At 43.6% G+C, this 134,475-nt stretch overlaps 7 protein-coding genes and 1 long non-coding RNA gene across 13 annotated transcripts; 6 read left to right on the top strand and 2 right to left on the bottom strand.

The window, feature by feature from the left end:
* The first annotated feature begins 5,693 nt into the window (after window positions 1-5,693).
* On the top strand, window positions 5,694-12,225 carry ABRAXAS1 (abraxas 1, BRCA1 A complex subunit). Its single transcript, XM_086747354.1, has 9 exons — window positions 5,694-5,798; window positions 6,491-6,581; window positions 7,956-7,992; window positions 8,822-8,888; window positions 9,561-9,754; window positions 10,419-10,538; window positions 10,854-10,938; window positions 11,431-11,539; window positions 11,688-12,225. The coding sequence occupies exons 1-9, from the start codon at window positions 5,712-5,714 to the stop codon at window positions 12,110-12,112; spliced, it is 1,215 nt and encodes a 404-aa protein (XP_086603480.1). The 5' UTR covers window positions 5,694-5,711; the 3' UTR covers window positions 12,113-12,225.
* A 589-nt stretch (window positions 12,226-12,814) lies between these two features.
* MRPS18C (mitochondrial ribosomal protein S18C) lies at window positions 12,815-15,021 on the bottom strand. The gene is made up of 6 exons (XM_086747355.1): window positions 14,941-15,021; window positions 14,787-14,848; window positions 13,884-13,967; window positions 13,398-13,455; window positions 13,006-13,065; window positions 12,815-12,922 (listed from the first exon to the last, which is right to left on the bottom strand). Exons 1-6 carry the CDS (start codon window positions 14,990-14,992, stop codon window positions 12,846-12,848), a joined length of 393 nt encoding a protein of 130 aa, XP_086603481.1. The 5' UTR covers window positions 14,993-15,021; the 3' UTR covers window positions 12,815-12,845.
* A 182-nt stretch (window positions 15,022-15,203) lies between these two features.
* Window positions 15,204-30,005, top strand: HELQ (helicase, POLQ like). 2 transcript variants are annotated; one of them, XM_086747498.1, is made up of 18 exons: window positions 15,204-15,512; window positions 15,931-16,669; window positions 17,014-17,192; window positions 17,696-17,896; window positions 18,666-18,738; window positions 19,194-19,291; window positions 19,870-19,968; window positions 20,665-20,810; window positions 21,752-21,991; window positions 22,872-23,013; window positions 23,308-23,412; window positions 23,938-24,157; window positions 24,963-25,120; window positions 26,016-26,114; window positions 26,392-26,565; window positions 27,161-27,274; window positions 28,805-28,939; window positions 29,815-30,005. In XM_086747498.1, the coding sequence occupies exons 1-18, from the start codon at window positions 15,360-15,362 to the stop codon at window positions 29,899-29,901; spliced, it is 3,162 nt and encodes a 1,053-aa protein (XP_086603624.1). In that variant the 5' UTR covers window positions 15,204-15,359; the 3' UTR covers window positions 29,902-30,005. The 2 variants fall into 2 exon arrangements, with proteins under 2 accessions (XP_086603624.1, XP_086603625.1); XM_086747499.1 differs by having other exon boundaries at window positions 20,767-20,810.
* Window positions 30,006-36,663: 6,658 nt separating this feature from the next.
* Window positions 36,664-50,989, top strand: HPSE (heparanase). Its single transcript, XM_010119396.2, has 12 exons — window positions 36,664-36,833; window positions 38,176-38,321; window positions 39,714-39,839; window positions 40,579-40,752; window positions 41,220-41,391; window positions 42,026-42,073; window positions 44,105-44,198; window positions 44,826-44,932; window positions 45,874-45,988; window positions 47,831-47,949; window positions 48,101-48,247; window positions 48,961-50,989. The coding sequence occupies exons 1-12, from the start codon at window positions 36,664-36,666 to the stop codon at window positions 49,118-49,120; spliced, it is 1,578 nt and encodes a 525-aa protein (XP_010117698.2). The 3' UTR covers window positions 49,121-50,989.
* A 13,281-nt stretch (window positions 50,990-64,270) lies between these two features.
* COQ2 (coenzyme Q2, polyprenyltransferase) lies at window positions 64,271-80,965 on the top strand. Of its 2 annotated transcripts, XM_086746486.1 has the most exons (8): window positions 64,271-64,499; window positions 64,806-64,972; window positions 66,985-67,106; window positions 67,321-67,406; window positions 68,473-68,606; window positions 69,051-69,239; window positions 72,031-72,182; window positions 80,801-80,965. In XM_086746486.1, exons 1-8 carry the CDS (start codon window positions 64,280-64,282, stop codon window positions 80,832-80,834), a joined length of 1,104 nt encoding a protein of 367 aa, XP_086602612.1. In that variant the 5' UTR covers window positions 64,271-64,279; the 3' UTR covers window positions 80,835-80,965. The 2 variants fall into 2 exon arrangements, with proteins under 2 accessions (XP_086602612.1, XP_086602613.1); XM_086746487.1 differs by lacking the exon at window positions 80,801-80,965 and having other exon boundaries at window positions 72,031-74,773.
* A 2,316-nt stretch (window positions 80,966-83,281) lies between these two features.
* PLAC8 (placenta associated 8) lies at window positions 83,282-86,787 on the top strand. 2 transcript variants are annotated; one of them, XM_086746488.1, is made up of 5 exons: window positions 83,283-83,421; window positions 85,005-85,133; window positions 85,353-85,477; window positions 86,273-86,376; window positions 86,638-86,787. In XM_086746488.1, coding segments are annotated over exons 2-5 (345 nt in total). In that variant the 5' UTR covers window positions 83,283-83,421; window positions 85,005-85,018; the 3' UTR covers window positions 86,639-86,787. The 2 variants fall into 2 exon arrangements, with proteins under 2 accessions (XP_010120026.2, XP_086602614.1); XM_010121724.2 differs by lacking the exon at window positions 86,638-86,787 and having other exon boundaries at window positions 83,282-83,421; window positions 86,273-86,380.
* A 12,082-nt stretch (window positions 86,788-98,869) lies between these two features.
* LOC147600853 (uncharacterized) lies at window positions 98,870-104,930 on the bottom strand. The gene is made up of 4 exons (XR_015258381.1): window positions 104,636-104,930; window positions 101,029-101,268; window positions 100,397-100,494; window positions 98,870-99,049 (listed from the first exon to the last, which is right to left on the bottom strand). It is a non-coding gene; the product is annotated as an uncharacterized LOC147600853 (long non-coding RNA).
* On the top strand, window positions 101,261-122,964 carry ABCG2 (ATP binding cassette subfamily G member 2 (JR blood group)). Of its 3 annotated transcripts, none has more exons than XM_086746218.1 (16): window positions 101,261-101,593; window positions 106,894-107,106; window positions 108,675-108,734; window positions 109,215-109,329; window positions 110,500-110,652; window positions 111,073-111,230; window positions 111,940-112,091; window positions 112,557-112,661; window positions 114,170-114,420; window positions 116,596-116,678; window positions 117,792-117,881; window positions 118,511-118,635; window positions 119,763-119,917; window positions 120,843-120,932; window positions 121,633-121,730; window positions 122,212-122,964. In XM_086746218.1, exons 2-16 carry the CDS (start codon window positions 106,901-106,903, stop codon window positions 122,360-122,362), a joined length of 1,992 nt encoding a protein of 663 aa, XP_086602344.1. In that variant the 5' UTR covers window positions 101,261-101,593; window positions 106,894-106,900; the 3' UTR covers window positions 122,363-122,964. The 3 variants fall into 3 exon arrangements, with proteins under 3 accessions (XP_086602344.1, XP_010126866.1, XP_086602345.1); XM_010128564.2 differs by having other exon boundaries at window positions 114,173-114,420; XM_086746219.1 differs by lacking the exon at window positions 106,894-107,106.
* The last annotated feature ends 11,511 nt before the right edge of the window (window positions 122,965-134,475 follow it).

A 134,475-nucleotide genomic window follows, 5' to 3' on the forward strand; every position in this document is an offset into this window, starting at 1 on the left:
TCATTTGTGCTGCCTGTCTAACCCTTACAAGTCATATTCCCTGCCACTCCAGCAGCACAGACACTAATTCTTCCTTGCCACCTTCTAAAAAAACAGAGAGCAAGCGAACCTCTCTCACACTTAACCCCTCCATCATCCTGAATGATGAGACTGCAGCCCTTTGTCAGCTCTGATTTTCCCTGACATTCAGTCCAAGACATACGATGTTTTCTGGAGGCTGATGAGATGGCTATCACAGGTATATCGAATTTAAAAAAAAAAAGCAGAACAGGTTTGGAGAGAGACTTTGGCAGTCTATTGCTTTTCACATTTGCCACACAGCAAAAGACAATTGCTACACCCATTCCACTCAGTTTGCTCATGGACATGCAGCAGCACTGCAGCAAGCCACTGCAGTGAAAGCATCACCTTGCATTCACAGGCCAGTGTGGGAGCCCCAGCCCGTTGCAGGGTTTTGAAAGAGGAGGACATAAGGATGACATTCCCACATAAAGTGAAAGAAGATGAAGAGTTGCTAGTAGTCTCTCTGCTGAGGTGGTCAAACTATCTAGCCCAACGGCACTACAAGATCCATATGGCCAGGTCTCTTCTTATCTTTATTCTTTGCTTTATCTGCTTTGTATCTCCTGAAATCACGCAAAACATTTCAGTGTTCTTACTGTTCTATTCCAAACCTTTAATGTCACATGGTTTGGAAGGTAAAAAAACCCAAACAACCCCAAACAAAAACAAACATGAAAAACATCCAAACTGGGAACAACATCAAAATCAAGAAGAGCCACTACATCTACCTATTAATATTATGGAATAATAATTCTAATGCTATGGAAAATTGTCCCAAAAAAGAATTAAAGAATGATCTTGCATGCTGGAATTGGTCCAGTCATGACCAAGGAGTTCAGTCTTGGTTAATTTTCTGCCAAAAGTGCCCTCTTATAGCCAGCCTGCTGCAATCATGCCCATTTTGAAGCTGGAAGAGATACTTTACCCAGAAGTGTGACAGTACTGCAAATAATTCAAATAAACATGCAGCAACAGAACATAGCTCCACTCATTTGTAAGGTCCAGTAAATAACAGCTGATTAATTTATACCAAATAATTACAAGCACTTCTTTATGATGAAGTACCCTATATGCCAGGAAAAGTTGCAAGGCACTAAATGTGCAAAATTCTCTGTTCACTTGGAAGAATGAAATCCAACTTAGAAGAAAGGGATGCTGGTGACACAGGAAGAATTCAAGAGCAAAGCTCCCTTTAATTTAATGAATCTCAAAATGTCAAAATGACACCTGCAAGCATAAGAAATTAACTTGAAACAATGAAGATATTCCTGGTCTACTAAGGAAATTTAAGGAGATGGAGTGTGTGTCAGTTGCCTACTCTTGGCTCTTGAGGTCATTCTACTAATTTCTTATTATTAGGCAATGTTTTGCAATTGTCCAAGGGAACTGGAATTATGACCTTTTTTTTTTTCACTGCAAGGAGAAGTAAACACACCACTGACCTCTGTTTATCTGAAGTGCCTTACATGGAGGGTTAAATCCAGTATAAACAGCCTTTTCCTGCGTAGGAGTGGCTACACAGCAGTCATCTTTCAAGCAGGTGCATATACACCATGAACAGATATAAATTGCAATAGGACATAACAGCTTTCCAGAAGTGCCAGTATGGTTTTGCCTTCCTTCTGACACATTACCTGCTGCGGACACAGACTAGAACAAACACTCGATGTGGCTTCTAAAGAGAAAGAATCATACAGTCATAGAAATTTTGGGAACCCCTCATTCCAGGTATATCTCCTTCCTGCCCAATACTAACTATTCCAGTGACTCCAAAAGATGCCTGGAAGGATGTCATAGAGGAGAGTTTGCAGCCATACCAGCCTGCCTTTCTTGTAACGCCTTTCTTATCAGACTACCAGAACATCGTATGTCCCTAGCAGATACTGTTCCAAAGGAGCACTGACACATCAACTTCAGCCACGTGGTGCTTCAGATGTTGAAGTAATAACGTTCCCTACAGGTTAACAAAGAGATATTGCTACCTGAGGGAAATGACAATAGGCTGTATGACTGTCAATCATGGTCAATCTTCTATCAGTTGATCCTCTTTTTTACAGTAAATACACAGGGTATATTGTCTACCTGTTTTAAGCCGCAACATGATCAAAAGCTGCTTACGTCTAGAAGTACACCCTAGCACTGTCATTAGGCACATGAAGGTGTTACTATTGCTAAAATTGTTCCTCTAACACCAGTTGTAGGGCTCCCTGGTATTTCTATGCAAGTTTTGCCATGCTACAAAGACAGCAAAGCAGACTGATCTACTTAGAAAAGCCCTGTAAGTCAATGACACAAAGCCAAGATTTCCCAGCACCTCTTAACATCCAGTGGTACTGGGATTATGTTTTGCAGGATAAGAAAGTCTTTCATACAGGACTGACCACAGCATTCTGCACTCCAGTAATTCTGATGTGTGCACTCACACATTAAAACTACTAAGAATACCTCTTTCTTGATTAAACTTTTACTAGAACAAAAAAAAAAAAAAAAAGGCCCTTTTGGGTTTTGCTTTTATCTTCTCAATGTTTCAGCCTCGCATTCAGCAAACCTAAGAAGGACGTAGACCTGTTGGAGTGAGTCCAGAGGAGGCCACGAAGATGATCAGAGGACTGGAGCACCTCTCCTATGAGGACAGGCGGAGAGAGTTGGGGCTGTTCAGCCTGGAGGAGAGAAGGCTCCAGGGAGACTTATAGCAGCCTTCCAGTACCTAAAGAGGGTCTACTAGAAAGACAGGGAGAAGCTCTTTAGCAGGGCCTGTTGTGATAGGACAAGGGGTAATAGTTTTAAAATAGAAGGAGATAGATTCAGACTTGATATAAGGAATAAATTTTTACAATGAGGGTGGTGGAACACTGGCACAGCTTGCACAGAGAGGTTGGTAGATGCCCCATCCCTGGAAACATCCAAGGCCAGGTTGGACGAGGCTCTGAGCAACCTGATCTGGTTGGAGATGTCCCTGGTCTTTGCAGGGGGGTTGGACTAGGTGACCTTTAAAGGCCCTTTCCAACCCTAACTATTCTATGATTCTATGAAACTCTTCACCTGGTTGCTGCTCAAGGATGAAATAATCTCTGGTAGTTTTGTTTTGATTTTTATCAAGACTGAGGCTCATGCTTCGCTCGTGAAAAATTCTCCAAAAGGACAGAATAACCTTAAAGATCACCTATTGCATGGTAAGCACTATCAGATGCAATATTTATTTATGGAAACCATGCTGTCTTGATGCACTAAAGTGCAAATATCCACTCCTCTGCATTCATACTTTAACTGATCTGCGTCTGCTGCTCTTTATGTTTGCACGGATCCCATCTACGCCACTAAACAGATCTGTGTTTATATCTGACAGCAGTAAGATTGTGCTATTTATGGTTTATCTTTGGCCATCAACAGTTGAATTATGAAAACATGGAAGTATGTTTAAGTATTGTATCACTCATTAGGATGACTGTAGCACAGCTAGCTCTGACCACAGAAGCATTACTGTTTCCACACAAGATAAATGCAACAATTACAGAACCTTATTTATCATATCCCGTAGCTTACAACAGGCTTGCGTCTTTGTATCACAAAAGTGGGAAGTCCTCTGCATCTTCTGACCACGTTTGCCTCAGCAATGTATAGATACCCATCAGAGATGTACGCACTACCTGACTGCCAATACGTATCTCATCAATTGTCAATATAAATCTTGTATATGGTTTGTGTATCATCGATGCTGAATGCTGTAGAATAATTTGTCAATGCCTAACTTTTACTGCATTGATTGAGTGCATAAAATTTTCTCACAGCTCTGACTTAGGAGTGACTGCAATCACAGCACATGGTCCTTTGGGACGATTTCTGAAAGATGTCAGCATTCCTGTCTGCTTTCACCATTTTGTCCACAAATGGCTATGGAAGCAGGTCATATCCATCTGTTCTTGTGGCCTCCACCGTGGCAACATGGTCCATAATGGAGTCAATTGTTGCAATGTATCACTTCAGTTGTGTTGTACTTATTACCCATTTGTTTAATACCATGTGGCCTGCATTGCCAGAAACGCATACTAGCTCTTTCCCATTAATCTTTTCCATCATTCTGTATCACCTGGAGACCTGTCACCCCCTTATTCGGAGATCTAGATCATTTATGAGTGTGTTGAGAAATAAAAGTCTTAGCTGATCCCTTTTTCCACTGTGACAACAGGTAAGAATCACAATTTTCCTCTCCTAAATATTGGCACCATTCACATGTATTTTAAATAGTACTTAAGGAATTTTATTTAAATGTAAATATGCCAGAACTAACCATTCTCCTTCTAGATCTTGCCAACAAAAGTTTTAAGGGAAAATAAATTGCACTAAAAAGGTTAATTTTATATGCAACCTAAAAATACATGTGTGAGACCCCAAAATTGTGGAAACAGCCCTTGAAAGACCGCAGGAGCACACATCCTATTTCAAGAGTCAGGAGATTAATGTCTAAGGCTAAGAATATGCTTACCTATAGTCCTAGTGAGGGATGAAATCAAACATTTGCTCTCCTGAAGTGAAGGGGAAAGACTCCTGCAGCCTTTAAATTGGATCTCTGATCATGTTTCAAAGAATGCTGTCACTTTTAACTCTCCCTGCCTGAATTTTTTTTTTTTTTTTTAGAGCTTATTTCTGGCTGATATGGTCAGGAACACCTGCTAGAATGTGAAAAAATATGTTACTATATAATATTAAAAAGAAGTAAAATGTGACTACTGAAAAAAAAGACAAAGCATACATTCTGCAAACTCAGTCTATGTCTTAGGAAGACGCGATACCATTTGTTGTGGTCAGATCATTGTTTACCATTACCATTTTATTACTTCCTTATCACAATTTATTAGGCTATTAACTCAGAAGATTCTCACCACATCCTGAACAGTACAGCACACTTCCAGACACGCTCACAGCTGCGTATCCTGTTTCAAAAGGTACAGCCTTGTTACGGATAGGAGCTCAGCCGGCGCCGTGCCTTATGCTGCAGGCTGGCATGACACAACCCTCCCATGCCGAAGACGTGACTACAGCTCGCTCCACCTACGCTCCCCGCCGGATGATGTGGGCCAGGCAGCTCGGTTTAAATGCTGGTGTGATGCTTTATTAAAGCCTTCGGTCCAGATCAATGAGGCGCTTCTGTAAGCGCAGATCCTGACCTTGGGCCTGGAGCTATGTCAGGTCCCGGGCCTTGAGGGCATCCGGGAGGCCGGGACACCTCACCTCGCCCTCGGGAACAAGCCCCACCTGCGGTCCTTCGCTCCAGGAGCCACCCGTGAAGGCGCAAGGGCGGGGGGAACTGAGCAGCCTTCCTAACTCGGAGCATTGCTCCACCTTAAGGGTAAAACCAAACCAGGACTTTAGACTTAACAATTGCACCATTTAAGGCAAACCGAGAGGGCTGGCTTTGCAGCGGGCCCGGCCGGGCAGGAGGCGGGAAGAGGCCGGGAGCGCGAGGGAGGGGTGAAGCGGGCGCGGAGGAGGTGAGGGCTGAGGCGGGGTCGCGGCCCGCGCGCCGCACGGCTGCTCCAGCTCCCTCACGGGCCGGGATGCACCCGACCGGGCCCGGCCCGGCCCTGCCCTGCCGCCGGCGGCCGCTGGGGGCTCCCGCCGCCGCGGCGCCTCCCGCCATTGTCGGGGGCATGGAGGGCGAGAGCACGTCGGCGCTGCTCTCCGGCTTCGTCTTCGGTGCCCTCGCCTTCCAGCACCTCAGCACCGACTCGGACACGGTGGGTGCCGCCGGCCCCAACCGCCGGGAGGGGACGGGGCGGGGCCGGGGGGGACATCGCGGGCGGGGGGAGCGAAGGGAGGGGCGGCTGTTAGCGCTGCGGGCAGCCGCCGCCGCCGCCATGGCGGAGGCCGCCGCCCGGCCTCCCCCGTCCCCATCCGGAGGCCGCGCTGCCTCCCGCTGGACCCCGCAGCCGGGGAGGGCCCCAGGGCCACCCAGGGCCTCGCTGCCTGCTGTACCGGAACACGCGTGGCAGTGTATCCCGCCCCCTGCACCACAGGGTGCTCTCAGTGCTGACTGATGCCGGGAAGTTGTGGAGTTTTTTGTTTTCTTTTAAAACGAGGTGTGGGCCACCGAACGCCTGGTGTGGCGGCAGCAGCGCCGCGTCTGCCAAGGACTGACCGAAACGCTGGTCAGGCAGTCGGGCCTAAGCCTTGGCGGTGGGCAGCACCTGCACAGCCACAAACTGTTCACTTGTCAGTGAAAACACGAGGAATGGAAAACAGCAGAGTACACATTCACACTTCTTTCTTCCCCTTAAATGCAGGTACTGAAAAATTAGTGAGAACCTACTGTTTAAAAAAAAAAAATGGTTCATTGACAGCTTTGTTTTCTCTCCACTCTTAATATTAGACAAAGTCTTATGCAATGCCACTGTTAATATGAATTTTTTTTCTCTCTCCCCCTGTAAAGGAAGGTTTTCTTCTTGGAGATGTGAAAGGTGAAGCCAAGAACAGCATTACTGACTCACAAATGGATGATGTCGAAGTTGTTTACACAATTGGTTAGTCTGTCCACACTTTTAATACCATGCTTGGTTTCAGGCAATATGTGACTGCTTACAGTTTTGAATGAGGGCAGGTCAACACCTTACAGCAAGATCAAAGCTCCTAGATCCCAGGGTCCACAGTGACATAAAAAAAGCACATGGAATGGTTATTTTGTAACATTATTAATTGCTAAAAAAAAAGTTAAACTATATTTTCTACAGTAAAATTGTAACAGAAACACTAGTTCTTAGTTCCTTGAATAGCTCCTCTTTGCCAGATATCTTGTCACATGAAAACTAATTTACGGCTTCAGCTCCTTCTTTGTCTTTGCCGTGTCACAAACTCTCCTGGACTGCAGTTGCCCTGAAAAAACTTGGTCTATTTCAGTGGTGTGAACTGTAATGTGTTAGCATCTATTACCTTATTTGTAGCTTATAAAATACCGTGTGTGAAGGCTGCAAACTATTTATGTATTTCATTGAGCAGATGCCATATGTATTTGTTTTTAGTCTTCATGGGACTGGAATGGACATGTCTTTTATACTAGCCCTTAAAAAACCCGTATGTGTACATGCACACACACCCACCCCTCAACTCCGTTGATTTACAATAGTTATACAAAACAGATAACAAGGTATACAGTATGTGCCTTCTTTTCAATCTTCCTGAAAATATGGTAGTGAGAAATTGCATCCTATTTTCTAGCTTTACTCTAGGATATAATTAAGGTGTAACACTTTCCTCCACTGAGTCTCACAGATGAACCAAAAATGTGGGGTATTTTTTGTGGTGGCATTGATCAAGTTACCCAGAGTCTCATCATCACATTCTCATAGACACAGTTAGTTGCTCCAAATTTTTTTTTTTTAATTAGCTTGTGAAAATTAAAGTAGTGGAGAATTCAAGAAAATAAAATAATTTAGAATGCCATTAGATCACCTACTATTTTTTTTCCTGGTAGTCAGTCTTCCAGTTATCATCTGCCCTGTGGGTTTCTGTTCTCCAGCCTCACCTTTCTTACTAACAGCATCCATGCCTTGCTGCAGAGTAACCCAAGTGAAGTCTTTCATATTTCATACTACTCCTGTACTCAACAGAAAGAAGGGAAAAATAAAGTGCACAATTTGATTTTTCACTTGACAAAACAGAAAAATGTATAAAAAAGTTTATATAAGTAGTTTGCTTTACATTTGAAAAATTAGAATTTTCAAAAAATTATTTCCTTTCTTAACCTTATTTAGTTAGATGTTAATGCATATGATTTTAAGAAATTGTATTATACAGAATTCTTTCTTGGTTCTTCTATCAGTTTAATTCTGATGATAGCATACAGAAGAATATACATCTTTAACTGATGAACCCAGAGTAATATTACCTTCTCTTCCCAGATATACAGAAGCATATTCCATGCTACCAGTTGTTCAGGTAAGATCTTAAGTGAACAGATATTAAAAAGTTAAAATTAACCCTAACTTGAACTCTTCAAGAGTTAAATTTACATTACTGAGAAAAAAATCACAGCTGTAACTACAGTAGCCGTATCAACCCCTTGGAATTACAGATGCAAAATGCCTTGTGTTACTCCTGTTTTGGTTCTTCCATGTCCTTTTTTGGTATAGAGATGTGGCATTCTGCACCTTCTGGTGAGCTATTATACCATACAGACTACAGAATAACACCAACATAGTGAAAAAAAAATATTGCTTTTCTAAGAGTATATATCCCAACCCCTCACCCTCAAAAAAAAAAAAGGTAGCATTAGCCATAGGCTTCTAAGTTGGTGAGAAAAAGAAACACTTGTTAGCCCCATGGCAGGAGTAGTTTCAAGGACTAGAGTTCCATCGTAGATGGGAACACAGCTGTGCAGGTTTGTACCCCCAGGAAAATCACAACAGTTTCCATCTCAAATATTTCTGAAAATTAATAAACACAGATGTTATTAGGAAGGTATTTCATATCAAATTGAAAGCATCTTTCTATTTTATAGTTGAGAGAACAGAGATGCTGCCTTTAACTTGTGTCCCAGTAGGACTGATGCCAGAACAGCATCTGGGCTGCACGAGACCACCCATGTAACTATTTGAGTAATTAAATTAACAGCACTAACCTAGCAGAGAAGCTGTGTCAGCATATCTTTATGCTTACCAGGAGAGGGGAAAAAGCCATTGAAGTGAGATGACTGACAGACTGCTAGGGAATAATTATTCCTACAATACCATTTTTTTTCCTTCTAATTGTCCTAATTTTCTTCTAGCTTTTACAATTCTGCAGGAGAACTGAATGAACTTGCCCTGAAGAAGATACTATCAGGCTGTAAGAAGGTATTTTCTTTTCCATACCAAGGAGCTCACTCAAGATTTTGGGGGCTGTGTATCCACCTCTTGTATCAAGTTTTGTTTTTTTTTCTCTCCTTTTTTTAAGTCTTGGGTCTAGTCACACTGCTGGTCAAGGCAGCTGCATCATCTTTTTCCCCTGGAAAGAACAGTTTAGGTTATTTTTTACTAGGGTTTGCCTACATAAATGTCACAACTTTATTTTTTCTTATTAATTTCTCAAGCAAACAGTTCAAATATCCCAAAGGAATTCTACTGATTTCTAACTTAACCACTTGAGTGAGCTGACCTCAACTGATCTTAAGTGGCACTTGCCTTAAAAAAAAAAAAATTTAGTCTTCTCCACAGAAGAAAGTTTCACAAGTGTAAACTAGAAGCTGGAAAGAAACAATAAAATAGCAGAACCAACTCTGCAGAGTTTCAGCTTGAGCACAAGCTCAGAAAACAGGCCAGTTCAACACATAGTTTTGAAGGAAAGAAGTTGTCATACTGGAATTAGGCTTAGATGTTTTAAGGGTTTTAAGTTAACTAACTGCTTGAATATGTACACATCAAACAATTCAGATTCATGACTTTGTACTGAATCCTGTAGTTTGCTTCAGTATGACACACAGGGACAGCATGATTCAACACTAACAATGAATTTTCTTCTGCTTGCAGAGCGTAATAGGATGGTACAAATTCAGACGTAACACAGATCAGACCATGACATTCCGGGAAAGACTTCTTCATAAAAATTTACAGTCACATCTATCAAATCAGGGCCTTGTATTCCTTTTGTTAACCTCCAGCGTGATGACTGAAAGTTGTTCTACTTACAGACTGGAACATGCCTTACATCGGCCACAGGAAGGGTAATTAGCTTGTTCTCTAGTTTTAATAAAGCAGTAGTACAGCATGTGCTCTAACTTTGAAGTTTGGTTTTTGTTTGCTTGGTTTTTTTCATTTGTTGCAACTGAATTGTTAACACTTTATTCTGCCTTTGAAACTTACACATTAAATAAGATTATTCCTTATCTTGCTAGAGCCCAGTTGAAATCTTACCCTGGACTTCTGCTCAGGGATTTGCCTTTATAACAATCTGTAGTGCCAGTGTCAACAGGCAGACACTATCAGTTCATTTATGCACATAAGCTGTTCTTGATCAATTTGGTTGTGTACACAGCTTCAACTATACATGGTTTTTCTCTTCACATATCATTCAAATATTTAAACTAGTGGTAATTTTCAGTTATCTTCAAAGACATGCTGCCCATAGGCTAGCCTTAACAAGCAAATATTGCATTTTTGTGACTCATACCCAGAAATGGGGGAAAAACTAGAGGAAAAAGCTCAGTCTTGTTGCTCTTACAGTTTGCTTTTAGCCATAACTAGTCATCTATGTGTAATGTGATATATTTAGCAAGAACTAACTATACTGTAAGCCTCTATGCGGGATGCTTAATGGTCAAGAAATTTTAACTATCAAAGAAAAGCCTTTGGATGTTAAATCATATTCTCATACTTCTGCTTTCTAAGTCTTTTTCAGAAAGTTCCTTTGGTGGTTACCAACTTGGGTATGGCAGAACAGCAAGGTTACAGAACAGTATCTGGCTCCTGCATATCTTCTGGTTTTGTGAGAGCAGTAAGACAACACAGGTACAATATATGCTATATTTACTGATAGCTGTAGCTTTCAGTTAGATAAATACAATTATCTTTTCTATAGAAGTATTTAAGTGCTTTTGCAAATGCTACAGCCATATCCTGCTCACTTGTTGACCCATTTCCTGCAATTACTTACCTTTCTGAGGTACCTGGACTTGTTAAGTCCCCATACTTTGCCATGAGAACAGCTGTCTGTCTCAGAGGCACCTCATGTTGAAGCTCAAAATGCTTATTTATTCATTATAGCTCCTATTAAGCACTGTGATCATGAACTCGCAACTATACAGTTATATTCTTGGTCCACAGGTCAGAATTCTTTTATGAAGATGGATCCTTACAAGAGGTTTATAAGATAAATGAGATGTATGCCACCTTGCAGGAGGAACTGAAGGTAAGTCAGGCCTACCTGCCAAAATAGTTACTTTCAGCAGTACTACAAAACCAAGTCAAGCAAAGGGTACACAGTCTTGCACTAAATCAGAAACAAAGCTATATCTAGGAAGCACATATTGAAAGATCAAGAAGTTCCATTTACTGTTAGTAGCTGTACACTGAGTTCTCAAAGTTGAATACTTAAATTTCTATTTGATCAAAAGTACACTGATAAATCCTCAACACCACTGAATCTCACAAGAGGATTATTTTGAAGGAGCACTATCTGTAGTTTGTCAGAGCTCCTTTGCTTAGATGGGAACAAATAAAACATCTTGCACCTCATTCACCACGACATTTAGGTTCTCTGAAATCCACCTCAAGTTCATAACTTCAGCTTTTTACTATTTTGTGTCCAACTTAAAATCATGAGTACCTTTAAGGATTTTGCAACAAGGTTAAATTCAGCTTCTGTGAAGATCAATTGCATCAAATGCTCTCTTGCTTGCAGAAAATATGCTCTACAGTAGAAGCCAGTGAACGATCTGTAGAGAAACTCTTAGCAGAGGTGAGCCAATTGAAAGAAGAAATAAAGAGGAAAAAGCAACAAAGTTGTTCAGGTAAGTTAAATGCAATGCCAGTCTTAGCAAGACTTCCAAAGTTGATTTAATTGGTATGAGCACAAAACGTTTTGAACTTGAGGCAGCCAAAACAGTAGTGGTAGAACTGTGCAAGAGACTGCAACTCAGCTGCTTTTTTTTTCCCCAGAAGACACAGACCACCCAGAAGAGCCAAAGGAGAACATTCTCCTTTGTCAAGCACTGCAAACATTCTTCCCCAATTCTGGACTTCAGACATGTATTGTTTCCTTCAAAGGCCAACAGATATCTAAGAACTGCTGTAACACTGACCATAATATTAATGTCATGGACAAACTGACTTTCATGGTAGAGGAAGGAGACTTCACTGAAGCTGAAACAAGACACCTAACCAAGCGTAAAGTCAGAGGGACCACAACAGGATCAAAGTCATTCAAGAAATCCAGATCATTGCAGCTTCACCAAAAATTACTTCGAGACCAAGAGGACAGTGACCAGGAAAGAAAGCTTACACTGAGTAGCACTGAAACAGAGGATGACATTTTGGAAAAAAATAGAGACACAAATGAATACCCACACTCCCCTACTTTCTGATCTGTTCATTATTTGTCTAGATGACTTTGCCCCAAAAGTTACTGCCAGCATTCTGTAGTGACATATCAATTTATAGCACTGCAGGGATAAAAAAACAGTGCATTTTTGCAAGACATACTGGTTTGTTTTTTTTTTTCCCCCTGATGCATGAATCCTGTTTGGCATAGACAAGTCCAGATGACATTCTCTTATTTTGCCTTCCAGAGTTAGATTTGTATTTGCTCTCTCAGGGTTTAAAGATTGTGCTAGCAGGATGTTAGCAGTCATACAGCCACATCACATACTGCCTCAGAGTAATACAACTTCAAGCTGCTGTTGAAGCAGTACTACCCTTCCCTCAGGGGGAACTGAGGCAGGGAGCATCAAATGAACACAGGCAAAATGCTTAACAGATGTAGCTGTCTACATAAATTGCCACAACTTAAATACTTTATCCTTAGCTATGCAATACTTGGGTTTTTCCCTGCCCCTCTTCCAATCCAGCAAGGGAAAAACCCCCACCTGAGCTTCAGCAAGACCTGTGAGCAGAGGAAATGGTCCGTACAGTTAGCAGTTTTTACTACTGCTTTCATCTTTCATACTTCCTTCAATTTTAGAGACTTGACACTTCATAAAAAAAGCAACTTGATATCCATGCTTCATTCAGTGATGCATTATGCCAGTCAACCACATTTCTAGTAAGGAAGTATATAAACATGAAAAGTAGTTTTATTGTTTATTTCTTTATAGTATATTACTCTGGATACTTGACATTGCATATCTTGGGGTCCGTGAGAAATGATGGGTTCTTAAACATGACTGGCATAAATCCTGTAAAAAGATAAGACAAAGATTTTTTTTTTAATAGGAAAGTAGGCTTGATTTATAAAACTCAGAAGTACAATCATACTTACCAAACACATGAGCTCTTTTAATGGCTTTTGTAACTTCCTTCTGCTTCTTGTTGCACAAGCCTAAGGAGAGAAGTAATTTTCAGTCTCTTTAATCAACAATAACCACACCATTAGTTTAAGGGTGAAAGTGATATTACTGATAATTTGCTCTAGCTTTGTCTAAGTCTTTCTAGAAAAATGCATGTGTGTTTATACCATTAAAAATAAAAAAAACCCATAAAATTAAGGGATATTTCATCCCTTGATGAAGGCTACCAAGTCAAAGGAATACTACCACAAAGTGCACAGAGTTGGCAGTAGTTGTTTTTTGAAAGATGCTGATAGACAGTTACTTGGACTCAAAAGAACACTAATGTTAACCAGTAAATGACTTAACTTAATATTTTACATACCTGTAATATGCCTGCCATAAATGCAGCCAGTATATGGAGAAACAAACTGGGAAAGAAGCTATTTAAAATTAAGAAACACAAAGTCAGTTTAATAATTTTTTTAGAAAGCTTTAGTTTATTTTACTATTTGCATTCTAGTTTTCACGTTTTGATCTATTTTTACAAAACTCAGTTCTACCTGGAGACAAGAAAAAGTATAGCTTGGAATTAGACAGTATTTTACATGCCATAACATTTAATCTGTATGACAGTGGCATTAGAATTGGGCACTATTTGATAAATAACAAAGTTGTAACACCTGCACATAGGACTAGTAGATTGAGCAGTTCATCACAACTACATTGTGATAACACTGCACACATTCTTACTCTTAAGTTTTAAACTCCTACATAAACAAGTGATTTTTAAATTTTTATCCTTGTGGGCTCCATTGAAAAATAGTAAACCGGTTATCTTCATTTAAGGACAGGAATTTATCAAACTCACCTGCACATTCTTGTAGTCCACATTTATTCCACATAAGACACATCTTTTAGGAGGTTCTTTATAGGGATTCTCCATTTGTATGGGCTGAAATTAGAGAATTATTAACATCTGTAAGCGTCAGAAGAAAATATGGCATGTTTGCTATTTTTATCCTTTGGGCAAAAGATGCCTTGGAACCAAAAGAGCTACTTAGCGCATCACTGGAGTTTTTCAGTAACCTTCTTCTGTCTGTTTCTCTAATACACTAATTGGTGATTAACAGTCTAAAAGACTTCTCACAGTTACAGTTTTTTGTATCTTAATGACAATGTAACAAATCATTTAAAAGAATCCCTAAGGTACAGCTTACACCCTTTACTTAAAAGGCAATAGCTACAGAAGCTGGTAGTCAGGTAGTTCTGCTTAAGTCACATGAGACTTCTTTGGAAATCATTTCAAAGGAGAGAGCTCCTGCCCCCTCACACACTTTAACAGATTTGTAAATATCTCCTAAGCCCCAAAAGGCTCCTTAAGCTTCACAACACACCCCACACCAAATGTGAAAGGAGAAATTTCATTTTTACACAGATAGAATTAGGGCAGAGAAAGAATATTCCTGCTGGTAAGGGACAACACATTTTTATGACTTAACAGCCACATTCAGGGTATTCTCTGAAGCCTTTTTTATAGTTATATACAGGCAATCGGTGCGCATCGCCAAAGGTTTCGCTGCACGTTCGAGTCACCCAGACAGCTGACTGACGAGACTGGGCTATCAATGGTGCCTTCGTTCAGCTCCTGGGGGCGCGCCCCCCTCAGCCAGGAGGGCGCGTTCCCGCTCTGCAGCGCGCCACGTGACCCAGTCAGGCTTTTAGGAGCCCGAGCTCCCTCCAGAGCAAAGCCGGGCGCGCTCGGACCCCTCACCTGGTCGGACCGAGCAGGCGGCCACTCGTGCTGCAGGCGGCGCGGCCGCTCCCACAGCGGGGCTGCAAGGGAAAGAGCGACAGGGTTAGCGGACACGCGAGCGCCCCACGCAGCCCCCTCGCTGGAAAGGGGAGGGGAATGAGAAGGAACGCACCGGGCAACAACCGCCGCCAGCGACCAGGCACCACCACAACCCGCGCAGCCATATTGCCCCCTATGCCACCCACAAAGAACGCTACTTCCGCCTACACGCTATTGGCTCCCGCTCTGCCGCCTGTACAAACGCAATCCGCTGGCCAATGGGACGGCGGCCTGCTCTACTTGAGGCAGGCGATTGGCCGCCGCCTGGTCACGGTCACTTCATCTCTGTAGCTGTTTGGCGGAAGTGATGCTGGTGGCGGTTGGGGGACACTGTGGGTGGTTCACTGCTCTCTTCATGGCAGCCCCGTCTTCCTCCGGTGGTTCGGGCGCCTCTCGCCGAGCCCCTTCGCAGCCGTGACGGTCCCCGCGCTGCTCCCTCGCAGCCACAGTCTCAGGGCGGAGGCTGATCCCCGGCCCCACGGGCCGGCGGCTATGGCCGAGCCCGGTCTCGCGGTGCGGAGGAAGTGCCGCCCCGGCTCTGTCCGCAAGCGGAGCCGCGCCCCGGTGCAGCCCAGCGCCGTCTGCTCGCCGGTGGCTCGCAAGAGACCGAGCTCCAGTGGCGAGGGGCCCCCGGCGGAGACCCCGGTACGGGGATGGCGGGGCGAGGGCAGGCTCCACGGCTGGGTACCGAGGCGGGGGGGGACCCCGTCTGGGAGGGCCTGGCCCGGGCCATTGGTCAGGGAGGGCCTCCCTTTGTGTGAGAGCAGATGCGTTTCGGCTTTAATTTAATTAAAAAAAAAAAAAACACAAACCAAAAAACCAACAAGCTATTAATAAGTAGCTGTGCAGGCATCATGTCTGCTTGTAGGTTAAGTTTCACTGAGTTAAAGCATGCATTCCTTTAGAAGCCAAGCTAGCTTTTCCTCACAAACATCAGAAAAACACTTAACTTTCTTAAATTGGGGAGGACTTAAATGACTTGTATCTGTTGTGTGTGCTGTACAAGTTATGCTGCCTTCTTTGGTGTTACTTTGGAGTATTAATACTTCTTGTATTTTTACAGTGCAGTAATGATAGTGAAGAAGATATGTTTGGTGACTATGACAGCTTTTACGGAAATGACTCTTTGCTAGCTCAAGTTGATGATATAGAGCACAAATACCTGCAGGATAAAAGTAAGAATATTAAAGCAGCTGAAGAAGTCATACCTGGGAATCTTCCTTCAGGAATTCACAAAAAAAACCAAGATAATTTTTCTACTTCAGAAAACATGATTGTCCTTAAAGCTGACAAAGAGCATACTTTCCAAATGAATGAAAATCATCTGGTGGATAGCAATCAAGAACCAGAAGAATCTATTTTAGATGACTTGCCATCATCACAACTTTTGTATTTTGAGAAAATGAATGAACTTTCTTCTGATTCTAGAATATCTCCAGTTTCAGAAAGGAGGAAGAAATGTGTGAATTCTTCCTTGGACAAAATCAGGAGTCCATCATCTTTTTGTCCTGATGCAGAACATACAAACAGACCTACTGACTTTTCCTCAGACTCTAAGTGTGATTTACCTAAAAGTGAGAGTCTTAAAGATCATCTGAAAAGTGCTATGACTGGAAATGCCAAAGCCCAGACTCTGCAGGTCTCTAAGACCAAGCAGCTTAAAGAAGCTGTTTTATCTGAAGAGATTTGTGTTGCTAGGAAGACTATTGAATCTTCCTCTGTTGATATAGGCCCTTTTTATGGATTACCTAGCAAAGTTAAAGATCTGTTCAGACAGTTTCGAGGAATTGAAACGCTTTATGGTAATGTAATTAATGGTTTGTTAAAAAAAAATTGCTAATGAAGTGTTGCCTGTTTTACCCATTACACTGTAAAAATATTTAAGTTCAGGTAATATTTAATATAAACCATGTTGGAAAGTGGTTGTTTTGTTTTATTAAGTGGTTGGTTTGGGTTTTTTTGTATGGTTAGAAAAGGTTGATATGGCTTACAAAATACTTCAGAAGGCTTGATCACTGAAAGCTTTTAGCAGTTTATTGCAGAAAAACTCTCAAACACTAGACTTAAAGTATTCTGTATGAAACATAGGCATTTTGATATTGATTATACCCCAGGTGTTGCTAATAATTCTTCTTTAATTTTGCAGAATGGCAGCATGAATGCTTAATGTTAGAATCTCTACAGCAAAGAAAGAATTTAATATACTCATTGCCAACCAGTGGTGGGAAAACACTTGTAGCTGAAATAATAATCCTCCAAGAATTACTCTGCAGGCAGAAAGATGTTCTGATGATCCTGCCATATGTTGCCATTGTCCAAGAAAAGGTGTGAATACAGTGTTTTTGATATTGCTTGTTAGTTGGCTGGCTGTAACACTAGTTTTAGCAAACTCCATGATTTTCATAAATATATGATGGGAGGTGAATGACTTCTCTCCTAAATGCTGCTTTGAGGGTCAGTAATTTTGTAATAAAACACTTAAGTGTGCTGAGTTTTGAAATAATAGCTTTTTGCAATGTTATGTATAATTCTGCAGTCTTAGAGCCGTACTGCCCAACTTGCTACAGAAATAGTCTTGAAATAAAAACTAATTTTTTTTTATATGAAGGAAAAGTTAATTTTAGAGAACAGATGTAGCCTAAGCCTGATGATATTTGTAAACAGTTCAGATTTGCATTTGGATAAGGTAGCCATAGCTAATATGTTTTCACTAATTCAAACAGCTGGTTGTAGTGTGGGTTGGTTATGTACATGTTGAGTTCTTGAGGCAGCTCTGAAATCCAAAATGAGCATGAGTTTGTTCTCTAATTGATCTTTCTTTTTCACAGGTTAGGGGTTTATCGAGTTTTGGGGTAGAATTGGGTTTCCTGGTTGAAGAATATGCGGGAAGTAAAGGAAGGTTTCCACCAATCAAGAGGAGAACAAAAAAGTCTCTTTATATTGCTACTATAGAAAAAGGGCATGCTCTCGTGAATTCCTTAATTGAAACCGAAAGAATTGGTGACCTTGGTCTGGTTGTGGTAGATGAGGTATGCTACAAGATTTACTCGGATTTATAATATGCGATTTTTTATGTTTATAATATGCAATTATTGGCAAAGAGCAATTTTTTTATTACTGGTTTTTGCTTTGAGTGTTTATAATGAAATGATTACTGCTTAACTAAGTTTTTTTTTTTCTACATTGATACATAATTCTGTAATATTAAAAGCTATTTTTCTTTGACTGAAGCATTTGTTGCTGTATCAGGGCAACAGATCCTATTTTGAGAGACGTCCTGTGATAGTGGTTGATGTTGAATTACTTAGTAATTACTTGTCAATTAGATAGCTCTAGTGTATTAGAAAAAAACATAAATCGTTTTAATCATATGGAATGTATTTTATGAATCCCAGAACTGAACTCCTAAATGTGAAACCATGAGACTTTGTGTCTGGTATTAAGAATGACTAAATGAAACATTTAAAAAAAGAAAAATATCAAGTAACGTTTGACTGTGAGAATTGTCCCTTGTTCCGGTTTTTAGTGGTGTGACTGAGTTGTGCTGCTAAGGGTTGAGTCGCATGTAGAACATCCAACAGAGATATCCTGGGTCTGCTTCTTTGTGATTCTTAAATATTGTTTCAGTGAAGCTGTACATCTGGAAGGAGCTTAGCAGTCAAAATTTACCAGAGGGGTATCTTGAGGAAGTCCAAAGACATTCCTGTAATATTTATTTAGGACTACATCATTTGGATTCTTTTGTAGAAATACTCTTAACTCAGTAATATTGTTGCATTTTGTTTTTTCTTTGTACAGTTGCATATGCTTGGTGAGGGAAGTCGTGGAGCAACACTGGAAATTACTCTTGCAAAAATTCTTTACACTAGTAGTAAGTAATGGTGGCAATTAATGTTATTAAAATATTGCAGTGGTGGCATCTTGAGAGAGAAGTCATATTTTTGCTTTCTGAATTTGTGGTGTTCTGGCCACTTTGTGCAATAACTGTTTACTCATTCAAATGTTAGTCAGTTGACCCTGTAATGATGGGCTGGGTGTTTTTGAAGCTTTTTTGGTATTTCTTCTCTGAGAAATCCAGAATATTGCAAATATCTTCCATTTTTTTGTAGGAGCCCCTTAGCCATTCCAATTAATTGCTTCCATAGAGAAGGATTCCTTTTTAAATGTTTGTCTCAGGTAATATTTCTTAGCTATATCCTTCTTCAAACCTGCTACTTTGGCATTTAACAAGACTAATGATGAACTAGGCTTGTGAATTAAATACTGAGCAGAAATGTTAAAAATTGTGGACATGGCAATTAATTAATCTCAACTTATGTTTTACAGAAAACACGCAAATCATTGGAATGAGTGCAACTTTAAATAATGTTGGAGACCTGCAGAAGTTCCTGCGAGCAGAGTACTATACTAATAATTTTAGACCGGTCTGTATACAAGATACTGTAAACTAGTAAATAAGATAATTTGGCTTTAAAATTATATCAAATCTGTTTAGGATCATATCACAGCTTTTACATTTAATTAATGAAATATAATGCCTGCTATTGCTTGCAATTGTAGCAATACAAGAAATAGTACTATGCACTTGTAAATGCACAAATGCAAGTACCTTTATATTGTGTTAAGCCATTTGTGTCATTTTAACTAAAGCAATTTCTAAATTACAACCACTGTGATAAATCATTACCGTTCATTTGATGCTAGAATCTGTACTACTGGTGCTTGAATGCTGTCATAACAATTATTTATGAATAGTTCCTGGGATACAACGTTTGTCATTCCTTATTATAATTAGACACTTTCACAAGGCAGATAATTTAAACAACTTAAAAAAAAAAGATCTTGATGGGGTGGACTGTGTGCTTGTGTGCATGCAAGTATGTATGTATATGAGATGCGATGCTTAGAAAAATGTATTAGCTGTACATTGGCAATAACTTAATCTTTAGAGAAGATCTGGTAATTTAAATGAAGTTTCTGTTTATGGCTTATGTCTCCCTAGGTAGAATTAAAGGAATACATAAAGATACGAGACACCATTTATGCAGTTGACAGCAAAACAGAAAACGGTTTTACTTTTTCACGTCTTCTTAATTTCAAGGTAAAACCAAAGTACTTATATTTTCTTTGAACTATAGTTATGAAATGTATTCTTTTACACTGATTTGTTTACAGAGCTTTTACCAAAAAAGTTACTTAAACATGATAGTTCATTTGTAATACCCGTGAAAAAGAAAATGGTAGGCTTTGAGGAGGAAAAAGGCCTTTGAAATACTGAACACTTAACTTGATTTTTCACTTCTTTACCACTCTTTAAGGTAGAGGTTTCTTTGCTATTTTGACTTATGAGGAGGAATGGGTATTCCAGATACTCAGTGCTTTATGAGTTTGGCTAGATTTTCTCAACAGTTGGTCACTTTTACATGAATCTTAAAAGATGACATCTTTTTGCTTTTTGTTGGCTTATTACTGCCTTGTAGGTATTCATTTCAACCTTTAAAAAGAAAAATGTGTGTGCCAGTAGCACAAATAACATCACTATGCTGTCACTAAAAGAAATTGGATGATTAAGGGGAAAAAAAGGAAAGCATTTAATTCTTACATCCATGTATCTCTCAGTTCAAGCTAGATGTGTTAATAAACTCTTTGGGATAAAAGCTTATCCTACAACTTCTTGCAGTTATTTCACGTTTAAACAAACAGCAGTATTGTAGCAAAGCTTGAGAACAAGCACTGAATGCTTAGTTTATGACTTAATTTCTAAGTTTAAGTGTTTGCCAATCTGTGTTTATGATAGTATTCTAGTAATCTGGAGAAAGCAGACCCTGATCACATCATTGCACTGGTTACTGAAGTTATTCCTAAATATTCCTGCCTAATCTTTTGTCCCACTAAAAAGAACTGTGAAAATGTGGCTTCAATGGTGTGCAAGTACCTCAAGAAGTAAGTTTCTGTCATGATTTTTTTAACTATATATGGAATAATTGGTCAGAACTTAGGATTTATCTTCACTGATTTGCAAGTGACTTTCCCTGGTGATTGGAAGTAAATACTTTTAATATGGAATCATGCCAAGTTGCTAACTGCATAAATGATAGCAAACTGCACAAGAGTCATTAAACAAATGTTTCACCAAAAAAAAAAATCTTATTTTTTAAACAAACTAGTTGAAAAAATGGTTATTAAAGGACAAATAATAAAGAAAAAAGGAGAAACATACTAAATCTACCTTTGTGTCCATTTGGCACTGGTCTCTGCAAGCTTAGAAAACAAACATTTTCTCTGTAGCTCAGTATTTGGTCATGTATGTTGCTAGTCAGTTGGTATCTCTATTCCATACCTACTTTGTAAATGTAAGTCGTAAACTCTAAATCAGATTTCATTAATAAAGAAAAGAAAGACTTTCATTTGTTTTCATTAAAATGTTATATGATCAACTCACAATGGTCTAGTAAAGTTAAATGTAAAGTAAATGTAGGAAGTAGGAAAGGAAATGTAGTAAAGTTAATGTAGGAAGAAATTATATTTAAATAAACAAAAATGTTCCCTTGCTATCAAAATTGAAACCTTTTCTGAGGTACCTGTAATCTTCACTATGAGCTGATACTGGCCCTATGCCATTCTTCAGTGCACTCGGTACCCACACCCAGCCAGTGTTTGATCCCTTCTGTACCTGTGCTTACAAACAAGAAAAGAGTTCTATTGCAATTTTATCAATCTCCTGTGTATTGCTATTTTAAAGTTACGGGAAATAACTATTTCTCTAACCTAGATGTTAGAGGAATGGATAATGAACAGAAATAGACAGCAAGCATGTCTTTTAGTTTTTTTTAAAGTAGTTAACAATTGATCAAAGTCTAAAGAAATGCTTTTCCTCCTCAAAGAGAATTTAGAGCTCACAAGGAGAAAGAGAAACAAGATCTCATCAAGAACCTAAAGAATATAGGAAACGGAAGTGTCTGTCCTGTTCTGAAACAAACAATCCCTTTTGGTATTGCCTATCATCATAGTGGCCTTACAAATGATGAAAGAAAAAGTATAGAGGAAGCATATTCTACAGGTGTCCTGTGTCTACTTGCTTGCACAGCTACGTTAGCTGCTGGGGTCAACCTGCCAGCTAGAAGGTTAGTATCTGAAACATATTTCATTGTTGTATTGATTTTTGCTTTGTAAAAAAATGTCTTTAATAAGTTAGAAATACCGGTGCTATTTAAAGTATGTTTTTGCTTTTACTAGTGAATTGCAAGCATAAGGGATTTTGGGTTCAACTCAGGAGACAAGTCTGCAAAGTTTCTACATAGGAAATGTGAATCAGTAGCAAGTCCCTCAGAATGACTACCTGAAGAGCACTTATCTAAATGGATTAAGGAAATTTTAATAAATTGAGGAAATGCTTCAGTACAGTAGTAATGTTATCCAGAAGAATAAAGAATTCATGGTGGTTTCTTTATATATTGTCCTAAGAAGAGTATTTAAATTGTAAAATAAATCTTTTCTAAGGAGATGTAGTTTTAATATGTTCTAACACAAAAATATGTTATACAAGTGCTGATGATGTGGCTGCCGCAGTCTGTATGACCAAAGACTGTTTGCTAAGAATGCAGTTTTGTGTGCATGTCCGTTGGAATAACGCATCTGAGGGGAGAAAAAAAAAATCCATACAGACAAGTGTTGTCTTTCTAGCATAACTGATACATGGTCGGTGTTGTTTGGTTTTTAGTACTGTTTATTTTATATCTCAGTGATTTTTCAGTCTTAAACTTAGGCCTTTGAGTAGATGTAAAGACTAGTTCCAAAAGTTCTGGAAGACATAATAAACTCGGCTTATCATTCAATAAACCTTGGATTATTAAATGTTTTCCTTGTTGATTTACCATCTGTTCAAACAGATGCATTTGATTTTTACTAGTTATTAAGCATGTATAAAGAATGCACTTGTAAAAATTTTATTGCTACTTTAGTAGTTTTAATATAAAGTGTAACTTACTAAAGGCTTCTTTACAGAGTTATTCTCAGAGCTCCCTATGTTGCTAATGACTTCCTAAAGAAGAACCAGTATAAACAAATGATTGGCAGAGCTGGTCGAGCTGGTATTGACAATGCTGGAGAAAGTATTCTCATAGTGCAAGAAAAAGACAAACACTTGGTAATTTTTACAAAGCTGTTGGTAATTTAAATTGTTTTATTAAGCTGGTGGGATAAACAGGAGGAGCTGAGCTGCCTAGCTTAAATTTTGTTTACTTCTTAACATTGCAAGTGTTTGACTTATGTAATAATACCTATAAACTACCTTTATGTGGTTTGTTTTCAGACATGAACAGTAAACTTTAGATGTATACACTTTCTTTATGAGCTGAATCATGCTTATCAATATTTTTAGAACTGTAAAACTAATGCATAAATATTTTCCCTGAACTAATATATTTCTTGCTCTCTTTAGGTTCGGGATTTAGTTAACAGTCCTTTGGAGAGTTGTTACAGCAATCTGCTACTGGAGTTGACCAAGGGGATGCAGAGCCTGTTGTTGTCCTTGGTTGGACTGAAGGTATCAATTAACTCTTCTCTGTGAGTAACTTAAGTGCTTGGGAATGCAAAGAAAATCTTACCTGTTGATTCTATAGAAAAAAAACCAAACTTTGTAAACAGATTGGCTTACAAGTTCAAAACAGCTTCTAATCAGTTAAGGACAAAGATTGTATTAGTCTTTGTATTTAACTCGGTTCTCAAGTAATCACATAACATGACAATTTCCTTATATGTAAAAGTCAAAGTTTATCTACTTTATTACAGCATTAATAACATTTCAATTTGTGATTCTTGATTCAAAATACAAATAGAAACAGGGGAAATAAATTAGCATGATGCAGTAGCTAGAATAATAGAACAGATGGAGAGCAGTCCCATCAAATCTGTCATAGACTGTCATTGTTTGTTGTCAAGTATTTCTATAAAAACATATTCACAGGATATCAAACTTTTTCTCTATTCAGTAATTTTTAATATAGCTTATGAAATATGTTATGTGAAATGACACCTTTAAACATGCTAATCACTTGCAAAACTGATGCAGATAGCAGCTACCCATGAGGAAGTTGACAATTTTATGTGCAGTACATTGCTGAGTGTTCAGCAGCAGCTGCTGCCTAAAGAGAAGAGTCTCTCAGAGATAATTAAAGATGGACTAGAAAATCTAATAGAAAAAGGACTCCTAAAAGGAAAAATATCTGAGCAGGACCACAGTTCCAAATGTACGCTAACAATCACACCATTGGGTAAAGCTACATATAAAGGTAAGACTTTTGTATTCTTATTATAATCTTAATTTCAACAACTGCTTTCATCTCAGCCTTATCTCAATTCAATATGTTTTCCCATCTTCAGTCTGAAACTGCAGTGAAAAAAAGTTGTAGAGAGACAATTTTGATTACTAAATGATATGCTGGACTGAAAATGGGAATGAACAAGTAGCGCAAGACTGAACATGATGGGAATTAAGTGTAGTAACATTGGGCACAATAGGAGTAAAACCAGAACTGTACTAACAAAAAGTTATTTAAATATTTTATTTAGTGACTATAATCAAAATGGCTGACAACCTCGTTTTATAGTTTATTGTTATGAACAGGTATTACGAGCAGGAGGGTTTCTTGACATAGAGAGAAGCTTAAGAGGGAAAGGAAACATACGACATTTAGACTAATTGTAATAAAAAGAGTGTATCAGGAAATACTGTTTTCCTGTAATAGCATAAAGATAGAGGGTATGGAACACAATTGGAATAGGATGAATCTCAAAGATTCCTTCAGTCTACAAGATTGTTCCAGGATTTCATTAAAGCCAAGGCAATTCACAAACATTCCAAAGCCACACACAGAGCAGACACACATGGAAGTAGGTGACTGCCTTTCCTCAGTTCCGTTTCACTGCTCATGTTAGGTTAGAACAGTTATTCAGGTTACAGTTATTTCTCTTCAGTTCAGATGACATAACAAGCTTTTGTGGAAGATAAAGGAAATACTAACTGTATGTTAAAATTTATTACACTTAACTCTGTATGCCTGTTTAAAATTGCAATACATTGTGTGCTTATTATAGGGTCTGTAGACTTGGCATACTGCAATCTTCTTTACAGAGAACTGAAGAAAGGTTTGGAAGGGCTGATTCTTGAGAGCAATCTTCATCTTCTGTATCTGGCAACTCCATATGATATGACTTCTAACTGTAGCCCAGATTGGATGATATACTTGAGACAGGTGAGAATTTACTAGCAAACATCCATTGAGGCATATAGTAATCCTGCTTATTAAATTTTAAGTAAGTTTGTATACATAGGAAATGTAGGTAGTGGGGTAACGATTTGATGAAAAGTTAAGATAATCTATTTTCAGTCACAGAGCAGAAGTGTGTGGTTGTACTGCATAAAAACCTAAGTTGTTTTTTGTATCTATAATATTTGACCCTCTTTGGGGAAACAGTGGCATGAAGCGCATTTCTTGAGTTGCTAGTGCTCCAAATCCTGACTGTAACCTTGGTGCTAGCCTTGCCATCACCAGAGTCTGGTTAATTGTAAACAAAACTTTCCTGTAAACTAGTTATATGTAACCACATACTTGTAGTCTTGCAAGAAAACCACTATTAAATTAATCAAGAGCCATATTTACCTTCTGACGCTCGCTCATTTAATCTGTAGTTTAGGGAGCAAAATCTACTAGAGAATATTAAGTCTTAATCTTTGATATCTGAGTCTAGTGCTGAAGTCCAGCTATGATTGCCACTGTTCCATTGTGACCAATACCTTCCTACAGACCACTGTGCTTATGTCAGTCTTAGCAGCACAGCCCTTATCCTAGCCTTGCACACTCTGTAAGATCCACCTATAATTCAACTACTCCTTTTTCTGTGAAGTCTTGTATACTAGGGGTAGCACACCAAAATCTATTTAATTTTGTTGAAATGTGGCATTCAGAGAGGGACAGTTCCGGATAATTCAAGCAAGTAGGCAAAGAAGCTGCAGATGTGACTATCTAGTGAGTGAGTACTATAGAGAGATATTGAAAAACATTGTTTCACTTTGAGTAATAGGCTTGTGTTTTCTGTAATATGAAGAGAAATAATTACCTGCAAATTCTTTATAAAATCTCATTTTAGTTCAACCAGCTAAGTGCAGCAGAGCAAAAGGTAGCGGATATTGTGGGAGTACCTGAAAGCTTTATTACAAAAAAGGCTTCTGGGCAGGCCATCAGAAAGGTAGGTTGGAGATTTCTCATACCTAAGATGACAGTTTAGTAATTTCTTTTGATTATTTACAAATTCTAGAGTATTTTTCTCCTAGTGTTCTTTATTACAGATTCTTCTTCTTAAGATTCTTTTTAACCTCATTGATTGGTTTTCCTAATGTTGTTTAATGTCTTTGGGTATAATACAGAGATGTGAAGAAGTAGCAATGAAAAGAATTTCCTTGTAGCACTAACAGAATATCTTGAATGTGATATTGACTTTGAATTCTAACTTGTTTTATTCCTAGAATGTGGACAGTGCTGTGGTAAACAGACTCTACCTGTCATTTGTCCTCTACGCCCTACTGAAAGAGACCAATATATGGAGCGTTTCAGAGAAATTTAATATGCCCCGAGGATACGTGCAAAATCTCCTTAATTCTGCTGCCTCATTCGCCTCCTGTGTTCTACATTTCTGTGAGGTAGTGTGTTAAATGAATTCCAGTGAATTCTTTGGGATTGGTTTTGCAAAATCTGGAGTTCTGTTCTCTTATATTAGAACTGAGCACAGGTGTTGTATTTCACCTTTCCTGTGAAAAACTGTATTTTTTCACCTTTTCTGTTCAAAATTATTTTTCCTGTTCAGAAAAGCATGCTTGTACAGTGCTATTTCTTATATTAAAAGTAAGCTTTATGCACTGAGAATGTGAAAATACACAAACTGTAGAGGGCATTGATAGTGTCAGCACTTTCAGGTATTACCTGACAATTTTACCTTTCTCTGGGAAATAAAACCATCTGGTTGTGCAATGTAATCTCAGGAAAACAGCTGACTTGGCTTGTTCTCTTGGTTTTGTGAAAATCTATTGAAATAATGCATTGCTTGTCCTTCAGAACTGCCCCAGCTTTGGGATGTTCAGCTGAAGAGTGCTGAATACAACTCTACAACTAGCTGAAAGGATAGAAATAATAGTACTTCCCCTGCCTAAAAGCCAAATATATGCTTGTTGCTGTAGCAGAGCTCTTCCCCAAATACAGAACTTAGGATCTGATTTTTAGCGATCTCTGTCTCTGCAGGAATTAGAAGAATTCTGGGTTTATAAAGCCTTACTGAAAGAACTTACCAAGCAGTTGACGTACTGTGTTAAGAGAGAACTCATCCCTCTGATGGAGGTTGCAGGGGTTCTAGAGGTTAGTAAACCTAGTTTTGTGAGATTTTTCAATATAAACTTGTATTCTAGATGTTACTGTGCCTTTCAAGTGTATCTGGAAGACCAAGCTAGTTTTTTGTTGAGAGTTTGGCATAGTGCAGATATCCCACAACAGTCCTGGAGGCTGGGGAAAAAGTGGTCTGTTGGGGAAACGTGAGCTGGAGCCAATAATGTTTTTCTTCTGGCTGCTGCCACAGCAACAGTGAAAATGCTGTATTTGGACAGTAATTTAGCTGTATACTCAGTTGGAAAACAGAGTCCAGGTTTATTTTGTGGTAAGGATTCTTCAGCTCATGTCAGTAAAGAGGAATAAGAATTTACAAATTCAGTTAAGTTAGAATACCCTCACAGGAATATATGAAGTCCTCTTGGGAGCTTAGGCTTTTACAATCGCCTGCAGTGCTGCATATATTTTAAATAAGAAACAACCAGTCTCTGAGTCGAAGATTCCTATTAAAGTAGAAAATCCTTTTGGGCTTCAGTGCAAAGTTCTAAGTAATCATTGGACCTCTTTACAAAATGATGGAATCATAGAATGGTTAGGGTTGGAAGGGACCTTCAGAGGTCATCAAGTCCAACCCCCCTGCAGGAAGCAGGGACATCTCCAACCAGATCAGGTTGCTCAGAGCCTCATCCAGCCTGGCCTTGAATGTTTCCAGAGATGGGGCATCTACCACCTCTCTGGGCAACCTGTTCCAGTGATCCACCACCCTCATTGTAAAAATTTTTTTCCTAATATCTAATCTAAATCTACCTCCCTCTATTTTGAAACCATTACCCCTCATTCTGTCACAACAAGCCCTACTGAACCATCTCTCCCCATCTTTCCTGTAGGCCCCCTTGCCTGTCCAGCCTCTTGTAGAATCAGTTTGTCAGCCAATCATTGAATTAAGTGGCAGTAAGTTAGGAGAAGCAGATAATCTGTACCCCCTTACACTGGTGATAATCAAATTCCAGAGAATCTCTAGTGTGATGTATCTCTTTCCTGTATATGTGAGCTCACAGCCATGACTTCGCACAAAAGTAGAGAAATAAAAAAGATACTGTGATACTGAAGGAAAAAATATTTATAAGCTTGAAACAGGAAAGTATAGTCTTTTCTGGAATATAGTGAAAGCTCTGTTCTGTGAAAATTCTGTGAAAGGAAATTTGGATAAAATCGACCCTCCTTTCACTTAGACATCTCCAAAGTGAGACAGTCATTCCTGTCAGTGACAGTGAATGCAGAAAACATGATAACAAAAGAGGATGGCAGAGTCAGTATCATCTAGGCCTGGAGAAAATAATGACAATTGGGTTCCTAAGAGCTGGGTAAGACAGAGAGGTAAATCTTAGTGGTAAAGCTGTATTTTGAGGAGTAAAGATTCTCAGTGAGTATTCATGTTCTTCGAAAGACAAAGAATTGGATTGATATGCAAAGATAAAATGTTTGAGGTTGCTGCAGAGATTGGCACTCAGTGGTAATTCTTATTGCCTGTTCTAATAATCTAACACAATTTTGGACTTGTAGGCACGAGCAAAACAGCTTTATAATGCAGGGTACAAAACTTTAGCACACTTGGCTAATGCGAATCCAGAAACTCTGGTCAAGATGATTGAGCATTTGTCACGACGTCAAGCCAAACAAATTGTTTCATCTGCAAAGGTAAGTCAGAAACAAAGTTATAAAAACCCAGTTTAGAATTTCAATAGGTCAAAAGTGCATGTTTGAATTGTATTAAAAATGAAGGATTCAGTTTACTAGGAAATGTGTTGATGCATATTTGTGGTCTAAAAAAAAGAGATCATGGCCATTTAAAGTTGTAGGCTCCGTACTGCTTTTTTTTTTTTTTTTTTTTGCTGCTGTGTGAGCCAAAAGAAAGGGATATATGCAGATTTCTCATCTACATGAGTGCCAAATCCAGCTTACTCTCACGCTGAGTTATTAAACTGATGCAGTTTTCTCAAACTGGGAAGTTAGAGTGCTTGCATGTGCTGTGCTACTAGGGGACTGTTATACTCCAACTGTGCCAGCAGCAAACAGTTCAGGGTAGTAGATTAAACAGTTGCTAATATTGAGGATCCTCTGTGTCTGATATAAAATGCTGTAGTAAGAAATTTTGTATAAAACAAGAAAATGGCACCTTTGCAGGCACAACTTACAAATGTTTATTCCAACATGGAAAATAAATATTTAAGGTTTAAAATGTTCTTGTTAACAGTTCTACACAAACAGTTTATATTCTGTTAAATTTTGTGTATTATGTGATGGCAGAACTGAGAAAGCCAGCTGTGTACTGTATACATTTTTGTGTTAGTGTTTTTCACATGGATATACACTAAACAGTAAAAAAAGTGGGTAGTAGTACTTGTGAAAATGTTAGCCCTTTGAAGTGAAGGTACTGTGGTCCTGTAGGCAGCAGCAGTTTTTTACAGACCAGATGCAAGCTTGGAAAGAAACACTGATGTTTTAACCTGTCTAACAGTTATAGATCATGCTTGTATTTGTTTTCTAATTTATTTTGGTTTTTTCTATTATAGATGCTGCTGAGTGAAAAAGCTGAGGCTTTACAAGAAGAAGTTGAAGAACTCTTAAAGGTGCCTACAGATATCCCAGGGACCTTCTGACCAACTGTCATGGAGAAAAATCATGAATCTGAAAATTGGGATATTTTAAATTTTTTTAACTTTCCTATGTAAAGCTGCTGTAATTATAATAAATATTTATATCTTTTGTATACCTCAGTTTTGTGAGTTCTGAGTTCAGAATGTCTCTTGGAAAGAGTCGACTTCATTTGAAGTTTTTGATTATTAATTTCTTAAGCATTAGCCTAGAAACAAAAGATGTTATCTTAATTAATTCCTGTTTTCCGACAGTAGCCCTAGGAGCGCTTTGAGGAGTGGCCTAACTGCCTGGTGTGTATTTCTGCCTAGAGCTTAGGTTCATAGCTGACTTAATGCCTTTATGTTGGATATTCCCTTTAGGACATGTGTTTGAGTGAGCTACTCCAAAATTCCTACTTGCAGGAATCTCTGTACTCTAGGTATAGCTAATGGAAGGAGAGAAATAGAGTTAGAATTTGTAACAAAGAAGTTGTCTCAGAATTGTCTGAGAATTGTAAGCGATGCCTAGTTTAAGTCCTATTAAAAGTGGCAAATATCAAATTTGTATTCAGCCTCTGGCAATTCCCTGAGATAGAATTCTTTCATGATGTTTCTGTAGTAGTCTTCCAAGCAGAGTTCAGATTTTTTTGAATGTTTTTAAACTTCTTGCTTAAACGTGAAGACTAATAAAGCCAAACACTTGAACTGATTTTTGAGAAGTCATACCAAATTCTGAGACTCCATTGGCATGTGTCAGTCACACTAGTTAAGATTTTTAAAGATATCTGAGCCAGATTTGCTCCAGCAAAAAGTTAGGCTTCATGAAAGTAGTTTTGAAGATGCCTGAAACTTCCTCACTTGTGATACAGTGAACTCCTTTTCAAAGCTGGTATGCAGTGCGTGACAATGTTAGAGCACTGCACATTAAGAAAGACTTGAAAGCTGTGACAGACTGCAGGGTTAAATCGTGGTAGCCGGTATATTGACACACTGAAATATGGCATTTCTATGTAAAATCAGGTGTCCATTCTCCTTAAAGTAAGATAAACCTTAGTTAAACTGTCTTTTTAAATTCAACTTAAGTTAATTGTGTTGGTATTCTAGAGACAAACAGGAATTATTTTTAATCCAGTGGAGTGCTTAGAGGTTGAACACTTGTCTGAAAGGGCTTATGGTGAAAAAGTGATGAAAAGGCTGGTATTTTCCTGCTCATTTTGTTGCATTAGAGAAATCATGTAGCAATTGAATTAATTCTTTAGAAACCTTCATTTAGCAGAAACATGGCTCTAAGACCATAATTACGATACTTCACATGGCTTACAAAGTTTGGGTAAGTGGAATATTTTGAGTGCACTCAGTATTAAAACAGGTCAAGAATCTAAAACCAGCACTTTTCAGAGGCAGCATGATTCATTTCCACTGCTGGATTCAGTCCCCACAGACTTAAGTGCCTAAGGCACAAATGGTTTTGGAAACATGAGAACATCTCAAGTTGGCTCTCATGATAAGATATAATTGGTCCTCAAGGGCAAAAGCAATATTTGCCATGGCTTGAGGTTATCTAAGTTTATCTCTTAGTGCCTTGCACTTTTAATTGATAGATGTTTTTGACCAAATGATAGATAATATGAAATTCTCTGTGGGTTTATCAAATAAATATATATTATATTATATATTATATTATAATAAATATTACCTTCAAAAGACAGGTGATGCTCACTCCAGCATAAATTTATGTTGTCCCAAAACAGGAGTTTTGTTTGTTGGTTTGTTTTTTTTTTTCACCCAGTGTGCAAGAGCTGATCAACACACTGAGGTGAGGTATTTATTTGGATTCTATGGGAGCAGGTGCTAGGCATCTAAAACAGCCAGCACACCTCTGAGTCTTTTATACAAAATAGTAACAAGGAAGAAATCACAATAAAATAACTGATTAGTTACTCATACTTTTCCTCACTGTCCATGATTATGTATGTTCATGTTTCAAACATTTGGGGAGGTTCTCTTCATTAGTATACTCGTAACATCACCTAAGGTTAGTGCAGGACACAGATTTTGGTTAGGGTGCAGCATAGGTGTGTATAACAAACAGTAGATCACTATATACAGCGTATGCTTGACAGGTCTGTGAATGTACTACTGTCCTTAATCAGGATGTGCATCCTGGTTGGTAGGGGGAGTTTCCATCTCCAAGGATGCCTCATCTTTGTAACCCATTTGTTCCTATCTGCAAGAAGTACATACCTAAATGGTTGATGTAGCATGCATGTATGAGAATTTTAGTGATACCTCTTAAGGCCTAGCCAGTTGCTGTAAAGGTGTTTGATGGTGTTCCTCCGAAGTCTGAAACGGTCTTGCATGGATTTGGGAGGGGGGGGGGGGTGGGAAACAGAGCAAATTACTGTAAAAGTAATTGATTGCTACATTAATTACAGAGTAGATCATGAGTCATTAACCTCTGTCACAATACTTTCCATTATATTTGTACTTATATGCTAATTAAAAAAGTATACATTTTTATTTTTGTATTGTGGAGGAGAACAGCAGGACAAAATGATTTCTAGCAGCTGTCTCTTGTTGGGTTGCTAACTGCCCATCCTCACACTTGTACATCACTGTAACAAGCAGCACCCTTGCAAGATCAGGTTTGGATGAGATGCGTGTTTAGGAATGAAGTCAAGTATTTCCTACAAATGCTGGAGCCCTTCTGAAAATGGTAAGAAAAACTGGTTTGAAACAAGCAGGTGGTTTCAGGTCTACGTGAGGCTGGTCTGGAAAGAAAATGGAGTTGACATTTGTTGTCTCTGCTGCTCTGTTTATACAGGCTATGGTTTGCTAGATGGACGAGCGCAACTCCCCCAAGGCTTTCTCAGTGACCTCTGATAACATCAGAAGTGAAATGAAAAAAACTGCAGTGATCTGCACTAAAACTTTGCTATGTGTAGCTTGTCTTATTTTTTTGAAATCAAACTTACCAAGCAAGGCAGTACATGTCTTTCACATTGCTTCTTCTTTCTACAGGATGTATTAATGTATGATTAAATGCTTTTCACAGAAAGTTTGCTTCCCTGGCGGAGATGGGAGAGGGGAAAAAAGTATACAACACATGCTGGCCACTATTTTTGTGCTGCTGGATGACGCTGAGGTGCTTCAGTGTCAAGTACAGTACTGGGCTTATCAAATGCGGTATAATGTGCAGGGGTCAGAATGGGTATACGCTGGTTCCGTGAACGGCTGTTTCGAGTGGTTGTGCTATGGGAATGGGTTTGGGATGTTTCAGAAGGCAGAGATTTCTCACTTGCTTGTTTATATCCTAAAGCCTGTGCTAAAGGGAAAGAAGCAACAATTATTAGCTTATCTATGTGAAACAATGATATACTCTTCAAAGCTAAGGTGGGTTGTAAAAATATGCTCTATAGGCTGTTCCTGCCAATTTCTTCATAACCCACAGTAAACTGGAGCAGAGCTGTGGCGTGTGTAAGTCTCTTCAGGTTGCAACTAGTACAGAGTAAGCGTTCTGACCAAAAAATCTCAGAGCGTGTTTCTTCGTCTTTGTGCCTGTTCACCCCACTTTCCAACCTGCCTGCACAGACCAGTTCTTGTGTTTGTGCGACTCCCTTCCTTCCTCGAGTCCATAATTCTGTACTTTCAGGAATCCCTGTACGTAACTTACTGAAAACTGTCTCTCTGGAGGGACTGTGAAGAGAGTCAGGCTTAGGTTAACGTTTAGCTGTTAATTTTCATTGTCTGAACAAAACCTATTGTGTTCCTGCATTCTGGAAAGCTGCTTCCATGTGAGCTAGTCCTGCCTAGGCAGCTCTCACTTTGTCCATCCTTTTAAAGCTTCAGTTCATCTCTTTCAGCATGGTGGACCAGCACTGGGCATCAGAGAGCCAAATGTTAGCACTTAAAAGCTTTGTTTTGATTAGGAGGGAGGCTGGGTGACTTTGCAATGCTCTGTTCGGTGTGCTGGAGCTCAGCAGCTCCTGCGGTACCTGAATTTGTCAGCTGCAGTCTCAGTGGAAACAAAGTCTTCTAGCAATATCTATAAAGCTGCACGCACTTCAAAGAGAACTCCTAAAAACAAGACCAAAGTGTCATTTTCATCCCTGATTAAACAGAGCGTGTGCCATCTGAGAGTCTCATAATGAGCTGGGCTCAGAAATAAAACCAGTGGGTAGTGCTGAGAGCTGTGTGCTGCATCAGGACAAGATCTGGCTGGGGCTTTTGGGGCAGGGAGTAAGGACAGCTTATAAAAACTCCTTGATAGGCATCTCGCTGTGCTTTTAGGCTTTCTTGGCATCAGCTTAGACTTAATTTCACCTTCCTGAGGCTTCTTCTGTAGAAACATATATTAAGCGCTACTCTGACACAGGTCAGCTCTGTTCATCTGCCCAAACACTGCTATGTCACAAGAATTCTTTGCCTTTTGGACAACTCTTCCTTTCTGAATTTGTTTAAGATGCACAGGTAAAGCATTGAGATAGATACAGATATATAGAGAGATATATATCAGTTCTTGGTTATTGCCCAGGAACAGCAGTGGGCTCACTGTTAGCAAGTAGCATGGTGCTGCTGCTGCTGTTGGGCAGCTGAAATTCCTGGAAAGTTTTATTTTGAATTCTTCCTGGTGGTAAAAACCTAGTCAGCACAGCGTGTCTGCTAATGGCATAGCTGGCGTGGGAGAAGCAGAACTGCCTGATAGGAGCTGCACGACCACAGCATTTGAACACGGCAAGGCAGGGGCTACGCTTTCCACAGAGTGAGGAAGCGGGATGGGAGGATGATACAGAGCTGGCTTCAAACAACACACAGGTGGGTTTAAGGCTAGTCCCAGTTCTTACGCCCTCCCCTTGTTGCTCATAGGGCATCACTCAAATTCTGCCCTAATTTCCATGAGAATCCAAATACCTCTGTATTGATATTGCAATATTTAAAAGCGGGTATAATACGGTGTGAAAAATGCCCAGGAAGCTACCAGTTCCCACTTAATACCTGTGGCTCTTCCATGTAGCAACGCTGGAAGGCATTCTTTTCCAGCTACAAGGTTTTACGAGCTGCTAAAAGCACAACATGTGCTAGACCTTTCATACCCACATCTGCGCACAGTGTTTGAATCCAAAACATAGTGTTGACCATTTGAAACACGTACCTTTTGCCTCTGCCATGAGAAATACAGCGCAGTGGCAAGTGACTCCAAGTGGTCCCCTCCAAAGAAACACGTTGAGGAAAATGAGGGAGAAGTAGGGAATTCCAACAGAAAGAAAAATCCTGCACAGGTTGCATCTCATCTAACGGCTGTTGGCACTTTCTGTACCTGGAGTAGTGACCTTAACCTGCTCTGCAGCAACAATTTGTCACACACCGAGCTGCGTTCTTAAACCCTTGGTTCACTCATGGGGCTGGGCAGTTGGTGTGGCGCTCCAGTCATCTGCTGATAGGTGAATTATTCCTCTGGCAGATAGTCACCCCAGCCCTTCCTGCAGGCGTAGGCATATAATTGATGGCGTACCCCCGAAATGGGAAGCGTTACACTGACTAAGATACTGAGACAGTCAGGAGTGTCACTGACGTTTCCTTTCTGGCAGAGCCACGGATGTGTTTCTCAAAAACAGAGTTAATTTGGTCTAGTTCTTCTCGTTCTGGTGGTGAGTTACTTAACAGAAAAAAAATGTAGAGCAAGAAGGAACAGGAAGGGCCAGGCAAGCAAGCGCTTGAGCCACACTGATTAACGCCCCAACTCCCGTGAGCACGGGAAGTGCTGCACCCAAATAAAGTAAGAGATAGGGACCGGACAATTTGCAGTGTGTTCCAGCAGGCGACAGTTTTGAAAGCAAATTTAGTAGGAAACAAGGATGTTTTGGAGTGAACTGATGCAGATGGCAAGTGCAATGGTGATGCCAAGTGAATTGTTGAAAAACTCTGCAACTGTTTCAATAGTGTGTGTTAAGCAATACCTGCCCAGTGGCTACAGCTGGCTGGTTCCCGACAGCACTCCCGTTGCGGAAGCAGAAGGAGTTTTGGCACAGGCTGGACTCTGCAGGGAGCACTTGGGAGGGCAGACCCAGAGCATGCTTGAGTTTTTTGGTAGTGTGGGGTTTTTTTTTTTTTTTTGGCAATAGCAATTCCATGCTGCGTGCTGGCTGTAATTAAGAAATACCCTTGTTGCAACAGCATCGCAGTGCGGGGAAAGGTGGGTTTCGGCGTGAAGCGGCAGACTGGCCAAGCGGCATCGGCTGCGTGCTGCTGTGGCTCGGTTGTCCCGCGGCGGGATGCCGGGCTGACACCTCTCCTCCTCCGGCCATCCCCGGCCGCCTTCCCAACCCGCTGGGTTTTGCACCCCAGCCGCCCCACGGGGTCTGCGTGGGGAAGGGGAAAAGCTGGAGAAGCCGCCGGGTCGGCCTCAGCGCGCCCTGATGCTGAAAAACTCTGAGCAGGCAAGGAACCGGCTCGAAGCCCCCATTCGTTTTATAAGGTTTGAGGCTTTTTGGGAGAGGGAACCCCGGGTGTCTCGGCGCTGGTGCGGCAGCCCGCCACGCCGCTGAGGGCCGAACGCTGCGCTCTTGCGCGAAGCCCCTTTTGGAAGAGGCGGTGGGTGCCCCTTTTGGAAGAGGCGGTGGGTGCCGGCTGCTCACGACTCCCCACCTGTCCTTTTCCGGGGAGGAGGAGGGGGAGCCGAATGCTGCACCCCCCGGTGCCGGGCCCGCCCTCCGTGGAGGTGGGGCTGCCGGCTGCGCGGCGGGCGGGCAGCGGAGGAGGAGGAGGAGGATGGGGATGAGGATGAGGATGAGGATGCTGGTGGTGCTGGTGCTGCTGCTCTTGGCGGAGGGTCGGCGTGCGGCGGTGCTGCGGCTGGGGCTGCGGGGCAGCCCCCGGCGGGAGGTGAGCCCGGATTTCCTCTCCCTCACCCTGGACGCCAGCCTGGCCCGGGACCCGCGCTACATCGCTTTGCTCAGGTAAGCACCCCCCCCACACACTCCTTTTGGGGCGAAGGGCTGGGTGGGACCTGCTGCACAGCGGTAAACTTAGGAGAGGAGCCGCTTTGGGGGCAACAAATAAAAAAGGGGAGAAGGAAGGTGCCGAGCAGAGGGGTTACATGTGGTGGGGCTGGGGGCTGCTGGCCCAGCCACCCTGCAAGGCAGAAATCAGCTCTGCAGACGTTCGCCCGGGCACTGTCAAGATAAAGTCACATAAATGCTGAGGGAGGCCTGTCACCATCAAAGCTGGATGGAGATCCTAAAAACGAAGACTTTTTCCACCCTCGAGGAACACTGAGCAACTCTGCGCTGCCAGTGATGATGTGCCCTGCCTGTTCTTTTGGCTCTGGCCTCTCTCTTGCCTTTTCTGCCCTCCTTTTGCTCTATTTTTTTTTGTACTCCACTCCTTTTGATTCTGCCTTTTTGGGGAAGCTGTCTTAATTCTTTCCTTTTCATCTGTCTGATCCCATTTTTCATCCCCAGAGTCTTTAATCTCCGCTCTTGATTTCCCTCACCACTTTTATCTTTTCCCCCTCACCAAGGCAGGTGAGAAAGCTGTCAACCAGCTTTATTGGAAAGTCCTCGGGTCTCCGACCTCCAGCCTTGGGGTTCTGTTTGGGGCCAGCCCCGCCACCATGAGGAGTGGGAAGTACTTGGTGGCCTCTAATCTGCTGCCTGTCACCACGAAGCAGGTAGCGCTTGTGCACCCAGCATTCTCCAACGCTTTGCAGTTTCCCCCAGCGAAGGCCAGGTGTCCGTGCTGCACATCCTGTGTGGGCTGTGTGTGAGTCGCCAAGGCAGAGCTTGCATTATTTCAGAAACTTACCTGGCTAAAGCAAACGCTTATCCCAGCAGGGACTCTTAATCTCTGTTGGGACAAAAAATTGGAAATTGGGACTGATGGTGTAAAGTCAGTTTAACATCCACTTTTTCACGGGACTGGAGTGTTAGTTTTGTATAAACAAAAAATCTAGGGGAGAGGGATGCTTAGGACAAAAAAGTACTGTTTTGAAGTATTGCCTTACTTTGCCCGCAGGATTTGACTCCTGTCCATGAGTGTGTTCTCTGTGGCATGTCTCCCTCTCACTGCCATGCCAATGCTCTCCTGGCCCACTCAGCCAGCAGCGTCCCTGTTCCACAGTGCAGAGGGCTGGGGCGCAGGTCTGGCAAGGGGTCAGGAGGACCCTGAGGCTATGGGGTAGCCCCAGGTCACCTCCTGCAGTGCATCCCTCTGACCACTTGCCATGTTTAGCCTCTACACCAAAGCCATAGTTTGAATGAATATAGCATTTTTTTCTGTTTCTTGATATCCCTTCCTCAGCAATCCCAAACTGCGTGCCCTGGCGACGGCCCTGTCCCCAGGCTTCCTGAGGTTTGGTGGCACCGAGACAGATTTTCTCATCTTTGATCCCAACAAGGATTCAACTTCAGAAGAAAAAATCCTCTGGGATCTTCAGGCCCACCAAGGTAAAATGGGCATCAACGTGTTAGACTCAAAACCATCCTGGGTTTAGGAGGTGGCTTTGGTGCAGGCTGGGGATGCCACAAGGGCACAGCAGCAGCACTAGGCGTCCTCCACAGGATCAGCATTGCTTTCCTCCGAGGAGAGGAGATCTGTGGACCCATGGCCTGTGGGAGGAGCTGCGCCAGCCGTGGGAAAGCGAGGAAGGGCAGGAGGGACCTCACGTCTGCTCCAGCACCTGCTGGGACTCTCCCTTTGCTGCCCCGTACTCCCCACAGCAGCCTTGGGAGCTCCCCCGCTGCTTGGGAGGTGGTCAAGGTCAGCTCAAAAGTTGTGGTTTCATTACAAAAATTAAGTAACGGATGCAAGAAATAATCTGATGAGAACAGAGTGTCCATTTTGTCTGTTTTGGCCAAAGCCAGACCTAGGCTGGGGGTGCAGGGTTGCCCTCCTGTTGTTTTGACAGGGCAAGGGCAAACCCACCGGACCACTGCCAGCTGCTCGAGCTTGGTCCTGGTGCACAAGGTTTGCCATTGCGTTAAAGTCTATTTCCTCTTTAAACTTAGCAAAAGCACATAAACTCTTCTAGAGGTGTTTCAGATGAAAATAAATCCCTTCTATTCCTGTGGTACGTAGCACAACAATGCAATCGTACATCACTGTACAACCGGTGATGCTCGGTTTTGAAGTAGAGTGATACTTTTTCCCCCAGTACTGCTTTGCTGAGCGGCCACCTCCTCTCTGGATAACTGTGACTCCAGTGACTCCAGCTTGTCCCTTCCTCTTTGGTTATGCCTTGTTCCTTGTTTGCACACCAAGAAAAGACATGAGCTTTGAAGAAAAAGTGTCTTATGACTCCTGCTGGCGTTGCCGTTGGAGCCGTGCGGGGCAGTCAGCGCTTTCCCCTGCACGAGATGGGCAGCACAGGAAGCGTTGCCCCATATCTGCCCAAGGCAAGGCGGGCCATGAACCCTGCCGCACCGCTGCACGCCGCGGTGGCTTATCTGCTCCTCAGGCACCGCAGCCCGCGCTCTGTCAGCTCACTGGAACGAGGGTTTCCGGATGGTGCTCCAGCTAAAATAATTTATTTGAGTGTGACCGCCATGGTACCAGCCTCCTGAAGCACAGCTCAGTCTTCCCTCACCCCCCATCTCCATCACCTTAAATGGGGACATACGCATTATATATAATATATATTTATGCATAAAGCCCATCTTCTTTTTTTCTATTTGGTTAACATAATGAAAGCAGGGGTGCATCTCACAAAAGTGCACGACTGGCTCCCAGCCTGGCACCAAGCAGCTGCGCCTCCTTCTGAGGGATGCAGCCCTTTGCCTGCTGGACCCTGGCCATGGACACGAGGACTTAATTGCTATCATCCTTCTTCTGCCCTACAGAAGCTTGTGGCTCAAGGCCTGTATTTGCTGCTGTTGAGAAGCTGCTGCTGGCCCAGTGGCCCAGCCAGGAGAAGCTGATTCTTGCAGAGCAAAACTGGAAAAAGCACAAAAACACCACTATTACAAGTAAGACTTTGATGGAATTTTCTGCTGGGGTTTATAACCTCGGGGATGCAAATCTCTGACCCGCAGTAAAGGGTCGTAGGCTGTTAGAAGCTGGAACCACTGAAAATGAGTGTTTTTCTTCCAGTTTTTTCTTTCCAGTACCTAAAGGGGGTCTACAGGAAAGATGGGGAGAAACTCTTCAGCAGAGCCTGTTGTGACAGTACAAGGAGTAATGGTTTTAAAATAGAGGGAGGTAGATTCAGACTAGATATAAGGAAAAAATTTTTTACAGTGAGTGTGGTGGAACACTGGAACAGGTTGCCCAGAGAGCTGGTGGATGCCCCATCCCTGGAAACGTTCAAGGCGAGGTTGGACGGGGCTCTGAGCAACCTGATCTGGTTGGAGATGTCCCTGCTTCTTGCAGGGGGGTTGGACTAGATGACCTTTAAAGGTCCCTTCCAACCCTAACCATTCTATGATTCTATGATTTTAAGTGTGAAATGTTTCTAAGAAATATTTTTTCTACTGTCTGCCACCTTGTATTTAGTAGTATTTAGCTTCTGCAGGAGTTGGGAGGATCTCAGCACCTTGCAGGATGGTGTTTAGTAAGGTCTGAGCTGTTTTGTCCAGCTGGGAGAGCTTGGCACATCTGCAGTGCCAGGCTAAATAAATACAGGCAGTACAGGTTGTCACTTGGCCGGAGCTCAACTAGCACGCTGTAACCTTGCGATAAACATCCCCCCCCTTCTCCTCTGCGCAGGAAATACGCTGCATATTCTCTACAGCTTTGCAAACTGCTCAGGCTTTCACCTGATCTTCGGGCTCAACGCTTTGCTGCGAAAAGATGGCTTACAGTGGGACAGCTCGAACGCCCGGGCGCTGCTGGACTACTGTGCCTCACAGAGATACAACATCTCCTGGGAGCTCGGGAACGGTGAGTGCGAAGCCTGCTCATGGGCCAGTGAAGCGGTTACCTGGAAAGGTACCACTGCAAGGTACACGGGCTGGTCATGTTGGACGTTTTGGATGGCAGCCCATAAAGGCAAGGTAATGTTTTATTGGGAAACATTAAGGTTTTTATTTGCAAGGAGGGATTTAACAGAAGGCTCAATGAATGAGCAAATTGAGATGATTTTGCCACTCCTAACTGCGCTGAGATGAGGTGAACAATGCTCTATGAGGTGCAGGATGTCATCTATGGGGACCGGATGGGACAGAGTGCTGGAGAGCATGCTGCATCACCCGGGCTTTCCATTTCACACTCATCACCTTCAAATATCTCAGTCATGCTGTGGCAAGTCACGTGAAGCTATCAGGGGTTGGTACTCTCCATGTGCAATGAGCTGCCTCACTTTGTGCCCCAAAACTGGAGCAGGGTGCTGATGCACGTGTCTTACCCAGAGCCCAACAGCTTCAGGAAGAAATCTGGCATCTACATCGACGGCTTCCAGCTGGGGCAAGATTTTATTCACTTACGCCAACTCCTGAGTGACTATACCCTCTACCAGCACGCAAAGATCTACGGTCCCGACGTCGGGCAGCCCCGAAAGCACACGCAGAAGCTGCTGAGAAGGTAGGGGTGCGGGGCCTCGGCAGCACTCCCCGGGGTGGGTGGCTGTGGGTAGCAGTGGCTTCTCCACAGCTGGATGCGGGGGGCCTGAGGAGGCATCTGGTCAGGGCTGCTTTTAAGGATTTTCTGCTCGAAATCAATAGTAAGGATGTACAAATGGATACATCCAGTCTATTTGAGAACTAATTTCCTATATTTTTCCTTAAATTAGAAACATGGACATTTTTTTTTCCCTTGACTGGGGATGACTGAAATCTTCGCTGCATGCAAGAGTTCAAGGCTTAAATACTCAGCCAGTTGAAACTAAGAGGCTAGAAAGTACTTCAGTGATCTGCACACCTTTCAATGGAATACTGGCTCTAGTGCTGCGTTAACAAGTGCTTTTCACCTAAGAAATCTCGGTGTGTTGCACAAGCATTAATTCATCCTCCCAGCGACCCACTGAGGCAGCTGGGCTGCCCAAAGCCGATTTAAAAGCCATCGCAAGCAAGCGTGGCCCCAAAGTGGCTCACTGTCCCTATGGCTGCCCGGGGGGGAGAGGGGAGGGTTCCATGTGGCAGATCTCTTGTGGGGGGCCTGGACCTGTCACTGGTACCTGTTAACCCTCTGCTCTCCACCACATCCCCTCTGATTGCAGCTTCCTGAAATCAGGAGGGAAGGTGATCGATGCTGTCACGTGGCACCAGTAAGTACCCCTCGGATACCCTTGTCGCTCTGCTTATCGCCTGTTGTCTTTATGAAATGTCAACTTGAACATATCAACAGGAAGGAAGGGGTGAAATACCTCTTTCAGCAGTTCCTCAGGTGCCTCTCTGCAAACTCCTCTGCTCAGAATGAGAGATAAGCTGAGGGAGTGCGTTACAGAAAGGCAGAAGAGGCTACTTGGTGCAAAGACCCAAAAGCAGTGGCAGGGGTTTGTTAACGCAGGCATAGCAGGGAATGCAACGTGTGCAACGTTTGCTTGCTAAATATGTGCCCTGAGAAAAACAAAGTGAGTTGTGGGAAAAAAAGATGGCACGGCAGCTTTATTTCTCAGAGGAGCGTGAGGATGTTTCTCATCCCTCGCATGAGGACAGTTTCTGCAGCAGTTGAGTCTTTTTGCATATGCCACATTTCAACATGTACCAAAAGCTAGTGAGATCTGAGCAGCAGTCCCGCTTGTCTCAAAGCTCCGAGCTGCCAACCCTTGCAAATAAAATGCAGTTTCCCATGGGAAGAAGAGGGTGTCATATAAAAGGAAAATAAGGTAGCTCAGACTTACTCAGTAGAGATGCCTCTGCTGAATACCTGCAAGAGCAGAAGGTGTTTAACGTAAGGTTTTAAACAACCCATGGGTGTCTGGGCTTTGAAACGGAGTCAGATTCCTGTGACATTGGTGCTGTCCTTGGCATTAGAAAGGCTGATCCTGCTTGAGCGAAAGCTTTGCTCCCTAGAAGCAAATTCAAGGAGTCACTGGTGACTCTGCTGGCAAGTGCATCCAACTCCTTGTAAAAAATGCAGCAGGAGCCTTTTAAACCGATGCTGTCATGCTGCTTTTTTTCTCTGTGTATGTCTGTTTGATACAAGCCAGAAGCCCTGCAGGTCTGGCTGACTTTTACCCGTGGAGAAGTGCTAGCAGCTTCTCCTGCTCCCTTGTGTCTGCTCTCTCCAGACACTGGGGCTGTGCGTGGGTAGCTTCTCCTCAGATCCCACCCGCAGCACAAACAGCACCAGCAGGGTCCCAGCCCTTTGCTTTTGTGCCATGGCTTAGAGACGTTGCTGTTTTAAAGTGCTCGGCTGGGCAGTGGGGTAAGTTGGCCCCAGGGCACCTGCCCCAAACTCAGCAGGGTTGGAAGTGATTTTCATGTGAAAGTGGTTTTCTTTACTGAGTCGAATGCAGCACGGTGGCATGCAGCAGTCAGGTAATGGTAGGAATAGATGCAAATGCTTATGTTATATATGTCTATACATATATGACTTATCTATGTATTTTGAGCTGCTAGCAAGGCATGAAATGTGTCCTCTCCCCTTCCTGGGCTGTCCTTGCCCTGTGGCTGCCCTTGCTTTCAATAGGCATGTGTTGTTTTCTTCACTAATTTAGGATTATCAGGTTTTAGCTTCCTCTTGTGGCTGGAAGACTTCAGCTTCTTCTGGTAGGACTGAGTGTGAGGTAGTGTGATGAAATGCGAAAACCACAGGGATCCCAATTTCCCATTCTTTATTCGGACAAACCAGACTTAAAAGCTCTTCCTCTCAAGGTGGAGGGCAACCTTCATCCTGTAGGGATGCCTCCATCCTGTTCCCCTCTAGATGGCCAAAATACTCCAGCAGAGAGACAGAACCTGGGATCTGATATTTTTAATATATAACTTGATACAGTAAAGCAAGTAATCCCAGAGGAGTGTCAGACTCCTCAGCCAGAGAAGATTTACAGAAGCTGGCTCTTATTCAGTGGTGTTTTCCTCGTTCTAAATGAGCAGATGCAAAAAAACCCCTACTACTTCTGTTGATCAGAATATCAATGATATCCTGCCTCGAGGTAATTATACGTGATAGGCCCTTAAATACAAACAATGTATCAACACATTTGGAGAACAAAAAAAAAAAAAAGAAAAAGAACTGGACAGAAAAATAGTGGTGTGGATAAATGTATCAAGCACGAGTGCTTTCCGTGGTGTTTTGTACCCGTGGTGGTATTTTTTCTTAATTTTGACTGTGGGAATTTTTCCATTTCCAGTTACTATGTGAATGGACGAAGTGCAACAAGGGAGGATTTCCTGAGCCCTGCAGTGCTGGACGCCTTTGCCACAGCCATACACAAAGTCCTGGAGGTGCCTTGTCCTGTTTAGTCATTCCCATGTTCAGTTTCCAGGGGGTTAGCCAAGAATCCAGAATAAAGTACAATTTCTCACTCACAGTAAACAGAGATACTCAAAGCTTGAGTGCTGCTGTCATTGTAAATTTAAAAAAAAATAATTAACAAGACCAATAATAAATGAGCTCCAATAGTTTGCCATGCAGGACGCATGGTGGCAGATACATCACAAACCTACAACATTCTTATTTATCCATGTAATCATTACTCAGGGATGCAATTTATGGTCATATCCCCACCCCCTTCTGCCCCAATTTATTTGTATTTTGAGATCCTGAGAACAGTATAACTTAAAATATACCACTACTCAGCACGAGAAGACTTACAGGACCTGGCTTTTAGTGACCTTTGCCTCATTTTACATGAGTAGATGTGATTTTTTGGAGGGGGGAAAAGAAATCTGTTTCTAGTCCTTTCAATCAAAACTTCTGTGACATCCCACCTCAGTTGGTGTTGTCCCTTAAATGCAAACATCATATATAGGCATTTGTCTAAAGCACAAAATTTTGATTGCCCACTATTTCAGTAGCCAAAAAACTTAACTATTGTCTTTTTATCTTCTTCCCTGTGTCACGCTGGGCAGATTGTTGGTGAGACCGTGCCAGACAAGAAGGTCTGGCTAGGAGAGACGAGCTCTGCCTATGGAGGGGGAGCTCCCAGGCTGTCCAACACTTATGTTGCTGGCTTTATGTGAGTACCATGTCACAGGTGTGGGGAAACTACACATTTGATCAGCTGAAGGGGGTTGCATACAAGCCCTGCGGGAGGAACGTCTTCCTTGGGCTTCCCAGGGAGCGCAGGCAATGGATGGGTTGAGGATCGTAACCCTCCCACCACTGCCTTTGTGCTTCCCCCATGCCTGAGGTTCAATGCAGGCTCAGGTAATAGCAGATTCCTATGGGAAATGGGGGATAAGAAATATGAGAAAGTTGTACTTCTGCCCTCAAATCTGCAATGCTAACTTTGGCCTTTTGTGAGGATGGGAAGTTATTCATGAGATGGGTGCCCTTTTCCAATGTCATCCTTTGACCACTATTAAATAACTAACCAAAGGGAAATTTATTAATGAAACTATTTTCTTTAAAGACTCCAGTTGTAGCATTTTGTTGAAATAAAAGAATTCAGATTTTCCTTAGCATTTTGATCAGTTTGTAGATTCAGGCAGATAAAATCGCACAGGAATGTGTGGTTCATACTTTGAAAATTAACCAAAAACATGGTTGCAATGTACTTTTTTCCCTCCTGTAAGGCATGATGATCTTTTCATCAGGACCTGATGGGTCAGCAACTCAAAGCCTGGTAATGGCAGGCAACCTTGTCGTTGGCTGTGATGATTTCTCTCAGCCTTCAGGCCCTTGGTCAGTTCAGGAGCTCCTGCTCCTGGTTTCCACCACATGCAAACAGAGGAGTGGAGCAACTCTTCCCACCAACTCGGACCTCCAGAGGTGGTCTGAAATTATTTTTTAAGGTAATCAAAGGATGGCTTGAATTGAAATTAGTTGTGTGATTTTAAGGAAGTCAGCATCATGCTCTAATTTTCGCTTTCCTCCTTCTCGAGCTGGTTGGTGAGGGGCAGCAGTGTACCGTTGAGGTCAGCAATTTCATCTGCATGTTGCTTCATTTTTTGGCAGGTGGTTGGACAAACTCGGGCTTTCAGCCAGGCAGGGGATTGATGTGGTGATGAGACAGGTTTTCTTCGGGGCAGGGACCTATCACCTGGTGGATGCCAAGTTTGAACCTTTGCCGGTACGTATGCAGCCCCACTAACACCATCTGAATGCAGCACATGTTTCTGCACAGGCAGCACTAGATGTGGAGACACAAGTCAGCTCTTCTAACAATGCAAGATAGCGACAGATTTTGTAGGTTAGTCGCAGTTATCCTTGTGCCTAAAGTCGGCTCGTGTTTCGTTATGGGTTCACATATTATATATTTAGATACAAGACATTTACTGCATCTGCAGGGATGCAGCTCGTCTTCAGCACAGCGGAGACTGATTTCTGGGACACGATGCTCTGATTTGCATGCAAACACTTCTGGAGTTCACAAGGCTTTTCTGGGTGGACTGTTTTAGTTTGAGTACTCCTCAGTTGCGTGATGAGTAACTTTTAAACAGAAGGGATATGAGGTATTATAATAAACTATATCCCAAGTGAAAACCAAATCAACATGAAGTCAAGGCTGAAGCATTTCTTGGGTCATGAGCATATTTAGCTTTCAGTATTGGCTGAAGGATAATTAAATGAAAATATGCATTTACTATAGTTGGATTTATTTGGAAACAACATTCTGCTGTGATGAAACATGATTATTTGAACAATACATTGTTCTTACATGTACAGCATGACTCTTTGGGCTAGCAGCACTTATCTTGGGGCAAGAGGATAGCGTCTTTCTTTTTAGATTTCCTCTCATTTTTCTGCTTCCAAGTTGTGATGTTCACAGGCTCATAGAGATCATCTGAGAGGAAACCCAGCATACAGGGTTCTTCTGTCCTGCCTGTTCAGCAGGTCCCCATACCAGAGGCTGCACTGTCAGGCTTGTTGCTTTGGGCTTTTTATTCCCTCATTTAAAATAGATTTAATTGGGACTGAAAGGATGTGCCTTGTTTCTCGCCGACAGGCAGTACAGGTGCTAATCAAGCTAATAGTGCTTTAGAGGCAGGGAAATCCAAACCCAGGTCCATCAGGTTTAGCTGGCATGGAAATGAAGAAGCAGAAGGCTGCACCTCCTTGCAGAGTGGCTGAGCATGCAGGCCGATAGGAAAAGTCACTTCCCTGGGCTCTTGGCTAGTCAGGAGAGAAATACAACAGTTTTCCTTCTAGGAAAACCTCAGAGAGAGACAGATGAGCTGGCAGAAGCTCTGTGAAACCCGCCAGCTGGAGCACATCCCTGCCCTAGGGCTGCTATCGAAGAAGCGATGCTGCAAAATGCAGCCTGCCTGCAGCCTCCTAGTCAGAAAACACATCTATGCAGACCACGCACTCTCTTTGCTACGGTCACAGACTTCATAGAGGAAAAGTAGCGGTCAAGATGCAAGAAAAAGCAGAGCTGGAAAAAAGGAGCCTGCACTGGGCACTGCCCTGCTCTAAGGCATCATCCTGGGGTGCCAGAAGATTTACTCTTGAATGGTGTTTGGAAATTAATCCTGAGACCTGTTCAAAAGCATGACATTAGTGAAAGGCCTAAAAGTTCTCGGGGGCTTCTTCCCAGCATTGCACCTGTGGACTGGGCACAGGCTTTCCTGCAGGAAGGGTTCAGCCCTGAGGCACTCTGTGCCCTGCAGAAGAGTGTTTCCAAAATGCAAACAGTCTCTCCCTCACAGAAAGAGCTCCAAAGGGGAGCTGAAGTAGAAAATGACTCTAAGGTACCGTGTAAACACAGCTCCTCTGCAGCTTGGAGGCAGGGTTTTCTTTTTAGCTATGCTCTTTGTGGGAATTTAAATGGATATGGTGAAAACCTTGGTAAGGCAAAAAATTATGGGGGAAAAAAACCCTAAAATTACCAGCAAAATGAACATTATGTTAAGCACCGTGTGGAGTATCTGGTATGTACGCAAGTGCTTACGCATGTTTTTGTGCTTCCCAGGACTACTGGCTCTCATTGCTCTACAAGAAGCTGGTGGGTACCAAGGTGCTGCAGGTCAGCCTGGTGGGAGCCGATGAGAGGAAGCTCCGTGTCTACCTCCACTGCACGAACACCCTCCAGTAAGCCTCCAGAAAGGGCAAAATATCCCAGAAACTGAGTCCATGGCCACTCCCAGGCACCAAAAGCAATTTGGGACAGCACAAGGACACATGTTATTTCTGTGAAACCTTTCTTACCTGATGCCCACCATCATCTCCTCTTGCCTTGCAGCCCAAAGTACAGAGAAGGGGACGTGACGCTCTTTGCTTTAAACCTCTACAACGTCACCCAACATTTGCAGCTGCCGAATTACTTATCGAGCAAGCACGTCGATCAGTACCTCTTGCTGCCTCACGGAAAAGAGAATGTACTTTCCAGGTAAGCGTGCAATTCCTCCTGTCTCTGTAGAAAAGGTTCTGAGTAGAGGTAGGTGGCCTCTAAAACCTCACCTTGTTCAATTTGCAAGGGGAAGAGGTTACCATTCTGTCATACAGGGTTTTTTTTTTCCACTAAGGTCTGACTTCTGTTAAATCAGGTCTCCTAAAATCAGGCTGCTGAAGGCTTGCTAAGGTACAAGGACACTTGTTTGGAGTTAATTGGGAAGCTTTTTTCTAGCAGGATTCAGGGCTCTGGACCCAGCTGCTAAAGTCCTTTTTCCTTGGCACAAGCACAGGTATATTGCTTTCCCAAATGCTGGCTCCTGATTTACAGCAGTGCATTCAGGCTTTGCATGGTTTCTTTTGTTGTTACCCCTAATGCAACGGCACGGGAATGATCTGCTCTGTGGGCATAGGAGATGTCTTAATATTTGCAGGAGAAAAACCAATTAAAATTTGACCTTTTCAAAGCCTGTTCGGCTGTTAACTTCTCTAAGAGAGTAAGAAACATTGATTTTCATCTTGCTTGTGCTACGACTCTAAAGGAGTCCTTGCAGAGGGAGTGCAGATGCTCTCTTGCGTGCATGCATAAACCCTCAAGGGATGTTTAGTTTGGCTTTGGGCCGAGTTTATGTTTACACTCAGTCCAGAGCTGTTTGTGCTCGATGGCAAACAGAGCACAGCTGCCCAAACGGTCTCTCTGTCCCTCTCCAGGTCTATTGAGCTGAATGGCCGTGTGCTACGGATGGTGGATGACAAAACGCTGCCAGAGCTTATTGAAAAACCCCTTGGTCCCGGCAGCGTACTCGGCCTTCCAGCCTTCTCTTATGGCTTTTATGTTATCAAAAACGCCAAAGCTATTGCTTGCATTTAAATGGTTAATACATGAGCACAGGATAAATGTAAAACACTTGGCCAGTAGGGAAGTTTTGATCCTAGAAATTCATGTTTCTACCATGAGATTTAATTCTGGCTAGGGATGCAAATGTGGCGGCTCTGGTATGATCTGTGGGCTGGGGAAGACATGAGGTCCTGCCATGTAATTTTTACGTGAAATATGCTTATTACGCTCCCGGGAAAATTATCCAAGTAGAGTAAGCCTAGGCAGGGGCTGGTTTTGCTCTCAGTGCAGCCCGGGTTGCTGCACTCAGGCACAGGGCCGTTCTCCACGCCACGCATGGAGCTGCATTAGCTTCTCACGCTGCACTTGGGGCTCTGCCAGCCAGGAACAGCAGCCTCCTCTCTTCCTCTTGTTTTCGCAAGCACAGCTCTTAAAGCAGTTCCTTCAAAAGCTTGCCTTCAGAAAGGATGAGCAGGGTTTTTATTTTAGCAGTACAGCTGCAATTTTGCCTGCACCATGTGGGGAAGCTCCGGGAGGGGTTGTGGTTGCTGAGGGCATCTCAGGGTGGAAAGCAGGGACATGCAAAGCAAACTGAGATTGGAGTGCCTGCAGGGAAAAACACCTTGCTGAGAAACCAGGTCTTCCATGGGATTTGGGGCAGCACCACATGTTTTTCCCGAGAAAGGAGAGTCCAGTCACAAGATGGAGCTGTGGCCACGTGCTTTCCAAAACTGAGTTTTGCACCCTCAAAATACAGGCTGTTCCTGCAGGGTGGTCCACCTCCGCCCTCACATACTTCATCCGCAGAAGGAAAGGAGAGGAGCCCACCAGCACCCCAGCAAACCCTCTGTGGTCAGTGGGCTACAAAGCGAGGGCTTGTAACTCCTCACCCTTCACCACCCCGCAGGCAGTTCAGCTGGAAAGGCCCTCCCTCAACCTGTCTGCAGGTGAAGCTCTGCTTTACGCTCCCTAACTTGCTCAGGTCACTTCTGTCCTCGAGGAAATGGGAGAGTAAAGAGACTGAGCAAACTACTCACCCCTTGACCATCAGAGGGACTTCAGTGGCCTTAGAGCACCCTGGGGACAAACCTGCCCAGCCAGGCTGACATCCTGCTGGGGAAACAGCCACTTTGGCCACAAATCTGTGTTGGTGGTGGCTTTTCTCACTGGCTGTGCCTTCCCTGCATGCACTCTGCTGCTGCGGTTCGGTGTGCTGCTGGCCGCTTTCCTTTGGCATCCGGGCTGCCAGTCTGCAGGGCAGCAAAACGCCTCAGAGAATACCTGTGGTCTCCCACACATGTTTATTTGCATCTACTTTTCTTGAAGATCTATAACCCATGCCACTGTCAAAGCCTTAAGATATTTTGAGCGCAGCAGGGAAAAACAACACCACACCTCTCTATTTCCCTTTTTAAGCTTTAAAAGGATGCTAGCAGGTACACGGGGTTTCAATGGAGGGCAGGGGGGAAGGGGACCTTCTTTAATGAGAAGACTTTAAAAACACATGTACTTTTGAAACTGTGATGAATAATTGCACAATTAAAAGCTTATATTTAAGTTCAGTGTATCAAAGAAGTGTTTGCATCCCCAGTGCAGCTGCAGTCTGTGAAGGGTTAGGTATCAGGAGGTAATATAGATCAGAAATGAGAATAAGGAAGGCTAAGTTTGTTTACATTGTCCAAGTTCAATAAAAGAAGTAAAGCGAGAGGAAAATGGGACGGGAAGTTTTACACAGAGTCAACAGAAAGTTAATAATTATTAATAATAATATAAGTTACAACTAAGACATCAAAGTTATTGTTTGCCTGGTAGCTTCTTTTCAGATCTTTTCTAACAGTTTTGTTTACGTCAATACTTGTGACTTTTATATTTGAAGATTTTAATTAAAGAGATTTATATCAACTTTTGGCAATCTTCCTTTTTTTTGTACGACTCCTTTTGGACATACTGATACCGCGAAACTCCCTACATTTCTTTTGGTCATACATCTTCTGTACTTTATATGATTCCCAACAAGAGTAGTCAAGTAAATAAAAATGAAAGAAATCATATCCAGGTCGATGTGTGGTTCAGGGATGCCTGGGTGTGCAAATGACAGCTGCTCTGGCTTCACCTCCCAGCCACACCTTCTCTGAGCACATGGCCTGGTTCTTCACACAGTGGGGGTGGTGAGAGCTACGGTTTACAGCTCACATAACCACTTCCATTGTAAAAAGCTCTACGCACACCCAGATGACTTCTCTTTACAAACTGCTGTATATTAAGCTGATAGCTACTGTTAGCTCTGTACAGACAAAGCAGGAGGGAGAGGAGTGTAGGAAATGAGCTGCTGGATCCCAGCAGACCAAGACAGGTATGGTCAGAACCAGAACATCGCCCTCGCAGGACGTGACTGCAGCAGCAACGGCTGCCCCACGAGCACCTTATCTCAAGGGCTTCTTATCCTCTGTGAATGTTGTAAACCTTGGGGTCTCAACCTGGAATGGGGTTGTGTATATATATACACACACACACACTGTCTCTTATCTATGACCAGGAACAATTATTATATCTTACACAAGTTCCAGTTTACTTTTGCGTTTTTGACTCTGGAGCTTGGATTACTCACCTTGGATTTACTGAAAAATCAGTTACTGGAAGGTGGAATAAGTTGCATAGTGAGACCTTTGTATAGGGGATCATTTAATATATGCAAAAATAAGGGAACTGATAATCTCCTTAGAATCAGGGGCAACGTGACTATGAACTCAGATTTGAGCCGAACAAGACAATGAGGCCCTAACAGCTTTTGGTGATTTTTCAAAGTCTGAAATGTGCTATTCCCTAGATTTTTTTTTTCAGTGAGGGGTCAGGCCACCTTACAATTGTGATAAAACTGTGAACTGTTTGTTCATCAAACTTTGTCAGAACAACAGAAAGTTACATGAAATACGCAAGGCCGGCCACAGGCATCCGGCTATGTAAACACGGCATGCAGGACTGCGAAAGGAGAGGGGGGGGCTCATGAAGACGAAGGGTATAAAACCAGTAACTTTCTAACCATATAGTTTGAAGAAGCAATTAGTGGAAGGGGGAAGTCTGTTTTCATGAGGAGCGAGAAACAGTCTCACATTATCTCGAGGGAGTGATTAAGAGGAGCAAGGATTCGAAAATAGGATGGCATCCATCACATAAATCTCCTTGCTCAAGGAAAACAGGTGGTTAACAAGGACATGAATCGGCTCAGACTGATAAGGACACTGCCAACTTGTAGGATCAGCACATTCCAGGCAAAGGTGAAAAGTACACCATGAAGAAGACCTACGGCCTTCCTCCCAAAAGAAGACCCTGGCCCACAATTCCTGGGAGAGTTTGCGCATGCGCGAAGGACTGATAAGCTAATTAACATATGAAGCGAGAGTAGGTGGGTTTAGGTAATGAATATGTATAAGCGTCAACGAAATATTCATTGTTTTACTGTATAAGAATGGGACGGTTTGCTACCTCGGTGCGCGCTGTTGGCGGAGCAGGAGACTCCCTGGCCGCCCAGCGCAGTTTTGCTTACCGGTCGCTTGCTTTAATAAACCAAATTTTCAATTGGCCAATCTCTGTCATTTAATTAGACAAAGAGGACAGATAAACTATTACAATTTTGGTGCCGTGACTCGGATAAAAGCAATCTGGCCTGAGGTCCTTGGCAGGGGAGGCACCCCGCTGAATAAGCGGCCCTTGTCAGGGTGCTTCTACACCAAAATCCTTTACCGACGAACCTCAAAATTAGACAGTAAACAAATAAAACCCGGTCAACCCCATAATCTTTGTGCACAAAGCGCCGGACAAAGACGCAGGACACGTGAGTATAGGCCGGTTATCTGTTCAGTAGGGGTTGGGTATCCCGAAGCATGGTGAGTGTGTGATCACTCGGTCTTAACTGTGCTGTGGTAGGTGAAAGGTTGATCCAGCCGCCCCTAGCCTCCCAGACTTGTCTGAGGTGGGCTAGAAAGCAAGGCGGTCTCCTTTCATTAAACAAGTGTGTGTGTGAGAAGGCGCTTCAGAAGATGGGACAGAGGAAAAGCAAGCCCTCTGATCCCATGGGTGGGTCTGGGGTCCAGGTGAGGCTCCCGCAGATACAACCGGATAGTCCGTTAGGGATAATAATTAAATATTGGGATGATTACCCTTCAAGGAGGGGTAAGGATAAAGTGAAAATGATTCATTATTGTATGGAAGTTTGGGGCAGAAAACAGATCAGGGGGACCATCTGTATTGGCCTGTGTTCGGTTCCTTCGAAGCTTGGATCTGCCAAGCCCTAAACGTTTATGTAAATTCAAAAGAACCTTTCAGTACGGAAGAAAGTGAATATGCACATTTGTGGATTGAGTCGGAGACTAGAATAAATTTATATCCGTTAAAGGAACAGGGGGAAGGGACTAAGAGAAAGAAACCAAGAGATAAGGAAGAGGTTCTGACTTCAGCCCCCCCTTATATTCCACCACCCCCTCCTCCGCGACCCTTGTCACCCCCTCCACCAGTGGCACCAGGACATGAGAATGATTTAACTCCCGGTTCTCAAAAAAAAAATAGCGTAGTAACCCGTAGTCAAACCAAGCAGAGAGAAGAGCAGGCAGAATTGTATCCCCTTAGAGAGATTGCAATGGGAGGACCTCAGCCCAGCATGGGATATGTATCCGTCCCGCTTAACTCAGGGGACATGAGAGAATTTAAAAAGGAAAGGGGGAGCTTATTAGAAGACCCTTTAGGGGTCTCGGAAAGATTAGACCAGTTCCTAGGCCCTAATATCTACACCTGGGACGAACTCCAAGCAATATTGAACATTTTGTTTACATCTGAGGAAAAAAACATGATTAGACGGGCTGGAATGAGAATATGGGATCACCAACACCAGGGAGGTCCAGCAGCAGATATAAAATGGCCGAACCAGAGACCTAACTGGAATAACCAGAATGAAGTTGATAGAGGCCACATGTTCGATTTATGGATAATAATTATACAGGGAATTAAAGAAGCTGTCCTTCAAGGACAAAATATTAACAAAGCATTCAATGAACAGCAAAAGAAAGATGAAACTCCTATGGAATGGCTGGAGAGGTTAAGAAAAAATTTACAACTGTATTCCGGATTAGATCCAACTATGGATCTGGGACAGGCCCTATTAAAAACTCAGTTTGTGGCTAAGTCCTGGATCAATATCTGGAAGAAATTGGAAAGAATGGAGGATTGGCAGGAACGGGGACTTGATGAATTACTCCGGGAGGCACAGAAGGTCTATGTTCGGAGGGAAGAGGAAACTCAGAACAAACAAGCTAGACTTTTAGTTGCCGCAGTAAGGGAAGGACAAAGAGGCCCTCCGCCCAGACGAAATGTGACTTTTAGCCCGCCAGGGACTTCTGGAAAAGAGAAAAAAAAACCAAGGAGCAGAGAATGAAACAAGAAGTTGCTTTTACTGTGGAAAGAAAGGACATATTAAGAAAGATTGCAGAAAGAGGATGATGGATGAGAGGATGTTTAAAGAAGACTAGAGGGGTCAGGGGCTCTATTTGCTGGGGACCCATAAAAAAACTGAGCCCTTGATAAAATTAAAAGTAGGTCCCCAGCAACAAGAAATAGAGTTCCTAGTGGACTCTGGAGCAGAAAGATCCACTGTTCAAAAACTACCCCGAGGGTGTGAGATATCCTCGGAGAAAGTAGAAGTAATTGGAGCAAAAGGGGAGCCCGTCATAAAGAAAGTAGTCCTGGAAAGTGATTCTAAATTAGGGGTAGGGTCTCTGCTGCTAGTGCCAGAGGCAGACTACAACTTGTTGGGTAGAGATTTAATTATAGAATTAGGGATTAATTTAGAAGTTGTAAAAGATGAGCTAAGAATAAAATTGTGTCCTTTACGGACAGCCGATGAGGAGAAAATAAACCCTGAGGCATGGTATACTCCAGAAACCATTGGAAAATTAGATATTGAACCTTTTTTGGTAACAATAAGAAATCCAGAGATACCAGTGAGAGTAAAACAACATCCCTTATCGATGGAAGGGAAACAGGGGTTAAAACCTGAAATTCAGAGACTAATCGAGAAGGGAATATTGGAACCCTGTATGTCCCCTTTCAATACTCCCATCCTGCCCGTAAACAAGACCGATGGGACATACAGATTAGTGCATGATTTGCGGGAAATTAATAAACGAAGAGTGACCAGGTTTCCAGTAGTAGCAAACCCCCATACACTTTTAGGCCAGTTGGGCCCCAGTGATCAGTGGTATAGTGTAATTGATTTAAAGGACGCATTTTGGGCATGCCCCTTAAAGAAGGAATGCAGGGATTATTTTGCCTTTGAGTGGGAAGATCCGGACACTCACAGGAGACAGCAATTACGGTGGACGGTTTTACCCCAGGGTTTCACGGAATCTCCCAATTTGTTTGGGCAAGCATTAGAACAAATACTACAGGAATTCGAACTAGGGGAGGGGGTAACCCTTGTCCAATATGTGGATGATTTATTATTGGCTGGCAGCGATGAAGAAGCAGTTAGAAAAGAAAGTATTAGGTTGCTAAATTTCTTAAGCTTACAGGGACTAAAGGTCTCGAAATCGAAACTGCAGTTTGTTGAGAAGGAAGTAAAATATCTCGGTCATAGACTAAGTAAAGGAACCAAGAGGTTAGATCCAGAAAGGGTGCAAGGCATACTGTCATTGCCGGCTCCAAAAACTAAGAGACAAATTAGACAGTTGCTGGGTCTTTTGGGATACTGTAGACAGTGGATTGAAGATTATAGTAAAAAGGTGAAATTCCTGTATGCAAAAATAACTAAGGATGGTCTTTTGAAGTGGTCTGAGGATGATGAGAAGCAATTAGATTCTCTAAAAACAGACCTGGTGAATGCCCCTGTTCTAAGTTTGCCCGACGTAAAGAAACCATTCTATCTATTTATTAATGTGGATGAGGGCACAGCATATAGGGTGTTAGCGCAGGAATGGGCAGGAAAAAGAAAGCCTGTAGGATATCTAAACTATTAGACCCTGTAAGCAGAGGGTGGCCTATCTGCCTACAGTCTATTGTAGCAGCAGCTTTGCTAGTAGAGGAAGCACATAAAATTACCTTTGGGTGAGAACTGAAGGTGTTATCACCCCATAATATTAGAGGGATTTTACAACAAAAAGCTGAAAAATGGATTACTGATGCTAGGCTCCTGAAATATGAAGGTATTTTGATATCTTCACCTAAGCTTGAGCTTGAGGTTACTGGATTACAAAACCCAGCACAGTTCCTGCATGGGGAACCATTAGAAGAAATAACTCATGATTGTTTACATACTATTGAAGAGCAAGCCAAAATTAGACCAGATTTGGAGGAAGAAGAGCTAGAGGATGGGGAAAAACTTTTTGTAGATGGATCTTCCCAGGTAGTAGAAGGGAAAAGAAAATCAGGATATGTGACAATTAATGGAAAAACATTTAAGGTAATAGAATCAGGGCCCCTGAGTCCCAGCTGGTTGGCTCAAGCGTGCGAGTTATACGTGGTTTTAAGAGCTTTACAATTATTAGAAGGAAAAATCAGCACCATCTATACGGATTCCAAATATGCCTTTGGAATAGTGCATACATTTGGGAAAATTTGGGAAGAAAGAGGCTTAATAAATTCCCAGGGAAAGGGATTGGTTCATCAGGAGTTAATAATTGAAATTTTGCAGGCTTTACGGAGGCCGGTAGGAATAGCAGTGGTCCATTTAAAAGGGCATCAGCGGGGATTAACTCCACTGACAAGGGGAAGCAATCTAGCAGATCAAGAAGCAAAACGAGTGGCTTTAATGATCTTCAAGGAAAAGAAAGATAGAAAGTTTCCTTGCAAGGATTGTTGGAAGTGCACAATTCATTGTAGCTGTGCGAATCCTAATTATCAGTTTTGTTGTGTGCATGGGGAAGAGTACCACCTGTACAGCTTCACTGTGCAGGAGAAAGACAAGTTAGTCCGAATGGGGGCAAGGGAAGTCAAATCTGGAGAATGAGAACTTCCTGATGGACGAGAGGTCATTTCAAAAACTATGGCTATAAGAATCATGCGCAAGTACCATGAAAACACCCACTGGGGGGTTTAAGCACTAGTAGATCAATTTGCCATAAAATATGCTTGCATTGGGGTATATAATACAGCAAAAAGAATAACTGGAGATTGCCTAATTTGCCAAAAAGTGAACAAGCACCAATTAAGAGAAAGACCATTAGGGGGAAGAGATTTGGCTCACCGACCCTTCGCTAAAATTCAGATAGACTTCACTGAACTACCGAAAGTAGGCAGGTATAGATATTTGTTGGTAATAACAGATCATTTAACACACTTTGTAGAAGCATTTCCAACAGCCAGGGCCACTGCCCAAACGGTGACAAAACTATTGCTTGAAAATGTGATACCTAGGTATGGCTCTATTGAAACTATTGACTCTGATAGGGGACCACAATTTGCTTCAAAAATCATAAAAGAAGTTTTTACTGCTTTGGGCACCAAGTGGGAATATCATACACCCTGGCACCCACAGAGTTCGGGAAAAATAGAGCGGGTAAACAGTGAGATAAAGAAACAACTGACCAAGTTAATGATGGAGACCAAATTATATTGGGTGAAATGCCTTCCCTTAGCCTTATTAAATATTAGAATCCAACCTTGCACGGATGTGGGAATCTCCTCTTTCGAAATGTTATATGGAATGCCTTATGATTTGGAGGTTCCCCGAGATCATCCCCAGGTTGAAAATTTACAACTGAAACAGTGCATAATCCAACTCATGTCTATGAGGAAACAATTGCGAGATAAAGGCTTAGCAGTACAAAGGCCTCCATTGGACATTGCAATACACAATATACAACCTGGAGATAACGTTTTAATCAGATCATGGAAGGAGTCCTCAGTAACTCCCCACTGGGAAGGGCCTTATCTTGTTTTACTTACTACAGAAACCGCCATCCGGACTGCTGAACGGGGGTGGACCCATGCCAGCCGGGTAAAAGGACCCATCTCCGAGGAGCAGTGGGAGAGTTCTGGAGACCCGAATACCTTGAAATTAAAACTGCGAAGAAAAAGAGAGACTAATAAATTGAACTGGGCAATGAATATGTATTGGTAAGGCGGAGACGCTTCGCTTGTTATCCTTTTTTTTTTTCAGAAGAACAACACTTGGAGACCTGGAAAATACATGGATATGTAAGGACTATATTGAAATCAGAATTGTAGTTGTAATTGTAATTTTCATTACATATGATCCTTTAAGGAAAGTGATGTGTCACATAGTTCATATTTGCCCTAGTCATCTTAACTGACCCAATTTGGCCTATTTAAGCAGGATCATGCTAGTGACCGGTAAAAGCATTTTGCACCATGCATTGCAATAAACAGAGATTGGGTGATAAGAAAAGGAGGCGCCCCTGAAGACTATGACTGCTGTCGAGAAGATAATAAACCTCGCTGCTCTAAGCATAACAGTAGGCGAAGGAGGCAGAGGCGTAACACGGTGGGGATTAATATACAACCTCCTCTATCACGAGAGCTCGGACTCCTTTGACCCAACTCTGACATTCGGAGAGAGAAATCATTCGGTCACTCCGGCAGCAGAAACTTGGAATTAAAATTAAGGAGACAAGGATCATGGGGCCAGCACTTTCCTTCATTCTGAATTTGTTTTGGATAATAATGATCCTAGCAGAAAAGGGTAAATGGTTCAAACCCAATACAATGTTTATGGGATTCTGAAGGTCAAAAACCAGGCCTGACAATGCAACATGTATCGGGACAAGGGAGATGTATTGGGAATGTACCCCCAGAGAAAAATAAATTATGCAAGATAAAAGCGTCCCTAAAAGGGAAGCCCCCTGCTGATTGCCTAATACCAGCCCGTAACACCAAATGGATCTGCTCCCAAACTGGAATCACTCCCTGTTTATCTCTTAAATTGTTCAACGAATACGAGGAATATTGCATCCAAGTGATGATAATCCCCCGGACCATATACTGGGGAATTTGTGCATAATAACCAGAATACCCAGAGTCACCACTTACAGAAACAAGAACCATTCACCTTTACAGCTTTGACAGTAGCCACTTTGATAGCTGTAGGAGCAACAGGTGCAGGCACAGGAATAACATCATTGGTCCAACAAAATCAGAAATTTCAATCACTTAGAATAGCAGTAGACGAAGACTTGGTAAGAATTGAACAATCAATAACTGCCTTGGAAAATTCTGTTAGATCATTATCAGAGGTGGTGCTACAAAACCGAAGGGGGTTAGATTTAATGTTTTTACAGCAAGGTGGGCTATGTGCTGCCTTGGGAGAACAATGTTGTTTATATGCTGATCACACAGGGGTTGTAAGGGATACTATGACAAAACTTCGGGAAGGCCTAGAAAAACAAAAACGAGAACAAGAAATGCAACAAAGCTGGTACGAGTCCTGGTCTAACTACTCTCCTTGGCTTACCACATTACTATCTACCATTGCAGGACCCCTGATTATATTGATACTGGTATTAACTTTTGGACCCTGTATATTCAATAGAGTAGTTACAATTGTAAAAAACAGATTAGAAGCAGCCCATTTGATGCTTATGAGAACCAAGCATGAACCTTTGGGAGGAATACCGGAGGTGGAGGAGACCCTCATTTTGAGCCAGCAGGAGCTTAAGCGATTTGATGAACAAAATAGTGAAAAGAAAAAGGGGGGATTGTGATAAAACTGTGAACTGTTTGTTCATCAAACTTTGTCAGAACAACAGAAAGTTACATGAAATACGCAAGGCCGGCCACAGGCATCCGGCTATGTAAACACGGCATGCAGGACTGCGAAAGGAGAGGGGGGGCTCATGAAGACGAAGGGTATAAAACCAGTAACTTTCTAACCATATAGTTTGAAGAAGCAATTAGTGGAAGGGGGAAGTCTGTTTTCATGAGGAGCGAGAAACAGTCTCACATTATCTCGAGGGAGTGATTAAGAGGAGCAAGGATTCAAAAATAGGATGGCATCCATCACATAAATCTCCTTGCTCAAGGAAAACAGGTGGTTAACAAGGACATGAATCGGCCCAGACTGATAAGGACACTGCCAACTTGTAGGATCAGCACATTCCAGGCAAAGGTGAAAAGTACACCATGAAGAAGACCTACGGCCTTCCTCCCAAAAGAAGACCCTGGCCCACAATTCCTGGGAGAGTTTGCGCAAGCCGAAGGACTGATAAGCTAATTAACATATGAAGCGAGAGTAGGTGGGTTTAGGTAATGAATATGTATAAGCGTCAACGAAATATTCATTGTTTTACTGTATAAGAATGGGACGGTTTGCTACCTCGGTGCGCGCTGTTGGCGGAGCAGGAGACTCCCTGGCCGCCCGGCGCAGTTTTGCTTACCGGTCGCTTGCTTTAATAAACCAAATTTTCAATTGGCCAATCTCTGTCATTTAATTAGACAAAGAGGACAGATAAACTATAACACAATGAATACAAATCTAGTGACAGTAAGTTTGCTTTTCTGCCTTACTTTCATGAGCTCCTTAAAAATTGTCCGCAAGCAGTCCAGGGTTGGATGTCTCACATCACATCACACATTAAAAAAATCCGCCCACAGCGTCTGCACAAAAACACCCATTTGGTGAAAAATTGAGTATTTGAGTTCCTACGGACACAGCAGGCAGAAAGGCTGTGGGCTTGTGTTGTCTGGAGCTGCTCGCTGCCCTCCAGGATGCACAAACATGCCTTGGGCACTCGTCTGTACCTGAATGAAGCCCATGATGAGTGACCTTGTGAGCATGAAACAGAGCCAAAGTCACAAAAAAAAATTGCAGTTACACTTCATCCGAGTTAAGTGACTGTGTCTTTCACAGTCCTATGCAAACCGTTTTACTGCTGTGGAGTACTGCTCATTAAAACACCTAATGGAAAAATGTGAAAGTCACTTCTCCATCATATATAGGCGATAGAGGAGCCGACAAGGAGGGGTGCCATGCTGGACCTTGTACTCACCAACAGGGAGGGGCTGGTGGGGGACGTGAAACTGATGGACAGCCTTGGCTGCAGTGACCATGACGCGGTGGAGTTCAAGATCCACGGGGCGGCAAGGAAACTGCACAGCAAGCTCTCTGCCCTAGATTTCAGGAAGGCGGACTTCAGCCTCTTCAGGAACCTCATGGGCAAAGTGCCATGGGAGGCGGCCCTGGAGGGAAGAGGGGCCCAGGAAAGTTGGTCCATATTTAAGGAGCACCTCCTCCAAGCTCAGCAGAGGTGCATCCCGATGAAGAAAGTCGGGCAAAAAGGCCAGGTGGCCAGCGTGGATGAGCAAGGAGCTCCTGGACCAACTGAAAGTGAAGAGGAAAGCCTATAGAGGGTGGAAGTGGGGACAGGTAGCCTGGGAGGACTACAAAGAGGCTGCGCGAGTGGCCAGGGATAGGGTGAGGAAGGCTAAAGCCCTGATGGAATCGAATCTGGCCAGGGATATAAAAAGTAACAAGAAAAGCTTTTACAGGTATGTAGGGGACAAAAGAAAATCCAAGGAGAATGTAGGCCCCCTCCGGAAGGTAACTGGTATCGTGGTTACCCGGGATGTGGAGAAGGCTGAGGTACTCAATGACTTTTTTGCCTCAGTCTTCACTGATAAGAACTCTTGTCTCCCCACCCAAGCTGTGGAAGGCACAGGCAGGGAGTGCAAGGATGAAGAACCGCCCACAGTGCTCAAAGAGCAGGTTCGAGATCATTTAAGGAACTTGAAGGTGCACAAGTCCATGGGGCCTGATGAGATCCATCCGCGCGTCCTGAGGGAACTGGCGGATGAAGTTGCCAAGCCACTGGCCATCATATTTGAGAAGTCGTGGCGGTCTGGTGAGGTCCCCGATGACTGGAAGAGAGGTAACATAACCCCCATTTTTAAAAAGGGGAACAAGGAAGACCCGGGCAACTACAGGCTGGTCAGCCTCACCTCTGTGCCTGGCAAGGTCATGGAGCAGATTCTCCTGGAAACCATGCTAAGGCACATGGAGAGCAAGGAGGTGGTTGGTGATAGCCAACATGGCTTCACCAAGGGCAGATCGTGCCTGACCAATTTGGTGGCCTTTTATGACGGGGTAACAGCATCGGTGGACAAGGGACGGGCAACAGATATCATCTACCTGGACTTGTGCAAGGCATTTGACACTGTCCCGCACGACATCCTTCTCTCTAAACTAGAGAGGCATGGGTTCGATGGATGGACCACTCGGTGGATAAGGAGTTGGCTGGATGGCCGCACTCAGAGAGTGGTGGTCAACGGCTCAATGTCCAAGTGGAGACCGGTCACCAGTGGCGTCCCTCAGGGGTCCGTGTTGGGCCCGGCCCTGTTCAACATCTTTGTCGGCGACATGGACAGTGGGATAGAGTGCACCCTCAGCAAGTTCGCCGATGACACCAAGCTGTGTGGTGCCGTCGACTCGCTGGAAGGGAGGGATGCCATCCAGAGGGACCTGGACAGGCTGGAGAGGTGGGCCCGTGCCAACCTCATGAAGTTCAACCAGGCCAAGTGCAAGGTCCTGCATCTGGGTCGTGGCAATCCCAAGCACAAATACAGGCTGGGCGGGGAATGGATTGACAGCAGCCCTGAGGAGAAAGACCTGGGAGTGTTGGTAGACGAGAGGTTCAACATGAGTGGGCAATGCGCCCTTGCGGCCCAGAAGGCCAACCGCATCCTGGGCTGCATCAAGAGGAGCGTGGCCAGCAGGTCGAGGGAGGTGACTCTGCCCCTCTACTCTGCCCTGGTGAGACCCCACCTGGAGTACTGCGTCCAGTTCTGGAGTCCCCAACACAAGAAAGACATGGACCAGTTGGAAAGGGTCCAGAGGAGGGCCACAAAGATGATCAGAGGGCTGGAGCACCTCTCCTATGAGGACAGGCTGAGAGAGTTGGGGCTGTTCAGCCTGGAGAAGAGGAGGCTCCGGGGAGCGGTCTTCCAATACCTCAAGGGGGCCTACAGGAAAGATGGGGAGAAGCTGTTCAGTAGGGCCTGTTGTGATAGAACAAGGGGTAATGGGTTTAAATTAGAAGGAGGTAGGTTTAGATTAGATATGAGAAAAAAATTTTTTACCATGAGAGTTGTAGAGCACTGGAACAGGTTGCCCAGACAGGTGGTGGATGCCCCATCCCTGGAATCGTTCAAGGCCAGGCTGGATGAGGCTCTGAGCAACCTGATCTAGTCAGGGATGTCCCTGCTTCTTGCAGGGGGGTTGGACTAGATGACCGTTGAAGGTCCCTTCCAACTCTAACTATTCTATGATTCTATGATTCTATGATTAGTTTTTTATTTCCTCCTAGTAGTCAACATTTTGGGAAACTAAAGTTCAAAATGGTTTCCCTTGGTTTTTGTCAGTGTGTCAGCTGTTCAAGCTGAAGAAGTGTGGAATGAGACAGAAGTTATACGCTACAGGGACACTGAATTCTCCATGAAATCTTTCAGCAACAAATCTCTGGACATTTTATCACTGAAACCATGCCACACAAGACAAAGATTTATGGCTCCCCTCCCTCCCCACTTTATGCAATAACTGATATAAGATGGTGGGAGAACTGAGTGAATGAGGGCAGAGATCCAAAGGCCACATAGGAAATGAGAAATTAATATTAAGTGCAGTATGGAAAGGTTTGGGAGATGAACATGTACGTCCTGACGGTATGTTTGACGAGATACAGTCACCTAGGGGATTTCAACAAATAGCATGGGAGACTATGAAGAGATTTAGCAGTAAAAACAGCACACATGCTTTTAGGAGAGTGCTGAGGTAGAGCAACTAAAGGCGATAGGAGATTCTTTCGCCCTTGGGACTGATCCCCCTTGGGTGCTCGGTCGGTATCCACTGCTCGAGGCCGACAGCAGGCGAAGCTCCGGCCTCCCTCACACCCCGCGCCAGGAGCGGCAGCTGCCGCCCTCCGTGCCTCTGCCACCACCACGGCACACCCATTCCTGCCGGGCGCCGAGGCCTCCGGCGCCGCCGGGGCGGGCGCCGCCTGGCCTAATCCGCCGTTTCGATCACCGGGAGCGAGGCACCAGCCGACACCTGCAAACCCCAGAGACCCCGAGGCGGGGACGCTTTGCCTCGGCCTCTGCCTCGGCCCCTGTTCCCCCGGACGGGGAGGCGGGGGAAGCTGCGCATGCGCGGCGCCCCGTGACACCGCCACGCCGGAAGCGCGGCGGCGCGGCGGCAAGATGGCGGCGCTCCTGGCGCGGTTCTGTCGGGGCGCCGTCGGCCTCCGCGCCGCCCGCCTGCCCCTCGCCGCCGCAACCGCCGCCGCCCCGCCGCTGCACCGACCCTCCGCGCCGCTGGGACCCTCGCGGCCGCTCAGCTTTTCGGCGGCCGAGCTGGTGCGCGCCGCGCCGAGCCCGCTGCGGCCCTACCTGCGCCTCATGCGGCTGCACCAGCCCGCCGGTGAGGGGAGGGGAGGGGAAGGGGGGCGGGGCGGCGCCGTAGCCATGGCGACGCGGCAGCCATAGCCATGCAGTAACCATGGCGACGCGGCAGCCATAGCCATGCAGTAACCGTGGCGATGCGGCAGCCATGGCGGCGTGGCAGGGAGGCTGGGGGTCCTGTGCCGGTGGACACCGCACGCCTCCCAGGCCAGGGAGCTCTGCCGAAGCAGCGCCTGTCTGCTCGGGAATGCCGTTACTCAGCATACGCGCTCCCCTATGCCTCCTTTCCCCCCTCACCCCACCCGCGGATTTTGTCTTCCCTCAGGGACGTGGCTGCTGTACCTGCCGTGCACCTGGAGCATCGGCTTGGCGGCGGAGCCGGGCTGCCTCCCAGACTGGCACATGCTGTCCCTCTTCGGCATCGGAGCGGTGCTCATGCGCGGGGCCGGCTGCACGATCAATGACATGTGGGATCGCAACTATGACAAGCAGGTAGAGGAACCCCTGTGGGCTTGCGGAGACCTAGGGAAGTGAATTTCTGGTTAATTAACCAAGTACATGTCTGCTCAACTCCAGCGTCACCAGTGATTCCTTGCTGAGCGCAGGCATAGGGCTGTAGGTTCAGAAACTCCTCCATGTTTCTATCTGAGATGCATGCAATTAACTTGTCTCCATTTCCTCCTAGAATAGTAGAAATAATTTTATTTTTATAACATTTCTCTGTTTAGGACTGTAATAAGTCTTCTAAAGTACTTACCTCTGTGTAAGACAAATACATGTTGTTGCCAGTTGTACGTAGTACTTGAACAAGTTTATTTTTTAACTTTGTTTCACCTGACAGAACAAAATAAAGAACACTTTTTTTTTGCTACACTTGCTAGTTACAATCTACCCAAGAACCACTTTTTTTTTTTTTTTAATTTTCAGGAGCAGGGAGTATTTTTAATTTCTTAATGCAAACGGCTGTTAAGAGTATCATGCCCAACCCTGAACTAATCCTCTTCTATTGTGTTGTATTTTTCATCTCCATTTTGTTCAGAAAAGGGAAATAAGCAAAAGGCAGCGCCCAGTGTCAGATGTTGAAATGTGCATGGGTGCAGGCATGGAGGGGAGTATCCTGGTGATGTATCACGATTTGCTTGCCCTGGTTTCTGTTCCTGTATTGCTCTGGTTTTGGATTTCAGCACCCACAAGAGATAGAATAATGAGCCGATCTAGTCTGGAAAGTTCTTCTTACAGCACTGTTGTATTTGTGCTCTTGGGAAGGCAACAAATCACAGGTTTTATGGCAGCTTTGGATGGTGTGGGCTTCAGAGGTTATTAACATGTGCTAAAAATATTTGACAGGGTGGGGCGTGTGGTTAGTAAGATGGAATTTTCAATATAATTAATTCATTTATGCATTGATGCGATGTGATTAGATGTGAAGTTTTAAAAATTTGCATCGCAGATATTTCTCACGTACTTTAAAAGTATATCTTCAAAACAAGTGCGATAGAGGCCGAGTTAATAGCAGGATGTTGGCTTGTGTTGCTGATGGTGTTTTGGGATTTTGGTTTTTATGTTCTTAATTACTTGATAAACATTTTCTTTTTTTTTTCATATTTGGTTATATGTGCAGTGGAATCAGTCACAAATATGTTAAGTACATGTTTAAGCTGCAAAAGCAGTATTTGAAGTTTAACATAACTTGATTGAGGGGGAGGACAAACTAAAAGAGTTTATTTGAATTCACTTTATTAAAGCATATGCAGAACACTTTATATACACATAATATTCTGTAAAAAGTCAGGTTTTGAACCTCCTTGGGTAGACTTACACCGTTTTCATCAACACGCAAAACTTTTTTCTTTTTTTTTTTTTTTTTCTTTTGGCGATGGTCACCTTTGGCAAGTAACTCACCATACATTTCAATTTAACTTTTTTCTGATACTTGTTTTTCCTTCCATTTGCCATGTATGATTTCTTGTTGAAGACAGAGGTTTTAAACTCCATTTTATCCTGGCTAGGACAAAATTCATTGTCCTTTCACTGTTATTAAGAATGATTGTGTGTGTTAGAGGAGCCCTGCATCTCTACGATATTTTACATCGTAATCACTTTATAGCATTTGAGCACAGAAGTGTTGCTCTAAATTAGGATAGTTAGCTTAAAGCTTTTTAAGACTGATTTTTTTTTTTTCTGAGGTAATAGAATTCACATACAAGATATCTAAGATGTCTACAGTGTTTCTGATCAGCCTCATTGTACGCAAGTGGCACTTTATTTCTGCTCTAGTTTTTAAAGTCTGCATGCTGCTGTTGTAAGCGCTGCTGCTTAGAAATACAACTTGTGTCTGTGATTGTATGCTAGGATGATATGCTATGTTGAAGGAACCCCATCTTACACACTCTGTGACCTGTTTCTGTTTGTTTTTCCACTTCTACGCCAATGATGTGACTTTTATTTTTATTGGAATATGTTAAGCTGGATTTGGTATTAACATTATTCTTTCCATGTTTAAGGTTGCGAGGACAGCAAGCAGGCCCCTGGCAGCTGGAGATATCTCCACTTTTCAGTCCTTCATCTTTCTTGGGGGACAGCTTAGCTTGGCGCTTTGTGTACTTCTGTGTCTGAATTACTATAGGTGATGTATAAGTTATATTTTGTTTTTTTTAAATGTGGTTCCAAGTCCAGAGTTAAGCACAGAGATTTTCAGCAGAAAAGTTGTTGGGGGCAGAGGGAGGAAGTTATTAGTCGTGGAATTGTAGTTGGAAAGTAAAATAATTAGTTCGGCACTATGCGCTTTTCTTGTGATCTTTAGACTGGCAAACCATAAATTTCCTTCATACTTTTTACAGTATCATTCTGGGAGCAGCCTCTTTGTCTCTTGTAATCACCTACCCTCTGATGAAGAGAATAACATATTGGCCACAGTTAGTTTTGGGTGAGCTGGAAATATGTTTACTATTTTTTTTCTTCAGATGTAGTTTGTAGGTGTTTTGTTTAACAAATTAGTAATTGAACTTCAGCAATCTGATTTTATATAACTTTATATTAAAATAAAAATACCTTCTAGACAAAGTTCTGTTGTGCCAGAAGCTTCTGGAACAATTCATAACACGTATAAGAGTTGATGTTTGGGTTTGAGGTTTGGTTTTTTTTTGGTTAAAAATCAGTTCCTTATTTTCACAGAGGGGAAAGGAGAAAGGGAGGGGGAAAATAAATATTTGTCATTTGAGAATCACCTTTAGTTTCGGGATTGTCTCAAAACCTTTCTTAAACATGCATTTGTGCCACATTTCAGTCTTCAGCCTGTAAAATAACTCCTGTACAGAAGCTAATGGCGCTTGTCTTTTAGATTGAGCTACATATCTTTGTATCTTGGCCTTCACATTCCAACTGCCTTCAGCTTTTTCAATCATTTTCAGCCTTGAAGTACCATAGTTGGCTGCTGTGCACTCTTTTGCAGTTATACTGACATATTTTGTTGTGCTGACATCTAAGCGTTTTAACTTTAGACCCATTGTTTGAGTACACTGGAACAGTTGTGTGCAAATATTTCCTTATGCTAATGAAGTGAAATTTAAATTGGGGGAAAATGTGTGGCTATACAAATTTCTCCTTGTATGTCCAGAGTATTTAATGTCAAATTACTTGTATGTATTACTTGATGAAAAATACATGGTAGAAAAATAGAGATAGAATCATAGAATGGTTAGGGTTGGAAGGGACCTTCAAAGGTCATGTAATCCAACCCCTCTGCAAGGAGCAGGGACATCCCCAACTAGATCAGGTTGCTCAGAGCCTCATCCAGCCTGGCCTTGAACGTTTCCAGGGATGGGGCATCAACCACCTCTCCGGGCAACCTGTTCCAGAGTTCTACAATTGTAGAAAAAGCTGCTATGATATATACTCAAACAAATAATATTTAATTATATACATGTACTTTAGATTGCTTCTGGCAACCTTGTATCTTTTTAAATTTTTTTTTACTCTCTTTATGTTTTTAGGACTCACTTTTAATTGGGGAGCCCTTCTGGGCTGGTCTGCCATCAAAGGGTCATGTGAATGGTCTGTGTGTTTGCCCTTGTACTTAGGTGGAGTAATGTGGACGCTGGTATACGATACAATTTATGCACATCAGGTAGAGTAACAGTGGGAAATTTGAGATATCTGTGTATGTTTGTGTGTTTAATTTACAACTTCATTGTCAAACAGTAGTACTAACCTGTTGCAGTTCTTCACTCTCAACAGAGCTAAAATAGCACCAAAGAAACCTCAGGTCTTGGACCTTTCATTGCTGTTTGCAAGTATTTTACATATCAAGTAGAAAGCTGGAAGTTTAATGAACTTTGTGTGCTTACACATTTGCACTGTGTAAATAACTTTGGTATTAGCTCTTGGCTGCTAAAGCAGCTGTAAGGACCAACCTTCTAATTTAAATTTTTATGTAGGGACCTATTAATGCACTTAAATTGGATTCCTAAGAAGAAGCATTGGAAACTTAAGCAAGACCCCCTGTTTTTATTTTCCTCATGAAGTGGCAGTTGGATTGTGGATTTTTTGCTAGTTCATCCTTTTGTTCTAGGATAAGAGGGACGACATCATTATCGGTGTGAAGTCAACAGCATTACAGTTCAAGGAGGATACAAAGCAGTGGCTCAGTGGGTTCAGCCTTGCAATGCTCCTGAGTTTGTGTGTGGCAGGAATAAATTGTAACCAGACGTTCCCGTATTACTCAGCTGTGGCTGCCATAGGGGCTCACCTAGCACACCAGGTTTGATGGATTTATTTATACTTTTTCCATTAGTAAGTTCTTAATAAGAAATCAGAGTGCTTTTCAACCCTATCAATTCACCAACTACCTAAAAACCCAGTTCCTTTAAGGAGAGCTGAAGTCATCTGACCATGAGTTTGCTTCCATTAAGTACCTTTTGCAGACCTTTCTTTTGAAGTGACTGCCAGTAGTCCTCAGGCTGTAGAGCACTGGTTTTCATTCTGTTTCTAACCAAAAGAACTGCCTTGCGTTAGGCTATGATCTCAAGGGAACAGTGTTCTTCTCCCTTCCAGTAGCAGCTGCAGCTAGATCCACTTCAATATCCTGCAAGACTTTGCAGTTTTTTTTGTTTTGATGTAGCTCTTGCCATGTCTGGTGCATATGATCTGAGACTACAATTGATGTATATTCTGATTGTTCACTTATTTTAAAAGATTAAATGGTCAACAGTATCAAGGACACATGCTGGTTTTGTGGTTTGCTTTTTTTTTTTAATAAAACAGTACAGTACTGTACTTTTGTACAGTAGCTGTACAAAAATGAATGTTGCACGTTCTATCTCTCAGAGATGGTTAATTTTACATCTAAAGAAATATTCTGTACTGTGCTCTGGAGCTTCAGTCTGAGATCTGACAGTATAAGAAAATTTTCTGTGGCTTGTTAACTACCACCTGTAGCAGATGTTACTATTATAATTTTATGGTAGTTGACAGTGATAATTCACAGTTCTTTTTATAGCGGAGAAAAATCCACTTCAGTCTTGTAGTTGTATTAGTTAAAAATTTTAGTGAATATCAGAAACAAAGAAATTAGGTTTGTCAGTGAAGGAAGCAGATAGGATCTTGTTACGTTGTTCTTTCTAAATCCTAACAACTGTGTTGCCAAATCTTGTAGTGACAGGTCAGTCTATATGAAAATTAATTGCTGATCTTGATAGGTGAGTGATAGCAAAGAGGTTTGTGCATTGCGAGTAGTAAAACTGTCAACAATCTGAGAAGTTAAGTCTGTGGTCAACATGAAACTTTTTAAAGCGCACTAGACTTCCGTGGCACTTTAATGGGAGAGGCTCATGCAGGTCTTGTATATTAAACATAACCTCTGGTAAGAGAATTCTTGTGATTATGTAGACTGGTATTGCCAGCCACTGCTTTTTAAAGTGATTGTGCGTGGAGATCTATGGAGGAAAGAATACTATGTTCCACTGCATAATCATTTCTAGTTTGAATTGTCAGAGTGGCCTTACATTGTAGTTTTGGCATAAATGGAAATTACTTTCCTGCAAGGAGGGTTTTTGTAAGTGAGAATGCAGACCTGTTGAATGTAAGTGGTGAAGAGTGTACAGTTGTGCGGATTCCCAAAGGCGTAAGAGCAGCGTTGTTCTGAGTACCTCAGAGTACCTTATTTTTGAGTGATTATTTTCATATTAGTTGTGCCTAAACATTCTCATGCGTGTCTTCTTGTTCAAGATTTCTGAAGATGTGCTTAACTGAACGAGTTTAGAAAGCTGAGTAAGCCACATGAGGGGTAGGTTTTCCTTATGTAATTGAAGTTGTGTCTGAGATAGAGGAATTTGGGTGATGAAGAGATCAAATTTCTATCCCACTCAAGAAGTTCACCAGTAGAAAAATAACATCTTTTATTTGGTTTGCATTTCTGAAGGTATATCTTGTGGCTTGGCTGCTGTTGGGTTTTATTTGTCAGTTCAGTGTTTTCAGTTCCCTGTGCTTGAGGGGCAGGTTTTCAAGGGTGTGGATAACATAATGTCTTAGAAGCTTGTGGACAACATTTCAGATTATTTGATCAGAACCCAGCTCTGTCACTTCTGTACAACTGCAAATGGCAGAGGAAGAGATTTCCCAGGGAAGGTTTCACTTCTTTTAGTCAAATGCATTGTGTTTTGACTTCTTCAGAGGCTGAAATGCAAGGTTTGAAGTTTTAGGGGGTATTTTTCTATGAATCCTTTCACTTGTTTAACATTTCCTCTTGTCTTCCTTCTCCAAGACTTTTGCACCAAGTTTCATTTCCAGGAATATTTTTCAGTAGCTTTGCTCTTGTTGCACTGTGTGGCTTGTGTTTTTTTTTCACCTTTAGTCATGACTCAACAGCAGACAGCTGCCAAGCTGGGCAAGCCTTGCCTGCAACAACCTGTTGTTGCAGGTGTCTTGGTCCCTTTTTGCAAGTGAGTTGAATGGGCACGGCTAAGAGTGACTGCGCTAAACCAGCCCTATGTGACTAGGCAGGGCCAGGCACCTTCCTGTGCATGCCAGTTAGCCTGGTTCACTGCTGGCTCTCCAGTGCTTTTTCTGTACTGAAACACAGAGCAACACCTTGCAGCAGAGATTTAAAGGAGCAGGGAGGTTTTGGGGGTTTTATTTTTATTTAAAGTTCCCATTGAAGAATTAGGTGGCTACCTACTGAGGAAAATCTTAAAAAGACTTATTTACATGCCCAGATATTTTTACACTTTTAAATATCAAAGCAGACACATTAGTTTGATCCAGGCTGTTTATACTGTCCTTCTTTGAGGGGATCCAGGAGTTGTGTTCATATGTGATCCTTGACTATTCTGCTGTATGTTGAATATATCTGTCAAGTAAATAAAGATGCCAGTTATGCAAAAAATCCTTTGTAAGCACAGTGTATTCCTGTTTCTTGTGGAGGTAAGGGTAGCCTTTAGAATTTGAGATTCAGTTTTTGAAGTTACAGACCTGTTTGTGTCTTTCTGTGATATGTCAAATATTTATGAGTCTGTAGAATAATAATGCTAGAATGTTATACTGTGCTTTTGCAGGTTTACACTTTGGACATAGACAAACCTGAAGACTGTTGGAAGAAATTTGCTTCAAATCGTACTGTAGGATTTCTGCTTTTCATAGGGATTGTGCTTGGAAATCTGTGGAAACGAAAAGACTCAAAAAATGTAGAAGAGTGTTTAGAAAACAGGTAGTTGAAATGACTATACTGATATTTTAGTCCAGCTAAAATGTAAGTACTGTAAGAAAGAAAACACTTTTAACGTAACTGTAGCTGTTTTATACTGTTTATTTATAAAAGCTGGTGAAAACATTGTTGCTTCTACAAAGAGATTGTCCTACAAGGTAAGATTTGATTATCCTTAAATGACTTCAACCTCCGTAGAAGCTTCAACAAGTGAAGCTGCTCTGCTGATCCTGTGTAGTACAAGGAAACTTCTGTCAAGCTCTGAAGATCGTGAGCCCAAGATTTTTTACAAAACAGATGTCTCTTAGTGACAGCATGTGGGAAAACGCAAAGTGATTTCAGGATGTAAATAAAATCTAGCTGTCCATGTTTAGTGTTCGGATCTATTACATAAATAATGTTCAGTTTAAGTTGGAGCTTGTTGCGTGAAAGAATAAGAATTGTTACTATTTTTATCCTGAGATGTCTAGAAGCAGTGAGGACTCTGTGAGTGTGTGAGGTCCAGAATAGGAAGTCAATAGAGAAGTATTTTAAATTAGCTTTTGCTCTTGCTGTGATAGCTGGCAGTAGGTCCTTTTCACATGAAAAGAACAGGCTTCTGCAAGGTTGCCTGCACAGTGAGCTGAGCTCGTTTATCAAGAATGATTTGAACGTGTGCTACTGATTTAAAACAAAAAAAGAGCAGCCCACAGCTATTGCCAAGTGTGTATGACTACTGGTTGACCATGAGCTACAAATTCATCATGCAAAGTGATCCTCACTTTTATTTAAATTTTTAGTTCCGTTTGTTTTGACTTAGCCTACTGGTTTTGTTTGTAGTCTTACAGGAAGAACTTGTTTATAGGAGGATGCCTATAAACAATAAAAATAGCTACTGCAGGCTAACAATTACATCATTCAAAACCATTCATGTTTTCAACTGGTTTATGCTCTCTGAGTTACGTGATTTGCATGGTAATTAACCTTTTCTTTGACTCATGGTGTTAAAGACCTTGTATGGCGCGTTCCGGAATCTGTTCTGTGGAAGGAGCAACGGAGGCACCTGTTCTAGGAACACGGTACGGTCTTTAACCCAGTTTATGTACTGGTAGGCAATGCAAACAGACTTTTCTCCACAGGTGGCTTTGCATATGCCTGCAATGTGGCGCTGTGGTTCAGTGATGCAGTGGTCGGTTGCCAAACTTATTACAGCATTCCAACAGCCTTTCCTGATGTCTGCTCTGCTCTTTGAATGGTGCGGCACAATTGTGCATGCAGTCACACCAAAAATCAGGCTGCAAACTGCTCTAGCTCTGAAGATAGGTATCATATTTTAAGATTATTTAAACCAATATGTCTGAGAGCCATTGCAGTCCACAGCCATGCATTCAGGGTTTGCTAACTGCAGTTTTGCATTACCTGAGTTGATGAACAGGCAAAGAAGTTCCTGTTGCAGGAAATGAGCCAGTGTATAATGGATCAGTGGCTTTAGTCACAGAAGATCCTTCTTGGGGCTGGAACAGACTTCAGTGGGTTCTGAACTTTTTAATGTACGCCTTGTAAAGTTGTTTTTTCTTTTACTATTTAAACAAGTTATGTCGAATATATTCTGAGCAAATTAGAAAGAGTAGATTTTTCAGCCTGGCTGCATATATGATAGAAATACTTGAAAATGTTAGGAAGAGTAACTGCTTTTGAGGCCTCCTTGGTCCTTACATGGAAATTGTTCTTAAATAGTGTGACTGGTCACTCAGCTCCTGCTTAGGTTTTGGCTAACCCAGCTCATGCTAAGGCCTGATGTATGCTGGGAGCTGCAGCATTAGGTCAACCCAAGAGTACCAGGTAGGCAGGACAGGTGGCCAGGAAGAGCTGAAGAGCCATCATGCAGCCACGATCGTGCAACAGGAAATAATAAGTTGAAGAAAAGCAAATTGCTGTCTCAGGCAGACAGTATATTTTGTCTGGCAGCTTCCTCAGAATCCTTGAACTTACAGAAATGGTACAGACCAAACCTCCAAGCTGGAGGGTATAAAACATCAGTTTACCCCAAAAAGCTTTTGAAGCAGAGCCAAGAGTAACTGGACTGCAGAGGCCTTCGTGCTTTCTGGTGTGGTACAGGGGAGGCACACCCACAACGCCCGCACCGTGGCAGAGGAGGAAGGATAAGCACTCTTACCTTTGACTGGGTAACTAATTCTTTTCTTTTGCTCATAGGTGCATGGTATTAAGAGTTACAAGTTATAAAACCTTATGACTTGAATGGTGAATAGGTGAATTCACACGATAGACTAGTCTGGGCAAAAGGAGATTGAGCCCCTGTTTGTTGTGTTTGTTTATTATATTAATGAGCTCATGTAATAAAGTTTAAATCACTTTTAAATCATTGTCCTGTAAATTTGAGAGATCCAAATGGACCTTGACAAATAGGATTTATAATTTTGCGGTGGAGGAAATAGTAAGTTGAAGAAAAACAGTTTAAAAATGAAGAAGAATAAGTTTCTGAACAATTATGTGATAAACTTGCATTTTGTAGAGGGAGAATTAGATGCATTCTACTTTGTGTTGGACTTTGGTTATAAGGCATTTATGAGTAATAAAAAAGTCTTGAGATGTAATTATTATGGATCAGTTTCTTCATACTTGTAATATTACCTTGCAGAGGTCATGGTAAAAGTTATTTGTCTATTTTAAAACATATTAAAATGTCTTTAAGTAGCTTAGATTTGGAGGAGCTCACATTTTGTAGTGTCTTTGAACCTACTGACGTCCTTTGCCTAATGACAACTTGTTACAAGCAACTGCTTGTTGTGTAATGAGAGGAAGAAGAAGGTGTAGCTAAAGAGAGTAAAAATTCAGGTTTCAAAATAGTCCTTCTGTCCTAAACTTGAAAATCATTGCATGCATTCTGTGGAGGTTTCCCAAAATCATCTCAAAATGCATTTTACAAACATAAGCCATAGCTGTATTTTAGGTTCATTGCCTGAAAAATGAAGGTTTAGGTTTTAGCTTGTAATACTGAGAGTGTTATTTGTGTGAGCATTTTATGATTAATACACAGAAATAAGAAAGAACTTTTTAAGCGCAAAAGAGACAAAGGTTGAACTACTTCCTGGCTAAAACCCTGTTTGTATCTGCTAGCAGGTATATGCACATATTTTCTCTTCTCCTTCCATTCCCAAGCTATTCTATTCCAAATCTTCACAAAGATGCTCTGCGCTGTATTTAGATACAGTCTGTTAAAAATTTTTCAAATACATCTATCTCTAAGCAGCCTCATTATTAGCTAGTGTGCTTTTGCACAAACAGACAGTGTTCTCTGGAAGTTTCTTCTCCAGTGTCAAATGTTGCATTTCTCCTCTCCTTCCTTTTCCAAATGTTCCTCTACAGGGCAGCAGGAAGGTCAAATGTGCCTTGCAAAGGGAAATGTGAAACACTGGCAGTTGCTCAGTGAAACAGAAAACTATGTAACCAACAGAAATGCTTGCTTTTGTGTGCTCTCATTGTACTTTGTAGAAAGGTCTATCAACACCAGCTCTTTGTCCAGGAGTAGCCATATGTACGTAAGGGTGTGTCATGGTTTAACCTTGGTCAGCAATCTACTACCATGCAGCCACTCGGTCTGTCTCCCCAGGGGAGTTGGGGAAAGAATTGGGGAAAAAGAAAAGGAAAACTCTTGGGTTGAGATATACAGCCCATCCCAAGCAGCAATCACGGAATGAAACTGAAAGCAATGCTGGAGCAATCCTGAGCAGCGAGAGAAAAGCAAGGGAGGGGCCAGCAGCCAACTCCAACTTATATACTGAGCATGGTGTTTGTGGTATGCAATGCTTTTCTTTGGCCAGTTTGGGTCAACTGTACTGGCTATACCCCTCCCAGCTCCTTGAATCTGCACATCAGCGAAACCTGGGAAGCTGAAAAAATCCTCGGTCTCTTTAGCAGCAACTGATAATATCAAGTGTATTATCAACATTCTTCGCATCCCAAATCTATTTGAAAAAGTATGCACTGCAGGCACTTAGCTCAGGAACTGTGGTGTGCAGACAGCATGAACCAGAAGACATGGGACAGCCAGCGTGGCTGGAAGGCAGTCCGGCCGCAGGGGATCACCTGGTCAGTAGGTCACATGTAGCACCGGCCACTGGTAGCGTAACGTGGGAACGAAAAGGTGGCTCGACTCAAAGTCAGAGAGGCATGTCAGCATGTGGAAAGACTAGAGCATACTGTGGGCTGAAGTCACTAAAAAGCCAGCTGAAAATTAAGGTAACTCATCACCTGTACCAGCACGACATAGTGGTTAGCCTGTACTCAAAGAAGATGCTGAAAGCACAACCCTTGTGATGAAGGTCTGGTGTGGTAAACAGAAGCAGGAGGATGTATTTTTTGGGGTGCTGCTTTGGTTTTTTTCTGTTTTTTTTTTTCTTTGGCGAAAGCAGTGAAAGGGCCTTTAATTTGTTTCTAAACACATCCACAGTGCAAATACCAGGAGGGAAGATCCATTTAAGCTTCAAAACAAAGCTGACAAGAAAAAAATGTGGTGTTAACTGGCCATGGATTATGTGAAGTTTTGGTACTAGCTGAAGGCTCCTAGCGTACTGGAGAAGTGAGTTTCCTGCAGCACCTCCCTGTAGTTTGTAATGGAGGCAAAAGGCCAGAGCAAATTTTAACACAGTGTGTGATAGTTACAGTACCAGAATTAAAAAGGAAATGGCAAAAGACCTAATTGGTTTTACCGCACTTTTTCTGGATGGTGGTGTTTAGAACACCCCCAGGCAGCGGTATGCACGTGGTTTTGTCTGAGTTAAGCAGGAAGAGGTCTAATACAATTTAAAAAAAACAAAACAAAACAAAGCCAATCAAATGCCAAGTTCAAAACTTTTTAAAATACAGCTTTAATTTCTGGAAGAGTTAGCAGAAATCCCCGCTGTAATGGGAAAAAAAACCCAACCAAACAAAAAACAAATCAGAAAACAAACCCCCTCCACCTCTGAATGTTTACACCAGCAGAACACAATTCCTCCAAACTGCAGAGTTCCTTGGCTATGATGGGTAGGGTAGCAATGAGAAATATCTAATATAAAATATGTTTCTTCAACTGCATAAAGAACAGAGCCAAGCCTGTAACAATCTCTGAGGGCAGGGAGGAAGGGGAAGGAACTGCCTGCCCATTCCACAGTACCTTTTTTTTTTTCCTGGACTGGCATCAAAGTATTGTTCAGCTCTGAATGAAAAGTCTATTGAAGGGAAATGATTTAATCTCCAAGTTAACTTTGCAGGCAACAGCACATGCATAGCATGAGGGGACTTTGAGGAGAGTTGCATGAGTTTTGAGGAGAAACTTCAACAGTGTTAAGTGGCTCTTTAATAGAAAGACCCGTGTGCATTTTATGTTGGCTGTCATGCTGTAGCATGGCCAAATATTTGTCAAACAGATTTTCCAGTTTCATCAGAGCTTATTTTCCCCCAAATGCTGTCATGCTATTAACCCCTTTTTCAAGAAATACATATATGGAAATAGAAGTACTTGAGAGAAAAATGAAGGAAAGCACAGACTTTATGTACACTTAAAGAATTTATCTGCTTAGTGTTGGCATGATGCTTCCCCCCACCCGCCACCCTGGCATTTCTGCGTGCATGACATCACACGCTGGATGCAGTAATGCAGTAAATGAAAGATTTGACAGGTCACTGAAAAAGGTCTTGCTCTGATCGTATCTGCCAGATGAAGGGGCTGGGAGGTCTCTGGTCTCCTTCCAGCTTTATGAAGGGAAGACATGTGGCAGAAAGCCAAGGCTGTGTAAGTGTGGGTTGTCTGTGAAGCTGATGTGGGTGAGGTCACTCTGGGCAGGGTGAAGGACAGGCTGAAGGTCTGGTGTTGCAGTGCATACCTCCTCTCCCAGGTGAAAGGCAGTCAAGACCTGGCCACTCAGCCCCAAGCAGAGCTCCAGCACCTGTGGGTTCATCCTTGGTTGGGTCTTTATCTGGCAAAGGTGCTCTCCACAGCTGGCCCGCCACCAGTGCAACCTGGGGATCAGTCACCTGTTTTTTCTCATGCTGGGTAGGATGGGGGAGTGTCTTCTCACTCCTTCCTGTGTCTCTCAGCCCAGCTGTGAGCGGCTATGCTGTCACGGGTCCTCTGAGATCTTGGGACATCCATACAAGGAAGCTATCTGCTACGGAGCAGGTGCAAAGGTGCAAAAAGACTGTTGTATCTGCTGTCTTCAGGCTTGCTGAAGAAATCAGTGGCAATGCAGAGGGGGGAATAAAAAGTTGCCTTCAAGAGTTTGAGCTGCTCAGTGCTGATTTATTTATGTCAAGGTAAGTCAGAAGGTACTTTACAAAACTGGAGGTTAAACACTTAGGGAGCTACCATGAGAGGTTATCAGGATGAGTGCCTTGGGTGCCAGATGGATGAAGTTGTGCAGAAGAAACCTCGTTGTACACAAGAGGCATCACATGCACACAGAAGAGAGAAAAAAGACTGCCATCAAACTGAAGGTGAGCAAAGCTCTCCTCTGAAGACTTGTGGTCACATGCATGCAGCAAGCGCAGAGCCACACAGCTTCCTCCTCTTGCACATTATCTCTCCCAGTCCAGCTCTCAGATTGCCTTCTCCCATCTGTCTTAAAAAGCGTCTTTGTTATTAAGTAGTAAAGGTCCTTTTAAATCAAAGCTACAACTTATTCTACTAATTAACATCAATACATTTAAAAAGTACTTGTCACATGTCAAATTCTGTTGCAAAGTGTGTCGGATGTCATTCTGCCACTACCTTGGTTAATGTTGGATTAACCTCGTGATGCATCACATGTGGCTCTTCACTTAGCGCCTGCTCAAGTGTTGGGCTAACATGCCGCTCCTCATGTAGGTGGGGAGCAGCACCATCAGGTTAAAGGAAGGGCATCATGTATGCCGAACACAACGGGCTGGAGAAGGTAAGGTTCATTGTCCCCTGCAGCGTGGTGGCAGCAACTAGCAGCTTGGGATAAAATTCGTGCGAGGCCGAAGAAATGGCACAGAGCCCACATCCAAGCTGGAAGGTGGACATGGGTCAGCTTACCAAAAAAAGCCTCCAGAGCTGGTCCAAGAGCAGCCAGACTGCTGAGAGGTTCTCCTGCTTCCCACCACCACATGAGAATGGGGATGAGGACAGGAGGACACATGCTCACCCTCTCTAGTAGCTTTTCTGCTTGTGCACGGGTGTGAGTTGATGAATTTGTGAATCAGGGAACTGATGAAGTAGCAGATTACAAAATTAACAAGTTGGACTAGTCTGTTACAAGGGGGTTGATTTGATTGTTGATATTTACCTTCATTGTTTTTTACCTCACGAGCTCCTGAGATGAAGTTTGAGTCTCAGAGGACATTGCCGTGTAAATCTGAGTGACCCTGAGGAAGAGTGCTGAAAGAGTGGTGAGAAGTAACAGGCGACAAGCGCAGGAAGCAGAAGCTCAGCCAAGCTGTGTGAAGCATCTTGTGACTAACCTTTGCCTAAGCCCGCGGATGGATGTGAAACCGCTTCTCCTTCTACTTTCCTTTGGGTCTGACGCGCTGTGGCTGTGAGCTTGGCCCCAGCCATGAGCTCCCTGCTGTGCCCTGGCCCTCGTGTTTGGGTGTCTGCAGCACGAGGGGTTCGGGCAGCTTGCCCAGGTGGCAATGTGACACCCCCCAGCACCATTTTCTGTCTGATCAGCCAGCTGAGTGGACCCACTCCACTGTGTGCGGTGTCCCTGGCGTGGCAGGGATGAGAGACATGCAGGCGTGGGAAGGCAACAGCTCTCTTCTTGTACCAACTGCAGTCGCTTTGATTTTGGTGAGATGTGAACTCGACCAGTAGCTGTATTTCTAAGGGCTGTAAAAATCTCCCCTAGCATAGGGATTTTCCTTTCGCCTGAGTCATTCCAAGTTGTGGGAAGGAGGCAAGGTTTGGGGCAGAGGTGCTCTTCCATTGAACCAGCTGAAACCCCATTGAAACCCTGAGGCCATCACTCTACCTCTTCAAAGGACTGGTGAGACCAGAGCTTTGGAGAGAGGCCCCCAGGCACCCTCCTCAGCCAAGCAGCCCTTCCTGATCCCCACACCAGTGGGCTTACAGCCAACCCTCTATAAATGAACCCACTTCTCGCCACTCAAGATGCCAGGGTTTGTGTAACTAGGAGCACGAGGCAGCGTACGAGGAGAGGTGGCTTTGCTCTTCTGTGATAGTGTTCTAAGTTGCGGATGGAATTGTTTCAAATGGTGCAGAGAACAGATGGGAATGTTTGCATGTGGACGGCATCGGCATAAAATGGAATAAACTAGTTTTTGGTTGCCACGTGTCTGTAAAATACAGCGGTAGACCACGTAATTTATACTTTGTTCTTTGCAGAGAAAGCAAAATGTATTCAGGGAGGTTTTTTTAAATCTACACTCCTGAATTTTTATTGAAATTGCATTTACTGTAACACATGTTAAATTAGTGAATATTAATTTCAGCTGAATTTTTCCATTGTCTGCTTGGGAATAATCTTGTATTCTCACCATGCAGAAAAAGACATTACAAGTTTGATTTTGTTAGCACATTTCCTCTCTATTGAGACCTTTTGCTCTTTGTTGTTGTGGCTAAGAGAAGTGTGCTCTGCGACTGACTGCCCATCTTCCCACAGTGCCACTTCACAGACCCAGGGAAGCCACACATGAAGGGGACCACAGCCACCAGCCATCGACAGAGCTCCGGTCAGATCCTGTGGTGATTTCTAGCCAGAAACCACAGCGGCTGCGATGGGAAGCAGCTGGAACTCCTGGCCTGCGCTGGATGACGGTGATGCTCTTATTGTGAGCTTTAGGAGTTTGTGTTTTGATTTCACTGGTGAGATATTTGCAGGGTCTTTTGTCCAACTTGGATGCCAGGTGAAGGGAGTGAGCTGAAGCGGGTGTTTACGGTGGTGTTTTCACCAGGATCGCAGGTAGGAGTGGGCTACTTCTCTGCGGAAGAAAAGCACTTGCAGGGCCTGGTTGCTCAGGCAGCCAGTGTCACCTCAACTCTCCACAGAGGACAGGTTGTTAAAATCCTTAAAATATTGCAGATGAGGTTTTTTTTTTAAATGTGTTATCTCCCGTACTGACCATGCATTTCAGCTTCCCGTTTCCCTATCACTCCTGCAGATTCCTAGGCTAGCTAACATGTTGCATGAGCCTAGTCTAGCCAGCTGGTGGGATGTCCGGTATCTCCTCTTCTAGAAAGCATAGAATCATAGAATAGTTTGGGTTGGAGGGGACCTTTGAAGGTCATCTAGTTCAACCCCTCTGCAAGGAGCAAGGACACCTTCAACTCAATCAGGTTGCTCAGAGCCCCGTCCAACCTGGCCTTGAATGTTTCCAGGGATGGGGCATCTACCACCTCTCTGGGTAACCTGTTCAAGTGCTTCACCATCCTCATTTTTCCTAATATCTAATCTGAATCTACCTCCCTCTATTTTTAAACCATTACCCCTCATCCTTTCACAACAGGCCCTGCTAAAGAGTTTCTCCCCGTCTTTCTTCTTTTTTTTCCTTTTCTTTTCTTTTATTTTTTTCTCCCCTATAAGCCCCCTTTAGGTACTGGGAGATGGCTATAAGGTCTCCCTGGAGCCTTCTCTTCTCCAGGCTGAACAGCCCCAATTGTCTCAGCCTGTCCTCACCTGCTGAGCCACAATTTTTGCAAACCTGAATCCCCGCAGCCTCTTGCAATGTTCAAAAGAAAACCAAAACAAATGTGTACAATCCAGCCAGGGGTCAGCCAGGCAGCCCTGTCATAAAGGAGGGACTGCTGCAGTTAAACTTTGGAGCTGCCGGAAGCCAAGGGGAGCATTTCAGGGCATGGCGGACTTATCTCAGCAGCACTATGTGTAAAAGGCTCCACTCAATGCACCATAAATCCTGGCCTGTTGATAAAGCTGGGAAGTTGCACTTTAACCCAAACTTCTCCTTTCCTCATTCTTGTTGACAACGAGAGAGAAGGGGAATGCGCCATCAGCACTTCACATCAGGTGCTTTGAACTTGCGTTGCTCCTGGGCAAGCAGCTGCTCAGACCCACTCTGTGCTCTCTGCACACTCTGTGCATCACGGTGGGAAACAAAAATTGCTGTCCTAGTGTCACAGCTTCTCTGCCAAATGTGGAAGTGCATCCAAAACTGTCAGTGACTTGCACAAGGCGTGAGCGGTTAAATAGTTGGGACATGTCAGTGAAGAAATAGTAAATGTTAGTATCTCATAGAGGGAAATGGTGGTGTGTATGGTAAGGACTCAGTTAATTTTACAATACCTAGGCTACGTGACTTGTGACAAGCACTTGGGGAATCAGCCTAATTTTTACAGAAAGCCTCCACATGGGGTGTATTTACTAAGTCAGAAATGAAAACCCAAATGCATCCCTAAGAAGGAACAGATGGAGGAAAGGATTAAAAGCAAAGGTGTCCCGCTGCCTCCTTATCTGGGGCTGAAAGTGGAGGAGGACACTCAGGGCTGGGGCTTCCCCCCATCACAGTGTCTTGGCAGAGGGTGCTGACCCCCAGGGAGCCACCCCCTGATGCAGATGGGTTTAGCTGTTGCTGGCTTTGACTGAGAGCATCCTGTTTTGCCCCCTGCATCAGCAGGCTGGGGCAGGGGCTGTTCTGGGCACCACAGGGATAATCTGGCCACCCAGGAACCCCTGCCACAGCCCCCTTTCGCCACCACTCTGCCCATTCGCTGTTGTCCAAGCCTGGTTGTAAAAGCAAGCAGATCTGCACAATCCCTTCATCCGAAGGCTTTTCCTTGAGAAAAGGGAAAAGCTCAGAGTGCTGCACCCTGAAGTGCTCTTCATTTAGTGTAGTCTAGAATCTGAGAAGTATATTTTTTTTATTTTTGGGAAAAATATTGGAAAAATGTCTATCTCAATGAATGCACACCATTCAGAGCTGTTCTCCCTCAAACAACAACCACATGTACACAGATTTAAGGGAATAAGACAATATACATGCAACCATTTTTTAAAAAGACGAATAGCAGTCTATGATTTAATTCTGGGAAAAGGGGAAAAAAAAAAAAGTTGTACTCTGCACGTCTGGTAAGCCTGTAGTCATACTGACAGGGAACAGCTCCTGACCCTCCTCTCCAGTTACCTCCCACAACTGTACTTGCTCGCTGCTGGCTGCCAATCAGAGCCTCCAAGAGTGAGAAAGTTTAGGTTCATCTTCCTCAGAGCCTCTCTGCACAGGAGCCTGGCTGGCAAGGAAGCCTGCACTGACAGAGCCTGCTCCCCAGAAGGTTGGTTCTCTTAAAGCATGGAAATGGTAAAAACTTGTTAGCCTGGGAAGAGCGGGGTAATAGTGCAAATGTGAAGAATTTTTATTTTTTCCTGCTCAGCACATAATTTAAAGCAAATGACATGGCAAATCTTACTTGGGGAAGGGGGAAAGCTTTGAAAAAGCTATATACAAAAGCTGGAGAGGTCACTTCTTTGCTGCTTTCTCTTGCTACCAGAATTGTATAACTGCATTAAAGGAATCTGGCTTGTACTTTGCTCTCTGTTCAAACTGGACTCTCTCATGTCTACATGGATGCTAACAAACAAATTCCTCTTTGCGAGGCTGCTTAGCTGTATGTGTTTTTTTGGTGGGTTCGGAGGATGTGCTGGATGCAGCTGCTGAGCTGCCAGAAGCTTGGATGTCATCACTTTTATATTTTGGTGCCTGGTCTCCCTGTGTATTTGCTGTCCTTCTCGATGGGGTGTGCTATTGGTGACGAGAGCATCTTAATGTTGCGCTTTCTTCATTAATATTTGCAGCTAAGAGAGAAGAAAGTGTGTGAGTACTAATCGTATACAGAATACTGTGCATTTGTAAAAGTGTAGAAAGTAGAGACTTACCGTGTGTCGGTAGTACTGGGTTTCCCTGCCCCCCTCCCCCAACATCGTCCACTTCGTTTCAGTTTCCATTCTGGCTTCTGAGCTCACGAGCTGTGCAGGGAGGAGTCTGCCCACCCAGCAGCATGGTTCTGCCTTTGATGAGCTGCTATTTCAAAGAAAAAAAAACAAAACAAAACAAACCCCAATTTGTAGCAAAAAGTCTCAACAGATGTGAGCAGAGAATTTATCTTTTTTTTTTTTCCCTTTCTTCTATTTGTGCATAACTAGAAGAACTTGGCTTCAGGGCAAAACTTATTTTTAGTGGTTATCTGAGAATGTTTTGTGCTATCTTTTGCTTATCTGGGAGAACAGAAGCACAGAGATTTTGGGGTTTTTTTTTTAGACCAGAGGCTTACTGGGTTTCAACGTTTATTTGCTTGCTGAACCATGGGAAGTCAAGGACTGGGGTTCAGACTTGGGAGACAGCGTCGAGTTTCTGCCTTTCTGGCTCTCTGTGACAGAAACCAGAGATAAAAGTTTTCTGCAGTATCTCCCTTGCGTGGAGCCTGGCTTCGTTATGAGGAAATGCGAGACCATGGCTACTTCCCACATCCTTTGTACCCATGCCAAAGCAATCTTGTGTAAAATGTGCCAAGTGCAATGACTGAAATGCCCGAGTCACAGGCTTTCGCCTAAGTTCGCTGCCCAGACCTGCTTGGTACAAGGGAAATTGGTGAACTGCCTAAGTACCAGCAAAGCCTTTCTGGGGTGGAGTGGGTCAATGACCTTATGGTATTTTGAAGGCTGGATAAAATGGCAGAAAATGCAAAAACCTTGAAAAGACACAAATGCAGATAGATATAGTCATACTCTGTCACCTCCAGTGGCAGCAAGGGAGCTGGGCGAAAGGTCGCCTGCTGAAGAGTGATGGTGACCAGCTTGGCTGGGGGACCAGGCTGACCACGGTTTTTTCACTGTCTGGTTCCCCTCCCATCTCTTTCAGAAGAGCAACTAGGAATGGCCGTCCCGACCGTTGTGACGATCCAGCCGCAGCACGGCAGTGGCATGCCCGTTGTCATGAGGAGCACGTGGCAGACGGGGCTGATGGACTGCTGCACCGACTGCGGCGTCTGTGAGTGCCTCGGGCAGTCCCGTCTCTCAGCCATTGGCAATGATGTGCTGTGGTTGGTCCCACGCCCTCTCGGGATGCTTTTCTCACCGCTCCTGCTCCAGTCGGTGGTGCGATAGCTACAGCCATGTAGCCTGCTGCTCCCCAGTTCCTTCCCTGATGCCAAGGGTGCTGGGCGGGCAAGCAGAGCCTCACCTGCCGCTGTGTTTCTCCCCCTGCCAGGCTGCTGCGGGTTGTTCTGCTTCCCCTGCCTCGCCTGCCAAGTGGCGGGGGACCTGGGCGAGTGCTGCCTCTGCGGAACCAGCGTGGCCATAAGGACCCTCTACCGCACCAGATACAACATCTCGGTCAGTGGTTAACTCGCCCCCTCACCATGCTGCGAGGCTGAAAGACGAGGTGCCCCCCGAGGCTCCTCTCTCTGCACATTAGGCATGAGCATGGGGCAGCAGCGCTCCTGCTCGTCTTTTTTTCCACTTTTGTATCGTGCACGGTGCCAGGAGCACAGGACAGGATGCCCTCGGCCACGCTGATCCCTGGGCTGGTGTCCAACAACACAAGCATTAATCGGACGCAGCTCCTTCCCAGCACCCTTCACTGGGGGCATGTGTCCCACCTTCAGCTGCCGCTGACCACAGCAGCTCACAGAGCCTCTGCTGCTGCTTCCCCATGCCGTCCCCAGTCTTTAAAAGATGGGACAGGTTTGAGATAATTGTGGGCAGACTGAGGAACAGATTAAGTGAGTTGCACAGATAAACATCCGCAATCAGATGCAGGAGAAAGGTGGGTGTTCATATACAGTGCATCTGTGAACTGGTTTCTTCCCACTGGGGGTGAGTGCTGATCCCAATGCAAACCATGGTGGCCCAAGTCCAGTTTGCCCAAATTGTGTCTTTACGTGTGTGTTTTTACCCCCAGTCTTAACCGCGGAAGCCAAAAGAGAAGTAGCTATCTGCAGCCTGCAGAAAGGAATTCCTCCTTCCTTTCCGCTGTGTGGGGGTTTGCCAGCCTTTGTTTTTAGTATCTGCTACTCAGGGATGCAGCAACCAGCCAGGAAGCAAAGGGCACACAACGTGGAATGTGATTGACCCTTTCCTGGCTGAAACATGGGAAGCCTTTGTCCCTAACCAATTTCTTCCTAACAGGGGTCCATTTGCTCTGACTACTTTATCACCATGTGCTGCCCCATGTGCTCCGTCTGCCAGTTGAAGAGAGACATCAACCAGAGGAGGCAGCTGGGCATATTCTGGTAAGCTGGGTGTGCTGGCACTGGTTTAAAAAACCACCACTGCGCACAGAGCCAAGTGGCTTCCTGGAGTCTCTCCTGCCAGTGCCTGACATAAGACACAGTGTTGCTGCAGTGGGGAAATGGCCGTGGATGGTTGACAAGAGTGACCTGGCCCATTGCTGGGAACCTCGTGCAAGACGGGGCAGGCAGGCCTGGGGACACACACATGATGTGGCGAGGCCCAGCCTTGCTCCCTGACCCTCCTCTCCCGTCCCGTTGCAGACACCGCAGTCCTCACTGCACCCTGTGGAGCCGCTGTGGGCAGGAGTCACCACTGCCTTGGCTGGTGGGAAACGCACCACGGAGAGTTTGCCTTGATTACAGTTGATTCCCCCTTCCCTGCTCATGCCAGCAATAAACAGCAGAGTTTGCCTTCCTGCCTTTGTGTGTGTCACTCTCGCACCACCTTCGCCAGCTCCATCGGTCTCAGCAGCCCCTGGTGCAGCTGAGATTTCCCTGCGCCTGCTCCAAAGAAAGATTTTCACTAATGTTTCATTATTTGCTTAGGTTTTAGAAAGGCTGTTTAATACATAGAAGGAGTTGGTGTTGCTCATCCAAGTCATAAAATTTGGAAAAGTTACTTTTGCTGCAGGGCATAGCTGGGGCTTGTGGCAGGCAGGTGATGGCTGCAGGCCACCAAGTGCCAAGTTGTCCCTGCTGTGGTGCCCTGGTTGGCCATCCAGGGCTGCTGGCCCGTCCCACCTTTCTGAATGTAAAGCCATAGGAATTTTTGGCTGCCTGCTGCCAGCCCACCTTCTGCCTGGCAGAGACAGGCTCCCCTAAGGACCCTGAGCAAGAATTTCCCCCCATCTCTGACTAAAAGCCTGGATGTGTCGTGGGTTGGCCACGTCCTCTCCGTGGGCAAGCCCTGCCGCCTCCTGGCCACGGCCAGGCAGAGCATGCCTGCCTGCATAGGGCTGTCAGTGAGACGCTCGTTCAAAAGGCAGAGCTTACATCCATCTGCTCTCCATCACTCTCGGAGAGATGCTAAAGGATTTTTGAAGCCTACAACTCTCTCCCAGCTTCTCTCGCTGAGGAAAATATGATTTTTATTTCCCCCTCTGCTTTCATCTTCACCACAAACCTTGTAAAGGGCAGGCAGGGGCTCTGCCAGTGCTGCAAGGTGGGTGCGTTCAGCAGCACTCCCACCTGCCTAAACCCCAGGTGGGCCAGACAGTCCTGTGGATGATCCCTGGAATTGCAGAAAACTGCGTTTTTAGCCTAACAGAGGCCAGGAATGTGGAGAGAGGGAGAGAAGAAATACCACTTGCAGCCGGCTGCCTTCAGAAAGGAAGCTGCGATTCTGCAAAGCAGCACCGAAGCTGGCGTCTGGGCTGTTAGAGGAAGCGGCAGTAGTTCGCCAGGGAGCACCCAGAGTGTATAACGGATGAGAACAAGGAGAACAACACACATTTCCCAGGACAAGGGCAGCTCGACGGGTACGTGTGTTTGTTTGTGCCCATATACCTGTGCCTACACATAACAAAATGCTGCTTTATGAACTTGGCTATCGGTGAAATGTGGCTGTGTGCAACTCGGGATCCATTTTGTTCTCATCAGCCATTCCCAGACTGCTGGTGGTGCCGTGGAGCTGTAGATTTGGGGGCACGCGGGGTGCTGTGGTGGGTGTTCTGGGCCCAGGCACCTTTCAGGAGTGAAGCACGCAGTGGAGGCTTCTCCAGGCTGGTGCCTGCTCTGCACCACAGCCTCCGTCTGCACAGCGACATGATGTGCTCGTACTTGGGAAGAGGAGGGGAAAATCCGTGGTCGGCCCTGCCTGCAAAGGGCACAGTGTGTGTGAGGGGGCGAGAACCACTCAGCTGCAGTTTCACCATGTGCTGCTATTAATCTCATATCTGGTGGTGGGGGAGCTTCTCCTTTGGCACAGGGGAGCTGGCGGGGTCCTGCCCCTAAACCTTCTGCTGCAGCTCCTGTGCACAACTTTCTCTGTGCTCCCTGCCATCCTGCCTGCTGCTGGGCATCCCTGTCCCTGCATGGGACCCCTGTGCTGTCCCAGCTTGGCGTCCCCACTGCACGGTCCATCTCCATCTGTCCCTTTCCTTACCCCTGATGCTGAATATCCCTTTGGCCAGTTTGGGTCAGCTATCCTGGCTGTGTCCCCTCACACCTTCTTGTAAAAATTAACTCTATGTCAGCTGTGACCAGAACACGGGGGTGGCAGTGGGGACCTCTCAGGGACCTGTGCTGCCCTCTCCATCTCCCAATGCAGCAGCCTGAGCAAGACCCCCACTTCAGAAACACCTGCAGCATCTTTCTCCAGCAGCTTTTCCTTCCAGATCACAAACTGCCTGGAGGGACCCGACCCCGCTCTGGCAATGGCATGGTTAAGAAATACCACTTGCTTGGCTTAAATAAGATGCTAGAAATGGACTGGATCAGTCAGAGTCAATCTTACAGCACCAGGATGCAGCGGGTCATAGCACAGTGCTGTGTGATTTGGTACGCTGCCTGCTAAGCCCTGCTTACTTAGCATGAGTGGCAAGATTCACAGAAGCCTTGGGCCACAAGCTGTGAGCTGTCATTGAACTTTTACTGGGTTCACAAACCTTTCACTGGGTTACAAAAAGGACGGCCCTGGGAGCAGGGCAAACCAGAAGATAAGGAGGCTGCAGCAGTCAACAACTGCTTGATCTCCTCTTTCTTGGCTGTTCTTATCTTGTCGAGTTGCAGCTGTTGTTGACTGCTGCAAGGACAGTTAACGCTCTGTCTGGAGACAGGGAAGGAGTCCAATGAGGTGTTAGAAGACCCCAGACCAGTAATTACCATTGGACCAAAAATCACGTGAGGGGCAGGAGCATGGATTGTGAGGGTATAATTCTCCATGGATTTCTTTGTTCTTCCCTGGAAGCACCCAGCTCGAGCTGATTTTTCCCAGCTGTTCCACCTGAAAAAATTATTTATTTAATAAGATTCCATGCCTGAGACTCTGCTATGGGATACCTAGAGTTCAATCTGCAGGGATACTACCGGACACCCAGACGGCCTGAACTACTTTAACAGCCTCTCATCATGTGATCATGGTCCAGCCGCAGTTTTCGATGGTCCTGCAGGCGGGCGAGTGGCAGTCTGGGCTGCTGAACTGCTTCTCCAGATTCAGAATGTGTGAGTACACACGTGCCCCTTGTTCCTGGTGTTGGCTCACGATGTGTTTCTCGTGTCTTCTCCCCTCCTTCCGCAGCATCATTCCTGCCGCAAATCCCAGTTTTGTGCGTACTGGCTGCGGAGCAGCTCTCGCCTGAGATCGAGAGCCATGGCTCCCACTATCACAGCCCTGGATGGCTTTTCCCTCTCCTTTCTTTGCACTCCTCAGCCAAGCTTGTTTCTTGCTGTCCTGCAGGTATTTGTGGAGCCTTCTGCTTCAGCTGCGTAGGGTGCTGGATGGCCATGGAGATGGACGAGTGCTGCCTGAGCGGCCCCAGTGTGGCCATGAGGACGCTCCACTGCACCAGATACAACATGCTGGTCAGTGACTGACTGTGAGGTCTGCCCCGCTGGCAGTGACAGCCGCGAGCTCAGTGCTGGGGTGTGGGCTCAGGAAAGGAGAAAGGGGTACCTGAGGGGAAGAGCAGCAGCAGGGAGTTGCACAGGCAGCCCCATGGGCTGGGAGCCGGGGACACATCTCCATTGCTGCCGTGAGCCAAGCATAATTCCATTGCACATTGCCTCTTCCCAGTCCTCGCTGGGTGTGAGCAGCAGTGTGCTGTGAGGCCAGGGGTGAGCTGCCCAGGAGTGTTGAGGATGAAAAACAGGAAGACTTAAAAGCTGACGTAGGAAGGGGTTACTCATACAATGTCCCTTGCTCTGCAGGGCTCCATTCTCGGTAACTGCGACCCTACCATGTGCTGCCCCATGTGTGAAGAGAGACATCAACCAGCTGAAGGATGGGCCTGTCCTGGTAAGCTGGGCTGCTGGCACTGGTTTATAAAGTCATTGCTGCACAGAGCTGAGTGGGTTTCCAGAATCTCCCTTTCCACCCATGCCTGACTTAGGACACAGGTTTGCTGTGGTGCCGAAACAGCAATGGCCGGGTGACAAGGGTGACCTGACCAGCACCAAAATGTTGCTGGCAACCTCATGCAGGGCCAATAGATCTCATTTCCTGGGTCCAGCCAGCGAGGCAAGACTGGGTGAATTTATTACAAGTTACTACAAATCACGACTAGTAAAGCAAGTATGTACTTATCACTTACCTATAGGCACACCTATATCTGCGGTGTTACCGGCACGACGCTTGCCAAATCGCTGCCAGAAGCAAGGATGACAGAAAAGCCTTGTCACAGATGATCCACATCAAAGTCAGGAGTCAGCTGCGTGTCCCTGGCCAGGGTTCATCTGTTCAGGAGATCTCTGCAGAGCAGCTCTTACATCTTGGGTAGGTACTGTGTTACTTTTATACCTTTTTGGTGTAGTCATAAGTGGGTGTAGTATACCACTTGACAGAACAGCTGTTTCTGGAAGGTCAGGTCACTGTTTTCATGGTTTCTGTACTCACTGTCATTGAGGTTTGTGTGTGCTGGCTCACAGGGAGGTCTTGGCTCCCTGCTGAGGTTATCAGGGATGCCTGGAGCTCCTGGCTCAGCACTTGTGCTTTTTGGTCAGTCTGTTACTGGCTGCTCCTGGTGCAGGGCTGAGGGACTGCTGGAGCAGGGCTGGCTGGGCCAGGAGGCTGCCCTCGCAGCCTCTCACTACACTGTACAAACACGGTTGTGAGACAAGCAGTGCCCAAGGGGGATCAACGCTGTGCAGGGAGCTCCCACAGCCCCCACCACCAACCAAAGCCCTTCCCCAGTGGTTTTTTTTTTGCCTCGTGTTTGGGGGCCTGTGAGCTGCAAAGGCAGTTCAGGGAAGGTGGAGTGAGAGCTGTTGAGGTCCGACCCAGCTGCACCCCACTGGTAGCCCCAGTGCTGCTCCCTGTTGTTTTGTGCTGTGCTGAAATGAATCCCGCTTAGTGGAGGGGTTTGAGCAAGATGCTCTTGCCTGCTTTTCTGGGGAGAAATGTGACTCTCCTGGCTGGAGAGGGGGACAGGCATCACCTGTGGGGTCTCTGGGCCTGGGTTGTGCACCTGAGAGCTCTAACTGTTTTTTCTCTTTTTCACAGGGAGAGAAGACATTCTGCTGCTTCATGAAATACTGGACTTAGTCTGCATTTTTAGTCCCTAAGCCACAGCATTTTTCTGAGCCCCAAAAACAGAGGACTAAGTCTCTATTTTCATGCTCTAACAACACAGGATTTACATTGATTTTTGAGCTTCAGAAACGGAGAACTCCTGCTCTGGTTTTGAGCCCCAAAAATGCAGCCCCAGTCTCCATTACAGGGGCTGAAAGCCCTGCACTGAACTTCTGTGTTCCAACTGTGCGTGTGATGTGTTGTCAGTGGGTGGGGGGAGTGCAGCCCACCCACAGCCCTGGGGCCCCACATGCAGTTTCGTGGGAAGTGGGGCTCGGGGGGCACCCTCCCTGCGGGTGTCTCTGTGGGCTAACACCAGCATGGCCAAGGGGGTCACTTTATTTCAGAATTATTTCCCTAGCACCACCACCAGCATCATTTCCCACACACCCCAAACCCTGCCGTCGGCTGTGACAGTGGTTTGAAAAGCTGTCCCCTTGCCTTGGCGAGGCAGCAAGAGGCTGAGTGGCAGCGCGGGTGGCGGGGAGGCACGGAACAGCCTCCGCCGTGGGGGACGTGGGCCTCCTCCATGCACCCCCCAGCCAGTGGTGGTGGGGACACTGAGACACAGCCGGCTGTGAGCGGGCATGCTCCTTGAGCAGTGAGAATGGCAGCCATCCCTGCTGTGCCACGCTGCTGCTCCTGCACTCTATTTCTGTGTTTCTGTGCATATAATACAGACATATGTTGTAGCAGATGTTGTAAATAAATGTGTCTATACTGACATCTGAGCACTTCCTGTTTAAAAGGGGGCAGGTGGGCAAGGCAGCCAAACACAGAGCTGACTGGGATCACAATGTCAAAAGATGGCGGCTCCCTAGCCTGGGGGCACCAGGTACAAAAATGGCGGCGCCCTGGCATAAACGCGCAGCCAAAACCAAAACGTCGGCACCCAGGATTGGGGTTTGGCCTCCCAGGCCTGATGCTCTTACGCATACAGGACACGAGCCGCGGACTGACTTCCGTAGCAATAGCTGCTGGGAGGGGGCAGGGCTTCCACGGAGGGGGTTTCTCTTGCACGTCAGCGGTACCTGTGCAGCCCCTCCTGCAGTGACGCCTCCGTCAAATTCAGTGTTACTGCGTAACTGTCCTGGCCTGGGCACTTTATTGTTAACCACCTCCAAGTCCATGGAATGTAACGCTCCCATGCCCAAGCCAGCAGCTCCCAATCCTGTTGGGAGATCTCCAGCTGTGCACATTTTCCAGTGAGACTTAAACTATTGATTATCTATAGGTATTGTCCATTGTGAGCCACTTGGGTACGCTTCGCTAATATTAACATTGTCTCAGCGAATCTTAAAGTAAAATTCATGTATTTCAGAAGTAAAAACTGCAAATCTTCGGGGAAATCCTTTGGCGGCTGTTACTGGCGGTGTAGGAGTGGTAGTGGGAATCAGGGAAATGTCAAATTGCACACTACCCACTGTGGCGCATGAACCATGACCTTGACTGGCACACAAACTCCCATAATGAATCCCAACGGCTCCATTTCCAGCCGGCATTGCCATCCTTTGATGGGTCTATCTGATATCATTACATGTGTGCAATTGCATAAATGGATAGACTTAATAGGTCCTTCAGTGGTATCGTGATCATATTGTAGGGCAGTGTCCCCATCGATAATGCCAGTATTTGTCTCTCCAGCCCAAGTCCAGATTCCAGCACTTATCTATTTTTGAAGGGGGAAGCTGTATCCCAGCAGGTCTATGCCAGGCTGTGCTCCTGCAGCTGACGCAGCCCCCACTCACACGCACCTGTAACACGCCAGCAAACAGGACTAAAACCCTGCTGCGCTTTGGTCTGGGTAACATCCCAATTGCCAGGTGATCCAGAGTGTGTGGCTCCAGCACCACCCAGTTCTAAACCCCAGTGCTACCCGCCACAGCCCCGCTCTAACCAAGCACCAGAACTTCACTTGAAGGCAACAGTCTGGAGGCAGGGCAACACCTCGACAGCGGCTGAGACACAGGAACCAGCAGTGCCACGTCACACCAGATCTGGCTGAGCAGCCATCCCACTCCAGTTCGTTTTCTAGGCTTTTAGTGGTATTATGTGGTGAGCAGGGAGCCCTGCCACTATTGCACCCACCCCTGCAGCTGCTGAGGGGGCCATCTGCTTCCCAGTGAGCTCTGGGTTCCCCAGCACCATTTACATTGCCCAGGTGATTCACAGAGCTGGCCATGGGCTCGCCATACAAACCCAAAGCAGCCACCCCCAGACTGGCAGGGCAAGGAAAAGTCTTGTTACTCTGGTTTGGGGTTACAGGACACAGCAGTCCTGCCATAGCCGTCCCCCAGCCTGCACAAGGCCCCCACAAGGCCTCCCAAGCTAGCAAGGGGAGAAGAACTCTGCAAGGAGCTACCAAAGCCCATCTTCATCACTCCTCCCTTACTGCCTGTTGCAAGCAGCCATGTTGTGCAGGCACCAGGCCCTCTGTTATCCTTCCGTGGGTGTGCCTGCACCCAGACTGATCTTCACCTGAGCCCTGTACCAACCCCAGGAGCTGCCCCACTTCTCCCTCAGGCACAGCTCCTGCTGGTACCCCATCACTTCCAGGGGCACCCAGCCTCACCACCCTCCTGCAGCTTTATACTCCTTTACCTCAGGCCTGGAAAAAAACCTAATGAACATCCTGCTCTGTCTAGGCAATTATTTAAGAAAAAAGCTTGCCCATGAAGCCCACAACCCCCAAAATCACTGTAGTGGTCTTACTATTTCCGAACTTGCTGAGACGCCACCTCCTGCCCCGTAATGCATCTGCCGGTATCTCTCTGCAGCACCAGTCCTGAGCACACTGAGGGACCCTTCAGCACCTCTCAGCTGCCTCGCACCACGCCGCAGCACAGCCGAAACCTCACCCGGCTCCGGGGAAGCTGCCTGTAGGGATCCCAGCTGCCTTCCCTGTGCAGGGAGCAGGAGCCCTGGTTGGCAGCACGGGAGGGGCAGCCCAGCCCGGTTGCCTGAGGAAATCCAGGGGACCTGGCACGCGTGCCGTCCCGGTGCCAAGGTCTACATGAAGTGGTTCAGATCCGGTACGCTCCAAAGCATCACCCGCGGGGCAGGGCGTGCCGCGCCCGGCAACGCAGTCCCGCCTCGCGCCCGCCAGGCGGCGCCAGGGGGCCCGCGCCAGCCCCGCCCCATTGCCCATCTCCCCCCGCCCCCAGCCCGCACCACTCCCAGCCCCGCCCAGCCCCGCCCCATTGCCCATCTCCCCCCGCCCCCAGCCCGCACCACTCCCAGCCCCGCCCAGCCCCGCCCGTCCGCGCCGCTCGCTGCAGCCGCTTGGTTGCTGTGCTCCCGCTCTGCCCTGCCAGTGTCAGTTGCCCAGGTCCTGTTTGTTTTCTCCAGCTGGGAGGAGCCGTTCCTGGGCCCCTTCTGCCCGCAGACCGGGGAGTTCGAGCGGTAGAGCCCCAGTCGTGGTGCTGTTATCCCTTCCCTACCTTCAAATCTTTCTCCTTGTTCCTCTGCCCTGCCATGTCCTGGGGGCAGTGGGATGTGCGGGGATTTCCCCAGACCTTGGGGGTTGCATGCTGCCCGGGGGCTGGGGGTATGTATCCAGGGGATGTGGGCTGAGGGGGTACACGAGGTGGGGGTAGGAGGCTGGGGCAGATCTCCAGATCTCCAAGGGGTGACTGGCCTGGGCGTCCCCTGAGGACCCCACTGTGTGCTGGGCCCAGGCGTGGAGGTGGAGTGACAGGCCTGGGGGGCCCAGGCATGGAGGTGACAGTGACACTGTCCAGGCTCCAGGTGTTGCAGCTGTTCTGGGAAGCCTTGGTGGTGAGTGGTGCTGGCATGTGGGTGTCTCCTTGTTAAGGCTCAGGTTATGAGCACTTGAGTTTTTATTGAGTTTCAGATAATTCCCGCTTCGCTTTTAGACAGGAGATGCTCATTACCAGCAATGGATGCTCCACCTCAGGTTATTTGAAGCCCTGACTTATTTCAGCTCCAGCACACTCCAGAGATGAGATGTTCCTACTGCTTCCAGAAGCTGCTTCTTAGTACAAGCTAAATGAAGCTCCAGCTACTTGCAGCAGTCTGGGCTTTTGGCAAGGCTGTAAGTCACTCACTGTCATAACTTGAATATGAACTGTCATAATTGTATGTTGTCTAAATATTGACTAATTATTTATTAACTATTCCATTGTACAGACCTTGAATAAAAAGCTGGAGAAAAGCATGTTTCCTCCCAGTCTCTGATGTTGAGTTCAGCCTGGTGCATGCCAGCCTGCGTCACTTTGAGGACCAGCACAAGTAGACCCCCACCTCTGGTAGGGGTCCATGCACCCTACCCTCCCAAAGTGGCCCCCGCCCCAAGCCTCTGTTTCCTAGTCCCAAAAATGCAGCATTTAAGTTTTTCTGAGTCCCAGAAACGCAAGACCTGGTCTTTCTTTGAGCTCAGAAACACAGGGCTCTGCTTTTGAGACCTGAAAACACAGGACATAGTCGTCTTCTGAGCCCCAGCACTGAATTTTGTTTTCTGCCCCTGTGTATGATGTGATGTTGGGGGTGAGGAGAACATAGCCCCTGCACAGCCCAGCACCTCACATGTAGTTTTAGGGAATGCTTGGAAACTGGCGTCGGGGCAGCCCTTGCTTTTGGGAGGCCTCAACCCTGTGACCTCTGTGTTAGCTGCTGGTGAGGGCAAGCAGTCACCAGGCTCTGGCCTTTCAGGCTTTATTTGCTCTCTGCCAACAGTGACCATCCCACGCTGCAGATCCAAGGGCAGCAGCAGCAGCTTCTCTTCCTCTGCAGGGAGCTGTGCCTGTGAGTGCAGCCTTGGTTGGGCCGCTCACACCGCAGGGGCTGCTTGAGCAGGAGAGGAGCATCCAGGAACATCTGCTGGTCCTGGGGTGCAGGAAGGACCTGAGTTGCTCTGCTTCCTCAGCTAAGCAGCCAGGCAGGGATTGGGGTGCAGGGCAGGGGGTTCCTCCAGGTTCCCCTAGCCCAGACACAAACCCCATCTGTACCAGAATATATAGCATATATACTACTGATTTTCTTCTCCTGGGCTTGGCCTCTAAGCAGCTCTGTATTTTAAAAATCCTCTATGCAGAATGAGCCGAGAGAGCAGAGTCTCGGTCACTAGAGGGCACCAGGGAAGAAGGATGCTGAAGAGGCCCAATTGCTTCTTTGCTTAATAGTCCAGCATACAGAGGAGAAAGAGTCCTCCAGAAATGCCCTGCTGCTGTTTTGCCCACTGACAATTCCCCCATGACAGGACATTCCTGCACGGGCACAAGGTCACAGCAATTTAACAGTGGGAAGGAAACCTGTCAGTCCCTGGTACAAATTAGAACCACAATGAATGGATGTGAAAACTCTAAATGGATCTGTCAAATTGTCTTTTCCCCTCTACTTGTTTGTGTTTGTGACATTTCACAGTCAGTGCGGTATTTGCCACCTATGGTGCTTCAGCTCCCTGCCTGGGACTTGCTGTCTCAAAGCAATCGGGCAGCTGGGAGGCAAAGTATGACAGTGGACACAGAGCGGGGTTGTTAGAAGGAGCTTGTGGGAGGGACCACTCTGATAAAGGAGCTGCACTTTTACACAAAACAACAGATAGAATAACTTCTCTTGGTGCTTGTATTGTCCGCTTCACCATTTCCAGTGTGGATAGCAAATGGGATTGTAAGCGCATCAGGCCCTTCAGCATCTCTTTTCTCTCCTCAGCTGTGGACAATTCCTGGAGGTCTGTTTTCTCCCCAGGGTGGTGGGAATGCATGCCACAGAGTAAGCATGAGGGAACCACAGTCTGCTGGAGGCACAGTTCTGTGACACGCTCATCTCCCAAAGTGCCACCACAACCAGCGCGCTGCGGCCGGCAAAACTGACAGGGTGGTCAGGTGTAATTTCACTGGCATGGGTGATAGCAGCTCTAGGGACTGTTGCGTTCATCAACAGGAAACAGAAGTCTTAGATATTTCCTAAGTATTGTTAATTTTAAAGCATGCATGACTTTGGTTTAAAAAGCGAAGTAGAGACAAGACACTTGTAAGACAAAGGATGGCAGGGCTGCAGAGGAGTATAGCTCCGAGCCTAAATTCAGGTGGAGGGAACACATCCATGAAACACAGCCCACTCCAAGCAGCAGGGAACCTCCTGGGAAACCTCCCACTCAAGTAAAATGTGTGATGTTAACATCGTAGTAATTTAACCGGTACTTTTCTGAGGCATGGATGAAATGATTTGATGTGTGAATGTTGAGCCTTAGAGGGGAAAAACCTATCATGTTATTTTCAGGGCTAATGGGACAGACCAAAGGGACTCCTGAGAGATTTGCTTCTGACACCAAACTCTAAGTACTGTATGGTACCATGCCAGCCTGATCCACAGCTCAAGAGCAATTCCTGGTGAGCATCATAGAACAGTTCAGGTTGGAAAGAGACGTTTAAAGGTCATCTAGTCCAAGCCCCCTGCAAGGAACAGGGACATCTTCAACCAGATTAGGTTGCTCAGCGCCTCATCCAACCTGGCCTTGAATGTTTCCAGGGATGGGGCATCTACCACCTCTCTTGGCAACCTGTTCCAGTGTTCTACACCCTCAATGTAGAAATTTTTTTTTTATGTCTAGTCTGAATCTACCTCGATCTATTTTAAAACCATCGCCCCTCATCCTTTCACAACAGGCCCTGCTAAAGAGTTTCTCCTCATCTTTCTTATAAGCCCCCTTTAGGTAGTGAAAGGCCTCTATACGGTCTCCCTAGAGCCTCCTCTTCTCCAGGCTGAACTGCCCCAACTCTCTCAGCCTGTCCTCATAGGAGAGGCACTCCAGCCCTCTTATAATCTTTGTGGCCCTCCTCTGGAGCCTCTCCAACTGGTCCATGTCCTTCTCATGTTGGGGGCTCCAGAGCTGGATGCAGTACTCCAGGTGGGGTCTCAGAGAGCAAAGAGACAGAAGAATCACCTCACTCAACCTGCTGGCCATGCTTCTTTTGATGCAGTCCAGGATGTGGTTGGCTTTCTGGGCTGCAAGCACATGTTGTTGGCTCATGTTGAGCTTCTCATCCTCCAGCACCCCCAAATCCTTCTCGTTAGGGCTGCTCTCTATCCATTCTCTGCCCAGTCTGTATTTGTGCCAGGGATTGCCCCAACCCATGTGCAGGACCTTGCACTTGGCCTGGTTGAACTTTATGAGGTTTGCACATGCCCACCTCTCCAGCCTGTCATGGTCATGTCAAGCAACATCAGATTCAGACTCCACAGCACTTTCTATCACTTCAAGTTTTTAATAGCAATTACTCATACAAAATGTGTTATCTTCTCCTCTTCCTTGTAAATTATTATTATGGTTTTTAAATATTGCCTCCAAGTGCTGGAGTGAAAGTGCGGAGCCCTTTTCATGTCTGAACAAACGGGGCAAACCCAAGGACCTCACCGTGGTTGGCGTGGTGGCTGCACAGATTCCAGCTTCTGTCCCAGTTCATGGACAGCTGGGGTGGTGACCTTCTGCCAGATTTAATATTAAACAGCACATGAAACCCATGAAAGCTGTTTGGAAGCTTTGTCTGATAAGGCTATACCCCACTCGTGATGAGTATAACATCTCAGGGTTTATATATTGCTAACTGATCAAAGGTCAGTTGCGTGATATGGGTGTGTCACGCATCTGACCGAGCGCAAAACACAAATCTGAAAGGCTGTACTCTATGCTTAATCATTTACTAATATTAAGTATTTTTGTGATACTGCTACAGGTTTGTCCAGAGATAGATGAGGAAGCTTTATGAATGCTTATCACACGTTGTCAACTGACAAATAAACAACCAAGGCAGACATAGCCTTGAAAACAGTAAGATAAAAAAGAATTTATTAGGGTAGAATTCATTTGTGAGTTTTGCAATCACTTCTGCGGGCACAGGTTTCAAACCCTGCAGCAGTACACGAGCCCTGGGTTCACCTGATCCCCTTGCGAGCCCTGCAGTAACAAAACTGACGAGATGGCAGAGCCTGCACTGTCTCTCTCTGAAGCAATCTGTAGTCTTATCAGTGAAGAATCTGGTTCCTACACTGTTTTTTATTACTGATTTTAATGTAAATAGCTCTGTACATGCTTTATACAAGACTATCAAACAGCTCAGCAGCTAGCAGTGTTGATAACACAGTCCCAGCAGCCTCACTAGTAGATGTGCTCTAAGAAAGAAAAGTTCACAGTGGAATTAAGTAACTCCTGGCCACCTCCCAAAACTGCAGAAAGACAGGCTCAGTACCCTTCACTCAGTGTTTCATACTGTAATGCAAGCATGAGATGTGGCTTTTCTGTAGTTAGTTTACTCCGTGTCTGAAGGCAGGAACAACTGTGTATTCACCCATTCAGAAATGATCTCAATACCGATACCCACAACTAAAATAAAAATAAATAATATTTGGTTATAATAGTAGTACAAATATCTGTGAGAACAAAAGAACGGTAGTTTTTCATCTCCATTTTGTTGTTGTTGTTTTGTTTCAGCATGAGTGCCAGTCGTGCTAAGAGCGATAGCCACCTCTGCATCCTGCGCAAACGCTCTGGTTTTCCCTGACTTGCCTGGGCATAGTCCAGATCTGATATTACAAACGGTCTCCTGAGGTTTCCAGGCCAGCCCGATATGCTCCCTGAATGAGATAACAGTATTTTTGCACCTATTTGCTCATACGTGCACCTTCTCAAATGCTACCGGGGCTATGGTCTTTACTACCTGCTAGGATGCTTGTAAGTCTTGTATAAATACAGTACAGAGTTAATGATGATAAAATTAGTGATAAAGGAAAGAACAAACTCCCAGGAGCATGATTCTTGAATGATGAGATACTTACCATCCCAGGTTACAGCCAACTGAAAAAGCTGACCTTGTGATGTTCTGACTCAGCTCTTACAGGCAGCCTTAGCATTTTCTAATTAGTGATGAGTCTTGCTAGGAAAATAAGAGCATAAAGTTCACGCTTTTAACTGGAAATCATCTGTAACATGTGTTCTTCTGCGTCCCTCTGCCAAAGAGGACGATTGCAACCACATGAATTTGTGCTCTTGTCAAAGCGCTGGCAGAGCCCTCCCACAGGACAGTGCCTAGGACGCTGGCCAAGTGCAGGCAAGCCCAGCTGAACCGAAGGAGTGCCTCCAGCATCCCCCAGAGCCTGGCCGACCTCACCTTCGAGGTTACTGGGCTCAGAAGCTACAGCTGCCCTAGCAAGCAAAACCGCGTCCGTTATCCGTGCCACTCCAGATGTTAGTGTGGCTCCTGGAAAGCTGTGGCCTGCGCTGCCCAGCAGGCCCAGCCAGACAGACAGCACATGCCCCTACCTCATGTAACGAAGACTGCCTCAGCTTTGGTTCCTTCCATAGCATCAATTACATGCCCACGTATTATTGTCCTGTGAACACCCCGCTCTGATGGGCTCCGTACAACCTTTGCATTATCGCAGGGATTTTGAACTGAAGGAAAACGTACCAAGATACTACCTGTCTGCAGGTTGCTGGGGGAGAAGACTTCACAACCAGCTGTGTCTCGTCTGGTGTGCCACACTGGTGTTCATCGCGCCCTGCTAGCGCTGCCAGACTCGGCTGTTGCTGCGAGCCTCTGGCAAGCGGAGATGCTATGCGTCATTCTAATGTCACCGCTACTGACGCCGTTGGGTTGGGGCGGCTCCCGACAAGGTGCTGCGCTCCACCTCACTTACGACTTGTTTGGCTAAAAGGAAAAAAAAAAAAAAAGGTGAAAGTTGTGGCTCGTCCTGGCCCTGCCCTCCCCACGAACCCCTCTGGCTTCCTCAGGCGCAGGGAGAGGGTGGAGACTCCCTGGGGTGACGGAGCCTGGGGAGCCCAGCCCCGGCTCACCGCCGTTTTGCAGCAGATGTGATGACACGGGTGGGACTGCCCTGCCCCGCAAGCTGAGCGACCCGTTGGGGCTGCGTTCCTACACACCACGCTCTTTCTCTTCCCTGGCTTCTGCTTCCCTTCCACCGCCTCTGCCACCTCCTCAGCAGCCCTGCAGCGCTGACCCACACCTGCTGCTGGTAAGTGCGTCAGTCGCAGCAGTTCAGACCTTTTCTTGAGGTAGATTTAATTTGGTGTAGTGGCTCGCTTCCCTGTCCATGAATTGCTTACTCTGCCATCGCTAGGGAATTCAATTCAGCAGCTGTTTTCCTCCAACAGCCGAGGAAAACACGGCAAAACGCTTGCCTACCTTTTCCCAGTTTTTCAAGGGATTTTATTGAGAAATTTGGCAAGAAATTAATGAAATATGTTTTATAAATGGAGGACGAAAGCTTCAGGGCTTAAAGTAAAATCAGTAAAAAGGTGAAAAGTTAGAATATTTTGCAGAAACTACCATATTTGGAGTTTGCCCATGCATGTTAATGCACCGCGCATAACACGCGTGCAAATGCCTGACACACAGAGCACCGCTTACTCGGTCCCCAATTAACACAAAGGGCTCTTTTCACAGAAGGTAGGTTACAAATCCCCAGTAAATCGGCTGGCAATTAACTTAGAGATTGCTCGAATCGCATTAGCCTTTTTTACTTAAATGGTTTTCATTTCCTACGCGTGTTCCTGCGCAGGAGGGCTGCATGGTCCTGGGCTGGCAGCACTGGGCTGTACTGTCCTCTGTGCGTGCCCACATCCATCCTCTGGCCAGCCTACACCCCTGAAAGTGCCCGCCACGAAAGAGGAAAGAAAAGGTGTACTTACAACTTCTGTGAATTTCTATGTATCCAAAGTCTAAAATGAACATTTGTAGTACATACTGTACTGTTTCAGCTTGCAGATGGCAAGACTAAACTTTGTACCCATTAAAAATGAGAGAAATAATAGCTGACTTAATTGTGGTTCCTCTGGCAGGTTCAAGTGTTCAGAAAAAAAAGGAAACAGGCTATTTTTTTAAAGAGCTTGAGCCAGCTTCCTTTAGAAAACTCTGCTGAAAGCTGCTTGTGTCTCTAAAAGTCTTCCTCCTTCAGTAATTTCAACACTTACTCTCTATCGAGATAAAATACTTTGAATAACTGCCTGGATTTTAAAAAATCAATTAAAATGCCCTTCTGTATTTTGCCACTTAACATTTTACTACCACTCCTATAGCATTGTTTTCTCTGTTTGAACTGCAAATCCCTCCGGTGCCAAAAGCTTTGCAGGAAGACTGGCAGGAATGAACGTTACTTTGCTTTTTTTATAGACAGTCTATCTTAAGGCACACAGAGAGGTTTACTGAAATTCCTTGAAAGACTCCACGTATGGTATTGCTGTGGTTCAAGTAGGTTTAAGTCAATGGAACTTTGTGTTACATTTTGTTCATGTATGTACAAGTCCCAGAAGAATACACAGAAAAGTGACCAGACTGAGAGTTTCATTTTCTGTGCATCAAAACAGTGGGCAAAGAGATTTCATGGTGGGTTTTAAGAATGCAGTTTCATTTTGCCATTAGTAAAAGGTTAAACCTCAAGATCCAGCACTTTGCCTCCTGACAAAATTTTCTGAGACTAAATATCTCTGAAGAAAAGGTTTTTCTACTAGGCTTGAACTGAAATTGATGCTGAAATCAGTGGCAATAAAAGTATTTTAGAAAGATGTGGGAAAACAAATGAAATTTTTATAATTCCCAAAGAGTTATTAAATTTTATATGTAGCTGATACAAAAACAGAGTTGATATGATGAGGATATGAAAGACTTTATCATATTAACGAGTATTTCTGAATACAGCAGGCAGTACATACTGTCATTGAATCTCCTGCTCATTTCTGATCTAAAGTAGATTATTCACAAGCCATTGGCAATGAATTCTAGGAAACTTCACTTAAAGAATTTTAGTTTGCATAGGAATTGATTTGATTAACATTCATCATGGTTGTTTCTTTGTCCTGCATCTGCTCAGAGTTAAAATGTTCCATGGCTGTATGTCACATTAAATGCAATAAATTATTTTTTAAACAAGGCCTAAAGCAATGTTTTAAAAATCCCTTCCTAAGGAGCAATTGCAAATAGCTGACAATTATATTCGCTGTAAAGGAGCACGTCCCTGTATTCCCGTAGTGCAGTTTATTGCTAGATCATAAATGGAAAGGTTGGCCTATAAAATACCTATAAAAAAACTGTTTATCTCACTAGGAGTACTTACCCCACAGTGAAAAAAAAGGTCTCCAAAACCAAAAAGTGATGGAAAGCCTAACTTTAGCACATAGGCGTTATTTCGGCATTAACACTTCGTCTTCTCTCAGCTCACTGTTAGCTGAGATCCAAATCTCCTCTCTTGGAGGTTTCCACAAGTCACCCAGGCAAAGCCAGCGCTGCCCCAATCTCGTGTTGGCAACGGTCCTGCTCAGAGGGAGAAGTTGGGTTATGGGGCTTCCTGAGGCCCCTTCCCACCCGCATGTCCAGAACTCGGTCATTTTGTCATCCCAGGGAGCTGCTGTGATGGACTCCTTGCAACGGTTACGCTCCTTGGAGAAGAGAGAGCTAACACAGATTTTGCAGAGCAACTGATAAATAACCGTTCAAGTTTTAAGTGAATGAGTAGTCTGCAATTTCTTTCTGCAGTGAATTTGAGTAGCTCTATTAGGTCCAGCTAAACCTGAATCCAGTTTCTACCCACAGTTGCCATTAACCAGTGCCTTCGGAAGGGACAGCGTCAAAGAATACTATTTTTCTCTGGTGGATTTGGGCAATCAGTGGGCTAGGGCCTTCCTGAACTGGAGGTTTCCTGTCAACAGCTGTATTACACAGTCACAGAGGGCCTGTCTGCTATGGATGTGTCTCATCCTTCCCTGGAAGACTGAATCTGTTTCATCCCTAAATTAAAAGTTTGTTTTCTAAAGAGTATTTCTGAAATTTCACTGCAAGTGCTGAGGCAAGATTTTATGCTGGTCTTTGGAAAAAAATCAACAAACCCAAATGAAACAAAGAAGAATTTAACTATTCTGCTGATAATGCCTGAGATCAGACTGCACCTCACTCTCCCCCATTTGCATAAACCCCCTTTAGTATGCTCATAACATAACATCGGTAATACCAAAACATTAAGCTGAGAAAAAAATCTGATCAAGTAAAATACTGATCTAGATACCTTATAGATGCAGTGATATATCAAGGTCAGTCACACTGTCTTCTGAAGAATTCTGCACTCACACCTTGCTTCTGGTTATCCAACAGGGGTTTTGTAACGTCTGGCTGTGGTGGTGACTCAGCAGCTGGGTGCTTGGTACCTTGCTCAACATGCCAGCAAACATCTGCTCAACGTACGGTCAGATGTCAAGTGAAAGGTTCGCACTGCAGTTCTGAATGCGCATGTCTACCAAAACATCCTTCCAAATGGCAATGATTGATGCCCAGCCAAATTAGCCCAGAAACTACTATATAAATAGCCGAATAAAATTAGCTGCTCTCCTGCAGATAGAGAAGACTTCTCTGGCACAACTAGAGCGTAGGCAGTTTATCAATAAAAGGCCTCCAGGCTTTAAATGTTGCACATGTAATTGATATTCAACTTACTTTAAATCCATTTTAGCTTAAATTAAAGCGAGTCCTCTTATAATTGTATTTGGAACACAGTTTATTTTCGTTGTAGAAAAACTGAGCCAAGATTACTGGTTACTAAAACATTAAGACCTTTTATTTTTGCTGGCACAGAAGGCTGCAGTTTTGTCAAGAGAAGCAACCTTGGGCTCGATTTGGGATAGCATGGTTGGGAGACAGTTGAACTGGCCTTTACATGCAGATAGGTCTGTTGCTGAGAGTAGGGCTTTCAGTGGTTTCACCCGTCCGATAGCCATGAAGGAGAGATCAGCTGCCTGTCAAGCAACCTTAGTGAACCGACAAGATAAGGGCTTGTTTTTTTTTTTATGTGACCATATGACTGCGTTAGATTACACGGCTTTTTCTGCAAGGCTCGTTTTATTAACTGCTCTCAAATTTATTCAGAATGTCTGAAATGGTCTCATAATTTGCCTTCTTCCTCGCTGCAAGCAGTGTAGCTATGCTAAGGTATGAGACTGATCATCCCGGAGCTCCTTGCTGCTCATCCCCCTTCTCCATTCCCATGAACTACTGCATTACTAACATTTCCCCTAGTGACAAGGAAAGCAATTAGGCTGCGATGAGTCAACACAATACATAAAGACAGGCCAGATCCTGCCTCTCACCTCAGCTACCCTGTGCCACTCAGGAAGCGCAAAGGGGACAAAGGTGCGCATGCACAAGGGCGGCTGGGGACCGCCCCGGGGTGCAGGCGGATGGCTGATGGCAGGAGCCAGGATGACAACAGGAGGAGACTTATTCCACAACCACCTCCTAGTTTTTTACATGGAAAGCAAATGCAAGTATGAGAATTACTTGGCAGCAGTCTTCATATACACTTGGCAAAATTATTTTTATTATTAAAAAAAAAGCCCCACAATAATTTTTAGATTTTGTTAACATTGCACAGGGGCACTAGAGGTAAAAGGAGTATCTTTACTTCCAAACCACCCCTTTAAAATAGTATATAGTGGGCAAACTCCAACCACATTCTAAACCAGGAACAAGTCTGACGAAGCAGACGGGCAGAAGGCCAGGTCCTTTTGACCCTCGACAATTTTCAGCTGATTTTTTTGGTGAGTCACTTGTTGTACCTGTGGTTTCCAACAAGCGTGCAGTTTGTGTACAGACCTCTCTGCCAGGGGCAGCCCTCCAGAAAGAGCATAATGCCATGCCAGTGCCCGCTGTGAGAGGTACCTACTTCCTCGTACTGGGAGAGCAGAGGCAGTGGGTGTCCATGGCCAGGTGCTCGCCGTGGGGGTGGCTGCCGGGTTGGCTTCTGTGAGAAATGACCTGGTACTGGACATGGCCGCCTCCAGCCAGTTCCAGTGGATCCACCGATAGACAAAGCCCAGCATGTCAGGGATGCTGGTGATGCCTTCTGAAAAACCTGTTTTGCCCATCATGGTACTTGATGAGCAATCTCCCTGTCCTCCTTTTCTTGACCCAGAAGCTTTTCAATCGTATTTTCTCCCCATGTCTTGCAAGAAGAGGGAGCGAGAGGGCAGCAGGGTGGGCATCTGGTGGCCAGCCAAGGTCAATCCAGTGCAACAGACCATCAGGGTGGAGGGGGACTCTTTGATCTCCCTAACACTGCATGTGGTGGGAAGCACTACGGCAGACTCAGCTCCACATCAGATCTATGCCATCTCAAGGTCTGAGCACACAGGACCCAAACTTCCTACCTGAAAGAGAGAGATCGAGATGGCCCACAGTAGGTCCAGTGCCGAACACTGAATCCAACAGACAAACCCTTCCTCTCCATACCTAATCAATTCTTCCCTCTTCTGCCCTGTTTTTTATTTATAGAGGAAAAATGGCAGAAGGCCAGACACACCTAAGTATTCAGATGTCGGACCCAAATACAAATGGCATCCCCAGCAGAAAGCAGTCCTCTCTAGACTTAAGGGGCAGAGGAGGAAGCACACTAACCTTTCACAACATCTGCTACCATGTGAAGGTGAAGACTGGATTCCTGTGTTGTCAAAAGACAGTCGATAAAGAAGTTTTGAGAGATGTCAAGTAGGTATTTAAACATCTCTTTAGAGTATGTGTATGTTTTATTTTTGTCCAGACAGCTAAGTCTGCTTATGTCACTGAGCCACTAAGCACAATATACAGAACTTGATAAAGATTTAGAAAAAGTGTATGTATGTGTCTTTGCTTCATGTTTGCTATAACTGTGCTTAAGCTTCCTACTAGGCCCCGGTGGTCCGCAGTCATTAGAGCTGAGTCCGTACAACAGAGAGCTCGTGCTGCTGGGTGCCATTTCCCCTGCCCCAGGCCTTCCCAGCCTCTATCAGCATGGGGGCACGCGAGCCACCTGTGGTCGTTTTACACTACCTGGCAAGTCTCCCACTGTGCTGTGGTGTTCAACCGAGATACTCTCTCTCAGGAGCCTGTCCTCCATGCTTGCATCTCATTCCTAAGGTCATCTGTGGGAAGGCTAATTCTGGGGTCTTAACTTTAAATGTTTAAGACAGTAATGCAAGCTAACGTTAGGTTAACTTTGAAGAGATGTAAAGTTTCTCCTTTTTTGTTTTTTGTTTTTTTTTTTTCAACATTGAGCACTACTGCAGTAAAGGAATCATGCTGTTATGGCTTTTGTTCAATAATCTATGCATAGAGTTTGCCCATTCACAGTTCAATTGTTAAGCTGTGTGGCAAGTAACATAGAATAGATTGGGTTGGAAGAGATCTTTAAAGGTCATCCAGTCCAACCCCCATGCAAGGAGCAGGGACACCTTCTACTAGACCAGGTCACTCAAAACCTTATCCAACCTGGCCTTGAACACTTTCAGGGATGTGGCATCTACCATCCTCCAAAACCAATCCTCCTAGTTTGCATGTCATCAGACCCTAATAACAGCTGTAGTGGGCCAGACCCACAGCCAGGTACTCAGATCACTGACACCTGGGTTACCGATAAAGCTGGAATAACATACAGACAGGCATTTGCATGTGCAGTGTGATTCTTGCGTACACCAAAGCTTGTTAAGAGCAGGTTTTAGGAGCTAGTCAGGAGAAATAGCAGCAATGCCTTCACATGTTCCAGCAAAAAGAAAAAAAAGGCAGCAGTATTTCCGTATACTGTATCATTTCTATAGCATCTTTCCTCCAAATATTTAAAAATCATTTCTATCTAGCTTTTGAGTTTGACATGATTTAAAATCAGATACAGAGAAACTGTCAACTGCAGTTTCTGCAAGTACAGACAAATCCCTAGAGTATGTTCTGTCTACAGGGAACTGCTAAGAGAATAATATCTTTAGACTGAATGTGGTTAAAGCAAATTTGTGCTTCACTTCTAGAGATGCATGGGGAAAAAGCATGCATATAGGTTTTGTTACATTTTACTCAAGTTTAAGTGTTGTCCTCATTATATGAAGTTCTTCCTGAATTTGGATTAAAAATTAAGGTGGAGTTTGATCATAAATACTGTTTGTGATAAGGCAGCTTCATTAATTCCAAAACTAATGGGATGCAGAATGTAGTTCTATAGATAATTTACACTAGCCTACCCGATGAAACAGTAAGATACATAAAAACACCCTATCTATTTTGCAAAACCTATTTGTTTTGTCTTACAGTGGCATCATGAGACCAGGACTGAATGCAATTTTGGGACCCACTGGTAGTGGTAAATCTTCGTAAGTGCCCTCTTTGCTCTACACAGAAATCACACCAAGAAGAAAATGCACCTGCACATACTTAGCAGTAATGGACAGTATTTTCAGGGAAATTTTTTTTTTCATTTAGGTCTCTGCAAATCTCACTGGTTTCTGAGAAATACCTGAATTCAAAACAGCCAGTCAGCTTACATGACAAAGATGTAATTCAATTTTAGTTCACACTTTACTGATGCACTATCTTCACATATCGTTCGAGATTACGCTCATGTTATTGAATGAATGGTCACAAATGCACTGTGAAATTGTGCTGATCTCATTGCCATAGTAAATCAGGACAAAAGAAACTCGGCTCTTGAAACTTGCTGGGAGCGTTTCTAAATTGCAAACATTTAACATGGGATGCTTGTATGTAGCTGTTCGTTCCATGAACTGGGTTTGTTGTTTAGTGAGTTTACCTCCTGCACATTCTTCTGACAAAGTAACCAACGTTTCTCCTAGTCTACTCGACGTTTTGGCCGCAAGGAAGGATCCCCATGGGCTTTCTGGTGACATTTTGATCAATGGAGCTCCTCAGCCTGCCAACTTTAAATGTACCTCTGGATATGTAGTACAGGTAAGTAATTGTTATTACTCTATAGATTTTATTGTTCCCTTCTGACTGCAGTTGTAAGAAGTCACTGCAGCGTTGCAAGCACCTCACCTTGATCCAAGAATCGAGGCTGCTGCAGTCGCAACTCTCCTCATGTCCACCCTTGCTGGGAAAGAGACTGCTTTGCATTTGAGTCTCTGTCCTTAATGCTCTACAACCAATGAGAGCAGATGCTTTGGATCATTTCCCTTCTTGTTCTCCTTTTTGGAGGAATTAACGTAGGCTACCAGTATGTACGCAGTCTTTTCCAAGTGTGATACTTTCTGGTAATATACAGTTTGTACCTCCGCTTGCCCAGGATGATACCACTAACTCCTGCTCTGAGAAAACCTCTGTCCTGCTGGGGTGGGCTGGGGAGAAGGACACGTGAAGGACAAAAGAAGGAAAACCGCATCCCTCTCTCGGTTTCTTTCCCCTCCCCACTACTCCTGCTCAGCGGTATGCTTGCAGTTTATCAAGACCTAAAGAGGTGTGTCTATGAAAACCCCGTACAAAAGTACAGTCAGCATGTCACAGAAAGGTAGTCTCTCAGAACACACGTGACTCTCTGAACTTCCTACATCTGATAAATTCCCTTCACAAGAAAAGAGCAGCTAATATCTAAAAAACCTGCCCTCCTTCCTCCTTTGCTGAAACAAGCTTGGAAAACGTTCACCCTACCCTACATGCACGCAGCCTCTCTTTTCCTTTCTTCTCCTCTCCCTGCTCTCACCTGCAGTGAGCTGAGGCTGCATTCACAAACACACAGTGACAATGACCTGAGCTGTAGCTGCTCCTTAGGTCCCTTTAGTCCTTCAGTATCTCACTCAACACCTCCAAAAAACTGAATAAGGTAAGAATACATGAGAGAGAGTTTTGAATACACTGCTATTTATGCATTTTGATATGCATGATGGAGAATATGTCTATATTGCGTTGCTTTATGAATAAAGGCAAATATAATTACATGCATGAAATCAACTGTCTGCTATGACACAGGCATTGAAGATGCACCTTAACACATGTTTTGGCAGTTGCTACTGTCCCTCTGCAGGCAAGGACAACATAAAACACAGGTAGATGCAGTTCTCAGAGGAGAAAAATAGAAATTGCTAAGTGACCACCAAGTATCTATTTTTTTTTTTTTTAATGAAGGATGATGTGGTGATGGGAACCCTAACTGTAAGAGAAAATTTGAAATTCTCGGCAGCACTCCGTTTGCCAAAGTCAGTGAAGGAACAGGAAAAAAATGAACGAGTGAATCAGATCATCAAGGAACTGGGTTTGAGCAAAGTGGCGGATTCCAAGGTAAGGCGTGCAAATATATGAACTTACATTGATGAATAATGAACAAATATTAATTGATTTATTTAATTAACTAAATAGCTCGACATGGAAGATTAAAAAAAAACAATAAATAGTCTATTTCAGTAATACAATAATTAATAAAATTTCTGTATGGCGATCTGTATAGACTCTGCACTGATACTGCCATATGCTATTACATTGTAGGGAAGGGGAAAGGCAGTCTGTGATTGGAGAAAAAAAGAACACCTCAAGTAATACTAACATTAAGAAACGGTCTATGTGTGAGGTAACATCTACATCTGTACCTGAGAGTAGGGTCAAAATTTCTTACAACTCTTCCCAAATGCCATGTCGGTAGGATGCTGTTCACTCAAGAATTTGTTGTCGGGCCAAACAGACAAGTTTCCTGTTTTGCGGCAGGTTGGCACCCAGTTCATTCGTGGGGTTTCCGGAGGAGAGCGGAAAAGGACCAATATTGGGATGGAGCTCATCACGGATCCTGCCATCTTGTTTTTGGATGAGCCAACTACAGGACTTGATGCCAGTACTGCTAACGCGGTCCTGCTGCTACTGAAAAGGTGATGGAAAGAGCTTCCTGTTTTCACCACTCTACTTCGCTACGTTTCAGTTGTATTTGACTTAGATTACAGTTAGAATGAGCAAATGGGGAAATCAGGCATGTAATTGTTTACCAGCAAACCAAGGGGTAGGAAAAAGCCTGTGTGAATTCTCTTACTCCAAAACAGATGTACAGCTACAGTACAGCTACCTCACAGCAGTACACAAAGTGCCTTGCATGAAGCGTGTGCACACTGGGACTGCAATTTGCCCGCGATACCTGTGTAGTTAGTTACAGATGTTTATTTTCATGTCTGCCTAGCTAGCTGTTTCCCCATCACAAGACCTCAGGCCTGCCTTTGGGAAAAGAAGCACAACACACTCTCTACTTGCAAGGTTTACATAATTTCTACATTTACTACAAGCAAAGAGGACTCAAATGCCTCTCTCCAGTTTTCCGTTTGCATCAAAATCTTCCCAGGATCTTGCCCTCCAACAACATTCCCAGAGAGAGGAAGCTTTTTTTTTTTTTTCACACTGACACTATAACTATGACCTAAATATTTTTCTTTTTCTTTTTCTTTTTTTTTTTTTCCCCTCCCTCCCCTCTCTGGCATGCCAAATTAATCAAACTTGATCAAGGCTGAACTGAACTTGCAAATTCTCTTACCTAAATGCTGAAACAACTTGCAAAGCTAACATCTCTGTCGTTCTTCATTTCACATTCAGGATGTCAAAACAAGGAAAAACAATCATCTTCTCCATCCACCAGCCTCGATACTCCATATTCCGACTGTTTGACAACCTGACACTACTGGCTGCGGGGAGAGTGCTGTACCATGGGCCGTCTCAGCACGCCATCCAGTATTTCCAGTCTATCGGTGAGTACATCTCACAGCAGGGACAACTGCAGCAACATCTTTAGTTTGCACTAACCTGAAAAAAAAAACCACCAAAAGCAGTTGATCAGAATTGGACAGAGTCTGTCCAAGCCCAGGATTTTAACAAGCTGAGTATTTCTCTTGGTGTTTCACCTCCTGACCCATATGTGGGTATGGATGATAGGGCTGACCTCTCATCAACTCTTCCTGGGCACATCTTAATTGGACAAAGCCCAGGCTAGGGTTGAGAAGGGCACATTGCCAGCTATCACCTTGCTTTGGCTGATAGAGCTCTCCGGCAGTGCCGTTCATCTCTCGGGTAGGCAAGGACCTTTTAAAGCCTGCAACGCTTGCAGCGTAGGCTGCTCAGTGGGCACAAAGGCCTGGCTGTGCTCATGACGGCCATGCACAGTCTTCTACCAGTCACACAACCACCGCTTAGGGCTTGTAATGCTGTCACCACAGGCTATGAGTGCGAGCCGTACAACAACCCTGCTGACTTCTTCCTGGACATCATTAACGGAGACTCCACTGCAGTGGCAATGAGCAAGATGGATGAAACTAACGCAGGTATGAAACACAGAGCTGAGTGAAATTATCATACGTGTTTTGCCAGAAAGTGTCCAGCACAACACAGAAAAATCCCTTAAGGGTGTCAGACAACCAATAATCATGTTGTACACGTGTATGGTTACTTGTGTGCATGAGAGTATTACCTACTGCTGATCCTTATTGCTTTAAAGGTAAAAAAAAACAAACAAACCCCACACTATTCCTAAATCCTTTTTGTTTATATGTGGAAAACACTTAGCATAACCTGAAATAAGTGCCAAACTCACAACCCTATATATAAAATATTCCTCTCTACGCAAGAATAGTTTGCCTCTCATAAACAGGTGTTTAGTGATTTATCATTGCTATCCATTTCTTCATAAACTGACCTGTATACTTTTGTGTAACACTCAAATTATGAGATGTTAAAGGTAAAAAAATCTTTTCCTGTGTTCAAGTTATAACGTCTGGGAATATAAGAAACTGTTTTGTTACCTCTCAACACAGAGAAAGAGCTTTTTTCATCTTTGAGGCAAACCAATTCCAGTCCTGTAGAAGCAGAGATGATAAACCAGGACAATTGTTCTGGTTAGGAACATGATTTGATGCAGCTATGACATATTTTTTACATAACGGAATGGTTTAACTGTTATGAAATTACTGTTTTTTCCTTCCTGCAAGTAGGGTGCGAAGAGGGGGTAGAGATAGGGGACCAGTATTTTGTTGATTTTCTGAAGTTGTGGTAAGGCAGAAACTATCCCCAGACTAACAAATCAAATCTCACCTATGTTCAGTAGCATGCTTTTTCATCCTGTCTGTTGCTACTCATTAACAGCAGACACTCTTTTCACATGAATGAAAGGGGAAGTGATATAATGAACATGCTATGTGCCTAAACACACACTTTCACTATGTCTTTACCAAAGAAGCAACTGGCATTTTACAAAAATGCTGACTGCATTCAGAGTCTGACTAATATTATAGCTGGCAACACATGTTGTATTTGTCATTGGAAAAGCACACACTGGACTACAGTTGAGAAAAAAAGAAGCTCCAGCTGAAATTTCTTTATGATAGACTCAAAAGTTTGACTGAAGTAGACACATGCAGGATTACCTGGATCTAAAAGCCTGGGAGGTCTGGGATTATCTCATCAACTCTGCAAAACAGACCACTTACAGAAATCTGGGTGGGGAGGAGGAAATTACTTTTGTATTAAAAGTGACATTGCTGCCAGTTTGAAACTTCACTGGCAGACAAGGGCTTACCTAGTCAGTCTGCTGGGAAGCCACTGCCTGTGGGACAGCTTGCACAGATGAACACAGAGGTTTGGTGTCATTTACACTGACTCTGTTGAATTGCATGCTATGAGACTGAGCGCAATGAATCACTGAAACTAAATATGCATATTAATTCTTCTGGTTCGTTAGTAACTCTCCCACCACAACATAAATCTTCTGGCTTAACTCCTAAACAATCTTCCCATGCCTTACATAAACGGTCGTATTTCCTTTTAATTTTTTCAGCAGAGAGCACTGAAGAACGCATTGAATATGAGAAAAACTTGGCTGAGAAGCTAGCAGAAAAATACTCCAACTCAGTCTACTACCAAGAAACAAAAGCAGCACTACAGAATATTTCTCTGGGAAATAAAAAGAAATCAAAAACAATTTTCCGACAAATCACATATGCAAATTCCTTCCTTCATCAGCTGAAGTGGGTGTCCAAGCGCACATTTAAAAATCTGTTAGGAAACCCTCAAGCTTCCATAGCTCAGGTAACGCTATTTGTATCTATCCTTTTGTGGTATACATTGGATTTATTCCACTCCTGTATTATATAAGTCATTGGGATGGTTTTGTCTCTTGATATTTTGACTGCAGCAAGCATCTGAAAAAAGAGCGTTCAAGGTCTGGAGATCTGATTTAACTAAAAGGTGTCCTGAATGCTCCCCGATGCACAACATGAGGGACTGTTCAGTAATTAATTTTGGACTACTGAAAGACCTTGGGAGGCAAGATCTTTCCCAGCAGGGTTCCACTGCTCCTCGCCAGGAGTAGGTTATCTTCCAAGTAGTTTCACAAGAACATTTTTCAGGCTCAGCTCTAACTGTCCAGGCTTGGCACGTGGAGTTTGGCCTCAAATCTTCTCCCCTCCCAGGGAAAGTTAACAAACTACACTTGCATACTTAATTAAACTTCCACACACAATGAAGTGCTGGCAGTTGGCTCGAATGTAAAAATATTTTCGTAGTATTGTAAGATTTGTCATTTGGTCATTTGACTGTTCATAATGGCGATGATGTCTTCTGGAGAAGATGTGATGAAGACTACATTAGGGTCTAACACCTGCCATGGAAGATGAGCATGTTCTACATGACTGGCCCTATTAGTGCTGCTTTTTCACAAGAATCAACACCAGAAGTGTTGATTTCCTCAAAGCTGCCCATTGCCTTCAAAATTAAAGAATGCCTGGCTGACCTCTGCAGAACAAGTAATCCTCAGGAATCCCCTAATTCATGAGCCAAACTCTAAAGTCTCAGCACCAGCAAAACTCCCACTGCAATTCAAAGCAATTCTAGAGGAGCCAATAAAAAAACTGGTCCCAAGCCAGGGGTATAAGTTATCTTCAGCATGGTTTATGTAGTGAGTGAACAAACAGCCAGTGTGGAGGGGAAATAAGTCCCAAATCCCTGAGGTTGAAAGCCTTGGAGTATGTGTGTGTGTCTGTATGTTGATACTACAGAGATCCTTAATAATTGCTTTGTAAAAGCTTGACCTTGTGACAAGAATTAGACTCTCAAGGATCTCGTAATACTCCAAGGTTAACAGTCCTGACTTGCTTCTCACAATCTTTTCTATCTCCCCACCCTCATTAGGGATGGATTTTACAAGCATTCTTTGAGAGGCACACAGTTCATTAAGCCTTTTTTCATTAATCTGCTCCAAATTGGACTTGATATGATCCTTGCTTTCCACTGCAATTGGCTTAGGAGCTGAATTATCCCTGACATTTGCTCCTTTCGGCAGGATCTTAGCGATAGGGTACCACGGATCAAGGGGTTTATGGTATTACAATTCATGCATTGCTCACACTTAAAAATGACAGAACTGCCTGATACCATCAGTTTTGCTGAGATTTTTGTCATTTGCATTTAGCATTTTAAAAGTGTGATGTACACACTTCAGTCTTTTAAATTATATCCTTGAGGCAGCCAGTATCTTTGCTATTTAAATTGTGTTACAGACAGCAAATATCAGTGCATCTATACCATAGTATCTTGCTCATGTTAAAACCAATCCTGTAAGATGTGTGATAGAGCCCAACAATTACACACTGTGGAGTGTGAAAATCAACTGCAGTCAGGAAAGACTGCTTTCAGTTACTGGCTGCCAAGCTCAAAGTAGCGTTGAGATAGCTCCACAGAAAATTCCATGGAAGCACTGCAATGAAGAGCCATGGCCAGCCCTAGAGCTGAAGTTGCCCTTGTCCCTGACAGCAGATGAGGAGTCACAGACTGTCCCAAAGAAGATGAATGGTAAAGAGTATCAGTAGGGATAGTAGAGTGATGTTGCAGTACATTAACTTAACCACAACACCTAAGAATGGCTGAAACAGTGGTGAGGGAAATAAACTTAGCTGAGGTGCATGGGATAACGCAGTTCCTCTGGGGAAAGGTTTTATTCCCTCTTTCTAACTTGCTCCACCAAGCCCTTGCTGTCACCCTTCTCCCATCACTGGTGCTACCAGCCTCCCAGCACTCCCAGCAGTCCCAGAGCAGTTCCCTCAGGTCACAGATCTGGCACAGCAAGAGGTCAGGGAAAAGCTATGGTGTTGCTAGAGGAACATTTGGTTTGTTTTTTTTTTTTTTTTTAAAAAAACAAACAAACTATTGAAGCTTTGAAAGTAATGAGAATAATACTTTTCCTCTTCTTTTATTTTTCACATTTAGGTGTGTGTTACAGCTTTGCTGGGACTGGTTGTAGGTGCCATTTTCTTTGGACTTAAAGAGGACTCTGCTGGACTACAGAACAGGTTAGTCAGTTTAGGTACTGGATATCAAAAAATTTGATAAAGCTCCCTCATTGTTGCAATAACAACAGTCAGGAGGCTAAGAAGGAACCCACAAGCTCTTTATGAAATAAATCTACCTCTTCAAAGCAATTACTTCCCTTCACACCAGTAGATAAGCCGACATTAGTGACCTTGAGGTTATCCTGACTCTAGGAAGGTCCCAGCAGAACTGAGAGGGGGATGAAGTTCTGCTCTGCCATGCTGTAACCTGGACCAGCAGTCCAAATTAAGTGAGTAACGCCACTTCTATAGGATGACTTTTTTCAGCGCCCATCAGGTTGCTGAAAACGCCGAACAGCAGACATCATATTAAAAAGGCTTAATTCAGCATGGCAGCATTTTAACTTTTCTGCAGATTTCCACAAGAGAAAAAGATTAAAAATTAAAATATACAGACTTGGCTACATAAACCTGAGTAACCAAAGCTTTGATCTTGCAAGTGCCTCTACATACACACTTGGCTTTACCAGCAGTAAACCAGGAGGACATCTAAAGCTAGATTTTAAAATTATTCTCGTCTATGTACCATTTTAACAGTTGTATGTGCATGGCCTGACAAATGGGTCTGCAACTAAGAAAGCTCTGAGGTCTCAGTCTTGAAACACTTCATAGCATTTACCTAAAAATGGACCAGTTTTAAATTGAATATGTAAGTGTGAAAGCAAAGCCTTAAATTTTAGCAGAAAAGGTGAAAACAATTTACCACATGGCTTATTCAGTTCCTCGTGGGTTGCATCAGACAAATGCCTCATAGACTGAGCATTTTTGAAGTGTTAGGAAATTACATTACAAAAAAAAAAAAAAAAAAAGGAAAATCAGTTCATTTTCTACCCTTTGACTGCATCAGAAAACATACTATCCTTGCATGTAAGTAACAAATACTGCCTGTACCACATCTGCTTCAGGCTTGTTATGGACTCAGACTTACAGCCAAACCTTTTCCCGTGGAATCTGGGATGAGACGTCGCATACTGCCGAGCTCCAGGCACTACTGTTGGGTTTATGGATGCTGTAGTGGAAACACTACACTTACATCACATTTTTAATAACAACTTGCTGTTTTGCTTTTTGTAGAGTGGGCGCAATGTTCTTTCTGACCACCAACCAGTGTTTCAGCAGTATCTCAGCTATTGAACTCTTTATTGTAGAAAAAAAGATATTTACGTAAGTAAAACATACGAAAAGGTTAACAGGGACTACGGTTTGGGAGTTTGTTGGTTTGCTTATATTCCTGCTGTAGCTAAATGTCACTTAAGTACACTTGGGCAGAGTTATCAAATTACTTCACTGCTAGTGCTCATTGCAAAAGTACTTTTTTAGCCTGTTAGTGAGTTGCCTGCAAATCCCCAAAACAGTACCTATGATTGCAAATGGCTTAGAGTTTAAAATTATTAACATCTAGGAAAAAAACCCTGAACACTCAATTTTTGATAAGCTTGTGACTGGCTAGTGAGGACAGTAAATACTGCCTAACTAACTGGATTCTTTAAAGCTATGCATATTACACTGTACAGAAAAGGAAAATTATTTAAGCTTTACCCTCTCTTTCTATTTTGACGACATGACACATATGTGCACTAAAAATTACGTGTGCGAGTATTCATGTTCATTTGCACATGAAAATGCCACCGTTACTATAGTGTAGGGCTTACTGGACATTTGCATTACAATCTAACCATGAAAGAACTCTTTTTCCAGTTTGAGCTAGAATTCATTTGTCTCCAGGTGAAAATAATCTTACTGGTTTTTAGTGATTAAATTTGTAATATGCTGTATACATCTCTGTGTTCCAGACATGAATATATCAGTGGGTACTACAGAACATCTGCATATTTCATCTCAAAGCTAATGGCTGACTTAATACCCATGAGGACTATACCAAGCATCATCTTCACCTGTATAATTTACTTCATGTTAGGCAAGTATGGTGTCCTACAGTTCCATTACAACCCCCTGAATAAATCGACAAGGCACTCACATTTATATATGTGCACATATAGATGTACATTTACATATGCTAAAGCGCTGCATCAGCACGGCACTGATTACTGCACTTGCTTTTAGCATACCACGCTGTTCACAGGAAAGACACACTTTCAAAGATTTAAGCATTCATGTCAGAATCTGTGGCGTGTCTCACGTCCGTTGTCCCTGGAAGGAAGTGTGTCATAACTATTACTATATAGGTTTAATTTATTTCTTTTCATTTATGGCTATCTGAGCTTCCAGTGACTCTTACAAGATACTTACTCCATCCTTGCAAGAACATCTATCAAAGGAAAAGTTTTGTTTTAAGAACTTAATATTGTGTGAATTAATATCAGCTTGCTCTTTTTGGTGAAATGCCTTCTGGTTAGTGAGCAGACTTTGAAAATTGCTGGCACCAACTTTTACAACACTAGAACACCTTCAAACATCATCCTCAAAACATGTCGCAAGCAGCCCATTCTCCTAGGGTAAGGTTTCTGATCATGACATCCTTTTGGTATGTCCCAAAAGCTTGAAAGCACAAACAAAACCAAAAAACAATCACAGATTGCTTTGGTCTGAGTTTTGTCCCCTAAGGAATGGGAAACAAGGCCACATCAGCAAGAGGCTCTCAGACTGTGAAACTGTCACCCAAAGGCCACCAGGTCCATTAGGAGAGCGCTCTACTGGAAACAAGTGAAATGCTGTACAACTGCTGCTCATGGAGACACACTGGAAATTTCTCCTTTGATAGACAACTTGAAGCCATGGTGATGCCTTCACCTTAGACTGTGTGGAGTACAGTACTGTAGCTTCTACCCAATCTTCTGCAAACTGTCTCCAGTGTTACTGCAGTTATAGGCGTACTCCTTATTCATCCTGCTCGCCGTTGACAGGGCACACACATATGGGCTGTCACGAGCCCCACTGCAGTCTTGGGTCTCGGTGACATCCCTATGCTGTCAGACAAAATGTATTCTGTACGCAGGATGCACTATGTAAGTCAGGATACTGTTCAGGCTATGGTAGAGCTTTTGGCAGGATCATACTGAAACCCTTCTTGTTCTGATCTTTAAGGTTTGAAACCAACAGTAGAAGCCTTCTTTACAATGATGTTTACCCTTATGATGGTGTCCTACACAGCCACTTCTATGGCACTAGCCATTGCAGCAGGACAGAGCGTGGTCGCTGTAGCAAACCTGCTCATGACTATCACATTTGTTTTTATGATTGTGAGTAGCATTATTCAGTTTTCTGGACTGAATCCTGAAATCCTAGAAATGCTGAAATCTTGAAATCCTAGCATCATAGAGTTCAGCTGAATTCTGCAAAAAGACTGTGGGGTCAGGCATGTCAAATACCCTGATTTGTAAGATTTGAATATCCTGATACTATGGGGTCAAATATTCTGTTTTTTCCTTTTCACTACTAAGAACCTGGGGGCTGGGGGGCTGGGTGTGAGAGGGAGGGAGAGTAGTTCCTCTGCCCTCTTCTCTGTGACTCTGGCAGCCAGTGAATTGCCTGGAAAGCAGAAAAGTGGCCTAGAGCTACATTTCACTCACCTTCCTTTAGCTTTGCCAAAGAGAATTTTGGCTAGCTGAGGACATGACCCGCAGCCTTGTGCTCACTGAGACCACTATCACAGTTGCCCTCCTCAGCTGCAGAGCCAACCATTGGGCACGTTAGCACCGGACAACACACAAACAGCCACACTTAGAAGACAGGCACCATAAACAACGAGGCAGTGCTGAACCAACAACCGAAATCCAGGTTGCTTCATACTCCAGGCACATAAGCAAAACGGAGCACACACCTCCAGCCACTCAACAGACCTGAGTAACTGCAGGCAGTTCATGTGAACCAATGCGGGACCCGCAGACGGGAAGTACCTAGGTTTAATGCACGGGTGGAAGCATTCCCCGTTACTCATTTAGGAGAAGGACCACATGGGGTTATGGCCCAAAGCTGGGCAACAAATTATTCCTTCCCCATCCCCTGTTCTTCCACTGGAAGAGTTTCTTCCTCTAGAAATGCCTTCCCAGTTGTTTTTAATCTGAAGAAGCACAATCAAGAGCTAGAGAAGGTAACAGCACATAATTTGTAATTTGTTTTTCTGTGGTTGTTGGGTTGGTTTTTTTTTTTATTCCTTGCCTCTAGATTTTCTCTGGGTTGCTGGTCAATCTCACAAGCGTCATGTCCTGGCTTTCCTGGCTCAAATATTTTAGCATCCCTCGATATGGAATGACAGTAAGTGTTGTATTTTCCTGCATACAGACTTGGAAAAGATGTGCTAGAAAGGAATATCTTTACTAATGATAAAGAAGACTCCAAACTTTATGGGCTAATGAGCAAAAGGTAAGACAACTAAATACAGCAACCTCAGAACATAGTGCAGTATCTTGAAACAAGAAAGGTTTCTCATCAACCAGCACGCACTGCTGTTTAGAAGAGCTAATTTCTGTAACTCAGAAACATCTCATGAGAAAAACACTAAACAGCACTGGCATACAACTTGCCAAAAATGATATAGGGTAAAGAACAATGTTAACACTACAAAACAATTCTTCTTTCGCCATCAAGCAAACAAAAACTTGTCAAGCTAAAGCTTTTCTCATAATTTTTGATAATTTAAGCCAGGATGATGTTTCGCAGGGAAATTTGGGCTTTAATGTGCCTGTGCAGAAATAGTCTAGCCTGGGGGAGGTATTAAAGCCTGGTGACGCACGGGCGTTATGGAGTGTGGACTGCATACGTTCCTCTCATAAAAGACCAAGAAGCATGCTGCTCGGTTAAAAACATGGGGATCTGGCCAACATCATAAACAGTGATAACATCATGTTTTTAGAATAAACTGGAATTGAATTATATTTCATCTTGTTAATGTATAATTCTCTTACTTACTAATTTCTGTTGTCATTATTTTTGGTTTTGTTTTTTTTTTTAAAAGGCTTTAGAAATCAATGAATTGACTGGTCTGAACTTTTGCAACAGTAGTAGCGACACTAATTTAACAAGCAACCATAGCTATCAACGGACAAGCCAGCTGTAAGTATTCTGGGGCATTAAGATGAATCCCAGCACCAGTAGCTTACAGAGTCCCTGAGTATTAGTCTGTTTATGAGATACTCACTGAGGACCAGCAGAATTTGTGAGTTTTTATATGGAAAATGAAGTTTTAACTGGGTTTTTGCATTCTGTCTGCGGAGAACATTCTGCTTATTGTCATATTTGGTATCTGTAACACTAAAAATATCTGGCATTAGCTTCTCATTTGTTTTTAAACTGCATTTACTGAAACACATACAGGCTATAATCATACAGCCTTGCAAAATCAATTTCAGCTTCCTTCAGTAAATTTATTGTAGCTACAAGAAAAACAAGTTTACAAATAGAAAATAAAATAGTAACATATAGCTGGTGTTTGCCTGGGCTGCTATAGACATGACATCACACTACAACTTCTGAGGACCTTCCTAGATAACTTCAAACTGACTAAATTTATAAATGTGTTTGTGTTTATCTGTAGGTGGTGTACCGGAGATGAGTACTTGAGAAATCAAGGCATTGATGCCAGCAGCTGGGGCCTGTGGCAGAATCACCTGGCTCTTGCCTGCATGACAGTAATATTCCTTACCCTTGCATACCTGAAACTGCACTTCATGAAGAAGTTCTCTTAAAACGAGAATGAAAAATGCCAGTTCCTATTGTTCAGTAGCTTGATAAACCGACTGCACAACTCACAGAATTATTTTTAAGAGACCTTCCATTGTACTTTTGTTTGTGATTACACAAGTCAAAGTGAATGCCATCCTTGTATATTAAACACTTAGTATTAATGTACTTTGCTGAAATGTCTAGCATGCCTCAATTCTCTTTGCCATGAAAAGCATACAACTATTCATTTCTTCAAGAGATTATTCAGAATTTCTGCATGTTCTAGCTGTGAATTTGTTAAACAATGAAACTAATATTTAATGGCTTAACCAGAAAAAAAAAAAGATTCCATACTTTAATTAGCACGTACATTCACTGGCAAGTGATTCAGTCCAAAGCGATGCTGACCAGGACACCAGCACAGTCTTGACTGCTCATGTGGTCACAGTCTACAAGAGACAGTGACAAAAACATCCTCTCCATCCCAGTTCACTTCTCATGCACTTTTCTATTTAAGAATCATTACTGCTCTGGAGTGTACTTGATCAATGCCATCAAGTTTCTTACCTAGTTCTACTGGTAGAAACACTATTTTTTAAATAAAAGTGACCGTGTACTTTCTTACTCTGCTAGTTTGCATCATCTCTGAATGGAAATTCGCATTTTCTCTGTGTAACTGCTAATGATCTTCACTGCCCTGTTATTGCTGCTGCTATGACTTCTTAGTCTTTTTTTTTATGGTGACCAATTTCAAATGTACGTCCATTCGAGATGGTACCTCACTTGTAAGAATCAGTAGGTTGCAGTAACCCTTCCTTGGCAGCTCAGCTTTTCCCCTGGCCCCACGCAGCAATGGTAGTTCATCTCCTTCCATTTGTTACAAGTCACACGCACAGCAGCATCTCCAACAGCATCTCTGCCCTTATCACTCCCCATGATTGTTTTATGTAGTAAAGCTGGCTCTGTTTTAAAGACCTGTTGCTTAATTTTGGCTGTGGTCTACAAATTCCTTGCCTGTTGTCCCTCCTCTTGAGTTCACTTAGGAAGCATACATGCAGTACAGTAACACAATGGGGCACGGCTTGCCCAGCTGTATGGCTTCACCAGTGTGCCTACCATCTCCCAGCAAAAATCCCCAAACACGGCTTATCCTCTATCTTGTAGCTGACCCAGTTTTCTCCTTGCACAAAGCCTGCTGCCCTCCCAGGCAACGGCTCACTCTGCCCTTTTAACGCCTGTACTGGGCACCGCGGTTCCCTGTCTGACATATTTTCAGTTGTCACTTGACGTTTGACATATTAAAAAACAGAACTAGTGCAATGCAAAGGATTTTAACTGCAGAGTTAGGCATAAAAATGCATCAAAGACAACTTTACAGCTCTTTCTTGGGCTGTTAATCTCGCTGCTTCTGCGATGTTCACTCTAGTTTCTAATAAACAAAATGAATACACAAATGCAGTAATTTTGGGTTTGTTTTGCTGTGGGATTATGAGACTCAGCCTTAATGCAATCTTGGGATGCACTGGCATGGCAAATATTCCTAAGTGTCCAAACAAAAGATTTGTTCCATGTCAGCTGTATTTACCATCTAAAGACATGTCACAGGCAGCATCTGACGACACGATTTTGCTATGAGTGAACAGATGCAGTAACCCTAAGCATGTATAACCCTATGTTGCCTCTGTTCAAGCCCAGAATTTGGAATATGTACATTCCATCTTTGTGGCACTTCTTTGCTCGCATTAGGCACTCTGATGTTCAGTGACACCATCTGTAGAGTGGAAAAACTATTTGTGGTATAAATTTTAGTTCAGGACTTTTGCTAGATTGGCAAAATTAAAACCAAGTTTCTTGACATGGCTCTTCCAGTTGTACGTAAGTCACTGAACAAATTTTTAATTTGGAGAGAATTCCACTTTATACTCAGCACAGAAGCTGGAAGTATCTATGCTAACTAGATAGGCAAGCCATTTTTTACTTTGCTTTTACCTCATTTCTTTTAACTATTCCAGATTCTTTTCAGAATAGTTTTGTTTCTTCTTAGGCTCTCAGATATTTTAGCTGCAAGGGAGGGTGCACATGGGCTCTCTGGAAACATTTTGCTAAATGTACCTCTGGATATCCAATAGAGATACATAACTGGCTTTGCTGTGTATGTGCCCTACGGGATATATTCTGCATTAAAATGAACTGAGTCATTCCATGCAGATGTGCACTGAGATGCCAGCTATCAAGCTCACTGTGATAAAAGCTCTGTATACTACTTTCCATACATGGGTATCAATATACAAGTATATACTGAATAAATTTCCATGTATTGATATAAGGATAATTTATGTATGTGGAATTTTTCTCCTATCTCCCCTCCCGTAATTCTGTGGAAAGGACTGGGTTTAGGTTTAAACAACATATTCTTTAGGACAGCCTTACTGGGATAGATGTATCTTGGAGCTGTTGCTTATTTGCTTTTTCTTCAAAGTGTCTTTTCTGTTTGCAATTTAGGAGAACAGTCATAGTATTACTTTGTTCTGAGAGATGTGACCATACCCAGCTTTGTCTCTGCTTTGTTTTTAGGATTTAGCCAATGTCTATTTTACCTGCTTCGTTTACATCATTATATATATGATTTTTTTTTTTAATAAAGAAATCTCAACTATTTCTGGAAAGGAAAAAAAAACCAACAAGACTAAGCAGTATTTTCTACAAATCTTTCTTGGGACAATATTTATAATGTTATTTTAGCAGTCAAACCATCAACAGGATCAAATTTTATTTAGTTACTTGCCAGGAGAAGAATTTATCCCGAAGAACTATTATGTGAGCACTAAATCCTAACATACTCTTTTGCTCAGATTTTACATACGCATTTAAAGTCAATGGCAATATATTTCATAAAAGCTATTTAAACATGGAAAAGGTCATCAGGATTCATACTGACATGCTTCATACTACTCAGATTTGCAGGCATGCACGTTATTAGCTATTCACAGCACAATTTCTCACACAAGGGGGAGGGGGGAAGGATAAATGCCGAAGTTGAATGCCAGTTCTGTTTTTCTCTTACAATCAGGATGTAGAGGCAAGGGAGGACAATTATCTTTTCCATTCATCCACCTCACTATTCCACATTCAGAGTGTTTGATAGCAGACCAGGTGTACCACGGCCCTGCTCACAACGCTTTACAGTATTTCAGATAGACTGCTGAGCTTTCAACAACGGCAGGTTCTGGTCACAGTGACAGGCGCTGACTAAAACAGACTTAAACCTTTCACCTTGCACTATGTTGATTGTGTTTGTAAGAAAAAAAAGAAATATTTTTCATTAGGGCCCATTTGGTTATACAAGACAAAACGTCACTCAAATGAGCTGTAGCTCCCTCTTATGGTAAGGTTGGAGATGTTCCACTGCTGTGTAAAATGCCTGTCCCCAAGACAAGAGCTGCCCGTACCGATTACGAGGGGTCGCTGCTTTCATTTAAATGCGGCAGGAGTCTGGAACACTTTTTGTTCATTTAACTCAGACACTCCAGCTTTATCACGAAATGGTTTGCAGGAAATGATTTACCTGAATGCTCTGGTACTTGCTCACCGATTCCTGGGGTAGGAAAGTTTTGGTGAATGGCGCTTTTCAGTCAGAATGCTCTGCCTCCATCTCCAAGGCTGGAAGAATTAACGGCCAAAGCACCTAAGTGAGTCACAGCTACTGGGAACAGACACATACAGGTATGTTATTTGTTGTACTGATAGTTCAATTTCTGAGGCAACGGCCTGTTTTAACCTTACTTTTTGAAATGTACGGGAAGTGTATGATCTCCATCCATATCTGAACTTGCTAGTAGCTAAACTTTCATCTTTCTAAGTTTCCATCTTTCTAATGGAATGAACCAACATGCTGAAACTATTTATGAACTTTAGATCCAATCCTGACCTGAAGACTTTGTCTCTTTGCTATTTCTGGCAGTGCCAGGGCTTTTTTGGTTTATTAGTTGTTATCAATAGTACCTGTGTTACTGCTCTTTTAAGACATTTTTCATAGCATTAGTCTTACAGCATCCTGTACCCTTTCATTAAATCTTACATTAGTATTATTTCAGTTTTTTGCAGGTTATGAATGTGAGCCATACAACAATCTTGATTTTCTTCTGCTGTGGCATTGAAAAATGCTCTTGGGACAGTCCTGGTATGATAAGATGGTTCTTTTATCACGAAAGAACATTTTATAGCTTGAGGATAAGCAACAATAATAATTTATTTGCAAGAATGTAATCTACTTCCAATAGAAATAGGAAAAAAAATTTTAAAGTCACATGCAGTTGTCACATACACTTCACTCCATCATCAGTTCAAGTGGGTATGCTGCTGCACATTTAAAACCTTGACAGGCAACACACAGAGCTCTGCAGCCCAGGTAGTTGTAGCTAGTCCTTAAGATTTCAAGTTATAAATGTGATCACACCGACTGTGTTCCAATTTGAAAATAAAATACATTTCAGTACACAACAGGGGCTTCTGAGAAAGGAAATAATCAAATTAAGTTCAGCTACTCACATTTTGAGCAGACTTTGTGACAGTATCGCGCAGATACTATTTACCAAGAAACTCCTAAAATTTTCTTGCTAAAATTTTCTTACTCATTTTTGTAGTTGGCCCTCTATAAGAATTTATTTATGCAAAACAAATGTTTCTTCCTCCACTGTCCCATACTTACTCTATATTTCACTGTGCAGAGAAGTCAACAGCCTGTATGTAGCATGCACCTACATAACCACAGCAAATCCCAGAGTTGTTGCCCAGGAAGAATTCCTGTTCATCTTAAAGAAAGGCAAGACTCCGCTACTCCTAAATGCATTACTTTTTAGTTAATTTAGTCCTAGTTATTTTAATGAGATTGCCCACACACTAACGAACTGACAGCAGCACAATCTAGCTGTTGAACTGTTAGCTGAGCTCCGCAACTTCGCAATGAGATTTATGAAATTCTATACCTTAGTTGCATGAGGAGAAAATACAATAGCAGCCATGTCAGACTTCACTGTCACACTATAGGCTTTAAGTTAAGACTGTATTTTTCTCTTTTCATCCAGCATTCTACTTCCCACATATATATGGATCAGAAGAACATAGGACTAATAAGTTGCTTCAACCTCATCACTCATAGCAGGTTATTTTCTTCTAGTTTGGAAAAATTTGAATGGGCAGTGGGCACTAATACCAACCTTTCCTCATTCAAGATAAAATTTAAAACAGCAGGCCCACTATGGCAGAGAGATTTTTTCCTTTCTTTCTTCATTCCAATGGAGAGGCACACAAATCAAGCTGGGAGAAAGGCAGAGGTGAAATAACAAATAAAACCTTGGTTCTCTCCTTTTGTTCCCACACTGACTAGTACAATTAGACCACTTGCACAAGCCAGAAGATATGTCATGTGTATAGGTACTATCACATCTACCTTTATGAACAAGGAAAGCAGGGGAAAAAAAAGTTATTGGTAGGAGAAGGGAATCGAGTCCCAAATCCCTGAGGTTAAAAGCCTTGGAGTATGTGTGTGTGTCTGTATGTTGATACTATGGAGATCCTTAATAATTGCTTTGTAAAACCTTGATCTTGTGACAAGAATTAGACTCTCAAGGATCTTGTAATACTCCAAGGTTAAAGGTCCTGACTTGTTTCTCACAATCTTTTCTATCTCCCCACCCTCATTAGGGATGGATTTTACAAGCATTCTTTGAGAGGCACACAGTTCATTAAGCCTTTTCTCATTAATCTGCTCCAAATTGGTCTTGATATGATCCTTGCTTTCCACTGCAATTGGCTTAGGAGCTGAATTATCCCTGACATTTGCTCCTTTCGGCAGGATCTTAGCGATAGGGTACCACGGATCAAGGGGTTTATAGTGTTAAAACTCCTGCATCGCTCGGCTTAAAAATGACAGAACTGCCTGATACCATTGTTTTCCTGAGATTTTTGTCATTTGAACTTAGTCTTAAAAAACTGTGATGTACAGAATGTAATAATTCTGATTATATCACTAACTCAATTGAAAATTAGTTTTGTGTATAAAAATTCCTGTTTCAGTTTGTTTACATTTAACAGTAAGTGATTTAATCTGGGCTCTAGGAAACTTTAAAAGACTTACTTATGTTTAGCTTTTATGTTAAATTATTCAATCTGGTCAAAGATTTTTCTTTTACATCCTCCATCTGAACTACTTTAAAATAATTAAAAATAAATCACAAGTTGAAGGTTGTTACTGTCTAAAGATGTACTATAATTAGTTTGAATTGATCAGTTTGAAGGAAAAGTAAAAAAGTAAAAGGTAATCTAAGTCCTGATAGCAGCCTAAGGAGAAAACAGGTATTATTTGAGAGATTTTAATATGCATAAGGCCGCTGACAAAACTCAAATCACTAGTATTCCATTTGGAAATAAATGCAATTTTAAAATAATTTTAACACCCCCCCCACAATAACTATACAAGTAACTAAAGATCTGGTGGATTTGCCATTGTCCTGAAATTTACACATCAAGTATGGATATGTTTCTGAAACAGCTACATTTTATTCTAATGCATTAGCAAGCCTTGTTAAGGATTCACCATGCTGTACCCTATGGTTAATGCTGTGTAGTTCAGACTGTTATCACAATTTTAGTTCTTAAAATTTAGGTAGTAAGTGAAACTTTAAAATGTTACCAAAACAGAAAACAAAGGGCCCAACAATGCCTACTGTGTACTTTTTTTTGTTTTGTTACAAAGGAAGGAGGGTTATCAATTTGAAAGCATTTTGTCCTAATTACAAATAACGAAACAGAGACAAATAGGCTTCACCAACTAAGCAAATAATGTCTCCATAAGACTTACTGGAGAATGACTTACCTTAACATAAGATCACTGTTATGCTACTAATTAACCTCCAAGGTTGAAAAGAATTTATTTTGACAAATCCCTTTTTATTGGTTGTTAGTTTATATTGGTATTTATATTTGTCTTATATCGTGGTTATCATAGCTTTCAACAAGATATTTCCTTTAACAAAAACCACACTGCTTACTTTTTTAGCTACTTCCCTGCAGCTAAAAGATATTTAATAACCAATAATATCAATAGTTGTTAGAGCAATTTTGCTGGAATAAAGAATTTTTCCAGTGGATTTTGAAACAGGTTACTAAACCTCAAGGTGGAACAATTTGAATTATGGCTTTTGATGAAGTAGAAGGCTAGACACTATAGAAAGCAAACTTCATTTTCAGAATTGCTGCCTTGTTTTCAGAATTGATGTTAGCAAGTGAGTTATTTAATTGATTCTGTAAAATACTTAGGTGTAGTTGGACAACTACATGATATACACTATTAACTTTTCAAATGACAAGTCTAAAAGGCCCATGAGTTACATGGACTCAGGAATTGGTCCTGTTACTTTTCACAGTATACATAGGCTTTAAAAATTGTATTGGCTCAAGCAAAGAATTAACAAGCGCCTAAGTGACTCCGTAGTTCTTGCTACAGACTTAGGTGTTTTTCTGATGAAGTTGCTACTACCAGCTGGCTGCTCTGGGCTGCATAAGAAGTATTATCTTCTTTCTTGACTTCTGTGCTAGTAGATACAACAAAAACCTTGTAGGCCATATATTCACTACGTGTGAGGAAAGACATATTTGATTAATTTGGGTTTTCTGGGAGGCATTGAGGCAATTACACTTGTAGAGTAGCATCCTACTGAGGCAGAGAATGACAACCCATTCCCCAAGGATTTTCGACTCTGAGGAAGTGTGTTAAGTAACCGAAGCCAGATCTGAACACAGTGTACAGAACTAGTCAGCCAGCTCCTGTCTAGTTTCAAGCTAGAGACATATTTTTATCACAAGACAAAAAGAGCTTTTTGTTATTACCAGTACAGTTACCTCTTGCATTTTATTCTACTGTAAACACGTCCCACTGCAGTATCTTGTGTATATAGCGTTAAAAAAGTATGGGGGCTGTCTGGGCGTCCGATGTTAACCCCGTGGTTCAAACCCTAGGTATCCCATAGCAGAGTCTAAGGTATCAAATCTTAAAACATTAATTTATTTAAAAGGTACAGCTGGGAAAAAAGCAGCTCAAGTTGAGTGTCTCTGGAGAGGGACCCAGAACAAAGAAATCCCTGGACAATTACACCCTTACAATCCATGGACCCGCCCCTCACGCGCTCTTCATGTACCTTGCATGTGCCTTTTGGTCCAATGGTAATTACTGGCCTGGGGTCTTCTAACAGCTCATTGGATTCCTCCCCTGTCTCCAGACAGAGCGTTAACTGTCCTTGCAGCAGTCAACAACAGCTGCAACTCGTCAAAATAAGAACAGTGGAAAAACAAGAGATCAACGCGTTGTCATCTGCTGTGGCCTCCTTATCTTCTGATTCACACTGGTCTCAGGGCCATCCAGGTGCTGTTGACGGCTGTTGCCTCCTTATCCTCTAGCTTGTGCTAGTCTCAGGGCCATCCTTTATGTAACTCAGTAAAAGTATGTAAGCTCAGTAAAAGTTCAGTGAAAGTTCACAGCTTGCAGCCTAAGGCTTCTGCAAACCTAGCCACTTACGCCAAGTGATGCTGAGCAGGCCGCGTACCAAATCACACAATGGTACGATTCTTACATCCTAATGCTAAATGACTGACCCTAACTGATCCATACTATTTCTAACATGTTATTTAAGCTAAACAACTAGTATTTCTTAACATATAGTATCCTTACTTTGCTACCAAAATACGATCCTACCATACAATTATTTTTGTGTTCTAGACATCAGTATACATGTGGATATTAGAGAGTTGCCACTTATTTCTTCTCTAAGATACTGGCTAATTTAATATGCAGCAGGACTTTGCCAAGCATCATCTTCAAATGGATAAAAAATTTCACAACAGACAAGTATTCTGCAAGAGTAAAATGCATCAATATAATCCTTACCTATGCAGCAAACTCTTTTGGGCAACCACACGCTATTCTAACTACTGATCCTTACACAGAAGCAGTCCTCCTCCCACTTTTATCTTGTCTCTCAACAAGCTTCAATTAGAAAGAATTCTTTTGAGTGTAAACAACAACAATAACATGCAACACTGCCAGCCAAACCAGAAAGCTCTGGCCTGGTGAAAGACTAACTAACGTTTTTACTTTAAAGGTTTCAAGCCAAAGTTGCAGCCATCTCCACCGTGGCGATTACTCTCATCCTAGCACCCATGCAGCCAGTTTGACGGCTCTAGCCAAAGCAACTGGACAAAATGCGTTGTGTTGCTAATCTCCTGATAAACATTTACTTCATCTTTATGATTGTGAGCGCTAAGAGATTTTTCAGTTTCTTCCCCTGTATCTCTGACATGATACACAATTACATTATTTGAAAAAAAGAATTTCTAACATACACTTCAAAACAACTCAGTGCAACCCCCTGGAAATTTGCAGTATGTTTACAATATTATCTGGAACAATGGCTGACAATGCTGTCAAATTTACTATGCTGCAAACCTGATGCCTATAATACTTGAAAAACAGCATGTCAAGAAGGGCAAAGGTACCTTGGGCAGAAGAAAACTTATATTTTATGCTCAGGCCTGGTTACTGCTGCTGCAGTCTCTGTTATTTTACACCTACAAAGGTCTTTGATGAAAGCACTTCACAACTGTATCACCAAGGCTGCACAATTTCTGAATTCCTGCTGTACTGTTGAAAGTCATCTGCATCCAAAAAGGCAGACATTACATGGAACTGAAATAATGACAAAAGAAGGGTAAAAAGTCATCAGACATACTGATTAACTTGTACAGCTCATGAACCCAAGAACAGGCAGGTCAAAATGTGTTCCCAGACACTTTCTATCAGTTCTTGCCACCGCTTTTTTACTACATTCCTGCTGCAGAAATCCAAACATCACTAATGCCTAACCTAGCTTTTAAAAATAAATAAATAAACAATTATTCTTCAATCTCATGTTATTTCCTTCATATTTTGAGAGAAATAATCCTTGCCTCCATAGGGTTTTCAGTCATGTTGTCTACCCAGACCATTTCATTCTCAAGAAAGCTGCCTTGCCAATATTCTAGGCACCCTTCTTCTAAGAATACAACACCGCAGTTATTCCCTCACTCTCCAGTATTATGGAGTAGCCACCTGCCTCCTGGAAGGAGCTGAGTATACTTCCACTGACCCAGTGGGCACAGAGTCAAGTGCTTAGGACGCAATACCCTACTCTGCATGACTGCAGACAGGCATGTCAGGCAACGTGACGAAAATTGTTTCTGGACACTGCACTGGCACCAGTCCAAGGTGAGTCAAACCTCTTCAAACAATCCCTTTACGTATTTTCTGCAGATTTTCTCTGGGATGCCAATAAATATTACAAGTATTCCAATTTTTACTTCCTGGATAAAAATTTTCAGTATTCCTCATTATAGCCTAATGGTATTAGGTCTTCTGCACATTTTATTCAAACAATCTTCCAAAAGAGATCATAATTGAATTTGAAAAAAAACAAAACAAAACACCAAAACCACAACGGGCAATGGTTTTCTAATATTAAATAGTAAAAGCTACTTTCATAAACATCAACTTGCCTCTTGAACATTCAAGAAAGTGCAATAATTCACTTTGTGTTTGGCTGTGTATTTTAACACAAGTGGTATAGCACAGCAGGAGGGAGTACAATCGAGTACAGTCTGATAACGTAAACAGCAGCAATGCCAACAAAGAGTCCTGGAGTTCCTCCTCTGGATCTTCCATGTGACACACATCCATTTTCTAAACAATCTGTGTCTGTGTGATTATTGCTTCTACAGACATAAACAATTTCTTTCAATCTAAATATTTCCTTCTTTTTTTAAGTGAGTTTTTCTTCTGTCAGATATAGCTTACATTCATCTCACTGCTAGCTATCAAAAAAGGGAAGAGACTTCCAAACATAACATAACATAAAAGTGTTTTCTCTCCCAGTCTGAGTCTCCCTCCTATTGCTTGCTAGGCACGAACTAACAGCCAGTTAGACAGTTAAAACTCTTGTCAAACCTGTTTCTTCACTTAATTATTTTAAAGGACTAAGCCAGGACGCCCAACTGGCTTTTATTACACAGCTGTAACATCATAAGAACATTGGAAAAAACGAAATTCTTACCAGGAGAAATGCATGATTCATGCAAGGATTCCTTCCCTGCTTTCTTCTGGGGGGTCACAATGACAAAGCAATCATTTTTTTTCAAAATGGAAGTTGGAGGTTCTTGCAAAGGGAAGTTTGGAAAAGAGACCAACACGACTGACTTAAGCATCTCTGATGTTAGGCTCTGCCTCCCCTCTTGAAAACAGTGCTGCTTATGTGTCTTCCTGGCACCAATTACCTGTGTTCCCTAGGGGACTTGTTGCTGCCCTTGAGACCTCAGCAGAGTCAGAGATGCTGTATGCAGAGGGTCCAGGGACACAAAACAGCACAAACCTTCTCCTGAAGGAGTGCTGGTGGAGTGGACTTTGGAGAAGGGCTCCTCCACCTCAAACTGCTATCCTTTTCGCTCACACTGCACATTCTGTATCAGCAGGGAACAAAAAAATCCCCATTGGTGCCTAAATATACAAGTTACAATCGCTTGCAGACATTTTATTTTAACATTAACTTTTTTCCCTTTTTCTCAAGTTTAGATTTACCGGAGAAGAGTATTTGAATATGTAAGCATTCAAGCAATGCCTGTGGGATATGGAAGAACTTTGTAGCTTACTCCAAACGTGCACCTCAAACTGCACTTCCTGAAGAAATTCTCAAAGTCAGCAGCACTACAGCATGTAAACAGTATGAAATAAAAAAAAGTTCCCCACTTCTCACACACTGTGACTTTTACAGTGGGCCTAATATGCTTAATAAATCCAGTATATATTTATTTCATTAAAGATTGAGATGGATTTACATTAATAATTCAATTTTCATTAACATGGTATGCTTCTGACCAGGTGAGACAGCTGCCTACTCTCTGCTGCCGAGACAGAACTACGGGGCTTATACAAGAGCCTGGGATTTCCGACGACCACGCAACCCTCCAGATGTTGTAGGATTCCCTGAAATAAAGGGAAAAAAATAAAGGGGAACAGAAAAAACAGTAGAGACATTAACTCACACAGTAACTGTGA

The sequence above is a fragment of the Chlamydotis macqueenii genome, chromosome 4 (genome assembly GCF_036417535.1).
Source record: "Chlamydotis macqueenii isolate bChlMac1 chromosome 4, bChlMac1.mat, whole genome shotgun sequence".
Taxonomy (NCBI): domain Eukaryota; kingdom Metazoa; phylum Chordata; class Aves; order Otidiformes; family Otididae; genus Chlamydotis; species Chlamydotis macqueenii.

What these genes read in the sequence shown, in the direction of transcription:
- ABRAXAS1 (XM_086747354.1), top strand. Translation starts at nt 5,712, where the DNA reads ATGGAGGGCGAGAGCACGTCGGCGCTGCTCTCCGGCTTCGTCTTCGGT. An exon ending in TACTATCAGGCTGTAAGAAG is followed by an intron (nt 8,889 to 9,560) that starts GTATTTTCTTTT and finishes TTCTGCTTGCAG; the next exon opens with AGCGTAATAGGATGGTACAA. An exon ending in TTACATCGGCCACAGGAAGG is followed by an intron (nt 9,755 to 10,418) that starts GTAATTAGCTTG and finishes CTGCTTTCTAAG; the next exon opens with TCTTTTTCAGAAAGTTCCTT.
- MRPS18C (XM_086747355.1), bottom strand. Translation starts at nt 14,992, where the DNA reads ATGGCTGCGCGGGTTGTGGTGGTGCCTGGTCGCTGGCGGCGGTTGTTG. An exon ending in CGCCTGCTCGGTCCGACCAG is followed by an intron (nt 13,968 to 14,786) that starts GTGAGGGGTCCG and finishes CTCTAATTTCAG; the next exon opens with CCCATACAAATGGAGAATCC. An exon ending in TAAAAGAGCTCATGTGTTTG is followed by an intron (nt 12,923 to 13,005) that starts GTAAGTATGATT and finishes ATCTTTTTACAG; the next exon opens with GATTTATGCCAGTCATGTTT.
- HELQ (XM_086747498.1), top strand. Translation starts at nt 15,360, where the DNA reads ATGGCCGAGCCCGGTCTCGCGGTGCGGAGGAAGTGCCGCCCCGGCTCT. An exon ending in GTCTGGTTGTGGTAGATGAG is followed by an intron (nt 17,897 to 18,665) that starts GTATGCTACAAG and finishes TTCTTTGTACAG; the next exon opens with TTGCATATGCTTGGTGAGGG. An exon ending in ATACTAATAATTTTAGACCG is followed by an intron (nt 19,292 to 19,869) that starts GTCTGTATACAA and finishes ATGTCTCCCTAG; the next exon opens with GTAGAATTAAAGGAATACAT.
- HPSE (XM_010119396.2), top strand. Translation starts at nt 36,664, where the DNA reads ATGAGGATGCTGGTGGTGCTGGTGCTGCTGCTCTTGGCGGAGGGTCGG. An exon ending in GGATCTTCAGGCCCACCAAG is followed by an intron (nt 38,322 to 39,713) that starts GTAAAATGGGCA and finishes TCTGCCCTACAG; the next exon opens with AAGCTTGTGGCTCAAGGCCT. An exon ending in CAAAAACACCACTATTACAA is followed by an intron (nt 39,840 to 40,578) that starts GTAAGACTTTGA and finishes TCCTCTGCGCAG; the next exon opens with GAAATACGCTGCATATTCTC.
- COQ2 (XM_086746486.1), top strand. Translation starts at nt 64,280, where the DNA reads ATGGCGGCGCTCCTGGCGCGGTTCTGTCGGGGCGCCGTCGGCCTCCGC. An exon ending in CTGTGTCTGAATTACTATAG is followed by an intron (nt 67,107 to 67,320) that starts GTGATGTATAAG and finishes TACTTTTTACAG; the next exon opens with TATCATTCTGGGAGCAGCCT. An exon ending in GAAGAGTGTTTAGAAAACAG is followed by an intron (nt 72,183 to 80,800) that starts GTAGTTGAAATG and finishes ATCTTCCCACAG; the next exon opens with TGCCACTTCACAGACCCAGG.
- PLAC8 (XM_010121724.2), top strand. Translation starts at nt 85,019, where the DNA reads ATGGCCGTCCCGACCGTTGTGACGATCCAGCCGCAGCACGGCAGTGGC. An exon ending in CTGCACCGACTGCGGCGTCT is followed by an intron (nt 85,134 to 85,352) that starts GTGAGTGCCTCG and finishes TCCCCCTGCCAG; the next exon opens with GCTGCTGCGGGTTGTTCTGC. An exon ending in GCACCAGATACAACATCTCG is followed by an intron (nt 85,478 to 86,272) that starts GTCAGTGGTTAA and finishes TCTTCCTAACAG; the next exon opens with GGGTCCATTTGCTCTGACTA.
- ABCG2 (XM_086746218.1), top strand. Translation starts at nt 106,901, where the DNA reads ATGGCAGAAGGCCAGACACACCTAAGTATTCAGATGTCGGACCCAAAT. An exon ending in ACTGGTAGTGGTAAATCTTC is followed by an intron (nt 108,735 to 109,214) that starts GTAAGTGCCCTC and finishes CGTTTCTCCTAG; the next exon opens with TCTACTCGACGTTTTGGCCG. An exon ending in TATAATTTACTTCATGTTAG is followed by an intron (nt 118,636 to 119,762) that starts GCAAGTATGGTG and finishes CTGATCTTTAAG; the next exon opens with GTTTGAAACCAACAGTAGAA.